Source organism: Pelobates fuscus, chromosome 6 (genome assembly GCF_036172605.1).
Source record: "Pelobates fuscus isolate aPelFus1 chromosome 6, aPelFus1.pri, whole genome shotgun sequence".
Classification (NCBI taxonomy): Eukaryota; Metazoa; Chordata; class Amphibia; order Anura; family Pelobatidae; genus Pelobates; species Pelobates fuscus.
In genome coordinates this window covers 84,351,160-84,495,338 of record NC_086322.1, presented here as the reverse complement: position 1 = coordinate 84,495,338, position 144,179 = coordinate 84,351,160, and the positions used below count along the sequence as shown (strand labels likewise).

The following is a 144,179-nucleotide window of genomic DNA, read 5'->3' as shown; positions in this document are numbered from 1 at the left end:
TGGGGCAACAAAAGAAACCTTTCACAAAATATAAGATATTTGTTTCTTGAGAAATGGGCCACCTGTGCATGGGGTTTGACACAGAGCCAGGGGAAGGTGCCAGCAGCCTGCTAGTCCCATAATGACTACAGCAGACAGAATAGATTATGGTACTTATACTGAAATAAGAGGCATATGGAAGCCAAAAATGCATGCAAAAAAAGCTATTAGACTAAAATAGAAAATCAAAAAGTGAGAGTCAAAGAGCAAAATCAAACCTCTCCCTTCCCCCCACCCCCCTCCAATAAAATTCTAAAAATAAAAAATAAAAAAAATTGAAAGTGTAGGTACACTAAAAAAGAGATGGGTGTGTTAGTTAATGAAGACCAGGAAAAGGCAAACATTTTAAGTAGCTATTTGTCTTCAGTATATATTAAGTAAGTACCTATGGCAAGAGGTATAGCTGCAAAAAAAGCTTGCAGAAAAATTGTGATTGGATGATTAACCCCTTCAGGACGGAGTCAATAGTGCATGTTCTGATCAAAACAAAACGTAAACAAAAACTGGAATTTGCGCTATATGTCTGTTCACCCGTAGTTCCCCTCTTTCAAATTATATGCACCCACACTTATTATATATCATTTTGTTCAGGAGAAACAGGGCTTTAATCTATCATTAACTATTCATATATGGAACATCATTTATTATGAATAAAAGTAAAAAAAATGTGAGAAAATAAGATTTTTTTTTAAATTTGCATTTCCATCTGACATTTTAACTGTGAATGTCATAATACTGTTAGGTTTTACTGCAAAAAAAATGCACATATTTGTAATCAGCGATGTCTCACGAGTACAACAGTACCCCCCATTAACAGGTTTTATGTTGTTTTGGAAAGTTACAGGGTCAAATATAGAACATTACAATTTCAAATTGAAATTTGCCAGATTGGTAATGTTACCTTTGAGACGGTGTGGTAGCCCAGGAATGAGAATTACCCCCATAATGGCATACCATATGAAAAAGTAGACAAGCCAAGGTATTGAAAGTGGGGTATGTTTAGTCTTTTTTAGTAGCCACTTAGTCACAAACACTGGCCAAAGTTAGCGTTCATATTTGTTTTTGTGTGAAAAAAGCAAAAAACGAATATTTGGCCAGTGTTTGTGACTAAGTGGCTACTAAGAAAGACTGGACATACCCCACTTGCAATACCTCGGGTTGTCTACTTTTGCAAATGGTATGCCATCATGGGGGTAATTCTCATTCCTGAGCTACCATACGCTCTCAAAGGCAACATAACCAATCTGGCAAATTTCAATGTGAAAAAAATGAAATGCAAGCCTTATATGTGACTCTCTAACTTTCCAAAACACCATAAAACCTGTACATGGGGGGTACTGTTATTCTCGGGAGACTTCACTAAACACAAATATTAGTGTTTTAAAACAGTAAAACATATTACAACAATAATATAGACCATAAAAGTGCAGTTCGCTTGTAAAAAATGCAAAAAACGTCACTTTTACTTAAAATATCATCGTTGTAATACAATTTACCAGTTTGAAACACGAATATTTGAGTTCAGCGAAGTCTCCCGAGTAAAACAGTACCCCCTATGTACAGGTTTTATGGTGTCTTGGAGAGTTACAGGGTCAAATATAGTGCTTGCGAATTAAATTCTCTGCACTTTCTCCCTGTGTTGTCGTGCATGTCAATCAAATTTTAATTAATCAAATCACATAATTACGTTAAAAGATTATTTAAATATACATGTAGAATTTTAGGTATTTAAATTCTACGTGTATACTAATGTAATCTTTTATGTAATTATATGTATTTATCTATATATATATATTTGCGGTTATTTGTATTTTATATATATATAGATATATATAGAATGTCATTCTAAGTGTATTTTGTTACCGATATATATATATTAATAACAAAATACAGTTAGAATGAAATTACATATGCATATATAATTTATATAAAATTTTGTTTCAATATTTTATTTATTTATTTTATTATTTTATTTATTTATTATTTTAATTATACGTATTTATATATAATATATATATGTACATCTATTATATATATAATATATATACATATTATATATGTAACGTCATTCTAAGTGTATTTTAATATTAATATATATACTTATATTAATATTAAAATACACTTTGTATGACGTTACATATATATAATATGTATATATATTATATATATAATATATATACATATTATATATATATATAAAAATATATTTAATTTATTTTTACACTTGTCTTTTATTTATTTTTTATACTTCCCACCAGCAGGGGGACTGTCTGATATTTCAAACAGTCCCCCTGCTGGCAGATCCACAGCCAGCTATAGGGGGCCATGTGATCGCTCTTTGAGAGCGATCACATGGCCCCCGGGGGCCTGATTTGCCGTGGGAGGGCTGCCTGGGCTGTGAGGCAGTCCTCCCGAAGCGGATCGCGGCGGAGGTAAGTATAACTTACCTCCTGGGGCTGCAAGCCGTTACGGCGTGCTATGCCGTCATAACGGCTTTAAAGCCCACTTAACCCATGACGGCATAGCACGCCGTAACGGCGTTAAAGGGTTAAAGACAAGTTGCTGCAGTAACTAAATGTAAACAAAGCTCTGACGATATTCACACATGTGGGCTTAAGGAGCTAAGTGTGGAAATAAGTGAACTTTAGTTTTTAATCTTTCAGGATTCTTTTCTTTCAGGAAATGTACCTGATAATTGGAGTACTGGATGAAAGCAGATGTGGTTCCTATATTCAAAAAGGGTTTAAAACCTTTGCCTTGAAATTATAGACCTTAACATCTGTGGTTGGGAAAGTATTTGAAGGGCTAATAAGGGTTAATATTTAGGAATCCACTGAAATGAACATTATTATTATCAAAAATCTGCATGGTTTTGTGAAACAAACAAGGCCATGTCAAGCTAACTTAATTTCAAGAAGAAGCAAGTGATACCGGAGAAACTGACGGAAGCGAAGCACAGAGAGATGGACACAGGTTTCTTCAGGAAGGAAGAGATTCTTTATTGGATCACCGATCGGGACTCAGAGGGACTAACGTCACCAAAATACAGCAAGTTCTGAGCCCCGGACAATAGTGCAGGCTCCTTATATAGGCACATAACTCCTCCCATATTAAGCTCCACCCGCACATTCTCTTGACCAATCAATACAAATAAGAATTAACTTCCTGCTTGACCGCATGGCCTGTCCAGCACAATGGAGGAGGGGAATACTACATCCTGTATTCTTGCACATGCTCCGTACACTACTGATCGTATCTTGCCTTGTGCAACCAACTGATCGATACGTCAGCATATGCACGTACACATGCCACGTGGTAATCTCGGCCTACTAAATTTATTTTTACCGAGATTCCACCACATTCCCCCCTTTGATGCCTCTTGATATTTCACAATTACTTGAGGCATCACTTAACCTTAGTTTGCATACACCGCAAGTTACCTTGAACCAGACCAGACTTAACTTATGATGTGAATCTTCAACACTCATCTTCCTGCATTGGTTCTCCCTGATCTAGAGCCTCATATTTATAAATTGCCATTATCTGTGCAGCAGCCTTCCTTTCTGCTATATTTTCTATCAGGCTTTGCACAGACCTAACTAATAAGGGTATAAGACACGGCAGGAGTAGACACAACATTAAAATCAGTAGAACTCCACCTACCACTGCCTTAAGCCCTCCAAACCACTCATACCAGCTACCAAACCAACTACTTGGATTATACCCTTTCCATACCTGAGTAGGCACATGCGCTAGTTTAACCATATGGCTAGTAAGCTCAGCTATTGCTTGCCCTTCGTCATCTATTTGAAGACAGCAATTGCTCAGGTTAAACTTCCCACATACACCTCCCTCTACTGCCAAAAGGTAATCCAAGGCTAATCTATTTTGGTAGACTGCTGTCCTCATCCTGGTATTATGCTTCGCTAGAAGATTGAGCGCTTGTGATGTCTCATTAGTAATAATCTCAACCACCGCCTGTAATCTTATAATACGGTTGAGCATATAAATAGGGGTTCTATAACCAAAGGTACCATCTTCTGCCCACGTGGCTGGCCCATAATAATCTATAATACGCTGGGGAGGCCATTCATTATCTTCCCAGGCGCCTATCTCTATGGGTCCCCTTTTCTTCCTATGATTCACATCATATACTTTAACACCTAAAGTCTCACCTGTTTCAATAGGTAACAAGAAGAAGGATGGTTTGAGCATACCCAACACACATGCCCCTTCCCAGTCCTGTGGCAACTCCGAATAGGCTTTCTTACCACAGATCCAGTACAAATTTGCTGGGGCTCTCCAGGTAGATGTGATGGATAGATCAAACCACACATCCTTTAAATTGGCGTATCTAGCAAACGGGTTAGATGGTTCTGAGACATTTGAAGCCGACCACCAAGTTGTATTCTCTGTATCATCATCATAAGCTTTTTGCCCTAGACAAGTTAATTCTCCTACATAAGTATTATACATCATTCCTCTCCTTGCTATGCAAACATAACCTATGATGGAGGTCTTTAATCTCCACTCAGATTTACCTCTAACACTCATATGATAATCGGCTTGTGTAGATATTAATTGGTCAACTGCCTCAGAACCGGACATTACCTCCTTTGCTTCCCAAGGCCATTGGTCTCCCATGTTAGTACCTCCACACACATAGCAGTTGGTAACATTAAGACTACCGGCAATACTTTCGGCTAAATCAATGAACAGGTTTTTAGCATTATGGGGGATCTTATTATCTATACTCATCTCTTCATAAAAGGAATGGTATACTTGATGAGTTTGGGAGGATACCGTATCAGTCTCTATCCCTATAAACAATACTGTCCCAGGATCTAAACCCGTCCCATATATTTGAAACCCAAATAAATTACCATACTTGTCTAAGAACTTGTCGGGGTTATTTATAAGTATATGGACTGGGTTGCATTCCATAGACTTACAATATGGGCTGGTAGGCAACTTAGTCACTATCATGTCCTTGTCTACTGTCTGTCCCCAAGTTGCCCACCCCACACAAGACCAATATGGGCAAAAGTTATAATCTCTATTTGGGCATCTAGGACTCACATATTTATTTTTACTACTGGGACAAATATATTTATCGTTAGACCCATACGTCCTCTCCCATCTAAGATCCCCACATACATTCCACGGCTTTCTACCACTTGATATCGCCTTACATGCATCAAATAGCAGAACACCCGAAGAATGTACGGATTCTAACACCGTCTTATTAATTAGGGTCCCCTGAGGATCTACATTCCTGAGAGTCAACCAAATTGTACGAGGTTGATACTCCGGACTGAAGCACTTAGGTTCTCCTACTCCTAAATGGCACACACTATATTCTATATTTAGGTATCTACATCTTGATACATCTCCTTTACACTCGTATTGTGAATGCCAAATTAGGGTTTGGGAAATATGGTTACCTGTTCTTGTAGTCTTAATGCATACCTCACAGCTAGGAGTGTCGGTACCTCTACCTTCCTGAATATAAAAATACACATAAATAAACATTCTCAAGAACACATCTTTCGCCGTCATCCTCAGTCTTCGTCCGTGCGAAGGCACCTCAGCTTCCAGGATGTAAGGGCTGCAGGGAATGGAGTTCTGCTCGTCTTCACAGGAGTCCCTTCGAGACTTTCCCTGGCTTATATACTATACGTCGGTGGGCGGACAGGCTTTATTATGGCCCTCTCACTCACGCACCAAATCCCTGAAACAATAAAATTTTGTAATCCACAAAAGTTCCTCGTTACTCCGACTGAGTCGTGCGTTTTAACCGGATCTTGCAGGGATTCTCTGGATCTGCTGTAACTTGCCAAGAATCGACTGCTGCTGGTTTAACCCTGGAGTGATGTATCCACGGAGTCACTTCGGCTACTTTTATCGCTGTAGGGGTAGACAAAAGAACAACATAAGGACCTCTCCACTTGGGCCCTAACGGTACATTATTCCACTCTTTAATCCACACTTGGTCTCCTGGGTGGTAACTATGAACTGGGGGATAAATATTCACAGGTAATCTATCTTGTACCCATTTCTGTACCTCCTCCATAGTCTTACCCAACTCTACAACCTGCTGCCGGGTAATTCCTTCTCCCAACTGACTCAAGTCCCCCCTTAAGTTACCAAGTACGGGAGGTGGTCGCCCATACATGATTTCAAAAGGAGAGAGGCCCATCCTTCTGGTAGGGGTACTGCGGATTCGCAATAGAGCTATGGGTAAGAGAACGTTCCATTTAAGTTGGGTTTCCTGACACATTTTAGCCAACTGATTCTTAATAGTTCTATTCATTCTCTCTACCTTACCAGAACTCTGGGGTCTATATGCCGTATGAAGCCTCCACTTTATACCAAGCATATGAGTCAGTTGTTGTAGGCACTGATGAACAAAAGCTGGACCATTGTCCGATCCTATAGAGCAGGGTAGTCCATATCGGGGTATTATTTCTCGTAACAGGAATCTCACAACTTCTCCTGCTTTCTCTGTACGAGTAGGACATGCTTCTACCCAGCCTGAATAGGTGCACACAATTACCAACAGGTAACGATGTCCACCCGATTTAGGCATCACTGTATAGTCAATTTGTAAATCGGACATGGGGAGTCCCCCCATAAACTGGACTCCTGGTGGCTTTACTGGTCCTTGTCTTGCATTATTTTTAGCACACGTTACACATCTTCGTACAATGTCCTGAGTCATGTTGGACAATCTTGGTATGTAGAAATGTTTTCTGAGAGATTCTTCTGTGCTGTCTCTCCCAGAATGTGTCCCGTTGTGATAATTTTGGACAATTTCTACCGCTAGTGATGCTGGAATGACTATTCTTCCATCTTCTAACTGATACCATTTGTTCTCCAAATACTTTCCAGGTTCAGTCTTTAACCACTCCTCTTCTTGAGCTGTATAAACTGGAGTCCATTGAGACAGTGGAGTTGGTATAAGGGCAGCTATATGCCCCACATATTCCTGTCTTCCCGATTCAGCGGCACGCTTAGCTGCACTATCTGCCATCCGATTTCCTTTGGTTACATCACCATCTCCTCTCAGATGCGCTCGACAATGTATGATACCGACTTCTTTCGGCTCCCACACTGCTTCCAATAGTTGTAGGATTTCAGCTGCGTACTTGATTTCTTTGCCTTCTGAATTCAATAGTCCTCTTTCTTTATACAAAGCTCCGTGGGCATGAGTGGTTAAAAACGCATATTTGGAGTCCGTGTAGATGTTCACTCTTAAACCTTCAGCCAATTGTAACGCTCGTGTCAGTGCTATCAATTCTGCCTTTTGTGCTGATGTTCCTTTCGCCAGTGGCCGAGCTTCTATCACCTTGTCTATTGTTGTTACTGCATATCCTGTATAGCGGATCCCTTCTTTCACATAACTACTGCCGTCGGTCTAATATTGAACATCGGGGTTCTGGATGGGAAAATCACGAAGATCTGGTCTACTTGAAAATACTTCATCCATTACTTCCAAACAATCATGTTGACTTTCAGTAGGTTGTGGCAAAAGGGTAGCTGGATTTAAGGTGTTTACAGTCTCTAAATGCACTCTTGGGTTTTCACACAACATTGCTTGATACTTGGTCATACGGCTATTACTAAACCAATGATTTCCTTTGTAATCCAACAACGTCTGTACTGCATGTGGGACTCGTACATAAAGTTCTTGACCCAGAGTGAGTTTATCGGCTTCAGCTACTAGCAGGGCGGCTGCAGCTACTGCTCTTAGACAAGGTGGAAGTCCGCTGGCCACTGCATCCAGTTGCTTAGACATATAGGCAACAGGTCTTTGCCATGATCCCAAGTACTGTGTCAATACTCCCACAGCCATTCTTCTTTGCTCATGTACATACAGGTAGAATGGTCGTGTGTGATCAGGTAGACCTAATGCTGGGGCACTCATCAAAGCCTTCTTCACATCTTCAAATGCCGTTTGCTGTTCTTGAGTCCATAAGAAGGGGTCGTGCTCTGTACCTTTGATAGCTGCATACAGAGGTTTTGCCAGTATCGCGTAGCTGGGAATCCATATCCTACAGAAGCCTGCTGCCCCCAAGAATTCTCGCACTTGTCTTCTATTCTTGGGTATCGGTATTTGGCACACAGCTTCTTTTCTCTCGGGCCCCATAATTCTTTGACCTTCAGAGATATGGAATCCCAGATATTTGACAGTTGGCAAACACAACTGAGCCTTCTTTCTAGACACCTTGTATCCTGCCTTCCAGAGAATGTGTAGTAGATCGTGCGTTGCTTGCTGACATATTTCTTTTGTAACTGCCGCTATCAACAAGTCATCTACATACTGTAACAATACACACTCTCCTGGGATGGACTCGAAATCCAGTAGATCTTGACTTAGAGCTGAACCAAATAGGGTAGGTGAATTTTTAAACCCTTGGGGCAGTCTTGTCCAGGTCATTTGGCGTTTTGAGCCCGTTACAGCGTTCTCCCATTGGAAAGCGAAAATACATTGACTTTCTGCGGCAATTCGGAGGCAAAATAAGGCATCTTTGAGGTCTAAGACTGTAAAGTAAGCAGCCCCGCCCGGAATTAAAGCAAGCAGGTTATATGGATTCGGTACAACTGGATGTATACTAACAACCGCATCATTGACTGCTCTCAAGTCCTGCACAGGTCGATACTCATCTGTACCGGGCTTTTGAACAGGCAGCAATGGGGTGTTCCAGGGGGAAGTACAGAACTTTAGGATACCATACCGTATGAACTTATCCAGATAAGATTGGATGTTCTTCTTAGCCTTCTGCGGGATGTGATATTGTCTTAGTCTCACTGGATAAACCCCAAGTTTTAGTTCGATTTTAATAGGTGGAATATTGCGGGCCAGTCCTGGTGGGTTGTTCTCTGCCCAAACTCCTGGTATGTTGAATAAGGACTCATCACTCCTAGGGTTTTGGCTAGTCAACGCTGTATAAAGTCCATTAAACTTTAAGGATGTTGTTCCATTTGGTAGGAACGTAATCTGTGCTTGTAATTTAGATAGCATATCACGTCCCAGCAATTGGACTGGACATTCAGGCATATAAAGGAATTGATGTTTTACTACATGGCCTCCCAATGTACAGAGTCGACTTTTAAGAACCGATTTTTCAGCACTTCTTCCGGTTGCTCCTATTACAGTAATAGTCCTTCCAGATGGAGGAGCAACTAGATTAGTCACCACTGAATGTTCAGCACCAGTGTCGATCATGAACGCACTCCTTTTTCCCCCTATTGATACATCGACCATAGGCTCCACTCGACCAAGGGGGATGGAGCCCGGTCGGTATCAATAGTCCTCCATGACCGTGTCAGCCAATCCTACAAAGTCCCTGCCTTCTCTATCGCGGGACCTTTGCGCTGCTGGGAAATACCTATCTTCCCTAACACTTCCTCTGTTCCCATTGCTCCCTCTATTACCATTACTCCCTCCGGGGCCTCCTCTACCTCTCGCTCTGCCTCTAAAGTTTCCATAACCTGCCCTGGGTTGGTCTCTCTCGTACTGCTCTCTTTGTGGACACTCGTTCCTCCAATGCCCTTCTTCCTTGCAATACGCGCACTGATTCCTACTCAAAGGCTCCCTATTCCATCTACTATCGCCTCTATCTGGGCCCCGTCTATCTACGCCTGCGATCGCTACCGCTAGCATATCTGCCTTTCTACGCATCTTGCGCTCTTCCTCTTTCTTACTTTCTGTTTCCCTGTTCATGTATACTTTATTCGCTACCTCCATTAGTTGGGTGATAGACATACCTGCAAACCCTTCTAACTTCTGTAGCTTGCGCTTAATATCTCCGTAAGCTTGGCTGACAAAGGCGGAGTTCACCATTCGGGAATTATCTGCGTCTTCCGGATTAAAGGGGGTATACAAGCGGTATGCCTCCAATAATCGGTCATAAAAGACACTGGGCGCTTCATCACTTTTCTGAATCACCTCAACTGTCTTCGACGTATTAATGGCTTTCTTTCCTCCAGCTTTCATGCCAGCAATTATAGCGTCTCTATAGGCTTTAAGTTGGACCATATCTGCGCCATTAACATTCCAGTCGGGATCGGTGTTAGGATAATGTGTTGCGGCCCATGCTGATGGATTGGCTTGATTCAAAGCACGGGCTTTATCCTCTAGCGCTTTAATGGCCGCTTGGTTAATCCTTGTCCTTTCCTCATTGTTAAACAAAGTCATTAATAACTGCTGGCAATCAGCCCATGTCGGGTTATGTGTCTGAACTATCGAGGTGAACAGATCAGTCATAGCTTGTGGTTTCTCAGTATACGAGGAATTGTGGGTCTTCCAATTCAAGAGATCGGTTGTCGTGAACGGGACATATACGAAGACTGGGTCAGCATGTGCCATTTGACCTGCGGCATCGATATAGGCTGACCCGGGATTCAGACGAAGAGGCATCTGATAATGTTTTAATTGTTGGGTACCGGTCAGTTGTCGGGTTAGTATGGGGCTACGTGGAGGGGCGTCAGTTAGAGGTTCCGGTCGGGGGGTAATAAAACATGAGGATGTGGAAGCTTGGTTTTGGGAAAAATTAGTAAATAAAACACTTCGAGCCGAGCTAGAAGAAGCTTGACCGGAAGTCTGAAGTGGCGCCAAATCAGGATATTCGGATCTAATGGGGGTTGGCTCTGGTTCCGGAAGGGGAGATTAAGTACGAGAGGGGGTGGATTCTGTACTGGAGGAGGAAGCGGAAGTGGATGAGGGCAATGAGGGAAGGGGTGCAGGACCTCCTGCATTTGCGTCACTTCCTCTTAACGGAAAGTAAGGGGGCGGCAAAGGGATCTCGGACTCAGGGGGCGTGTCCAAAATGGGCCTAACACCAGTCCTAGTGGAGAAACAAGTCCTAGCCACCATGAGGCGACATTGCTCCTCGTGGCATGTCTGAATCCATTTTGGCGAGTCATTTACGGCCTGTCTCCAACAATCAATATAAGGAAACTGCCCGTAAAGTTCAGGCCTACCCGATACAGCCACGTGTAAGCGTTGTACCAGAGTTGGATCCAAACTGCCACGTGGCGGCCATGCCGCAACCAAAGTAGGCCACTCCCTAGTACACAAAGTGACCAAACGTACAGGAGACATTTTAACCCCAAAATCACATGTTTTGAATCCCTTTTTAAAATTCTTCACCATACAACCTAAGGGATCCGGAATCGTTGACTGCGACGCGCCCATACTTATCAATGGAACGTCGTTGACAACGAATACTATGCACGCGTACTATTCAACAGTCACACCCGTTTCCTCTGGCAACAGCACCACGTGGTACAGTTACCAAGTGAAACGTACACAATAACACAATAAACACTCAGGGAATTCCCGTACACACACAGCTGTTACACCAGTCACTAGATAATCAATATTATGCCCTTTGGCGAAACTATACAGTCACCCACAGTATAATTCTCTATATATGAATTACCCGTCTATAACACACCCCAGTAACATCGTCTTTTACAAATAGCGGTTACAGTACGGTTAGCATAGGTCAAAGCACAATTTAAGGTCACAATACAATTATTAGTGGTTATGGTGTTAAACATGCAATAGACGACAATAATTAGTACTTGTATACAGTGTCAGTAAATATACAGGGTTATGGTACCGTGCACTATGATACAGCAACACACTATTAACACTCTCGCTAGACGGCTGAGCTCGCGCTATCTAACAAGATATACACTTTACTAACAATCTTTATCACATTTACAATTCCCAACTAAACTATTGGCCAGTACCTTGAATGGACTACCTAAAACTATATACACCCGTTTTGGTTAGCCACACTGCCCAAGCACCACATATAGCGAGCTAGAGGACCGAATTTACACAGGCGCCTCTTAGTCGATTACTATCAAAAATCTAGTGGGTTCCAAATTTACACGCCTTCCCACTTAGCCAAGATAGGTTGAGAGCTAGCAAACCGAATTTACACAGGCGCCGCTTAGTCTCCCGGTCCCTCCGACCTAGCGAACGTAATATACACCCTAGAACGCTAGTCTAGACAAGACACCGGTGTCCGGCTAGGGCTATTTACACAGGACCCCGCCTGACTAACCAAATCAAACGTTCTGACTAAAGAGCGTTCGATTGAGCGGTGCGCCTTCGCTCCTTCCCTCCGACAGAGGGGGCAGATTCCATACACAAATAACCCCTTATGGGCCTACCGCACAATCGGTATACCCCTAGTGGGTCTGCTGTCTAAAACAGCAGTTGTCTTACCTCCTCGTTCCTGAACCTGAGTTCACACTCATCGACGGGGACACCCCAGCACTTCTTACGTAGAGGCCGATGATCTCCTGGACAACAGACCAGTGGCGCCGAGACGAAGGGAGGTCCACGCAGAAGTTCAGGGGTGCAGCCGTAGAGAACGTGGGCAAAGATAGACCGTCTCACGCCTCTGCCTCTCAGCTACCGTTGAACGATGAGCTTCCCGGCCAATGCACCAAATGATACCGGAGAAACTGACGGAAGCGAAGCACAGAGAGATGGACACAGGTTTCTTCAGGAAGGAAGAGATTCTTTATTGGATCACCGATCGGGACTCAGAGGGACTAACGTCACCAAAATACAGCAAGTTCTGAGCCCCGGACAATAGTGCAGGCTCCTTATATAGGCACATAACTCCTCCCATATTAAGCTCCACCCGCACATTCTCTTGACCAATCAATACAAATAAGAATTAACTTCCTGCTTGACCGCATGGCCTGTCCAGCACAATGGAGGAGGGGAATACTACATCCTGTATTCTTGCACATGCTCCGTACACTACTGATCGTATCTTGCCTCGTGCAACCAACTGATCGATACGTCAGCATATGCACGTACACATGCCACGTGGTAATCTCGGCCTACTAAATTTATTTTTACCGAGATTCCACCACAAAAGTAGTATATATCAGGATGTTGCAGTAGATGTGATCTACTTGGATTTTGCCAAAGTGTTTGATCCCTTTTTTTATACAATAGGTTAGTGTTCAAACTAAAAGAAATTGGTCTAGATCAGTGGTTCCCAAACTTTTTAGGTTCCAGGCTCCCTTAATATTTCAGTATTTTTCCAAGGCACCCCAAGTCAAAATTTCTAGGTTTCGTATTTGTACAGCGCTGCAACATTTACTTGCGCTATAGTGTTATGTACAGTGTTGGTGTTTGAAAGGGGTGCTTGTATATAGTTATTGTGTTTTAATACAGGGGTGTGTCTGAATGTAATGTTCACTTTAAAATGTGGATGTACATTTGTGTGAAGTATTTGTGTTTGAGTTAAAGGGTGTGTTTGTATATTTTTTTTTAGTTTGTGTGTGTATGTAATATTTGAGTTAGATTGCAAGAGTGTGCTTGTATGTTGTGCTGGTGTTTGACTGCTTGGATGTATGCACATTCACTACCACATACGTGCATACATACATAATTACACAGATATTCATGCACATTAACACACAGATGCATATAAATATACAGACACATACACACATATAGATACACACAGACACATACACACACATAGATACACACCGACATATACACACATGCACCCTGACACACACAAACATTGATACATGCCCACATCATGACACAGATACACACACTGGTATAAACTCACACAACCTGACACATAGGACCACATACACAGATGTGCAGACACAGAAGCACACTGACATATATATATATATATATATATATATACATACATACATACACACACACACAAATGCACACCCTGACACACACACTCATACACGCACATACTCACACACACACACACACACACTTATACTCTCACACACACACCTACACACACAAACACATACACACATTCATACTCACACTCACACTCACACACATTAAAACTCATACACAAACTCACACACATACAAGTATTTTTTTTTTTTTTTTTTTATAAATCTCCAGCCACCCTCCTTTCAGCTTACCTTATGTGCCAGGACGGTGGCTTGGAGTCCTGCTACTGTGGGAGTGAGAGGTCTGGAGCTCTTCATGCTCCTCTCCCATCAAGCTGTGGCTGCCTCCTCCAGTGCTCCCTCCCTGCAAGTGACAGGCTGTCATTTCCTCACAGCCGGCCGACATTACAGAGGTCCGGTGTCGGTCTTAAAGGACCGTGGCACCTGACCGGGCCCCTGTTTAGCAGTAATGTTTCCCCGGTGCTACAATCATATAAAAAATTAGCGGCACCCCTGTGTGCACATCACGGCAAACAAGGGCACACAGCTTGGGAACCACTGGTCTAGATGAAAATATTTTTTCTTAGGTAAAACATTGGCTTAACGACAGAGTACAGAGATTTGTCATTAATGGTACATTTTTAAACTGGACAAAAATGGTAACTAGTTTCTCTCAGGGTTCTGTTCTGGGACCACTTCTATTTAATATATTGATAAATGATCTTGAAATAGGCATTGAAAGTCATGTTTCAGTGTTTGCAGATGACACAAAACTCTGTAAAGTAATACAATGTGAGCAGGATAATCTTTTGCTAGAGGTATTTTGATAGATTGGAGGACTAGGCACTCAAATGACAGATGAAATTTAAAATAGACAAATGCAAAGTTCTACACTTTGGGATAAAGAATGCACAAGCAACTTACACCCTAAGCGGTAGTGTATTATGGTTAACAACACATGAAGAGGATTTGGGAATTGTTATAGACAACAAACTAGGCAGTGTCAATCAGCAATTGCTAAGGCTAGTAAGGTATTGTCATGTATTGGCATTAATTAACAGGATGAAAATAACATTCCGATTCTTTATAAATCCATTGTAAGACCAAACTTTGAACATGCTGTGCAATTTGTGGCACCTGTTCTAAAGAAGGATATAATGGCACTAGAAAAGGGCAGAGGCGGGCCACAAAATTAATGAATGGAATGGAATAGTGGTTAGTTTAGAAAAACGGCACCTCAGAGGGAATATGATAGCATTATACAAATATATTTGGGGCCAGTACAAACCATTGTCTGGTAATATATTCATGGGCAAGTCTGTAGGACACAAGGTCACGCATTTAGATTGGAAGCAGTGTTAATTTTGTCGACTAACAATTTTAGTCAGATTTTTGTAGACTAAAACTTTTTAGATTTCATAGTCTAAAATTAGACTAAAAATAAAACAATTCAGATGACTAAAATACGGCTAAAACTAAGATGGATTTTTAGTCAAAAGTCTATGACTAAAACTACATTGGAATTTGCCGCCAAAATTAACACTGATTGGAAGAAAAAATATTTAGTCTAAGTCAAGGGAAAATATATTATTCCTGAAGAGGTGGTTTTATCAGAGTCTGTGCGTATGTTTAAACAGCAATTGGATAAATACTTACAAAAACAAAATATTCAGGAATAATATTTTTAATTTGTGGGATAATAGCTTCTTTATCCATGGATAGATCTGACTGCCATTCTGGGGCAGATGTTTGCAAAATTAAAAAGCGCTTCAAACTGTTTTTTTTTTTTTTTGCCTTATTTTGGATCAACTGAAAAAATAAATTTGAGAAAGGCTGAACTTGACGGACTCCTTTGCAATTTATTTAACAAAAACATTTCTTTCTTTTTTTTCTTTTCATTAACTTTTAAAAGCTTTTACATAATCTCTTCCTCAGAATTTTTCAAATGAATTACTCTGCAAACACCTGGGAAGTCAAAGTTAGTCATTCTGAACCAAGTTAATATGTTGGATTGATCTCACAGGTTCATATTAAAACACTTTCAAAAAATATTGAATGCAATCTTTTTTATATACCGTATTTTAAATTATTTCCCTGAAGCCAATATCAAAACATTTTCTATTTCCCTCAAGTGGTATATTATCAATGTAATTTCTCTAATTTTGTTTCCAGTTAATCAATTTTTTGCTACAAAAAAAATGAAACTTGTGAAAAACTTTTGCCTTCTATCCAAAGTCATTTTAACTTTCTTTGTAATTTTTAAGGGGGACTGTAAGAATCATTCATACTATAAATATTACATCATAATGTTTCTGTGAAAACATTGTGGGCTCTCCCAGGCACAGTGCAGCCTCTCTGCAGCTGTATAGATAATGCTAATATTTAACTTCTGCATCATCTCTTTGAAACCATCCAGTCTTAATCTGTTTTGTTTGTTTTCCCATTTAGTTTTTTTAATGTGTTTCATTTTAAAGAGCCACACCACACACATAATAAAGCACTTCAGCTTAGTGAAGTTCTTTAAATGTATATATGTCATACTCCTGACAGTTTATAAAAGTGCAGATTTCAATAGAAATAAACCAGGGGTCAAGTCCTAGGGAATAAAGTGTGGGAACTCACCCAAGATCCACCCCAACCCCCCAAAAAAAATAATAATATACACTTGTATGCAAATATAAACACGTGCACACACACACACTGACAGGTGCACACATACACACTCACAGGCACACACACACTCAGACACACACATACACTCACACACACACTACCTGGAGAGCTGGCGTGGACCTGTCCCTGGGGTCCAGTGGGGCCTCAGTGAGGTGGGCGCGGGCTATCTACTGATACCGCGAGCCGGAATATGATGTCATATTCCGGCTCCCGGCATCAGCAAACGGTGAGCGAGGGAGAAGATCAGAGAGAAGCTCCCTCGTCTGACCGGTAGACAGGCGCCCGCCGGTGGGGGTCCATCAAGTGGCCATCAGGCCACCTCTTGAGCCCCCCGATGACAGGGGGAACACGGGAGCATATGGGGGCATAATTTTTTGCCACCCCATGAGTGCCTGCAGGAGCAACGGGAATGGCGTTCCTGCTGTGAAAAAAAGTGCAGGAATGCCATTCCCACGCGTTCCTGCAGGACTCAAGCCCTGAAATCAACACTCTAATAGTTGGGGGCACAAACAACCCTCTGGCTGTCACCAATTTTCTATCACATCCATTAGCTAGTAGAAGTGGCAGGCGCACAATGCTAGCATATACCTGCTTCTCGCCATCTCATTTAAGAAGCATAGGACAGCTGCAATTGCATATTTTGTAGCTCCAGTATAGGGCTTCACAATGCAAAGCCTCTGATTGGAGTAGTTCTCGGCACAGACTGAAAGTCTTCACTAGGGAAAGAGAGGAGGGCTTTCAAAGACTGCAAACAGCAAGCTGCTTTTAGATATACCACAAAGAGAAATCATTCATGCTTTCACTGGGGTTGTATCTACTAAACAGTGATTTAAAAAAAAATGTGTTAGCAAAAGCTATGTATGACAGAGACTTACATTACATCCTTACAATAGATGTTTCATGTTACAATGATAGACCTATGTACATAAACATTACTCTGTAGCATCTGCTTTATTCTGTAATTATATGGAATTGTATCTTATCCTCCTTTCCCTTCTGTTTTTCTTTCTGTATCCTTCTCCCATTTTATGAAAACTCAATAAAATTCAAATGAGAATTTATTTTTTTCCCAATGGAGTGCTTCTTTAAAAAGTGGACATAATCATTTTGCTCACGTGCCTACGACTCTGGCTTAATGCCATTATGATGTTGGCTGATAATGCAAATAAAATCGTATTTATAATTTTCTCTGTTACCATGGTGTGGTGAATTGTGATAGCTCTTGATTGAAAGTTGCTGATATCTTTCATAAGTATTGTAGTCTTTCTGTCTCTCCGGTTTACATATCTCTACAGGTGACGTACTTTTTATGTCATCTAAAATAGTAATTTTCTGCTTTTCGTACCACAAATCTGTAACGTTTTGTTATTGCGTAAGCGGGACTCTCCTATATTACTTCAGATAGATGGTAGTGCAGCTTGTTTTCTATCCATAGTAATTATAGGAGAATCCAGCTTGTCATTTCTATCTACAGGTATTTGTGTTGTGGTTACATCCTCTAGGGGCTGTTGCAGTAGGTTTGTGATTCCCCATTCTGGTGCAAAAGATTTATGAATCTTCTGTAAGGCTTTTTATTTGTGTGTGATTTTTTGAGAATTTGTTGCTTTAATTTTATCAGTATTTAATCTAGTTTGGGTCTGAATATAATGTTACTATTTTAATCTTGCTACTTCTAAATACAGTATAATTTTATTATATTGTATCTAGTTCCACTTGTATAATGTTAAGTACCTGCCTCATTAGAATGCATTGCTTTTTCATAACAGCGTCATATAATTATTAATGTTTTAAAATAATTATTTATTTTATTCATGCGTTGAGGTTACAAACATGCTTGTAATGCCACAACAGCAGCTAGTACAAGCTAGATTAAACAGTGCAAACATTTTTGATATTAGAGAAAAGAACAGGCTAGGTATGCATGGTAGGTCAATAGATAAAGCATTATGAGTAGTGGTAGCATACTAAAAGATGGCTAACTGTGACTACCAAGGTAATGCATCACTTCAGGAGATTCAACTGACCCCTAACGTGGGATGGGTACTGCATTTTTGTGAGTGGTGGCACAAGGACCACGTATTGGCACCGCACCCGCTCCCTCGACCTCCACACACTTCAGAGCACCTAAATTATAAATCCAATCACCACCTGCTAGCAGAATTCAGGGCATCCCAGCAGGCCATCGTCGCACATGCTGAGCGGTGGGTTTCTGAGGATGAGTGAGACGCTCAAGGGTCTGTCCCAGAGTTGGCCGCAACCTAGTGAGAGGGTGGTCAGCAGCTGAATGGCGTCTCCAGTGCCTCCCCAGGGGAATCGTGTCATGGTCTTCCATAGAGAGATGGAACATTGTGCAGTCCACTGCAAAGTTGTTGAGTGTACAGAAGGATCAGCGCTTAAAAACTTAAATAAAGACAGTACACCTAAAGGATAGGGCTCCCTCACAGGCCCTATAGGTATATAGGTATAAGGAAGGAAAGAAAGGTGGCTACACAGAAATAATATATAAAATTAAATATAAGCAAGTAGTAATAGAGAAATAAACAATAACGTAAAATACAGAGAGAGAGCAATAAAACTAATTATAGGTATATATATATGTAACGGAACCACTGGCACCCCGACCGGGTACCCTCCTAGTGCTTTCCGAGGTCTCCAAGCACTCTGCCTGACACCATAACCACTGCAGACCCCACGAACCGCCGCAGCTTGGTTGGGGTCGCGCCGACTCCACCTACTCTGGACCCAAGACCAGGGTCCAGCATCTAGTAGGTGGACCTCTCCGAATTCCAGAGAACAGGAAAAGGAACAAGCTCTTAGCAGAGCTCAGCGATTATACCCTGGGGAGTATAGTGATTATAGCAATCCCCAGAGTGTAGTTCTCCAATCCCCCAAACATGAGCCGAAACTTCATGAAGGTACAAGATGATCTGAGGTGCTAGCACACCCAGTCTGTTTTTATTTCCATCTTACACATATAAGACCGCCCACAGGGGAGGGGTAAAATAGCCAATAGCATAACGGTTGCAACCCACAGGTTCCCTCCCCTCAGATAACCAGTTAACATAATTATTACAGCCAGGAAAACTACAGTTTTTATACATGTGCTATAACTTTAAAACCGTACATCCAATCTTTATAAAAAAAAAATACATATTTGAACTCAGCACACTTCAAACATAAACACTTCCAAAAATCAGCCAAATCCCTCCAGTGGATCAAAAGTTAGCTGGAGGTCCCTTTATGACCGACCGCAAGCACATTTTCCTGCCCAAAACAGTTCCATAGATTTGGGCTGTGCGGTCGGTCAATTTCATGCCGAAAAACGACTAAGTCCCATTTCGAACGGGAAAAACGAAGTGTAGGAGAAGGTAAGGGTCAGCGGTGTTCGGTAAAATGTGTAGCCGATTTCAGTTCCACAGAATCTTTAGCATACACCGCTGACCGCGTTCGACTGAACAAAGATGGCCGCCGCCACGTGCCACGTGGTCCGCCTGTGTGGTACTTGGTTCAGTAAGCCCTATTTACTGAACCAAGTGGGAGAAAGCCAGGAACAAGTTATTTTACAGGTCTGGGGACATAGTCTTAAAGGGACATTGTTCACCAAAGTTACAAGATGTCCCCAGACGGTTCTTAAAGGGCCATACACACCAAATAAAAGTTAATACTTTTCAGGGGCCATAGTCTTAAAGGGTATTATTACCCAAAGTCTCAATATGTCCCCAGACAGTTCTTAAAGGGCCAGCAGTCGCACAATAAAATACAATATGCCGTGGGTAAAGGGCAGCTTGTCACCAATAAAATCAGTGACGAAAGGCATTTCGTCACAATATATATATATATAAATAATAATAAAAAACAATATATATATTATATATATATATATATATATATATAGTCCAAAAAGAGTAAAACTTTGGATGAGAGAACAATCACAGTTCTATCTGAGGTAGAGACATCTATGGAGTTGTGGGGTCGAGGGGTTCATGGGATCCGTTTGAAAGAGAAAAGACTTACGTCCTATCATTGAGCAGTGCGTCTGCCTAATTAAATGTGAGTAGAGATGTCCCGAATAGTTCGCTGGCGAATAGTTCCTGGCGAACATAGCTTGTTCACGTTCGCCACGGACGGCGAACATATGCGATGTTCGGTCCGCCCCCTATTCGTCATCATTGAGTAAACTTTGACCCTGTACCTCACAGTCAGCAGACACATTGCAGCCAATCAGCAGCAGACCCTCCCTCCCAGACCCTCCCACCTTTGTTTCCTGTGTAATCGAATTGCAGTTGCCTGCCTGCCAGCGTGTGTGTCAGGCTCACAGCGTATACTGTGCCCACTTGCCCAGTGCCTCCACTCATATATGGTGTCACAATAGCTTGCATTTAAAAAAAAAAAAACTTTTTTGACTGTAATATAATAGCAGTCAGTTTCCTTCACACGTGTGCGTTTCAGGGCCTGCCAGGGCACAGTGTCACACCAGTGCAACTCATATCTGGTGTAACAGTAGTGTACATTTAAAAAAAAATACAATTTTGACTGTAATAGATTGAATAGCAGTTAGTTGTCTGCAAGCGTGTGTGCAAACAAGCAAGTACAGCGTCTACTCTGCCAACTTCTGCCAGTGCACAGTGCCACTCATATCTGTTGTCACAGTAGCTTGCACGCATAGTACCACTAATCGAAAAAAAATGACAGGCAGAGGCAGGCCACCCCGCAGGGGCCGTCGTGGTTGTGGTGCTGTGATTCCCTTTGGCCCTAGAATAATGCCCAGTGTTCAGAGGCCATGTACCCTGAACTCGAAAAGTTCTGATGACATAGTTGACTGGCTAACACGGGACACCCAATCTTCTACAGCTTCCGCTCGGAAAATTGACGCACCATCTTCCTCCAGCTTAGCTTCGGGCACCTCTCAAGTTACCACTCACCCGCCTGCCGCCACCACCAACACTAGCACCACAGCCGCTTCACTTGATCTGTCAGAGGAGTTATTTACACATCAGTTGGAAGAAATGAGTGATGCGCAACCATTATTGCCAGAGGATGTAGATAACAGGGATATGTCTCAGTCAGGCAGCATTACACACATGAACGTACGGTGTGATGATGATGATGTTGTACCCGCTGCTGCTTCCTTTGCTGAGTTGTCAGATACAAGTGAAGCGGTTGATGATGACGATGCATCTGTGGATGTCACGTGGGTGCCCGCACAAGAAGAACAGGGGGAAAGTTCAGATGGGGAGACAGAGAGGAGGAGGAGACGAGTTGGAAGCAGGGGGAGGTCGTCGCAAGGAGCTAGTGGCAAAGTCAGACAGCATGCATCGGCACCCGTGGTCAGCCAGACAGCACGCCAATCAACGCATGCTGTTGCCACCACCAGAATGCCGTAATTGCAGAGCTCAGCAGTGTTGCATTTTTTTGGTGTGTCTGCCTCTGACAACAGTTTGCGGTGTTTACGGTGCGTTAAACAGGGAGTTTGGTCTGTCACTGTGAAGCGGGCGTAACCAGGGCCGGACTGGCCCACCGGAATACTGGGAAATTTCCCTGTGGGCCGCGGCACCTGGGGCTGGGCTGACAGCCCCATTCAGTGATTAGGCTCCTGTGATGCCGGCCCGCTATGTGTAAGCTGTGCGGCCGCACAGAGCCCCATGGGAGCAGGGGGAGCCAGGCGGCCGGCACAGCTCACACATGGCTGGCCGGGATCATAAAAAAAAAAAAAAAATTGCGGCGGGGGCAGAGCCTAGTGTGCGGCGGGGCGGAGCTTGCTGTGCGGCGGGGGTGGAGCTTGCTGTGTGGCCGGGGCCTGGTTAATGCAGCATGGGAAGCAGGAAGGAGTCCCTGCTTCCCCAACACCCAACCTCCAGGAGCTCCAAGCAGGAGGTAAGAAGCAGGTCAGTGTGTGGGTGTGTGACTGCCTGTGAGTGAGTGACTGTGTGTGTGTGACTGTCTGCCTCTGTGTGTGTGTGTGTGTGTGTGACTGTGTGTGTGTGTGTGTGTGTGTGTGACTGTCTGCCTCTGTGTGTGTGTGACTGTCTGCCTGTGTGTGACTGTCTGTGTGTGTGACTGTCTGCATGTGTGTGTGACTGTGTGTGTGTGACTGTCTGCCTGCGTGTGTGTGATGGTCTGCGTGTGTATGTGACTGTGTGTGTGTGTGACTGTCTGTGTGTGTGTGTGTGTGACTGTCTGCGTGTTTGTGTGTGTGACTGTCTGTGTGTGTGACTGTCTGCCTGTGTGTGTGACTGTCTGCGTGTGTGTGTGACTGTCTGCCTGTGTGTGTGTGACTGTCTGCGTGTGTGTGTGACTGCCTGCATGTGTGTGTGTGTGAGACTGTCTGCCAGTGTGATGTGACTGCCTGTGTGTGTGTGTGTGACTGTGTGTATGTGACTGTCTGCGTGTGTGTGTGACGGTCTGCCTGTGTGTGTGGCTGTCTACCTGTCTCTGTATGGGTGGATGTTTGCCTCAGTGTCAGTGACTGTCTGCCTTTGTGTGTGTGCATCTGCTAGTAAGTGAGCGAGCGAGCTTGTGTGTGTGTGTGCTTGCGCGCGCATCTGCTAGTGAGGGAGCCTCTGTGGGTGCGCGCCTGCTAGTGAGTGTGTGTGTGTCAGTGAGCTTGTCTGTAGTGAATCTGTGTGTTAGCGAGCTCTTCTGTAGGGAGCATGTGTGTGTCAATGGGCTTGTCTGTAGGGAGAGTGTGTGTGCATCAGTGAGCTTGTCTGTAGTGAGCGTGTGTGTGTGTGAGTTTCTCTGTACTAAATTTGTGTGTGTGCCAGTAACCTTGTCTGTGTGTGTCATTGAGAATGTCTGTCAATGAGCCTATTTGTGTGCATCAGTAAGATTGTCTGTGTCTGTGTGTGAGTATACTTTACTGTAAATTTTAATTACCCTGAAAGAACTAATATTTTGAATTAGAAGAAGAAATGTATCAATGATATATATATATATATATATATATATATATATATATATATATACATGTATATATATATATTTATATTCAGGGCATGACAACCATAACGGTTGTCATGGGCCCAGCGTTCCTGGGGGGCCCGGACTGCTCAGGTCGTCCCGGGCCACACATTAGCTATGTGCACACATATATAGCGATTAACGCTATACATGTGTGCACTGCGGGCCCCCCGCTACCTGTATTCTGCAGGGGGCCCAGCACACTTGAAATATACTGCCCAGCTACTCTGCTCTGTTGAAGTCTCGCGAGCGACGCGATCGTCAGAGCGTTGCCACGGGTTACCATGGCAACGCTCCGCACGGCTCGTGAGACTTCTACAGAGCAGAGTAGCTGGGCAGTATATTTCAAGTGTGCTGGGCCCCCTGCAAAATACAGGTAGCGGGGGGCTGCACCATGCCTCAGGACCTCTGGCTCCAGGGCTCCAGCCAATGTGATCTCCCCCCTCCATGGCCACTTGTGAGATACAGGGAGGGGGGAATAAAACAATACTATTAATGGATGGAAAAAAAAAACTGTAGGCTTTTCCCCCCACATTTTGCAGCCCCATACATTTACACACACTATTCACTTACATTTACACACACTATACACTAACATTTACACACACTATTCACTAACATTTACACACACTATACACTAACATATACACACACTATTCACTAAAATTTACACACACTATTCACTAAAATTTACAAACACTACATCCTTACACAAACATACACTCTGCAGTCACTACACACACACACTACATCCACTACACAAACACACACTCTGCATTCACTATACACATCACATTTAATACACACAAACACTACATCCACTACACAAACACACATACACACTCTGCATTCACTATAAACACACACTACATCGACTACACAAACACACACTCTGCATCTAATATACACCTCATACATTACACAAATGTACAATCTGCATCCACAATACACACTGCATCCATTAAACACACACCGCATCCACTTAACACACAAACTCTGCATCCACTACACACATTCTACATCCACTATACACACACCAGAATCAATACACACTGCATCCCTGTGGGCTGACTTGGGGGGGGGGGAGGGAAGCACTTTGGGCGGACTCTGGTGCAGGCACCGGGGGCCCCAGACCTTGAGCTGTGTCAGGGGCCCCAAAATTTCTGATGGCAGCCCTGTGTTTATATATATATATATATATATATATATATATATACTGTTGTACCTTGCACTCAGGCTTCAAAGTTGTGTGACCGGGTGCATCACCAGGGCTCCAGTATCCCGGCAATTGAAACAGTTGGCTGCACTCTCAGATTTCCTTAAAACTATTTATGAGAAGATCAATGTTTCAGTCCCTCTTGTGGAATTTCATCATGATCCTGATGAAGTGCATCCAACTATTTCAATTGTACATATATACACTACCTGATCGATACAACGTCATACCTGATGTTTTAAAGCACATTATTCCAAACAATTTAGGAATGTTAGGTGATTTATGCCCTTTATGGATTAAAACCAGACTCTGCATCAACTATGTAATTTTCCATGGGAGTTTTGCCATGGATCCCCCTCCGGCATGCCACAGTCCAGGTGTTAGTCCCCTTGAAACAACTTTTCCATCACTATTGTGGCCAGAAAGAGTCCCTGTGGGTTTTAAAATTCGCCTGCCCATTGAAGTCTATGGCGGTTCGCCCGTTCGCGAACATTTCTAAATGTGAGTAACCTTTTGGTATTTTTATACACTCTCCTGGTTTTATCACAGTAAGCACTATTGTTGTTTTTATATTATATATGGTCCCCATCTGACGAGATCTCTACTTACAACACTCTCTCACGTATCCCACAAGTGGAGAATATACCCCTATACGCTGTGTATACTAGAGCTAGTTTTTAGCTCTCGAAAACGTGAGTAGGAGCATATAGACCTCTTTTATCAGCTGCTACCTATTTGGGTTTTATTGCACTATTAGATTTTCTTTTCTCTTTCATACGGATCCCACGAACCCCTCAATCCCACTACTCCATAGACGTCTCTACCTCGGATAGAACTGGGCTTGTTCTCTCATCCAAAGGTTTTACTGGACTATTTTTGACTGTTCTTTATATATATATATATATATATATATATATATATATATATACCTATTATTATTGCTGGGATATCCTTACCCGCGGTGGGGGTAGAGTGTGAAGGGGAGACCTCTAGGTTGGTGAGCTCGTCTGCCTCCCCCACGCTGCCTGAGAGTAGGCCTCTTGTAGGCCCCAGATCTATGCCCGTTAAAAAAACTTGGTCTATGAATTGATGAGTAGAGCCACAGTAGTCACCTCCCATGTCCGGGATCTGTCTGCAGCCAATATTCAGGGCTAAGAGCAATATTTCAGGCAATATAATAGCTGTAAATCTCGGAGCTCTCAAGATGTGCGATCTGTCGATGGGGCTGTTACGCTCTGCCCCCATTTTCATATTATTTTTAACTATAAATATCTTTGAGATTCTTTGTATGACCAAGGTACCTACAATATATCCTAGTTTCCCACAGTTCTAAGAGTTTAGTAGATGTTTTGAGGTGTGGAAGATGAGTGGCTCATTTAGTTACATCACCTGTGGCACCAAAACAACTTGCACCCAGGTGTCACTGACTCTTGGATCACTCCCAAATACAGGGTGCTCAATCCTACTGGGAAATACCAGAATTAGATTGGAATATAATAGCAGTCTCCAAGGGAATCACAATCCTATAGAACCATGGTGAAAACAGGAACATGTTCTATTAGAGGAAAAAAAGGGCAGTAGATAAACTGTTTAGCTTGCTAGAGTTCCACTTGTTATTAATTCTGTTTCACATGCAATGATTGATGTCACCACCTCAATACCCTGGGCTATCTGACCATTTAAGACCAAAGCACAACCTTAATAAATACCTTTACAACATCTTGGGTGTCCACTTAATGGTCTTCACCTCTTCTTCAGATATAAATATGGCCTCATCACAATGTTGTAAAAGCTAACAAAACTATCTGCCACGCTCAAGACAAATTGCACATACCTTCATGGTCAAACATCTGTTCTGTCTCTGGTAGTAAGACACCACATAGACCCCACAGCGTGTTTGAAACCTTCACTGAAAAAACATTGATGAATGTAAATGAAGTCATGAAAATGTTTGTTTAAAGACCGGAAGATTAGGATGAGTGGTCCTATATAGTTTACTCATACTCTTTTCACTTTTTATACTTGTAATTTTAAATGGCAGGCCTTTTAATAGTGCCTTTAGAATATGTGACCATAAAAAACAGTGGTTTGGGAATTGATGGATAAGCAGTTTTATATAAAATTACTAGCCTCGCACAAAGAGATAGATCCATCAAAGAGGACAGTTTATTTTCCTTGTCGTCTATGAGAAGACTTATAAAAGATTTATAAATCGTTCCTTTCAAAAAGTTACTTCTTTCATTTTTTTCTTATATAACAGTGAAATGTTTAAAATGAAGTGCTCTAACAGCTACTCCAGAATCCATAAACCAGGTTGCCGATCACATTTTTTAAAATATTGCATGTATATATGATGAAATCGTAAATAACTAAAGCTGGTCGTGAGTGAATTATTTCTCACACAGGAAAAGAAGAGAATCATAAATCACTGCATCTTTCAGTAAAAGCTAGACCAACATGACTTGAGACTGAATTATTATAGGTTATTATTTAAGGAAAGCAATTTTGATAACTAATAAAGCATCACCTTTCGAAAGGCTTTATAAATATTTAATCACTTAAAAAGAAAAAGTGCTCATTTAATTCCTATCGGATATCAGAGGTTTAATGTTAAAGGAGCAGGGATTTTATTTCATACAAAAATGAAAGGAAAATCTAGTTTTGCTAGTGATAGCTCTGTTTGTTGCACCAACTGTAGTATCCATTCAGGATTCAAGTTTTAAGTCTTCTTTCCCGGGTGGGCCAAATCAGATTTTAACTCTGCCAAGGTCGATCAGGTAAGCGCTATTGAGTTGGGTAACAATCATAATTATGCTCCAGGACATACTTAACTGTTTAACGATGTTAGGGCATTCTATGCCATCCTACATGAAGTGGGCTATAATGCCTTTAGAGTGGCATAAAACATTCTGCATATTTGGTGTGAGCAGGGTTAAATACCTGCTGACACCAGGAAGCTCCAGGTTTCCATTGATACCTGAAGCTCCTCTCTATGTGCTCTGGCCATTTTAGTGGCCCCAAAAACTTTAATGAGCTGCTTGCAGTGCTGGAAGCCACCAGTGCACAGGGCTCTTTAAATATGCATTTAAATGCCCAATTAGATTAGATTGCGGTGTGAACAGGGTTCAATCCCTGTAGGTAGTTGGATCAGGGAGCAGTGCCTGTGAAGGAATTCACACGCTCAGAGCGATATGGAGGAGGGAAGGAAAAAGACATGGATATGGTGTAGTATATTGAGATCTTAAGTGATGGTAGATGAAGAGAAAGGAATTGCACTTACAATTTTCTGGAGCCTATACTCAGCTCCAGATATGTGCGCCTGGATGGTACAATCCCCGCCTATGGATATGTAGATGGTCCTTGGATGTCCTCAAAAAGGGGGTCTCCAGTGGTGTTAGGGTTAAATCCCTGCTCACACCACTAACCCTGAATCCTGGGGCTCCTGTCAGTCAGCTGGGGCCATTTTTAGTGGCTGCAGACGATCGATGAGATCTGAGTGCTGGAAGTTAGCGCTGCACAGAGCTCTTCAATAGTGATGTCCCGAACGGTTCGCTGGCGAATAGTTCCTGGCGAACATCGCATGTTCGCGTTCGCCACGGACGGCGAACATATGCGATGTTCGGTCCGCCCCCTATTCGTTATCATTGAGTAAACTTTGACCCTGTACCTCAGCAGACACATTCCAGCCAATCAGCAGCAGACCCTCCCTCCCAGACCCTCCCACCTCCTGGACAGCATCCATTTTAGATTAATTCGGAAGCTGCATACATTTTTTTTTGTATTTTTTTTGTGTTTATTATACATTATCCTCCATAGCCAGTAACCTGTGTTTATTATACATTATCCCTCCAATAGCCAGTAACCTGTGTTTATTATACATTATCCCCCATAGCCAGTAACCTGTGTTTATTATACATTATCCCCCCATAGCCAGTAACCTGTATTATTATACATTATCCCCCATAGCCAGTAACCTGTGTTTGGGGGGGGCTAATGTCCTCCCCCCTGGCCCCCAACCCCTGTGTGGTGTGTGGGGGCCATAACAAAAGTAAGGGGGGTAGGACCTAATGTCCTCCCCCCTGGCCCCCACCCCTGAGCGGTGGGTGGGGGCCCTAAACACAAATTGGGTGGAGGGACCTAATGTCCTCCCCCTGGCCCCCACCCCTGAGCGGTGGGTGGGGGCCCTAAACAAAAGTAAGGGGGGGGAGGACCTAATGTCCTCCCCCCTGGCCCCCAAACTTGAGCGGTGGGTGGGGGCCCTAAACACAAATTGGGGGGGACCTAAAGTCCTCCCCCCTGGCCCCCACCCCTGAGCGGTGGGTGGGGGCCCTAAACAAAAGTAAGGGGGGGAGGACCTAATGTCCTCCCCCCTGGCCCCCACCCCTGAGCAGTGGGTGAGGGTCCTAGACACAAATTCGGGGGGACCTAATGTCCTCCCCCCTGGCCCCCACCCCTGAGCGGTAACTGGGGGCCCTAAACAAAAATAAGGGGGGGGGACCTAATGTCCTCCCCCTGGCCCCCACCCCTGAGTGGCAGGTGGGGGCCCTAAAAAAAACCCTAGTCACCAAACCCCTAGTCACCCCCTCCCCCCTAAAAAAAAGTATCCCCCTACCTACCCCCTCACCCTAAAAATAATGAGGGGGGGACCTTTAACTAAGAACCTGTAAAGAAAAAGAAAAAAACTTACCATTGGATGTTTTCTTACTTCTAAAATCTTGACTGCTGACCCCGGACCAAAAACTCCCACCACCCGTTGCCCAATAAATACACAACACCTTTTGTATGGGTAAGGGCAACGGCCACAGCTTTATTAACAGAATTAACATAGATTATCACCAGCGTCCACAACCTGTCAGCTGTTGGGGATTACCAACAGACAGCTCTATCAAATGACCCACGGGTCCGATGCAGCCTGCCCCCGCCATCAGCTCTCAGCAGGCTGCGACTCCCCAAGCCGCTTGGGCACTTTCTTCCAAACCTCTTCGCTGGCCAGGACTACCGCAAGCTGTGACAAGACAAAGAAACAACAGCACACAACCAACAACAACACCATCATAAACACTCTTTTGGGTGGGCGGGCGGGAAGCTAGCAACACTACACCTCTGCCCGGGAACTGGTGAGTACCCTCCCCTTTTTCCATATCTTAATGTCCCCCATGTGCCACAATGTATCCCCTTATGACCCAACCCCTTATCCCTGCCAGCAGTCATGCCCTCCCTTCCTTATGATTTCCAGGGAGGTACTTGACTGCTGACCCCGGACCAAAAACTCCCACCACCCGTTGCCCAATAAATACACAACACCTTTTGCATGGGTAAGGGCAACGGCCACAGCTTTATTAACAGAATTAAATTAGATTATCACCAGCGTCCACAACCTGTCAGCTGTTGGGGGATTACCAACAGACAGCTCTATCAAATGACCCACGAGTCCGATGCAGCCTGCCCCCGCCATCAGCTCTCAGCAGGCTGCGACTCCCCAAGCCGCTTGGGCACTTTCTTCCAAACCTCTTCGCTGGCCTGGACTACCGCCACCGCTTACCGCCACCACGGTTCCTCCCTACCTACTCCTACTCTACTTTAACCTTTAACCTTTTATTATTGTTTCCATACAAAAGAATAAATATATATATATAAAAAAAATAACTACTATGAACAGTTCCACTTGTACTCTAAAAACGCTAACAAACAAACAAACAATAAAACAAATTACTTTTACACATCATGTTAACTATTCTTAAAAGAACATTGTGGTCATCCAGACCACTTCATCTGAATGAAGTTGTCTGGGTGCAATGTGCCTTTAGTTTTTCTTTTTGAAACTGCAATGTTTACATTCCTGACAACCACTAGAATCTCTCTAGACTGAGTAAAACATGGTTTGATTGGTTGGAGGAGCGCAGCATTTGGAAGTGGATGTGTATCTCCAATCCATTGCTTCTCCATGGCATGCTGAGATCTCCAAAGGCAAAGCAGAAAGCTACAGGAGAAGAGTCCCAGCACTGGAAACGAGGTAAGTAATCTTCACCTAAATACTTTTTTAACTCAAAGTGTGGTTGATAAAAGTGAACATATAAACCAAAATAATAATTGTTACTATTGGGACTATAGTTTCTCTTTAAAAGGACACTTTTGGCACCAAAACCACTTAATATTAATAAGGTAATTTTGGTGTATAGATAAACAATGTAAAACATTACTATGTCAGGGAAATGGCAATGTTTAGATTTGTCTGATACCATGCCTCTAATGGCTGCCATGCTGGCAACAAATACAGGTTCTTGTGTTGTATGGCGCTTTACCAAGCAATGCAATATTAGTTATTTTTTATCCATATCTGTTTACCCCCTATATAAGGCACGCCTCTCCCCCTTATATTTCCTTTCCTTCTTTATATCATTTTACTCTGATATACAACTTATATCTCAATATGGACACACCAACTCCAGTTTCACTCTTTTGTACCTCCATGTATATCAGTAATCGTTTGTTCCTACCCTCCAATTATTGCAGTTCTTCCCGCAATATCAGCCCCTTTCTCTCCCTCTATAACAGTAATTTTAACCACCAACATATTTTATTTATACAATAAATAAACTTTATGGGACCAGAAAAGTACTGTGCCGTTAGTGTGCTTGCAACATTTGTGTGATGAACTCTGCATAGAACGCAAGAAGACTAGGGAATAAATATCAACACTATCATTTCTTGTAGGGTGAGGAGTAGAGGGTCTCTTCAACAGCCAGAGGGCAAATTGTAAAGTTTTGATGACCTCTCTGATTAAAGAGTGAAACTATTCAAATTATATCTTCTATTGTTTGTAATCTTCCATTACTTTTTTTTCTTCTAAATTATTATTAAGATAAACAATACATTAAAAAGAATAAAAGATCCTGGTAAAATATGTTTCATTTCACAAAATTCAAATCAAGAAACACATAAAGTGGCTAATGCAAACATAAACAAAGTCAGTTCTAGAACAGTCATTAATAGAATAGTAAATAAAGGATTTGATCACCACTCGTGATAAAAGAGATGACAACAAGCTCTCCAACATTTGACATGAAATCTTTTTTGCATGTTTATTTAGACTTTGTGGCTGCGAAATACTGCATATTAATGAAGCAAAATACATGCTGATTAAAGGAATATGTCAAGCACCACTTCAGCCCAATGGTGCCCTCCCAGGGTAAGTATTCAAACGGTTTGCAGTTTGACAACTTACCTTGCGTTTGCCATGCGCAAGTCCCATCCTCCTCCTCGGCAGCTGCTGACAACTGCAGTACTGAATGTGAGGGTTAGCTCAGCTGACAAGAAACATAACATACAGGGATGTCGCGAACAACAAAATTTTCCGTTCGCAAATGGCGAACGCGAATTTCCGCAAATGTTCGCGAACGGGCGAACCGGGCGAACCGCCATAGACTTTAATGGGCAGGCAAATTTTAAAACCCACAGGGACTCTTTCTGACCACAATAGTGATGGGAAAGTTGTTTCAACGGGACTGACACCTGGACTGTGGCATGCCGGAGGGGGATCCATGGCAAAACTCCCATGGAAAATTACATAGTTGATGCAGAGTCTGTTTTTAATCCATAAAGGGCATAAATCACCTAACATTCCTAAATTGTTTGGAATAATGTGCTTTAAAACATCAGGTATGATGTTGTATCGATCAGGTAGTGTAAGGGTTACGCCCGCTTCACAGTGACAGACCAAACTCCCCGTTTAACGCACCGCAAACACAGCAAACTGTTGTCAGAGGCAGACACACCAAAAAAATGCCACACTGCTGAGCTCTGCAATGACGGCATTCTGGTGGTGGCAACAGCATGCATTGATTGGCGTGCTGTCTGGCTGACCCCGGGTGCCGATGCTGTCTGACTGTGCCACTAGCTCCTTGCGACGACCTCCCCCTGCTTCCAACTCGTCTCCCCCTCCTCTCTGTCTCCCCATCTGAACTTTCCCCCTGTTCTTCTTCTCTTCTAGCGGGCACCCACGTGACATCCACGGACGCATCGTCATCATCAACCGCTTCACTTGTATCTGACAACTCAGCAAAGGAAGCAGCAGCGGGTACAACATCATCATCATCACACTGTACGTGTGTAATGCTGCCTGACTGAGACATATCCCTGTTATCTACATCCTCTGGCAATAATGGTTGCGCATCACTCATTTCTTCCAACTGATGTGTAAATAACTCCTCTGACAGATCAAGTGAAGCGGCTGTGGTGCTAGTGTTGGTGGTGGCGGCAGGCGGGCGAGTGGTAACTTGAAAGGTGCCCGAAGCTAAGCTAGAGGAGGATGGTGCGTCAAGGTTCCGAGCGGAAGCTGTAGAAGAATGGGTGTCCTGTGTTAGCCAGTCAACTATGTCCTCAGAACTTTTCAAGTTCAGGGTACGTGGCCTCTGAACACTTGGCATTATTCTAGGGCCAAAGGGAATCACAGCACCACGACCACGACGGCCCCTGCGTGGGTGGCCTGCCTCTGCCTGTCATTTTTTTTTCGATTAGTGGTACTATGCGTGCAAGCTACTGTGACAACAGATATGAGTGGCACTGTGCACTGGCAGAAGTTGGCAGAGTAGACGCTGTAAGCCTGACACACACGCTTGCAGACAACTAACTGCTATTCAATCTATTACAGTCAAAATTGTATTGTGAAGGAAACTGACTGCTATTATTTCACAGTCAAATTTCTAGTTTTTTTTTTTTTTAATGTACACTACTGTTACACCAGATATGAGTTGCACTGGTGTGACACTGTGCCCTGGCAGGCCCTGAAATGCACACGCATGAAGGAAACTGACTGCTATTATTTCACAGTCAAAAAAGTGTTGTTTTTTTTTTAAATGTACAGTACTGTTACACCAGATGTTAGTTGCACTGGTGTGACACTGTGCCCTGGCAGGCCCTGAAACGCACACGTGTAAAGGAAACTGACTGCTATTATTTCACAGTCAAATTTCTAGTTTTACTTTTAATGTACACTACTGTTACACCAGATATGAGTTGCACTGGTGTGACACTGTGCCCTGGCAGTCCCTGAAACGCAAACACGTGTGAAGGAAACTGACTGCTATTATATTACAGTCAAAAAAGTTTGTTTGTTTTTTAAATGCAAGCTATTGTGACACCAGATATGAGTGGTGGCACTGGGCAAGTGGGCACAGTATACGCTGTGAGCCTGACACACACGCTGGCAGGCAGGCAGGCAACTGCAATTAGATTACACAGGAAAAAAAAAAAGCAAGCTTTTTGGGGTGCTGTCCTTACAGCAGAGATCAGATGAGTCCTTCAGGACTGTAGTGGACACTGAATACACTAGCCTAGCTATCGATTTCCCTATTAAATCAGCAGCAGCTACACTGTCCCTCCTCTCACTAAGAATGCAGCTTCCGGGCGGCGGGGCCTAGCTGTCATGGAGGAAAGACGCACTTTGTGTGAGCTCCCTCAATATATCACTTTAAGCAGCTATCAACAAGCGAATTTCACCCCAGAAGGGGATGACCCAGCAATGTTGCTCCTACCTGACCGACCCGGCATGCTTAATAGCGGTCAGCAACTCAACAGAGTCTTACTTACCTCCGCGTGGCAAGTGTGGCCTGGTGCTCACCGGGCGGGAGAGGCGGCCGATCTCCCGATCCTTACTTCCCGGCAGGAGCTCCATTACCCCCCCCCTCGGACCAGTGGGGGTTATCCCGGTCCACCCCTGAGAGGCTGTCTGGAGCTAATGGATGCACAGAGCACAGCTGCCCAGGCTGACATACTCATCTGCGACTCTCCCAATATGGCGGCAGCCGTGTGTCCTCCTGGTACCATCAAAGCATGGCAGGATATTGAGTCTAAGATGGACAGACTCTTTAATCAATTTTGGAAGCAAATAACAAGCAGGAAGCCCCAACAAGCTCCACCACAGCCCCAACAAGCTCCACCACAGCTAAGTGAAGCAGTCCCCATTAAAATCCACCAACGCAAAAGGCGTCGAAGACGGGACCGGAGGCACAAACAGAAATGCAGAGCCTGCCCCACGTCAAGCACTCGCCTCCACTTTAAGCTACCACAATCCCGCACCGGACGTGAAGCACCACAGGGACAGATCCGACCACCCGACAAAACAAGCTTCCACCACCTCAAGCCGCGAACCCAGCACTCAGCCAGAGACTTGCCTTTGTTGTTCCAGGTATCAGGGACTCCCAGGGTCTGCACCTGGCGCCCAGAAGGGATCGGATGAGCACAAGCAGTAAACAGCAGCCTGCCAAGCATGTCCCACTATAGCCGATCTTCCACACCATGCCTTTGTTCACATGATCTGCTCTCTGCACATTAACTAATCGTAAAGTAGCAAGCGTTTAAACATGTCATTATTTTACCTCCTAAAGAGTTTATTGTCGTAGTTCCTTACATGCCTTTACCTTAACTGTTCATGTTTTATGTTATTCACTAGTCTCATCTTATGGGGCGACTCACACTTGATTTATAACTAGTGGTCGAGCTGCTGATATAAATACACAGTTGATAACGTGCAAGCTACACCCTAAACATGACAGTTATCTTTCACAACAATGTACTGCTATATACTCATACCCTCAGTGCAACTAGCCATGATATACGCACGTTCAGCCTAGCATGCTCAAATATAACACACTTCTGTCTAAAAAAAAAAAAAGAATAATAAAAAAAAAAAAAGAATACAGCTTCTGAATGAATCTAAAATGGATGCTGTCCAGGAGGTGGGAGGGTCTGGGAGGGAGGGTCTGCTGACTGTGAGGTACAGAGTCAAAGTTTACTCAATGATGATGAATAGGGGGCGGACCGAACATCGCATATGTTCGCTTTCCGTGGCGAACGCGAACAAGCTATGTTCGCCAGGAACTATTCGCCTGCGAACTATTCGGGACATCTCTAATACAGGGATATAATTTCTAATTAGTGGGGTAATAGCTGCTTGATCCAAGGAGACATCTGACTGCTATTTTGGGGTCAAGAAGGAATTTTTTCCTAGTTTGTGGCAAAATTGGAAGCGCTTCAGACTAGGTGTTTCGCCTTCTTTTGGATCAATGGCAAAAACATATATTAGGAAGGCTGAACTTGATGGACTAAGTCTCTTTTCAGCTATGTAACTTTGTAATGAGACCATTGCATATGTTGCTTTGTGTTAACGTATACCCAATATCAAGGATAAAACTGAAAAATACAGAAATAACATGATATTTTTAACCTGTCTTCCAGAAATATTGTATTGCCATTTGATCATTTCTCACAAAGGGCAATACTGCCTAGCTGTCAAAATCATAAAATAAACCCAACTAGAGTTTTTAAAATCACAGTTATTCTTTTATGTCTGTCTAAATTTTGCATGTCGGTTGTCAACTTCCAATTAGTGGCTTAGTGATTAAACTCTGAATGTTCCCCTGCGATATTGAAATTTTTTAGGGGTAATGCATTTAAACAATCTTCATAAACATTAATATGCAATAGTTAGCACTATAATCCATGATTATACATTTTTGTGCACATTGTGCACATTAATTTTGCTACCATTAATTCAGACCTTTCCTTACAATGCATTGGAAGAGGTGCTGCGGGGACAGAATAGTGCAGGTTCTGTCTCCTCAGCTCATTTAATAACATGAGAGAGCTGAATTAATATGGCAACAACTAAAAACAGCAGCTGCTGTCCAAAAACATACCTCCCACTAACATGGGCCAGAAAATGCAATTCAGAAGTAGCAATATAATGTTTAATAACTACATCTATGTAAATTTGAAGTTGCTTAGTCCTCTGTAGTTTTGAGAACACACTTTATGCAGGCACTTTTGCATTATGAAGGTCAGGCATACAAACCGAGCACTGTAACTAGATGATCTCCTTGGCTGAAACACATGTTCTACAAACAGATTTAGAACGGTATAAATAGAACTGGATTCTATCCATTGTGAGCACTTTATATTTTCAATTCTATGCTTAAACAGTCATTAAGTCATGTTGCTTGTGCACCATAGCAGGCTTTTAAGGTATGTACTAAACCTTAATTTAAATAATTGTCTTTTTATGATCCTTTGATTTGTTGCCTGTCCTTGCTGAATCCCCAGCAGACTAAGATACAAAGATCTGTATCAGTCTGAGCAAACTAATTTTCCTCAAACAATCATGCACTATTTTTAAAATGTGGACAGTCAGGGGTTACCTGAGGACTGGTTTGAGAACAAGAAGCTTATTGAATAATTAATGAATATGTGCTCTGCTTCATTTCCTAATTTTCACTCGAATGGAAATGCAAGTATTCTACAGCATAGTAAACTAAATATGTGACCAATTTTAGGCTGTATTTTACTCTAGACGTTTTGTGCTGGGACATCTCTTTTGAGGGATCATGTAAACAACTCCGCTGACATCATATGGTGCTTCACACACCCAGATCCCACTTCATTTAAAAAATGTATATGGATAAAACAAATTTGTTTCTTCTAAAATATAAAAAACAACATGTAAAGATGTCCAATGTTAATTCCAATAAATATCATTTTAAAGCTGCCACGTGCATGGCTTACACATATGTTTTTCTCCATTATATGTTGCCCTTATTATTATTCCTTTTATAACACTGACTATGACACGTGTCGCTTTTTAGTCATTAATGATCTGCTCGGTTTAAAGCAACAAGAATTTTGATAACTTGGCATCTTCTGTTAGTTAGCTCGTCAAAGATGGCGTATTTCTGAAAATGATTTGGCATTGTGGCCAGGGTTCATTTTTTTCCAGTTTGGATATTTGGACCTTACATTTCAAATTAATATTGAATTCCCAGCAATTATCTATATAACAAATAATCCTGTTTATGTTGGTGTAGCACAGACTAATCCTTAGATACCCACAATGAGCCCTGGTATATTCTAGTTTAACTGAACAAAATGTTACAAAGGCAATTTTGTCTTGAAGATTCTAATTCACAGAAGTACTTCAGAAATGTCATTATCATGGGGCTAAATGGGGTAGCTGCCCAGTTCTACAAGCCACTAGGTCTCACTGCAGCTCTTCCACTCTAAACAACTTCTATGTATGATTAACTAACCTCTGAGCCCCTGGCTCTGACTCTATTGAAAGCTCTTCTAAAAGTTCTGATAGGTAGAGGAAGCTACTGCACTGGAGCACACATTTTGTTTAGTTTTTTGTGCTTGGCATGCACTGTCTGTTGGATGGTCTATAGGAGGAAATATATCTATATTGCTGTGTTAGCTCCTAGTTTGGACCACAGTAATAGCCTATCATTGACACACAGAGTTGAACAACTTTGGACAGATAATGTGGATATTCACTTCTGCATTATGCAAGTTACAAATGAGGGAGGGTGCTTTTTGTCCCAGAGGATCCCCATTGCACTCTAAGGGTTATTAGATTTGTGTATTCGTTTTTGGCCCAATTGCAATTCATCTGAATTTTGTAACTCTAAAGGGCCACATGAACTTATAACGGAACAAATGACTCGCCTAATGGGCGAGAATGTTCATATGATTTGTGATTCAGAGTTTAATCTGTGGTTTAAAACAAAAGAGATGATGAGATGGAAAAAATAAATAACACATATATAATATATAAATATAGATTTTTAAAATGTATTTTCTTTTTTGCCATATTGTTTACATTTTTTTCTGTTGATCTGATGTACAAATGGGCCTATTAGTGAGTGTACGTCAAATATATATCCAGAATATTTATTACATTATAGTTACATATCTATTATTATTTGTTACATATACAGATACACACAAACAGTTACATATACTCACACTTTTACACATTCACAAATACACACACTTATACACACACAGTGTTCCACATGAAAAAAAAAAAAAAAACATTAAAAAGCAGTCTATTCCCCACAGCTTCTGGTTACCTTCCCTAGTGGTCTAGTGTATTGGTTCTTGCGAGCTTGTGTGGTCAGAACATTGCCATAGTAAGTAGAGGCAACACTCTGAACAGCTACAGGTCCCATGGTCCGGGTCTGGGTGCTTCTATTTCGCCATGCTATCTAGTAAAAAAGAGAGAGAGCAGGGCAGAATTTTGCAAGACTCTGTCAGGCACAGAACATGGGAATCGGGGGCTAACAGTTATAAATGGCAATATATAGACCTAGAGATTTTCGGTGGCCAACTTGGTGTTCTAGCCCAGGGCAGATCTCCCATCTGCCGACGCCACTGCCAGAGTATATACCCAATCTACACATTTCTAATTCAGAATGAACTGTCGTTTTTTTCCAACTGCAAAGTGATGCTCATACTTAGCGACACCTACACACACATGCCTACACACATACAGTAAGACTCATACATGTATACACATGTAAACGCACACAATTCCATGACAAACATTTAGAACGTTTGCAAAGTGGATGTGTGATACAATTATCAAATGGTGCAAAACACCTTTACACTTAGTAAATACTTATACCTGTAATGTGCAACTGATAACGTAAGACAAAAGCATACATGGTGTAATAACATAACAACAAAAATGATAACATATTGTGTGAAGCAATGTAGATATTAAATTCTTGAATTGCAAATAATGTAGGTTCTCCCCATGCTGAAATTGTCCCTGAGGAACCAATTGAATCTGTCAAAGCAGACAGCAAATGGCAGGGGGCCTAAACACAATATAATAAAATACAATAATTGTACAAAACACCACTGAGTATAATCATATTCGTTTGTTCTCACTTAAAGGGACACTATAAACACCAGAACAACTATAGCTTAATGTAGTTGTTCTGGTGAGTATAATCGTTCCCTCCAGGTATTTTCATGTAAACACTGTCTTTTCAGAGAAAAGGAAGTGTTTACATTGCTTCCTAAGGAAACCTCCAGTGGCCACTCCTCAAATTACACCTCCAGTGGTCACTCGTGAATTTTTCTCATAGAGACGCATTGATTCAATGCATCTCTATGAGGAGGTGCTGATTGACCAAACCAGCGCCAGTCCCGCCTCCATCCTGATTTCAGCATATCCAAGGCTTTCAGTATTGGAAAGCATTGGATTGGATAAAATCATACATTTTGATGATGTCAGCGAGGATGCGGATTGGGAGCGGGTCAGCGCCGGTGGACCCGTCCGGCGCTGGAAATAAGGTAAGTTTCATTACCTTTTAAGGGGATTAAGGGGGGGGGCAAGCCAACAAAATTGTGTTTTTAACACTATAGGGTTAGGAATACATGTTGTTATTACAGAGCACTCTGATGGCAGCTAAGTAAAACACCATCAGAACCTCCCTGTGAAGGAATACCCCATCACTTTCGGCTCCATTCGTATAATGGATTTGTATTTAATTTTTGCTTTGTTTATTTTGTCCGGTTCCCGTACCAAGACCACCCCAGAGATCCATTAGAACGTGGAACGTTGCGCATCTTGTACAAAAACAGCAAAGGAACGAATTAATAGAATGCTACACTGGGTGGCCGCCATTTCATGCATGTGAATGCACGTGGTCGGGACAATGGATGGTGGCCATTTTGTCTCCCGAACGCTGGCAGCGGGACTTGGTCATCGAGTGCCTGGAACTCATTTCAGCCAGGCTATCCTGCGAACACCAGTCACCATGGACCTGCTGCCCGTTCCAGTTCCAGTACACCTACACGAATAGTGTTCGGGAGTTACAGACTACTGAACACGGGGAGCATTCTACACGAATCAGCTTTCATCTACCTTATGTGGTTTTCGTACAATACCCCATGAACGGAGACCGGCTCTTGCCACAACTTCCATGGAACTATTTAACCTTGTGGCCGACTGGTCAGAACTTCCCCGCAATGGCGATCCAAAACTACCAAACAGATCTGGGTGATTTTTGGATATATTGTTCGCCCAGATCCAGGCTATCCTGGGATGTGACTTCTGTGGGGTTTCCATGTATTTTGGGGGTACTTTTGGGGTGGTTAAGTAATGTTTGATTTTTCTGTCCCTGAGAGATAATATAATTAGCAATATGTATTCCGATAATTATCTCTCAGGCACAGATGATCATTTGAGGGATTTCCCTGTTTGTCTGTGTTAGAAACCCTGTGTTGGGACTTTTGCATAAAAGCTGTGTGTCTCTCCATATAAATCTTCTCCCAGCATTAAGCCATGGCTCATGTGTGGGGAGTTAAGAGACATCAGGGATATTTTGCCTTTGGGATTATTTGTGTTTGTTTATTAGGAAAAGGGCATCCGTGGCGGTGATACTCTGGCAGACCACCACACTCCCGGTGACTCCATTGATAGGATATCCCAGCGGAACAAGTTAAAAAGTCTAGTGGCAAGTCTTAGTGAATAAGCCTCTCAACAATATCCAAAGTGAAAACATCTAGCCATACCCAGGTAGTTAACCTCCTGGTGGTACTCAAGTAGAGAGTACTTCTCCCCAAGTCTGAAGGATAGAACTTTGTGGCAAGGCCAATGAGAATGGTGGCCCCGAGGCCTCTTTTATATTATGATTATATCAGACAATATATGTAACAACTCATTTATTGTTTAATGCTGTAGGAGAATATAGTTATTTTAAATTTTCATTTTAAATATCAAACAAGGTGCCCAAACCAGGAAATGTAAATTTTACCAAAACTTTGTAGATATTTTTACATGGAAAAGTCCTACATTTAATGAGTTTGAAATATTTTACTGTTCTTTCAAATTAATTTATTAATGCTGGATTTTAAATAAGCTTTGGATTACCTTGGCTCGTTTAGAACAACATGGCTGTAATACAGAATGGATTCTAATATTGAATAAATAGTTTCACACTGTCTGCAGATTTGTCAAATCACTTTTAATGTATGTCCTGCGTGATATCTGAAAATGGAGAATATTTTTCTTGCTTGTCTTGAGTTGTTTGCCTGCATTTAGGATTTATTGCCTTATCAAATGGATTTAGTTCTGTATTGTAATAGGCAAGCTGCTCCTACTCTTTCAGACAAGTCATTTTTTAGTGTATTGTAACTAGATTTTTCTGGTATTAGGATTTATTTAAACAGCCATGTCTTATTTTGCAAAAGCACATTCTAAATAGTGGAATAGTACAGTATAATCTTGTTGGACTAACATAATTTTAAATATATATGCTTTTGGGAGCTGCTTGTTTTATCAAGTCTAATGTATTTATGACCAAATAAAAGAAAATAAATGGCACCCACAGTTACCGAGTTTTTGGCATCATATGCCAAAATGCCAGAGTTTTTTTTTATATTTTTAAAATATATTTTATTGGACTAACATATTTTAAAGACAAGCTTTCGAGAGTTTCCTCTCTTCCTCAGGTCTGAAGCAACACTGATCAATCTGAAAGAGTTTAACACTTAAAACAACTGATGTTAGAGAAGGGGAGGGAAGGGGTGAGTGGGGTGTCATAAATAGCAGACTATGGGCCTGAAAGTGAAAGGTGCAGGTTGGCTGAGAATAAACAGAAAAAGTAAATAAACAAAGAGTCAATAAGCTACTTAAAAAGAAAAAAAAGAGAAGAAACAAGAAAAAAGCAGAGCAGGGCATGCATGTGTATAGTTGCATATATGTACACTGTGTGCAGAATTATTAGGCAAATGAGTATTTTGACCACATCATGCTATTTATGCATGTTGTCTTACTCCAAGCTGTATAGGCTCGAAAGCCTACTACCAATTAAGAATATTAGGTGATGTGCATCTCTGTAATGAGAAGGGGTGTGGTCTAATGACATCAACACCCTATATCAGGTGTGCATAATTATTAGGCAACTTCCTTTCCTTTGGCAAAATGGGTCAAAAGAAGGACTTGACAGGCTCAGAAAAGTCAAAAATAGTGATATATCTTGCAGAGGGATGCAGCACTCTTAAAATTGCAAAGCTTCTGAAGCGTGATCATCGAACAATCAAGTGTTTCATTCAAAATAGTCAACAGGGTCGCAAGAAGCGTGTGGAGAAACCAAGGCGCAAAATAACTGCCCATGAACTGAGAAAAGTCAAGCGTGCAGCTGCCAAGATGCCACTTGCCACCAGTTTGGCCATATTTCAGAGCTGCAACATCACTGGAGTGCCCGAAAGCACAAGGTGTGCAATACTCAGAGACATGGCCAAGGTAAGAAAGGCTGAAAGACGACCACCACTGAACAAGACACACAAGCTGAAACGTCAAGACTGGGCCAAGAAATATCTCAAGACTGATTTTTCTAAGGTTTTATGGACTGATGAAATGAGAGTGAGTCTTGATGGGCCAGATGGATGGATTGGTAAAGGGCAGAGAGCTCCAGTCCGACTCAGACGCCAGCAAGGTGGAGGTGGAGTACTGGTTTGGGCTGGTATCATCAAAGATGAGCTTGTAGGGCCTTTTCGGGTTGAGGATGGAGTCAAGCTCAACTCCCAGTTTCTGGAAGACACCTTCTTCAAGCAGTGGTACAGGAAGAAGTCTGCATCCTTCAAGAAAAACATGATTTTCATGCAGGACAATGCTCCATCACACGCGTCCAAGTACTCCACAGCGTGGCTGGCAAGAAAGGGTATAAAAGAAGAAAATCTAATGACATGGCCTCCTTGTTCACCTGATCTGAACCCCATTGAGAACCTGTGGTCCATCATCAAATGTGAGATTTACAAGGAGGGAAAACAGTACACCTCTCTGAACAGTGTCTGGGAGGCTGTGGTTGCTGCTGCACGCAATGTTGATGGTGAACAGATCAAAACACTGACAGAATCCATGGATGGCAGGCTTTTGAGTGTCCTTGCAAAGAAAGGTGGCTATATTGGTCACTGATTTGTTTTTGTTATGTTTTTGAATGTCAGAAATGTATATTTGTGAATGTTGAGATGTTATATTGGTTTCACTGGTAAAAATAAATAATTGAAATGGGTATATATTTGTTTTTTGTTAAGTTGCCTAATAATTATGCACAGTAATAGTCACCTGCACACACAGATATCCCCCTAAAATAGCTATAACTAAAAACAAACTAAAAACTACTTCCAAAAATATTCAGCTTTGATATTAATGAGTTTTTTGGGTTCATTGAGAACATGGTTGTTGTTCAATAATAAAATTAATCCTCAAAAATACAACTTGCCTAATAATTCTGCACTCCCTGTATGTATATAAATTCATCCAATAAAGGTGAAACAAGAATTTTGAAAACAAAAATAGTTTTGGTAGTGTGTGAGAGCCAGAATCTACATTAAGTCTTTCATTTCTGGTGTTGAAATGTGTGATCATTGTCATCTCAAATGTCTATCATTCATGAAAGTCTTTGAAATTCCCTTTAAGAATGGGCACAAAAATGAAGCAAAACCTTATTGTTTAATAACAAAACTTGACATTCCTGTGTAGATATCCCTCGCTGATAATGTCATTCACCATTTAGTCCGCACTATAGATAAGTCCCCACTATAGATTTTTAGTAAGAAAACAATGTCAAGAATGCATCACTGTTCCGTGATAGATATATTGAACAAACACATCCACACATTCACACACTGCATTCACACATTCTAAGCAATGTGTTTGACAAGAATAGTCTTTTGAACTAAAGTGAAAATGTCCTTTCAGCAAAACAATGAAGGCAGTACATTATAATGTTTTGTGCATCAAGCTATGCAATAATTATAGTCAGATGCCAACTTTACGCATATTTCACAATGCGTTTTCACAAATTTCCATAGTGCTGGACCATTTTTCAATACCTAGCAATATGTACACATATATTCCTATATATATATATATAAAATGATTTTTTTGGACTGTTATTTTTGCACATAATCTACACTATTTCTTATTTATAATAGAATTTCCTAAAATTAACTATGCACATTCAAGTGACTTTATATTTAAAATAAGGGTGACATGTATTAAAGATACATTATAAACAATACATGTAAATAATATATATATATATATTATATATATATATTTTATTTTTTTATTTTATTTATATATTATGTAAAATAATAAAAATAATTATTAAAAATAGCCAATTTGCACACTATTCTTGTGGTCCAACACCTATTCAGATCCATTTTTATACCTCATTCGTCATGTCTCTCTCTTTGTCGAGGTTTGCAATGCATTGCAGGCATGTCTGATACACACAGACTGGAAATATTTGATGACATACAGTACAGATTTGACAAATTGAAGCTTTTTGTTTTAGCTCCAATTGTTATATATTCTCATTAGAGGTACTATTCCAGGCTCTGCTGATTCTGATGCTGTCAGCCTCCACATCTAGTGGCAGGTATGACAGATGAATTATGCAGCCATATTCATTTGGTAATGTATTGTCCTTGTCCTGCCTTCTATGGCTTAACTCTGAAAAAAAACTGTCATCACAAAGTTTGTTTCATGTGTTCTTTTTTTGTATTTTTTGTAAAAAATGGAAAACTTCAGAATATGTTTCTAAACTTTAAAATGTTTTTACATCGACTGTACAATGCTAGCAAGTTTATCCTCTTGGATACTACATATTTTTGTAACCTGGACCAGGTTTAAGAATGAATGAAAAAGAAAAAATATTCAGTAAAAAAATGTTTTCATATACCAGCCTTTGCAAAAAAAAAAAAAAAAAATATATATATATATATATATATATATGTTGGAAGGCCATTTGGCCTGAATTTGTAGGAGGAGTTATGATCCTATATAAACCCTACCCCCCTACTTATCTTTGTTGTGCAAGCTGTTTGTCTTCACCATAGCAACCAGAACTTCCAGTCCGTTGTTCCCGCCAAAGTCAGTCTCCAGCAAACAGTCCGTCACCAGCAGCTCCTACCCCCGTCTTCTGTGTCTGTGCACCGGCTTCTTCCCGACTTCCCTATTTGCTACCCGGCTTCCGGTCACGAGACCGGCGCATCACGTAAGCATAACATGGGAAATAGTGTTCAGCTATTTCCCACGTTCGGGCCTAAAAACGCGGGGATAGGCTCCCTTCATTACTTACCTATTCGTGCTATTACGCTGTTCGTGTACTTCCGCGTTCGTGCGGCTAACAGCCGAACGCGTAATACACACGCTTTCATTTACTTTCGTTTAATTCTATGTACCGTACGTGCACACTTACCCTACGTTCGTCTGTTCTTTCCTACGTTCGTTCAGCTGAACACGTTCAAACGGCTTTTTCATGCAACCTTTCGTTAATTTACACGTTGCAGCCTGCAGCTGATTTTTCAATTGGCTTTCGTTTAAATCCTTTTGTGTGTTCCATTTACCGAATGCGGGAATTCTTACTATTTATAGTACTCTTGTTCATTCGGTTAACTGAATGAAAGGGGCTACAGTGTTTAAATGTAATAATCTACTATAAAATATCTAGTTATGTCTCTTACTTATACCAAGCACTCACATTATTTTTTTCCTATATGATGTTAAGTTTATTATATGGCTCTTTAAGTCACCACTGGGTGAAATATATGTGTTTTACAAACTTCCGTCCATGGTCACATAATTGTGGGACACCTATTTTTCACAGGGTAATCTTCTTAAAGGCACAGTTTGGCCACTTTCTTTTATAATTTACGTATATAATACACCTCCACTTTCCTCCAATCAGTCTTCAATTACTGTATTACTGTATCAGGTAAGTAGGTTTACCAGTTCTCTTTTCCCTCGAGGCCTTATTCAGCCTCCACGGCCTCATTCAGCCTCCCCACCTCCCAAAGTGGGTTCTAAACTTCTAACAGGCCAGTTCTGATATTCCTCACGGCGTTTAAAACATCAATCACACAAACCTACATCACCTTGCTAGTACTTATACTTTTCTTCAAACAGAGCTCCAAGAAGAGGTACCCAGTATCCTGCATTTCGGTAACAGGTAAGAAGGTTTACCATTTTACGTTTTCCCTTGAGGCCTCATTCAGCCTCCATGGCCTCATACAGCCCCCCACCTCCCAAAGTGGGCTCTACACTTCAAAACGTACCTGTACGTACCATGTCAACAACAATCTCATTATCATAATCCACCGTATTACTACTATATTTAATGGTACATGTTTTGTCATTTATTTCTACATATCATTACTTAGACCTGTGTCATTGCCGCAGCTCACCAAGTCCTACGCCATCAACAACCTACAGGCTACCTGGTTCCCTGCATTGCAGTATCAGGTATTGGTAATCTTACTCACTACGATTACGTTTTTCCTTAAGGCCCCACTTTGCCTTCGTATCATTCAAAAAAATTCACATTTATGGGAACCCAGGGGCTTGTCTCTAATTTACGGACCAACGTTCAGGTCCCTCAGCTTACCCATGTTCGTACGTTACAGTATCTCTGATAAACACCTTCTCATACGTTCAACATTTTTACACTCATTATATTAGTGGCACGCCTCAGGCCCACTAGCATCTTTTTCCCCCTAAGGTTTCCCGAACCGGGCCCGTTCCCTGTAGAAGCAAGAATATATTGTAATCTTCCGTCTCGTTGCCCAAATAAAGAGGGCAAACACTCAAGGTTAAGTATCCGTTATATAACACCATTCTAAGAGATAAGCCCCATCAGGCTAGAGAACTGGCATTGAGGGTTAGGCGCTGGCCTTAGCTATCCTAAGTAATACTACGGTCCCACGAGGTCTACACCCCACCTCAACACGGAGGTTCAGCCCCATGACCAAATCATAGTTAGCCACCTCGCTCGCCCTTCTTTGGGCTACAGTTAGGGCTTCCCATGTCACGGCCACACGTTTTGAATCTCTTACGGTCACCGCGTTCAAGTGGCCACAAAATCCCCTCGGCCCAAATCCTAGGTAGAGCCTCTCTCCGCCACTTGGCACTAGCAGGGCCTCACCTGTCACTTGGTTCTAGGTAAATTCTTCGCCTCGGCACTAGCTAGCAGGCCAGTTCTCTGAAGATCTCATCCATACCTCTAAGACACATTACTTATCCAAATCATTATTTCTTTTTCAGAATGTCACAAGTATCCATCCCGATAATCGATCTGCTGTTGGACGAAATACTCAACATGCCAGTCTGGCCTGGGTCTCCATAGGAATCCCTCACCCCTTCAACCCTCAGTTACCTGGGATCTGGTACATTCCAAAAAATATCAGCAGAGCTCTGACACAGGGGTATCCCCTCCCCAGCCACTGCCAGTAAGGCAGAACTACACTGGTTCACTACGGCTCAGCCCAATGTTCCCAGGCCCGGCTCTAGTTCACAAGGGCCGTCAGCTTATACCTCAGATTCCAATCAGGAGACCCCGGTCGCTATCCTGGACAGCCTCCAAATGATTAACAGGCTGATAAATGGAATCGGCTATAGCCACACCAGGTGTCTCGTTAAGCCCTGCAGGCCCTCACCTGGCGATCTCGGTCATACAGTCTGGCTTACCCCTCATTTCCCTCCCCGACCCCGACCACCCACTATCACTACTCCATACGTCTCACCGGCCCACCCTGTTCCAATTTCCATGGAGAAAGTAATTCTCAATGGAAAGGACGTTAAACTAACATCACTACTTAACTTCACAAGAGGTTATATTCTTGGTGACATTTCAGTAGTCCAAAGAGTGACACCCACAAATTAACAAAGCTTTCCATTCCTCTGTTTATCATTGCCTCTCGCATAGAGACAGCTACTTCCACTTCTCACCCCCCCTTCACCCCACGCACTAGTCAGGGAGGCTGGGCTGACCATGCACTTTGACTTTAATACTGGGGTATGATATTTCACTACATGCAGGGTTTTGCACATCTGCTCCAGAACCTACACCTAGTCCACATACGCAGCCCATCTGTCACCTAAGATATGCCCAACTAAGGTTAACATTGTTATCCTGATATACTATCTGCATTTACACCCAGCTAGGCATCTGGTAGATTCTGGTACTGGGTTTCTCACAGGGGTTCACACGGGCCTTATCGCCATTCCCACAGGTACACTCATATCCCCTAACCTATTATCTGCACCCATTGACCCTCTTACGGTGGGCCACCTTCTGTCCACAGCAGTCATACGCTGGTTTCACGATCGCCTCCTTCCGGTCTTCACACTTCTCATCTTGGCATACCATTCCCATCGAGGTAGCAATTCACTATACCCTATAATACGTCTGATCATAGACCTCTTCCGCACCGCACTCTACATCCATTCCCAGCATCAAACTCCCTCATTCCCGCTATGGAGTTCTCACTGCACTACGCAAATCGATCATGCAATACAAGCTATCACTTAGCAAGTAGTAAGGCTTGGTTGAGCAAGATGGACTTATCCAACGCCTTTAATCTACTATCTATTCACCCTTCACTATGGCACCTGGCCTATGTTCGGGCGGCCACCCTCGCTAACCATTTTTGTGGCTATTTTCACAGGCTGACTTGGCTGGCAGCAACCTCTCAGCTCTTTTTAGTCTGCTTTTACATTCCTGGTGTCCACAACACAGCCACTGATGCTCTTTCACGCTCAGTTTAAGGTCTTCTTTCAGGCACTCCCTAAGACCTACTACATACCATCCAGGATACCACCTTTTCATGAGATAATCTTGGACAGTTACACCTCATACAGGTACGCACGCTTCACACAGTTTCACGACTACTCTATCACTCACGCCAGGGCTTTGTATATTGTTCCATGTCACAAGTAGAGTTTGCTTGATTCAAGACTTTTTTAAACTATTGTACTTTTTGCCTTTTCCTCTAAACCTACAAATCAAGCATCTTATTTATACCTCCTATGCTGTCACTCCGTTTTACGTATCCAAGGTCAGCCACACACTATCAGTACTTATCCATTACTTCACGTCTAAACATTCCATTAAGGTAAGCTACATCATGGCTTCCTTCGCTGGTCTCTCTTTTTCGCAGAAGCGCTGCATCAGCGGCTTCAAGCTCTTACACCCTAGTCCACATCACTAGGTGATGGGGCCACAGGTAATCCTCAGCTTAGTTACATATATACCTCAATCAGAGTAAAAGCTCCTTACTAGCTTTCAGTACACAAGCTGTATAAACTTGCAATAAAGTGTGTTTTCTTTGAATCCTCTTTTGCCCTCTTCTACAGGCCTACTTGTACATTGGTTTCGCACACCTCAACCAACTTTGCTTCTCCTTCTACATTCCATTCCATTACATATTAGATAAATTCCGAGCATAAGTTGGAAGGCCATTTGGCCTGAATTTGTGGGAGGAGATATGATCCTATATAAATCCTACCCCCCTACTTACCTTTGTTGTGCAAGCTGTTTGTCCCCACCCACGTACACCTATCTATATTAACAATTCACCTTTGTGGGCCCTCTTCTACAGGCCTACTTGTACGTTGGTTTCGGCACACCTCAACATACTTTGCTTCTCCTTCTACATTCCATTCCATTACGTATTAGATAAATTCCGAGCATAAATATATATATATATATATATATATATATATATAAATCAACAAAGAGCCAAAGTTACCTAACTGGTGTTTTGTAAGATTTTTTTTCCAATATAATTTAGGAAACGTTAAAGTTTAAAAAAAAAAAAAAAAAGGTAATTTTACATTTAAAGTGGATCGGTCAATTTTGGACCTGGCATGCACTTTGAGAAAGAACCCTGTTAATTATACTAGTTAGCTAATTAGCTACTAGCAGATTGTGCTAGATGAAATTATGTGATTCGAATTGTATTTTAAACTGTTTCAAATTTTTTTCAGCAGAGCAAACATTTTGTGAGCAAGAAAAAAATTACTATATGGTGCTCTCTCTCAAAATAACTCTTTTAATGGAATATTCAAAGTTGAAAATCAGGGACATAACTCTGGAATAAAAGGTTTCCTGGTGTCCAGGCAGTCATAGAGATGTATGTAGGTTAAATGTACAGAAAAAATTTGATTGACTCTTGGAATGGATCACTTTTCTTTTTAGCTATGTGTCTAGATTTGTTTTGTTGAAATCTGCGTATCTTAGGAATTGATTTCTGATTCTATATTCTGATTAAAAAACACTTTTAATGTTTGCATTGAGCAGAAAATCATGAAACTATAATATTAACAATCACTTGAAACTATACATCAAGAGCCAATGTTTTGACACTTTGCTTAATGTTTTTCTACAGTGTCTTACTATGACTAACAATTCCTCCCAGAATAGTGTTTTAATAAGCAAAATGACAAAAGTTACTCTAGTTAAACATAATTTGTATATTCAGTTTGTCTCTTCAAAATTAAATGTGGACATTGCTAATAGAAATTATTGATGTAGTTTTACCTACAACAATCTGTAAAGAGGGAGGATTATGAGTGCATGATGCCAGTTCTGCCAAAACCAGTGTAATATAGTAGAAACAAATCAAGAACAAACATCTCTAAAAAAAGTGTTCCTCAAATAAGGTTTGATAAAGACCTGGTGTGAGGCAAAAATTTCACCGGTTCTGTTTGGGCACTTATGAAAAGGCACCTCTCTGGAAAGCCTGTTTTGAGAGATTTGAGCTGGACCATTTATTTTTTTCTACTTCGGTTTTACCTATGACCTAGCTTTGACAGAATAACTATTTTAGATTATAAAGAGAAAGCATTTGAATACCAAAACATTATTAATTTTAAGCAACATTTTTTTTCAGGTGAGGCAAATGTGATAATGGATCAGTTTGATTCAGAATTTTACCAGTCAGATTACATCATTGAAGAACATGAACCAGGAGAATATGGAACAGTGACAAACAGACTATATGAGAAAAATAGGTGAGTACCTTAAAGGTGAGCATCATATCAGCAAGATATTTTATCATCTACATAATTGTATCAACTTAGGTCTAGTCCTTGGAAAGCAGTGGACTTTGATTGGGTGGTAGAGGAATGTTCTGTATGAACATCTAGTATGGAGATATTAGTCTACAAAAGAGATGTCCAGGGTCTAAACAATTATTAATATATACATTTTTCTATTTTATTAAGCATAGACAGTGTCCTTCTGCGTATAAGTTAGAGGAGATTACCTAGTAGTGTAAATGTTATTTTACATCTGTAGCTGTTTTTAGATGAATAGGGTGAGGAAATGCTCTATCCAAGGGGCACTTAGACAATTACCAAAGTTCCTGCAAGAATACAATATTGGGCATATGTTGGCTAGGGCTGGTGAGATTTGTTCAACAAACAGGGAATGTAGTCCTTCTGCAGTGCAAGAAACTATATGGGAAATGCTGGAGAGAGAGAGTGGTGTGGCATACATCAATACATGACGTTTAATAATGTAGATACTGTGCATTGACTTCACTCCTTGACTGAGCTCAGTGTGGTCCTACATTGCTTGTGCTTTCTTCTGTAGATATGTCTGTCCTCTCCTACAGAAGAAGACCAGTTGTAGCATGGTTGCCTTTGGGACCTATACTAATACAGTTTGAATACTTACACTGAGAGGACACCAGGGCACTATTAACACATTCACAAAAAAATATTCACAAAAGGAAGCTGTAGAGCATATGGTGCTTATGGCACTTATGGTACTTGTGCATTTGCATATGGATGAACAGCGATTCAGACAAAGTTGGGCAATTCGGTGGTTCATAGTTGTTTTGATAAAAATTGATTCAATTGACTAATTAAATAAAAAATAGTCATCTGGTTTATATTGTGGGGGCCTATTTGCATCTACCTAATACAAGTAGACTACTAGGTTAGGTAAGTTAGAGCTTCTAGCGCTTAGGGCCATTTACTTTTTATTGCAAAGACCTTTAGAAGGTGAAAGAGTTGCTTTAACAGTTTGTACTTTTGTCATGGCTTAACCATGCTACCACTTTACTGCACCAGAATTTCAGTGCTATGGCCGCTCGGGTGCATGTGCCTGCCAGGGGTGGGCCACGACCTCCTACACTTTGCTGCCTGGACTTCTGAACCTTTGGACTTGTCTTGACATTGCTTTTTGTCTTGCCCGCTTCTGGTTTGCTTACCTTGGACTGTATTAACAAATTAATCACCGTTAGTACTGCAATTTGGGTTTCATACTTCAAAGTCTGACAACTTTGCAGCAGTGTTGTTTAAGCACAGTCATATTGTGTGACTATGCATTGTATTCTAAGAATTGATTTACATTGGTATTAAATTTTTTTTTAATAGTATTGATTGAATATATATTTTCTAATCTATTTAATTTTTAATGTAATTGGATAATATGCTATAACAAATTCTAGAGTGTATGTAGAACTTTCGTTGTGCTTAATTTTACTTTCTGCAGTGCACACAAGCAGTCAGAGAAGGTTAATTTAATTTTGGTTTTATACCAGCTGTAGGTTAATTTTAAATAGAGTTCTACAAATTGAATTCTGTATTAGTAATTTCAATTTTAAAACCCTTTTTTTTTTTTTTGGTCTCTGCTTATGTATGTGCAGGGTGCTGCTGGCAGACTGCTGTGAACAATTTTGTACATTCACAGAAGGCGTTGTAGAAAAAAAAATCTTCTGCCTCTGTCTCTCTATTTTTTTGTGAAATTAATTGTGCTATTTTACTTTAGTTTCAAAAGAGTTATAGCTTTGCAGACACAACTCCAAATTACAAATTTTGCAACTGATGCTTCCATTGTATATAGACCAAATTCTGTTTTAGCTGGTTGTTGTTGCTTGCTCTCCTTTCTCTTTCCTCCTTTCTCCTTTCTCCATTCTTCTTTTTTTGGAATTAATTCTACTAGACCTAATAAGAAGGTATTGAAAATAGCAATACAGGTAAACCAAAGCCACCAAAGTTAAAGTCGACACCAAAAATACACTACCACAATTTTAATTTGGATTAATATAGCTCTTTTTTACTTTTAGACTTTGACAACCCCCTTTCATTACAAAAAATAATTTAACGATGATATAGATACTCCATCTATATCAAGTGTAGGAGGATCAGATTCTACTCTCCACCTCCAGTAGTGCTAATAGTACTATTAGTACTCACTCTCTGCTCCAATAAAGTTGGGAGGGAAACGTGCAAGGCCATTTAAGGGTAGCACCAATGCAACTACTAAGACAAAGCGTTGTAGTCACCCAGTGAGTAAGAAGAAGTGAGTTCTGCCCCCAGCTTCCTCTACTAGTATCCTTTATTTATTTATTCATGAAGAAAGGAAAGGTTTTGAACAGGGAAAGTTTGGCACACAGTATAGAAGCAGTGTTTGGTCTGGGAGTCAGGTTTCAAAGCAACTTCTTTCAGGTAGACAGAGGCTATTTTCTGAATCCCTTCCCAATGCTACCACCTCCACTGCCACTTCTACTTGTACCACTATTCCTACTTCTATTGTAGGGCTGTTAGTGCTATTACACCCGAAACAGCAGCAGCAGTAGGCTGAAGGGGAGAGGCCAGTTCATGTTGCATTGCAGCAACATTTGGGATCACTTTGAAAGTAATGCAACCTATGTCTTGGTACATTTACCACCAGCTAGCTCCAGCACTAGTACTACCATTAGGAAGGACAGACAAGGTATTGAAGAGCCTAGAGATAGGGGTAGAAAATGACCTGGACTGGACAGCCAGCAACAGCAGTATCCCAAGTGCTCATCCAGCCCACACTGGAACAATTTGAGGGACCTCACTCTAGGACCAACTTATTGCCAGCTGATTGCTCTAGGGGGCACTGCCTTTGATAGGATAGCCTTTCATTCAAGCAGCTGATGGAGGACCTGGCTACCCAATACCACATACCACATAGTCCCTCTCGTTATCATTCATGTGTTTCAGTTTTGAAGGAGACATTGGCTAATAATGTTGTGACTTATGGAGTGACCTTAGTGGCTAGTATGTTGTTTTTTATTTCCTTGATGGCTCACTGGTGGCAGCATAGGATGTCTGAGTAAGCTGTCACTGGAAGTTCAACAGTAGCAGCAGGGACTCCGTGTGCTTAAAAAACTGTGGTGGAAATGAATATGTAAGGCAGCAGGGCTATTGATCCTTTTTTGTTTATACTGTAGTGATGGATTGGAAACACATATCAGATAGTATTCTGCAGGAAATTTGGGAGATAATGTAATTTGGCTAGGAGAGTAGTTAGGCACCAATGTAGAAGAGGGATTTGTGGTCAGAGACAGAGCTTCAAATATGGTAAAGGGTCTACTAGATGGTGCAGCGGAACATCCTACATCTTGTTGTGAAAGCAACAGAAAAAGTGACAATCCTACTTGATCATTGTAAAAGAATTACTGGGCATTTTTAACATAATGTGAAACTCTTGAGGCAGGAGAAAGAGAAGGCTGGTTTTCACATACTCCATCTATGACAAGATGGAATGTGAAGCAGCAGATGGCAATCCGTACTCTGTCATCAGACCAGTACATTGGTATTGTGTCTCTACTGGAGAGAGAGGATTGGATACTAACGTGTGAGCTAGTGACAGTCCTTAAACCATTTGGGGATGTTGACAAACTGAGCCAGAGGACTGCCTATTTGGGACAGGTCATTCTCTTGCTCATCCATCTTAAGAGAGTCACCCATCCAAACACATGAAGAAAAAGATGAAGACTGATGGGAATAGAAGAGGACTATAACCAGAACAGAGGGAAGACTACCAGTGACCTGACCAACCACTGGACTACAACAGACCAACCCTGCTCCTGTGCAATAATGTTGATATATTTCTGGATTGTTGGTGTATTTTACTGACATTTTTAAGCTCCTAGCAGTGTAACAACTACATAGTGCAAATCATTTGGTAATGGTTTAAAATGTATTGATCACTTTCTCTATGCAAGTAGTATTAGTAGCACACTACAGATTAAAAGCATTAAAAGCTAGCTTTATGCCCCCTGGTAATTACATACACTGAGAAGTCTTGCAGGGAGCTTCCACTTTCTCTCCAAAGCCAATGCTTGCTGAGGGTATCAGATAATGATTCTCCGCTAATGAGAAGTCTTGCACCACTATGCTTCTCTCAATGAAGAAAGCGAGAAGGAGCTTTCAACTCTCATAGAGGGGGTAACTCGTGCCCAGCAACTTCCAGGTAAGTTTCTTATCAAACCATTAGCAAACGGTTTAACTATGACTTCTCTACTACTTACATTGGGGGTGCTACAGGGAGTGCCCTCCTCATAGTACCATAATTACTACAGTGGACTGTTGATTTTGGTACTTGGATTAGTATATTTTCTTCATTCAAAACACTAGTCAAGAATGATAAATAATCAAAGTTATGGTACATATGTAATTTGGTATTTAAGAACACTCCAAGTACCATAACCACTATGACCTGGCTGAGTCCTCTGTAGTGGAATAGTGCTAGGAGAAAGCTCCATGGTGGCACTGACTCCCAGTGTACATAGTCTAACTCCTCACTTGGCTTTCTGCTAGATGCCAGCCATTCATAGAGCATTAACTCTTCTGAACTGTGCAGTGCAGGGCCAGGACATTAGCTGAGAGCATTGCTATCGCTTAATTAATGCTCTCTCTCAGCCAATGAAGAAACTGAGCTTATACCGGTGCTCTTGAACATGCTCATGAGATGAGAGTGATTGATCAAACATTCTCACCTAATGAACTAAGCCTCTGCTGCAGAGAGTAGCTCGATTTAGTATAAAGCTTCTAGGGCACTGAGCCTGAGCATTCACCTACCTGATTGAGATAGTGAGGTGGGGAGTGGCTCCTGTCAATCTGCAAGCAAGAAAGAGGTCAAGCCATAATTATTGGTTGTTTGACTTGTTTGTTACCATGGAGATACAGAAGGGTAATCGTTCCTGTGCGTACTAGAGTGAGCAGTTGTAGGCTAGTTATGGTTCTGCCTATCTGCTTGACCTGTTATAACCTATTGACAAATCAAGCTTCAGAATGAGTGATTTGATTCATACAAATAAAATAAAAGCCAAGACAAACATTACCACTCAATGGCCGAAATTTGATTCGGCTTAATTTATTTAAAAATTCAGGTGAATTAATTAGGATGAACCACATTTTTTCCCTTGCACAATTGTTCCTTTAAGTTAGAACACAAAACAGACAAATATCTTTATACATTATGTACATGTAAACATTATATAACACACCTTATAACATTAAGTATACTGTATCTTTAATAAACAATGAACCAAAAGACCTCTGTTTTTTATTTGTAAGCAGTATATGGAAGAAACAGTTCTTCTCTTATCTCGTTATTGTCTTCATTCTTAAATCATTAATCTCCCTCATTAATTATTGAATCTCTTCTTTCTTGTCCTTTCTTCTAAAACAATTCACCTTAGTTTCATTGTATGCATAGCTCGTTGTTTATCTGCTCTGCCGCTTTTCTTAGAATTATTTAATGGTTTGTGACATATACAGAGGTATTAAAGGGATACAGTAGGCCTTTTACCTTAATTTTATTGAAGTTGCTGTAGCGCCAAATACCAATTAGAGAACTTGGAAGCAGGGCTTCAAACTACGCCTCAAAGTCCTCTAGGTATGAGAGCCAGAAATTGTACTCCCGGTTCTCATACCATAACATTCTATGACCTCATGCGCACAGGGTTGGCCATAGAGAACTGTAAACACGAGGAGGAGATTGCGGCAGCGCCAAGGGAGATTTGGTGTTGGAGAAAAAGTAAGTATTTTTATATTTTACTTTTATTTATTTCATTTTTTTCTTTTTTTACATAGGGAAGGACCTAATTAATTAGAGGCATCAGGGCTATTTGGTTATAAATATGAATGTATTTATTATACTACAATGTTCCTTTAGTGAAAATTTAAATTTCCATGAATTCAAAGTGAATTTCGAAATTTAGTCTGAATTATAAAAACTCTCCAAGTCTATTTTGTTTCCATTTTTTCTATTTTGACCTTAAAATTTAAATTCACTTTGAATGCTCAGCAGGTCTCAGTTTAGAAATATAACACCGATATTCTCTTATAGATACATTTGTGGCCACTTACAATTTAATTATCTTATTAAAAAAAAGGAATTCTGTTTGTGCGAAAGCGCTATATGCTAAATCCAAATTTTCTAAATCAAATACTTGTATTTTAAAAGTGAGCTGCTACTACTATATAGTGCGTAATTCACTAAAACACACCAATATTTAGACAGTTCCAAAATAATTTTTCAATGTGTTAACCTTAAAGCAGTCATGTCCAAAGTCCGACCCGTGGGCCAACTGCAGCCCTCATTCCAGTTTAATATGGCCCCGCAGGTAATTTGGCTAGTCTATCTGTTGTGGCCCCCAGTGAATCCCAGAGTGCCGCTCAGGATCCCTGGTTCTATGAATGCCGCGGTGCTGAGCGGCTCGCAGGCAGTCATTCGGGGCCAAGAGATTGCGATAACGCAGACGTACGTGCAGTCACTGCCAGGGGCGGACTGACAACTTATAGGGCCCTCGGTCAATAGGAGATCAAGGGCCCCCCTCCCGGCAGCTGTCATATAGATATGTGCGCGCTACCCAGCATGGCTGTGTGAGTCATGGCGTCCCCCAAACAGGGCCAGATATACTTTAAAGCAGGGCTGTCCAACCTGCGGCCCCCCAGATGTTGCTGAACTACAACTCCCAGTATTCTTTCAATTAAAAAGATAGCCAGGGAATCACGGGAGTTGTAGTTCAGCAACATCTGGGGGGCCGCAGGTTGGACAGCCCTGCTTTAAAGGGTTAATCCAACCAAAAACAGTGTTTTAATAAAACATTGTTTTTGAGTGGAGTACCCCTTAATAGCTTGCCTTACGCCCCCCCCCCCTACCCCCACATTAAAATAAAGACATAAAGCAAATTTAATTAAACACTTCCTCTGTGTTTGTTGGTGACATCACAAGCAGCATCCCCCACATGTTCAACCATACAAGCAGCCTCCAAACACATGTGTTTGGAGGCTACTTGTGGTTGCATGTGTGGGATGCTGCTTGTGTTCCTGTATGTCAACATGTTGAATTCGAATTAATTGTTTGACTTGTTTTACCTATTGTACTGCGCTGCAGAATATGTTGGTGCTATATAAGTAATTGTATTAATTGTGTTTGTATGTATGAGGAGGCTGTATGCAGTATTGCCATGCTGGGGATGCCTCTTGTGATGTGTGTGTGTGTATGGAGCTGTTTGCAGTGTTGTATGTTAGTGGAGAGGGCTGGTTGTGTTGCAGAGAGTGTGTGGCTAGGGGCTGTTGTGTGTGTGGGGGATAGGGGCTATAGTAGGCAGCTGGGGGATACTGGGACTGTAGTGTATGTTTGTATGATACTAGAGGCTCTACTGTGTGGGGGAGATACAGAGGCTACAGTATGTGTGTGGATAGTGACTGCAGTGCATGAAGGGGGATAGGGGCTCTAGTAGGTGCAGGGGGCATACGGACGGTGGAGGGGATAGCGGCTGCAGTGGGAGCAGTGGGGGCTGTAGTGAGTGCAGGGAGGGATAGGGATGAGAGTAATGAGGACCGTAGTGGGTGCAGGAAGGCATAGAGGTGAGATGGGTACAGGGAGAGAGAGGCTGAGGAGTGTACAAGAAGGCACAGAGGAATGAGGGAAGGATAGGAATGAGTGATAGGGCTGTAGTGGGTGAAGGGGGAGTGGGATCTGGGATGGTAAAGGGGCATAGGGGCTCAGATGGATAAAAGGGGCAGAGGGGCTATGAAAGGGGGCTCAGATGGATAAAGGGGCATAAAGACTGGAATGGGTGAAGGGGGCACAGGTGGTATTATGGGTGAAGGGGGCACAGGGCCTGGGATGGGTAAAGGGGGCACAGGGCCTGGGATAGGAAAAGGGGGGCACAGGGGCTGGGATAGGAAAATGTGGGCACAGGGGCTGGGATAGGAAAAGGTGGGTACAGGGGCTGGGATGGATAAAGGGGTACAGGGGCTGGGATGGATAAAGGGGTACATGGGCTGGGATGGGTGAAGGGGGCCAGGGGCTGGGATGGGTAAAGGGGCACAGGGGCTGGGATGGGTAAAGGGGCACAGGGGCTGGGATGGGTGAAGGGGTACAGGGGCTGGGATGGGTGAAGGGGTACAGGGGCTGGGATAGGAAAAGGGGGGCACAGGGCCTGGGATGGGTGAAGGGGTACAGGGGCTGGGATAGGTAAAGGGAGCACAGGTACAGGGCTGGGTGAAGGGGCACAGGTACTGGGCTGGGTGAAGGGGCACATGTAATGGGGTGGGTGAAGCTGCACAGGTACTGGGATGCATGAAAGGGGGCGCTGGAGCTGAGATGGGTTAAGGGGGCACTGAGATGGGTAAAGGGGGACTGGGGTTGGAATGGGTGAAAGGGGCACAGGAACTGGGATGGGTAAATGGAGCACAAGGGCTGGTATGGATGAAGGGGGGCACAGGTGCTGGGCTGGGTGGGAAGGGCACTGGGGCTGGGATGGGTAAAGGGGCACATGGGCTGGGATGGGTAAAGGGGCACATGGGCTGGGATGGGTGAAAGGGGCACAGGGGCTGGGATGGGTGAAAGGGGCACAGGGGCTGGGATGGGTGAAAGGGGGCACAGGGGCTGGGATGGGTGAAAGGGGGCACAGGGTCTGGGATGGGTAAAGGGGCACATGGGCTGGGATGGGTGAAGGGCACAGGGGCTGGGATGGGTGAAAGGGGCACAGGGGCTGGGATGGGTGAAAGGGGGCACAGGGTCTGGGATGGGTAAAGGGGCACAGGGGCTGGGATGGGTGAAGGGGTACGGTGGCTGGGATGGGTGAAGGGGTACAGGGGCTGGGATAGGAAAAGGGGGGCACAGGGCCTGGGATGGGTGAAGGGGTACAGGGGCTGGGATAGGTAAAGGGAGCACAGGTACAGGGCTGGGTGAAGGGGCACAGGTACTGGGCTGGGTGAAGGGGCACATGTAATGGGGTGGGTGAAGCTGCACAGGTACTGGGATGCATGAAAGGGGGCACTGGAGCTGAGATGGGTTAAGGGGGCACTGAGATGGGTAAAGGGGCACTGGGGTTGGGATGTGTGAAAGGGGCACAGGGACTGGGATGGGTAAAGGAAGCACAAGGGCTGGTATGGATGAAGGGGGGCACAGGTGCTGGGCTGGGTGGGTAGGGCACTGGGGCTGGGATGGGTAAAGGGGCACATGGGCTGGGATGGGTAAAGGGGCACAGGGGCTGAGATGGGTGAAAGGGGCACAGGGGCTGGGATGGGTGAAAGGGGCACAGGGGCTGGGATGGATGAAAGGGGCACTGGGGCTGGGATGGGTGGAAGGGGGCACAGGGTCTGGGATGGGTGAAGGGGCACTGGAGCTGAGATGGGTTAAGGGGGCACTGAGATGGGTAAAGGGGCACTGGGGTTGGGATGGGTGAAAGGGGCACAGGGACTGGGATGGGTAAAGGAAGCACAAGGGCTGGTATGGATGAAGGGGGGCACAGGTGCTGGGCTGGGTGGGTAGGGCACTGGGGCTGGGATGGGTAAAGGGGCACATGGGCTGGGATGGGTAAAGGGGCACAGGGGCTGAGATGGGTGAAAGGGGCACAGGGGCTGGGATGGATGAAAGGGGCACTGGGGCTGGGATGGGTGGAAGGGGGCACAGGGTCTGGGATGGGTGAAGGGGCACTGGAGCTGAGATGGGTGGAAGGGGGCACAGGGTCTGGGATGGGTGAAAGGGGGTACAGGTGCTGGGATGGGTGAAGGGGGTACAGGGGCTGAGATGGGTGAAGGGGGCACTGGAGCTGAGATGGGTGAAGGGGGCACTGGGGCTGGGATGGGTGAAAGGGGGCACTGGGGCTAAAATGGCTGAAAGGGGGCACAAGGTCTGGGATGGGTGAAGGGGGAACTAGGGTGGGTTAAGGGGGTACAGGTGCTGGGATGGGTGAAGGGGGCACAGGGCTGGGATGGGTGAAGGGAGCACAGGGGATGGGATGGGTGAAAGGGGGCACTGGTGCTGAGATGGGTGAAGGGGGCACTGGTGCTGAGATGGTGAAGGGGCACTGGAGTGGGTTAAGGGGGTACAGGTGCTGGGGTGGGTAAGGGGGCACAGGGCTTGGATGGGTGAAGGGGCACATGGCTGGGATGGGTGAAGGGGGCACAGGGCTGGGTGAAGGGGGCACAGGGTCTGGGATGGGTGAAGGGGCACTGGAGCTGAGATGGGTTAAGGGGGCACTGAGATGGGTAAAGGGGCACTGGGGTTGGGATGGGTGAAAGGGGCACAGGGACTGGGATGGGTAAAGGAAGCACAAGGGCTGGTATGGATGAAGGGGGGCACAGGTGCTGGGCTGGGAGGGTAGGGCACTGGGGCTGGGATGGGTAAAGGGGCACATGGGCTGGGATGGGTAAAGGGGCACAGGGGCTGAGATGGGTGAAAGGGGCACAGGGGCTGGGATGGATGAAAGGGGCACTGGGGCTGGGATGGGTGGAAGGGGGCACAGGGTCTGGGATGGGTGAAGGGGCACTGGAGCTGAGATGGGTGGAAGGGGGCACAGGGTCTGGGATGGGTGAAAGGGGGTACAGGTGCTGGGATGGGTGAAGGGGGTACAGGGGCTGAGATGGGTGAAGGGGGCACTGGAGCTGAGATGGGTGAAGGGGGCACTGGGGCTGGGATGGGTGAAAGGGGGCACTGGGGCTAAAATGGCTGAAAGGGGGCACAAGGTCTGGGATGGGTGAAGGGGGAACTAGGGTGGGTTAAGGGGGTACAGGTGCTGGGATGGGTGAAGGGGGCACAGGGCTGGGATGGGTGAAGGGAGCACAGGGGATGGGATGGGTGCAAGGGGGCACTGGTGCTGAGATGGGTGAAGGGGGCACTGGTGCTGAGATGGTGAAGGGGCACTGGAGTGGGTTAAGGGGGTACAGGTGCTGGGGTGGGTAAGGGGGCACAGGGCTTGGATGGGTGAAGGGGGCACATGGCTGGGATGGGTGAAGGGGGCACAGGGCTGGGTGAAGGGGGCACAGGGTCTGGGATGGGTGAAGGGGCACAGGGCTGGGATGGGTGAAGGGGACACGGGTATGGGGTGGGTGAAAGGGGGCACAGGGTCTGGGATGGGTGAAGGGGGCACAGGGCTGGGTGAAGGGGGCACAGGGTCTGGGATGGGTGAAGGGGGCACAGGGCTGGGATGGGTGAAGTGGGCACAGGGGCTGAGATGGGTGAAGGGGCTGGGCTGGGTAAGGGGGGATATTAGCTTAAAAAATATTTACTTACCTGCTGTTTGCCAGGGTTCAGCAGATTCTGCAGTAGAGGGCAGGACAGGAAGTGAGGTAACTTCCCCTCTTTCGGCCCCGCCTCTTCCCCTCACACGGAGCTCCGCAGACATTGCATGGAGGAGACCTGGCAGGAGCAGCAGGATCACTGCCAGGTCTCAGAGGGTGGAGGGGGGCAACAGAAAGAGATATTTTGCTGGAGCAACCTATCCCTAGAATATGTTTGATTCTGGCTGGGGAGATCTGTGATCTGATCTCCCAGCCAGAGCATGGCTGTGCAGCCTGCCGGGCCCCTGACTGCCTCGGGCCCTCGGTCCATGACCGATCTGCCCGAGTGGTCAGTCCGCCCCTGGTCACTGCTCATCCTCAGTCTGTGTTCTCGCGATCTTTTGGACATCGCTGGATTTGGTTCCTTCTCCCTGCAGGGACAGTATAAAGAGGGACAGAATGAAGGGAGACAGAATAAATAGAGACAGAATAAAGAGAGACAGAATGAAGAGAGACAGAATGAAGGGACAGAATGAAGAGAGACATAATTGAATAAAGAGAGAAAGAATAAGGAGAGACAGAATTAAAGTGAGAAGGGACACAATAAAGAGAAACAGAATAAAGAGAGACAATAAGGAGAGACAGAATAAAGAGACAGAATGAAGGGACATAAATAAAGAGAGAAGGGACAGAACAAAGAGAGACAGAATAAAGAGATCTGAGACAGAATAAAGAGATGAAATGAAGAGTATGTCATTAGCAATAAACTTTGCAGAAAATAGTTAATTTGCATTTAATTTTAATGGTTCAAAAAATGTCAGGCAAAATGGTCGGCCCTCACGCATGTTCACTTCATCAAATCTGGCCCTCTTTGAAAAACGTTTGGACACCCCTGCCTTAAAGATACAATAGATATATGCAATAGTGTAAAACATTATTAAAACATACAATAATGAAAAAATAATGGAACACTCACACTTTTCAGAGCCATATAACCTAGCTCTGGTTAAAAAGGCTTGTGAGTCCATAGAGGCGACCCTTCCCTTTCTTCAAGGTGTATAGAAAACTTTTTCAATTATCCTCTAAATCTGGGGTTCCCAACCCAGTTCCCAGGCCAGGATTCTTTCTTTCTAAAAACACTTTAGACACAACTAGGTAATCCCTAAATCCTGGACTGTTATAGGGGTATTTGAGGACTGGGTTGGGAACCACTGCTCGATATCCTAGAAAAGCCTATTAAAATGGCTCAGTAAAACAGCTTTTTTATGGCCTTTTAAACCCTATAAACACAATTAACGTAGCTAGTGAAATAGTTATCTATGCTTCTGTTACCTTTCTGACATCCAAAATTACATGAAAAATTACATTAAAGGGACACTATAGTAACCTGAACAACTTTAGATTAATGAAGCAGTTTCGGTGTATAGAACATGCCCCTGCAGCCTCACTGCTCAATCCTCTGCCATTTAGGAGTTCAACCTCCTAGTCCCACCTCCCTGCATGTGACTTGCGCAGCCTTCCATAAACACTTCCTGTAAAGAGAGCCCTATTTATTCTTTCTTTATTGCAAGTTCTGTTTAATTAAGATTTTCTTATCCCCTGCTATGTTAATAGCTTGCTAGACCCTGCAAGAGCCTCCTGTATGTGATTAAAGTTCAATTTAGAGATTGAGATACAATTATTTAAGGTAAATTACATCTGTTTGAAAGTGAAACCAGTTTTTTTTTCCATGCAGGCTCTGTCAATCATAGCCAGGGGAGGTGTGGCTAGGGCTGCATAAACAGAAACAAAGTGATTTAACTCCTAAATGACAGTGACTTGAGCAGTGAAATTGCAGGGGAATGATCTATACACTAAAACTGCTTTATTTAGCTAATGTAATTTAGGTGACTATAGTGTTCCTTTAATTAATTTGTTAGCATTCTGATAAAACTTTAAATCCGAAAAGCAATAAAACACCTGTGAGTATTATTATAGTGAGGTATAGTTGGTATTATTTTAGGGGATATAGATTATCCCATTGCATTTATTTTGTAAAATTACAAAAGATAAGTTAATGGTTATTATCATAAAAAAACAATCAGATATATTAGTTGAAGTGTCTGTTCAAACCTCAAGGTTTTAAGGACAAATAAGGTTGAATTGCAGTAACATTGGTTTATCATCTGCTAATCCAGTTAAATCCGAGATCATGTGCTAAAACACTCTAAAACGGATTATAAAAAAAGAACTACATAAATTGTTGTTAATGTATTATCATATGTGATGTAAATATTATAGATGCAAATACAGTGACATAATCACATATTAATATTGAATGAAAAAATACTCTGGTGTGTTACCTCACCTCCAAAATATATTTTAATAGCAATACACAAAACTTTACTGTAAACTATATCCTGAACGTCATACTTCAAATATGTTCTAATGAAATGCATCGGGGTCTATTTGTTTAGTTAACTACGCATTTTTTTTTCTGTGTGTTATATTTTGCAAAATTTCATTGTAGATATGTATCAAGCCAGCCTGAATTTACAAATCCAGGATTTGTACCCTTTCCTATGGATCAGTCCGGCATGATGTACGCAACACCTTATAATCCTCCATATCTTTCTGAGCACAGTGAACATTTTGACAATGAACCTCCACTATTGGAAGGTAAGTTAGATAGATAAAAACAGCTAATTACTTGTTAAGTACTCGAATACTTTTACTCATCTTTAGATAAGTACTATAATGACAGAAGCTTCTATACTTATACGTACAACTGTGGTAAATAGTGGTTTATCAATGTAATTGTCAGGGTGGCGGTCCGATGCCCGGGACCCAGACACTGTACGGGCGGCGGTGCAGGACCGGGACCCAGTATGCCTGATGATCAAAGTAGGAGTCACAGTGTGGAGGTGGATTAGCAGGGCCTAGTGCAGGGTAACTGACACAGACTAGAAAACAAAAAAAACAAGAAAAACTAAACAAGAATTGTAATAAGATTACTGGATACTAGAAGCCAAGGCCAGACATCTCCACAGAACAGAGCAGGACGTGACAGTAATCAACTTAAATGGTCTAAGCTAAGACAGTTGGGTTACATGTTCTAGGTATATCATTTAATTTAAAAAAGGAACATTTTTTTCCATAAAAGAATTATATTTAATAAATGAAAATTAAAATGACACTTCTGACCCCTAAATCACTTTAGTTTTCTGAAAAAATTTAGCTTTTTTTTAAAATAAATTTACACTTTTATAAATAAAGCTGGTAAAACCCTTTGGCTTCCAAATAGACAACAGGTCTAGTTACTTTTTGGTTTGTTTAGCTCAGCAGACACATACATTCCTTCATGGCAATGGTGTTCCCTGATGGAGCCGGATAATGGACTTTGCCACACTTTAAAAATTGTTCAGGAGCTGTTTGAGGAACATGGCAAAGAGTTCAAGGTGTTGCCTTGACCTCCAAATTTCACAGATCTCAATCAGATTGGGCATCTGTTTAAATGTGCTGAAACAACAAAACCAATCTATGGAGGCCCCACCTTGAAACTGGCAGGGCTTAAAGGATCTGCTGCCAGTGTGCTAGATATCACAGGACACGTTGAGAGATTTTATGGAATCATTGCATCAGAGCTGTTTTGGTAGCCCTAGTGGGACCTACACATTATTAGGCAGGTGGTTTTAATGTTGTGTCTGATCAGTGTATGTACCATATGATTAGGATAGAGGTATCAATTATAAAATGTCCAGTTTTGTTATCTGGAAAGTGACATCTTTCTCTTGAATGCTTTCATTTCCCCATTGTTTTAAGAAAAAGAAACCCATTAAGCTTAATGTAAAAATGTCACAGGAGTCGTACCCCAACAGGCAGGAAAGTGGAAACCCACAGGATGTGAATCCAACAGAGTTCTACAATTGTTATGGCTTGGGAAATCATGCTGTTGTGACTGTGATCATGATTAATCCTACCTTTACTACTACTGCTATATAATGCAAAAACAGTAATTGTTATCAAACTGCATGATACATGGTCATGATCTTGAAAAAGCCTGCTTGAGCCCGGGCAAAACGCGTTGATTTGAGGAAGGCGTTTACTTACCAATATCAGTGGATTTCTTCAGCGGTGTGGAGTTACAGCGTCCCTTCGTTCTGGATTACAAAGACTGCGGCTTGATGAAAGGGACTTGTACTGAATCAGCTGCTCCGACGGAGTGGTAAACTTTTTACCCACCTTCTGCTTATCTGCTTTTATTGGACCTCATAGTGGTCAATACAATATTTTTTTATATATATATATATATATAAATCTTTATTTACGTTTTTTTTTTTTTAAAGTTCATTCAAGTACAGATACAGCTTTCAGCTATATAATTTTCAGATATATAATTTTAAACACAGTACAAAAAGTTATGTTACAATAAAGTGTAGATAGCGGTAGGACCATGCTTCAAATAACAATATACATATACCAAATTCTGCTGTATCTACAGTCGTACAAACATACCATACATACATTCCATCTTATCCATATCCCATTATCACTACTTCCTACGGATAGCTATCTATAAGGGGGGCAGGGGGGTTTGAGTTTTGTGGTTAGTATATCTTTAAGTACTTGAAAAAGAAATACGGAACAAAACACATATCATTAAATGCCCCATTAACAAGCCTAAAACTTTACATAAAGGATATAAATATCCAAGAATGGGAAAATTGTGGAATAGTAAGAATAGCGGAACTTTTAAATAATAATAAAATGTTGCCATTTCCAATATTACAATCTAAATATAACCTCCCTTCGAAGGAAATATTTAACTATTTAAGAATAAAATCCTTTACTATGGGAAAAGTCCTTTCGGAAACTTCTCCAATTGACCAGTTCGTAGAATTTCATTATAAAAAAAAAATTGCTTCTAGATATAATCAATTCTTAAGAAGCCAAAGGCAAATAGAAAAAGCACCAGCAATGAATAAATGGGAGCAAGAACTTAATTTTTCATTCTCGGTCGAGGACTGGTTGTTGGGCTTACAAGCAGTAAAAAGATATATACACGGGGTGAATATACAGGAAGTGTACTTCAAACTAGTATTTGTACTTGGTGCCTACTCGCCTTCATAGGTTTCAACCCACACTCCTACCAGATTGTTGGAGATGTGGCAGGGAGTTAGGTTCATTCTCCCACATCTGGTGGGACTGTGAGGAGTTGAAACCTATGAAGGTAATCCTAGCGGAATTGGTAGACTTTATGTTTGAGGTTCGGACTGTGATTACACCTCAAATGTTTTTGTTTCATCTAGATTTACCAAAAAGTAATATAAAACTAAAAATTCTTATGATTCACATCTGTATGGCAATAAAAATAGTTATGGCTAGAAATTGGAGAAATATGGGTGCATTAAACTGGAATGATATATGTACACAGATAGATTACCAACGCAGCATGGAAGCTGGGATAGCTCTAAACAAGATATCTAGAGAAAAATATAACGAAGTCTGGGTCGCTTGGGTTAGATATACTGACCACAAAGGTCAATACAATATTTTAACCACTTTTCTTATACATGCAGGAGATTTTAAGAATTTTTGTATAGGGTTTTAATGTCTAAATAAATTGTTGTTTCATTATATCCCGTTTAATGCATCCTTTCAAGGGATACAATACAGTATCGAATTGTGGATAGAAAATATAACCTAACATGGGTTACAACAAAAAGGGACTTACAGACTATACCCTATATATATTACATCCACCACTGTGGAGGTGGAAAGTGAACTCTGCACTAAAGAACAGGAATATTAATCATTCCCTTTATGTACAACATTTAGGGGTATTTTTACAGCGCTGACACTTTCTTTCAACATACTTGACTTTAAAGGTTTAGGAATCACCTTTCGTGTGTCTGACAGCATTTACATTCTGATTTTGCACATATAGATTATTGTACTCATTTTTTATGATCATGAAGAGGGCGCCTTTAGTTTTAGATCCCAAAGAACATAATGTTCTGGATGTAGTGTTGAATTTGTAAAACATTTTTTTTTTTTTTAAATACATCGGGGGAGGTTCCTGCTTATGTTAGGCATGTAGAATAAAAGGAAATAGATGGTAAAGTCCTGTACCGGACGATCAGCCTATCGCTGCTTATAGACAAGTTTGCTGGATTCTCATATGAGAAAGAGACAAGTATAAAGACAGAGACAGGGTAGGAAGGGTAGAGAAGAGAGTTGGGGAGGGAGGACAGAGTGGTGGGAAAGAAAGGGAAAAGATGGTGGTAGGGAGGATGGAGTCATAAGCTAGTCATGAGTGGTAGAGGTTGAAATACGTCAAGGTTTGCCATTGGGATGATTTAAGAACAAACTATTTATGTAAATAAGGTTTTAATGCTTTAAAACAACAGTAAACTAGTAAAAACAACATAGCAATAAACATACGTACATATATATTAAAACATGTTGGCAGCTTACTCATAATAACATTTTACTTCTAATATCCAAAACGTGCTATCTGAAAGAGACCAAGTAACAAATTAACAAATTGCTGGAATAATGATATTCTGGACCCATGCCCAAGTAACAAATTAACAAATGACTTGTATAATGATATTCTGGACCCATGCCCAAGTAACAAATTACTGGCATAATTAAATTCTGGACCCACACAAGAGGTATAATTGTCACATAAACATACATAAGAGACAATACCACCAACTTCCAACATAACCAGATATTTGGACTGTGCTGAACTATTTTATAATTATTAAAGGCATAATGGACTTTCAAAAATGTTTACATATATCAGCTTGAACCTTAAAGTAATTAGCAGGCCTAAATATTTTATATATTTTTTTATTATTGCAACTAGACAGTTCTTTTTGGGAAAAAAATATCTTTATTAAATTTATATAAGTTGTATTTTGATATATTAAAATCTAACCGTGTATATGGTATATATTTTTTTTTTTTTTTTGCAGAATTGGGCATTAATTTTGAACACATTTGGCAGAAGACCTTAACAGTTCTAAATCCATGGAAACCTGCAGATGGCAACATTATGAATGAAACAGACCTGACAGGTCCCATGCTTTTCTGCTTTGCTCTTGGATCAACACTCCTACTGGTAAATGGCACCCTCCTATTTTTAATAACAATAAAATATTAATCTACCACTTTTCTGACAGAAATCTATTACGTTGTTAAATAAAATCATGAATATTCAAAAATGATGGGCAAGGCACAAAAAAGACACCAGTGAAAAAAATCCTAACTGATTTAATAAATTATGCCAAATATCCGCCAAGAATTAGACAGCAACAAGTAGGCCCAATCACTCTTGCTTTTCTTGCTCATCACGCAGTTACTGTGACAGTGCCTTGTTAAAACTTTATTTTTTCTTCTCCTCTGAGTACACAAGGGCTGCATGACTGCCTAGCATTGTAAAGGTTAAACAACATGGGAGATAGCATTCAAGTATTACAAAGATTGTAGAAATCAGCTGTGAGTCCTCATCTGGCAAAGAGTACATCTTGCATGCTTCCCAAACAGGCTGTCACATATATAATAAAGAAAGATCACAAGTAAGTTCCTCTCTCCTCCTTATACTCATATGTGAAGTGACACTTTAATTAGAGTGAAGTTAATAATGCACTGGTCCAATTCCCTGTTATTAACTTTTAAATAAGCTAGTTCACAGACATTCTTAACCTCTTTTTAGCCTTTAACTCTTTCTATCTAATCTCTAAAAGAAACACTTCCACCCTCATAGCAATTTCAGCACAGAGAATGCCTTGCCTTCTTGGGTGTCAGGGTACCTGAAGTCTCTACCTCCGAGAGAGGTAGAGACTTAGACGTCTATCCGTCCGGACGGGCTGTTTCCTCTGTTCCTCGCGGTCCACCCAGGCACGTAAACGCCGGCCGCGAGGGAGTCACTTCCTTTTGTAGCAGGACGTCCGGAAACCGACGTCATGACGCCAGCCCGGAACGACCTGTCACTCAATCCTGTAGAGACTAATCAGATCTCGTCGGAGGCGTGTCTCTCCCTCCGAGCCAGGGTATTTAAACTTGCTTCTCCCATTTGCTCATTGCCCTGTCGTGGTTCTAGCCTGTCTAGTCACACAGTGCTCTGGTATTTTCTGTTATCCCTTTGGTTCCGACCCGGCTTGTTTGACTTACTCTGTTTACCTCTGTTATCCTTGACCCGGCTTGTTCCTCGCTTACCTGTCCTCTCGTTCCCTCGACCTCGGCTTGTCTCTGACCTTTCTCTATACTCTCCGTACGTTAGTCCGGCCATTCTAAGGTCCGGTATACGTATCCTGTACCTGTTTGTACTCTGCGTGTTGGATCCCTGTCCCGATCCTGACATTACGACAGGGCCAATGGATCCTGCAAGTACAAACAGTCAGCTTGGTCCTTCTGATCCTAGGTTCGAAGCCATGGAGCACAGAATGGATCAGATGGCGCTAGCACTACAGGCATTATTGTCTCGTGCTAATAACCCGCCAGAGGAGACACGTACTACTTCTATTTCTCCTGTGAGCTCAGGCCTAGAGGTAGCCACTGTAGGTGCCTCTTCCCATATTACACCACCAGTACGTTATGGTGGCTCACCTGAGAAGTGTCGTGGTTTCCTTAACCAGATCAGTATCCACTTTGAACTACAACCTCGCTTCTATCCTACAGATAGGGCAAAGGTTGGATTTATTATCACCTTACTCATTGAGAAAGCTCTGAGATGGGCCAACCCACTATGGGAGAACGATAACCCGTTAGTATATAACTATAATGCCTTTGTAGCTGCCTTTAGAAGAACTTTTGACCCTCCTGGTAGAAAGGTCAATGCAGCCAGATTACTGTTGCGCCTGAGACAGGAGAACCGAACTCTCGTGGATTATGCACTAGAGTTCAGGTCTCTGGCATCAGAAGTTAAGTGGAATGAGCAGGCTTATATAGATGTATTTTTGAACGGGTTATCAGACGTAATCCTTGATGAGGTTGCTACTAGAGAACTCCCTGAAAATTTGGAGGATTTAATTTCGTTCATTTCTCGTATTGATGAGCGTTTAAGAGAGAGACAAAACACTCGAGAGAGGAACCTTAGACCTTCCTTTAAATTAGCTCCCGCATTTCAAAGTCCTGATCCCACTACCTCACTGTTTCCTGAACCTATGCAGATAGGCAATACTCGCCTCTCAGAAGAGGAGAGACAGTACAGGAGAAGAGAGGGATTATGCATGTATTGTGGAGTCAGAGGTCACTTACGCCTGAATTGTCCTAGTCGTTCGGGAAACGCTTGCACCTAAGTTTCTCTAGAGGACAGGCCTTGGGTGTTTCTATTTTGTCCTCTACTCATAATTATAAAGATCACAGGCTTCTGCTACCAGTTTCTTTAACTTGGGAGAAGGGAGTACTAAAGACTATGGCTTTGATAGATTCCGGAGCTGCTGAGAATTTTATCGACCAAGCCTTTGCTACCAAACACACTGTCCCATCCCAGTTAAGGGATACACCCTTGGCCGTTGAGGCCATAGTTGGTAGACCTTTACTTGAGCCTGTTATCTCCCGTGAGACTATACCCGTTAACTTAACTGTTGGTATCTTGCTCGAGGAGAACTTATCACTTATGCTCATTTCGTCCCCTTCGGTCCCCATAGTCCTGGGGTACCCATGGTTAAAAAGACATAACCCTATTATCGATTGGGAGTTAGGGGAGATACTTTCATGGGGTCAGGGCTGCCAGGAGAAGTGTTTACGCAGGGTTTCCCCATTGGCTGTAATAAACACACCGGGTAGTACCACTCAGTCTACAGAGGGACAGATACCGTTCATCTACCAGGACTTAAAAGCAGTATTCGACAAGAAGAATGCTGATACCTTACCTCCACACAGGTCATTTGATTGTAAAATTAAGCTTTTACCTGGCACTATGCCTCCGAGGGGCAATGTATATCCTCTATCCACTCAAGAGAACTCAGTTCTAGAGGAATATATTCGTGAGAATCTAGAAAAAGGATTCATTAGGAGATCCTCTTCCCCCGCCGGGGCTGGTTTTTTTTTCGTTAAAAAGAAGGATGGTACCTTGAGACCTTGTATTGATTACCGGGGTTTGAATAAGATAACCATCAGAAATGCCTATCCCATTCCTTTGATTACCGAGCTGTTTGATCGTTTAAAGGGCTCTAAAATTTTCACCAAGTTGGATCTCAGAGGGGCGTATAACTTGGTGAGAATCCAGGATGGACACGAGTGGATGACAGCGTTCAATACCCGTTATGGTCACTATGAATACACGGTTATGCCATTTGGTCTTTGTAATGCTCCGGCAGTCTTTCAGGATTTGATTAATGAAGTTCTTAGGGAGTTTCAACATGATTGTGTCATTGTATACCTGGATGACATACTTATACACTCTAGGGAGATTGAGACCCACCACAGACAAGTCAGAAAGGTATTGCTCAAACTTCTGCAACATGGCCTATACTGTAAATTGGAGAAATGCAGTTTTGACCAGTCTCAGATAGACTTTCTTGGGTACGTGATTTCTGGGGAAGGCTTTAAGATGGATCCTGACAAACTCCAATCTATTTTGGATTGGCCATTGCCTATGGGACTCAAGGCTATCCAGAGGTTTATTGGTTTCTCTAATTATTATAGGCGCTTTATTAAGGGATACTCTTCTATTATTGTGCCTATTACCAATATGACCAAACAAGGGGCTAATACTAAGACCTGGTCTACTGAGGCTCTTGTTGCTTTCAAGACGCTCAAGGAACTTTTTGCTTCTGCCCCAATTTTGGTTCATCCTGATACGACTCTGCCGTTCCTACTCGAGGTCGATGCCTCTGAGACGGGAGTAGGGGCGGTTCTGTCACAAAGGTTAGGGGTGGACAAACCGTTACACCCTTGTGGGTTTTTCTCTAAGAAACTATCTGGTCCTGAAAGCAGATATGACATCGGTGACAGGGAACTGTTAGCGGTCATTATGGCTCTTAAGGAGTGGAGGCATTTATTAGAGGGGACCTTACATCCTGTTACTATTTTAACGGACCACAAGAACTTGTCCTATATTGGGGAGGCTAAACGCCTATCCTCCAGGCAAGCTCGTTGGTCCCTATTCCTGACTCACTTCAACTATGTGCTTACTTATAGACCTGGTTCTAAGAACTCCAAAGCCGATGCTTTATCTCGCCAATATGAACCGTCCACTATAGTTGAGCCAGTTCTTTCCTCGATAGTTCCTAAATGTAATATCATCGCTAACACGAATCTCAGGATTCATTATCCGTTGCTTACCGAGATCATGAAGTTACAACATCTAGCTCCTAAACAGACTCCTGGGGATAGACACTTCGTTCCTCCTGCTCTCCAACTGGAAGTGTTACGGTGTTTCCACAACAGCAAGGTAGCTGGGCATCCTGGCATTCGCAAGACATATGCTTTAATCTCCAAAGATTTCTGGTGGCCTGCTTTGCGTAAGGATATTAAAGATTTCATCGATACTTGTGAGGTCTGTACTAAGACTAAGCAACCTCATACGCTTCCATGTGGATTTCTGCATCCCTTAGAGGTTCCAGAGAAACCATGGTCCTGTTTAGCTATGGACTTCATTGTCGATTTGCCTATCTCTAATAAACAGACTGTCATCCTTACCGTGGTTGACAGATTCACCAAGATGGCTCACTTCGTTCCTCTGCCTAAACTCCCGTCTTCACCCGAATTGGCAGAGATATTCGCAAGGGAGATTTTTCGTTTACATGGGATACCCTCCCAAATTGTATCTGACAGAGGTTCCCAATTTGTTTCCCGTTTTTGGAGGTCCTTCTGCTCTCAACTGGGTATCAAATTGAATTTCTCTTCTGCCTATCATCCTCAGTCTAACGGAGCTGCTGAACGCACCAACCAAAAAATTGAACAATATTTACGTTGTTTTGTTTCTGAACACCAGGACGATTGGGTTGGTTTGATTCCTTGGGCGGAGTTTGCACACAACAATCTCGTTTGTGATTCTACTCATTCAAGCCCCTTCTTCATGAATTATGGCTTTCATCCATCTATTCTTCCCTCGGCCTCCCCTTCCCAAGGGATACCGTCGGTTGATGTTCATGTTGCCAATTTGAGGAAGTTGTGGGATCAGACTCGACAAATTCTTCTGCACAATTCTATGCTGGTTAAGAAACACGCCGATAAACGTAGAAGGGCGGCTCCGGTGTTTGTTCCAGGTGATAGAGTTTGGTTGAGTACAAGAAACATCCGTTTAAAAGTACCTTCCATGAAGATCGCTCCTCGTTATATTGGACCTTACAGGGTGCTGACGCGGATTAACCCAGTCGCGTATCGTCTAGCTCTTCCCGCTGCCTTACGCATCCCTAACTCATTTCTTGTTTCATTGCTGAAACCACTAGTCTGCAACAGATTTTCCTCCACAACGTCCTCTCCTCGCTCTGTTCAGGTGGAGGGTCAGGAGGAGTATGAGGTTAACTCTATTATCGATTCTCGAATCTCCCGGGGGAGAGTACAATATCTGGTCGATTGGAAGGGATATGGTCCTGAGGAGAGGAGTTGGGTACCTCAAGAGGATGTTCATGCTCCTCGTCTCCGCAGGGCGTTTCACTCCCGCTTCCCATCTCGTCCCGGTTCCTTCCGCCCGGTGGGCGTATCTGAGAGGGGGGGTACTGTCAGGGTACCTGAAGTCTCTACCTCCGAGAGAGGTAGAGACTTAGACGTCTATCCGTCCGGACGGGCTGTTTCCTCTGTTCCTCGCGGTCCACCCGGTCATGTAAACGCCGGCCGCGAGGGAGTCACTTCCTTTTGTAGCAGGACGTCCGGAAACCGACGTCATGACGCCAGCCCGGAACGACCTGTCACTCAATCCCGTAGAGACTAATCAGATCTCGTCAGAGGCGTGTCTCTCCCTCCGAGCCAGGGTATTTAAACTTGCTTCTCCCATTTGCTCATTGCCCTGTCGTGGTTCTAGCCTGTCTAGTCACACAGTGCTCTGGTATTTTCTGTTATCCCTTTGGTTCCGACCCGGCTTGTTTGACTTACTCTGTTTACCTCTGTTATCCTTGACCCGGCTTGTTCCTCGCTTACCTGTCCTCTCGTTCCCTCGACCTCGGCTTGTCTCTGACCTTTCTCTATACTCTCCGTACGTTAGTCCGGCCATTCTAAGGTCCGGTATACATATCCTGTACCTGTTTGTACTCTGCGTGTTGGATCCCTGTCCCGATCCTGACATTGGGTTAATCCAGCTTGCAATGGTCTTACTCCAAAGTTGGGCTCTAGCATCTCCGTCTCCTGATTTCTTCTCTCTGTATATAAATAATTCATGAATTTATTAGCTTATGAATTATTTAGGAAAACTGAAGAGTGTCTTTTTGGTAATAATCATGAAAAAAACAAACATACCTATTATTTATTAAAAAGACCACAAAAGTCACCCAAACATCATCTCAATTTACATTTACATTGCAGGGTTCTTGCACACTTCTTAAGTGTGGCTGTCTTACAGTGTTCCCTCAATGATAAATTCATTGAAACAATAAATAATTAACAAAACATATAGCATCCAGTATAGAGTATAAAGAATGATAAATTACTAGTCTTTAACTTCTTAAGGACCAAGGCTTTTTTGTGATGCAAGGAGTTTGTGAGGTCCTTTTTGTCACTTTCACCATGCTTTCATTCTACCACAAATTCCCCCTTTCTGTTTAAGTGCACCCATGCATATCATATATTATTTTGTAAAGAAGACACATGGATTTCTTTTGATACCCTACATGAATACATAACAAAATATTAAATAGGAATAAATTATTCAAAAATGGAAATGTTAAAAAAACACTTGGGTCCTCCGACGGAGTGGTAATATACTCTACAAAACACTGTACAAAAAACGCTTTTCAGCATATGACTGACTTTGTTGTGTTTTGGAGTAGCTATTTGAAATAATAGCCACTATTTTACTGAGTTTTTAATTAGGGGTTAGGATTTTATAAATGTTTACTGTGTTACACTATTTTTGCCATTCTGTGTCTATACTAATACAGAAATGAGAATAAATTATCCCTGTTTGAAAACCCCATTTATAACAAATCCACCACTGGGGAGGTGGACGCGAATTTCTGAACTCTGCATAATATCAGTATAACCTAAACAATAGAACCCATTTGCATTGACTTTGGGACTGATCTACCAAGCGTTGACACTCTTATATGTACAACCCATAATCCAACCCCCATTTTGTGACATCAGACTATCCTACCCATATTATCCACCCAAATGATGACATCACATATGCCCCATCCATGAGTGCCTGCCTCTACAGCCGTCTGTCCAGTATTAAGGCTCTTTGCTGGGTCTGCCTGGGTAGTTAATTTGCTACGCATAGACGTACGCAGCCCAGTTACATTAGGAAGTTCATCAGGAAATTATTCTTCTATGCTATTTTTTAAGGTTATGTAATATTTATTAAAATGTTAAGTGGATGTGTGGGTGTGTCTTGTGTAGAGTGGCAGTAAGTATCGTAGCTATGTGTGAGGTGTGTTGTGGCTTCCTGTAGGTGATGTATAAGGCTGATTGTGTGCAATGTGTGTATAGCTGTCAGTGGCTGCGTGTGGGTAGCTGTGAATGGTATGTGTAGCAGTGTGAGTAGCTGTAAGTGCTAAGTTTGGGCCACTGTGAGTGTGATGTGTGGGAAATACACGTGGAAAGTAGTGGAAGATGGGGGGAAGTTTAGGTGCTGTAGTGAGGGTTTAAAGGCAGCAGTCAGGGTTTAGGGCAGTTGTGGAAGGATAGGGTCAGTAGTGCAGGATAGGGGCTGTAGTTGGGTAAAAAGACAGTAGTACAGAGTTAGGGGTTGTTCTGGGGGATTAGAAGCTGAAGTTAGGGGTTACAAGATGTAGTGTGGGCATAAGGGGTTGTAATAGAGATTAGGGACAGTGGGGAGTTAGAGGCTTAAATGTGGGGTACCATTTTTTAGTGCGGGGTTAAAGGTTAAAGTGGGGAGTTACAGGCTGACGTGGGGTAGTGGGGGTTTGTGGGCAGTAATTGTGGCTTAGGGGCACTAGTGGGGGTTAGAGGCTGAAGTGGTAGGTTAGGACCTGCAGCATGGGGTTAGGGGCAGTAGTAAGGGGTTAGGAACTGTAGTGGAGGTGTTAGGGACAATGGTAGGGGGATAGGGGCAGCAGTAGGGGGTGTTAGGACCTGTTCCAGGGGTTAGGACCAGTAGTGGAGGGTTAGGACCTGTAGTGGGTGGTAAGGAGCAGCATTGGAGGGATAGGGGCAGTAGTGCGGGGTTATGACCTGTATTGGGGGTTAAGCACAGTAGTGGGGAGTTAGGACCTGTAGTGCAGAAGGCTGGGGCAATAGTGGAGGGGATTGGGCCATAGTGGGGGAAAAGGGGCAGCAGTGGGGGTTGTTAGGACCTGTACTGGGGGGATTGGAGGAGTAGTGGGGGTTTAGGACACCTGTAGCAAGGGGTTTGGAGCAGTATTGGAGAGATTGGGGCAATAGTGGGGGGTTACGACCTGTAGTGGGGGTTTAAGGGCAGTAGTGGAGAGTTAGGACCTGTAGTGCGGAAGGTTGGGGCAGAAGTGGAGGGTATTGGGCCACAGTGGGTGGAAAAAGAGGCAGTAGTGGCGGGATAAGGGTAGTACTGGGGGGGCTTGCTGCAGTACTGGGAGATGGGGGCAGTAGTGGGGGATTAGAGGCTGAAGTGGTAGGTTAGGACTTGCAGTGCAGGGACAGTAGTGGGGGGAATAGGGGCAGCAGTGTTAGGACCTGTACTGGGGGTATATGAGCAGTAGTGGGGGGTTAGGACCTATAGTGGGGTGTTTGGAGTAGTAGTTGGGTTAGAGGCTGAAGTGGTAGGTTAAGACCTGCAGTATGGGGTTAGGGGCCATAGACAGGGTTTAGGACCTGTAGTGAGGGTGTTAGGACCTGTAGTGGTGGTTAGGACCTGTAGTGGGGGGGTTGGGGCAGTAGCGGGGGGATTGGGCCATAGTGGCGGTAAAAAGGGGCAGTAGTGGGGGGATAGGGGCGGTACTGGGGTTTTTGCAGAAGTACATGGGGGTTATGGGCAGTACTGGGGGAATAGGGGCTGTAGTGAAGGCTTAGGACCATTAGTGGGGGGTAGGGGGCAGTATTGGGGGGGTATGGGCAGTAGTCAAGTGGATAGGGACAGTACTGGAGGTTAGGGGCAGTAGTGGGGGTTAGGAGCAGCACTGGGGGGCTAGGGGCAGTAGTAGAGGTTAACCACGGCAAAGCTCTAATATAGTAGGAGGAGCGAGAACTTGGCCTGGAAGTACAGTCCAAGTTCTCCCTCCTCCCACTCGGCACCAGGAGCAACCTGTGACCGCTGCTTTGGGGGGAGCCATAGGAGCCATACACGGCTCACTGAGAAAAAGCAGAGCTTTTGATCTCCCTGCCAGGCAGCTCATTCTACAGTAGCCGACGCTCTGGCAGCACCACCCATGTGCACACCTCTCCAGCATCGCCCGCAATAAGCCGACACCCTAGGCCACCACCTAAGCGGCCTAGTGGAAGTGCTGGCCCTGATCCAGACTCTAATCATACCCATAATTAAACCCTAATCTTACGCATAATTCAACAGCTATTCCTACACACAATCCTATCTATAGTCGCAGTCCTAATCTCACTCCCTAATCCCACCTCTCAAGGAATTCCCTTTGCTGTACTGACAACATTCTAAGCTCACACAGTGTGATTGCAGCATGAGAGGGAGAGCTGCACTGCTGGGTAGCTGGAAAAGCTCAGCACCGATTCTGCAGAAGAGGTCAAGCATGGATACCTTCCAAGATCTTTCCAGACCTGGTGGTCCCTGACATAGGGGTGACAGTACTAGGCTGGATGGGGACATTATAGAACTAACTGTAACCCCAACTGATAGAGGGGACCCCCGGGTTCTCCTTTTATTTAAAGCAGGAAGCTGAAGGAAGTTTTAGAAATACCTGAGAAATAACTGAGCAGGATCACTCAACTGTAGTATTTAAAGGGCTCAATGTGAACAATACACATAGCTCATCTGGCAGTCCGGGTCCCTTAACTGTGGTTATACCTTAGTTAAGATAGTTTATTAAAATCCCAGCATCTTCTTCTTTTTTTTTTTTTTTTATTAATTCCATTTTCCCTGGTAATAATTTCCACAAAACTTTTATTTCATTTCATGTAGGCACAATTTAATAGACATACTATATTGTTCTGTTATTGATTTATTGAATTGATAATAAAATATATAAATGGTAAAACATTTTTTCATCATTGGAGCTAACAGAGACTCTTCAGCATTCCTGAATCATGCCCATATACAGTCATTATTTTTATATTCTGAAAGCTTTTTTAAGAGAATATAAGAAAAACAACTACAATCAAACTCCTAACAAATACTGATAAGCAGGGTGTATAACAAATTCTGCTTCTTTATTGATTTTTGAAACCCTGATACTATAATAATAAAATGTTGCAAGATAAGATATTACATCTAAAAGAGCCCTCCCCCTATTATTTCAGTAAAGGATATACGTGTATATAGAAATTCACAAAGAGTTTGCTATCATTATATATTTTTTTAAATCTTTTTAATATTTGTTTTCTACAGGCAGGAAAGATTCATTTTGGCTATGTGTACACCATGAGCATACTAGGCTGCCTGGGAATTCATGCTTTGTTAAATTTGATGAGTATACCAGGTGTCTCCTACGGCTGTGTTGCCAGTGTGCTGGGCTACTGCCTTCTCCCTTTGGTGATCCTTTCCTCCTTTGCAATCTTATATTCATTACAGTAAGTACTCCTAAGTGTGGATTATCCTGCACCGTTGTGTCGATGGCAACATACATTTTATTTGGCATTTACAAAGACATCACAGATCCATATGTGTTTATTAGTCCTCTTTCCTTTCAAATGTTAACTATTATTTTTACCTATTAGATGGGAACATTATTATTATTATTTTATTATTTATATAGCGCCAAATTCCGTAGCGCTGTACAATGGGTGGACTAACAGACACATAATTGAGATCAGACCACTGGACGTACAGGAACAGAGGGGGTTGAGGGCCCTGCTCGATGAGCTTACATGCTAGAGGGAGTGGGGTATAGTGACACAAAGGGTTAAAGTAGGGGAATTAAATAGTTTGTTATAGAAGGGTTTATTGAGTGCTTGGTATGTCATTTTTGACAGCTGCAGGAAAGGAGTCATGGGGTGGGGGATGAGAAACCTTTTAAAAAATCTGTCTGTCAACCAGATTCACCATCTGTCCATCCATCCATTTATCTAACATGTTCTGCCCATTACAACATATGAAAAGTGGACGCGCCAAATATAACTAAAATCAAGTACATAGTAGCAAATACGAAGCAACACCAATGAAAATAGAAGACATATCACCTAAACAGTGAACTCCCCAGAGGTAGCATCATACATCAAAAGTCCAAAGATAGCACTCTATAACGCACGACCTGGTAATACAAATCCAGAAAATAAAAATAAAAGTACCTGACTGGGTTGGCCCCACCGCAAGTAATATAAACTGACAAGCAGATTGCAAACGCCTTATGATGAGATACAACTCAACCAGCCAAGTCCTCAGTCGCTGATAAAGGAAGCTAGTAGAATATTGGGATAAGAACTTTCAGATGTTGCAGCCAGCTGCATGTACTCTACACTAATCAGGTCTCCTGGCCAAATCCACACTTGACACTCCAACGAGCTAGCAGCAAACAATGATAGGGGAGCACTAAACAGCCTGGCCCCATTACCTCGATACCACGGTCAGCAACTTCTACTAATACCAGGCTGCATTGGCATGTTTTATAGTAAATAATGTCATATTGAAATTTTGGACACATTTCTCAACCTTTGGTTTCACAATGTAATATGGTGTCTCCAGGAACCCTTAGTACACAGTTTACTGTTATCAATAATATATATTGGCTTATATTCTTTAAGTTACATGGATGATCCAGTTAGGGAAATTTCTCTCAATTTCAATTTGGATGGGAACATCTTAATTGATTCTAACCTATATTCTTTACATAATACTGATGGAAATTATTTTAATGATTTTTCGTTTAACAGCCAGTATATGGATCTCCAAGGAGGCCATATTTGTTCTAGTGAGTAGAATTTCCAAAAGCAGTGTGTCATTCTTGACATTGAAAATTTTACCTTTAGATTTTTACTCTAAAATTAGACAGTAGATCATATGTTTGCTCTGATCTCAAGAATCTTTCCATATTTAATCCCATCCATATTCCAACTAATTTGGAGGTTACCTTTCAACAATTGGTGGATGGAGGAGTAATTTGTTAAGTTAGTGAAGCATTGTCTGAGGGCTCTCAATAGGGAGAATTGTCTTGTAATAAGAGGCAGGCTCTCACTGAACTGATTCAAAATGAAAATCTGATTGTTAGACAATTGGATAAAAGAGATAAGGTGGTAGTTATGACTAAAGAACAATATTTACTGAGGCATTTAGACAACTTTTGGATAAAACCACTTATTTGAATCTTTTGTTTGACCCAACTGATCAATGTCTTACCACCTTGGAGGAGCTTGTTCAGTGGCTGAGTCTTTGGGTATCTTCAGTTAGAAAGAATATATTTTGAGAAAGAATGCCCATTATTACCATCTCCCAAAGATCCAAAAGTCAATCACATCACCTGGTTGTCCCATCGTGTCAGTGATTGGAACATTGTGGGAAAGACTGTCGGAATGGGTAGATATCCACCTGCAGCCTCTAGTCCAGGATTTAACCATTTATTTTTGGGACACGAGACATGCATTACAAGAACTTGGGACTATCTCTTGCGAGGAACATTATTGTTGGGTATCCTTGGATGTTGACTTCCTTTATTCATTGATTCTCCACAATTAAGGTTTAGTTGACCTCAAACATTATCTTTCAGCCATTGTAGTAAAAGAGTTCCTTATTTCAAGTGTTGATTTTTTGTCATCCCATAAATATTTTTAATTTGTGTGGAGTTCTATCTCCAGAGACTTGGGCTTACCTCACCCTTTTCATGGGTTGGTAAGAGGTGTGCCCCATCTTTGGAGATGGAAACCCTTACAGGAATAATATAGTTTTCAGTGGCTGTTATATTCATGATATTCTATATGTTATAGTAAATAATGTCTAATTATGTTCTGGACACATTTCATAACCTTTGGTCTCACAGCTTAAAACGGTGTCTCCAGGAACCCTTAACACACTTCACTGTTATGTGGAAGGCAAAATGCCTGAATTTGTGGGAGGGGTTATTTTACTATTTAAGTCCCCAGTAATCCCAGCCTACCTATCGTCGCCGTTTTGATGTTCCTCTGTTCTGCTTCCGGTTCACAAAACCCTGATGTCATTTCCGCCCGCCGGCTGTCCGTAAGAACACAGCCCTCCAAATGTCTTTTCATACAAATCGTGAGTATTAACAAAAACAAACGCAGCTGTCGCACGAGCAGGCTTACTGACAAATTCTACTAACTGTAAGTAGTTCGTCTTCACGGACACCTTGGATGTCGTATGTGGTTTTCATACAAATCATTTCGTGGGTTTCCCCGTTCAGTTACAGGTCCAGGCACTATCACCGGACAATTCGTATTAATTTCAGTTTTATTCGGTTAAATTAAATACTTGTTCAGGCTCATTCATTCATCGACATTCAAACGGCACTCCGGGTATTAATTCGTGCCGTTTCCTAAAGCTTTTCAATACTGTTCGCGCCAAAAATGCACTTTTGCATTAATTGCATTTTCAGCAGGTATATATTATGCGTATGATGTATTCTCTAATGCTGAAAGGGTTGCTGTAATTTCGTTAATTGTAGGAGGTTAGTAAACATACAATATTGCCAAAAAATGCCCAGTGAACATCTGCAATCTATTAAACACCTCTAGGCTCTGCTCATTCCAATGGCTACTATACAGTATGCTGATGCAGTCCAAATCTCTGGACATAAAATAGAGACCCAGAAATTATAGAAACACATACAAACCATAATCCTTCTCAAAATCTGAAATCACTGTTGACTTCTAAAAAAAGAAAAAAAAAGAAAAAAACAAAAAAGAAAAAAAAAAAAAAAAAAAATAAATAAAAAATAAAAATAAAAAATTGAGCCACGGTCTGGCACCACGAGCCCCGAGGGCCATACGCTCATACCTACATACACGCATTCTATTTCGTACGCACCGACCATCTGGACCCCACGTGCTCACAGGGCACTCCAGTTTCGGTCTGCCTTACGATCCTAACTTATTATCACCTACGTTTCGTTCCATGATATGTCCTCTCTCTCACTAACTAACCTTCCCTCTTAGTTAGCAGTGGCTGGCTGTCAGGTTCCTAGGTGTCCACTAGTTATTATTCCCCCTGGCTTCTTCGCCTTAGGTTAGTGGTCCCGCAAGGCCAACACCCATCCTCATACTCGGAGGTACTACGTCCCTCGGCCCAAATCATAGTTAGTCGCCTTGCATTGTGGCATAGAGAGGGCCTCACCTGTCACTCCCATTCTATCTTTTGAGCCTGACACAATAAAGCTCAGCCTATTGGTTATACGATATACTAAGATAGACTCTATACGGATACTATTGGGGAAGAATTAGTATTTACTCTATCTATCCTTAAAGATATCATTTCTTTGACCTAAGGGGATATCATTATCATTTATTATTATTACTATTATTATTTTTTTGACTACTAAACGATTTCCAGACACCTTGCAGCCCATATACCTGCTTCTTGCAAGATATGTGGCTTGCATAAACTGTTCTTCTTTTTTGTCTACAATCCGGGGTTAAGCCCCTTGAGACCCCTGGAGTCTCCAATAGGTACTATACAAGTACACTAACACCGGTAGAGCCAATTTTGTTAGGCACTACATGGTAGAAGTTTACTTGTTACATATTTGTTTTTTCGCTGAATAGGTTTCAATACCAAAGTACCTCTATATTTGAGTCATGGCAAGCTTCTTATTTGATAAATCGAGCAGAGATGGGTGGTGCACTAATTCTGATCAGGTATTCTCAGATCAGGATCTAAACATCAACCAAAATGGGGATATACAGACATCATTTAAAAGACTTACGAACCTTTTCCAACAAAAAATCAAAACGGAATGGGAGATCGTATCATTAGAGAACTACCTTAAAAAAGAATTAATACCAAGAGGGTTAAGAGTACAAAACATTCCAGCTAGCCATATCGATGAAGATGAGTTCACCAAAGAGTGGGAAGAGGCAGCAGGGATTTGTTCCAAGAGATTCATGGAAATTCTATGTAAATATGAGTCTAAAAGATTAGAAAAAGTAAATAAAGAGGTGGAGGAACAGATTAACCAGATTGAGAAATTTAAACAAGAACCTAACTTTCAACCGCTTGAAAGTAAACTTAAGACCAATTTGGAAAAATACCAACAAAACATCAAAATACGAAAACATTTGAAATATATCAGGGACAGCGGCGACTTTAAATCTGGGAATGTATATAGGAAAAACAAGCGAATCAGGAAAAGTTTCTCTGAGACAATTTCCACATCAGAGTATGAAACTAGCGGATCTGAATCCGATAACTCAAAGGGAGATAACACAGAAAGCAATAATAGAAGTATTCTAAAAAGAGGAGTCACTTTTTTAGGACACCCAAGCATGGAGAACCCAGCTCCCCAGACACGGAGCCGATCCAGACCCCCCTACACGTTCAGAAGGAGAAAATACTAGACCATAACCAGATCATTAACCTTTCAAATCACCAACTCTCTACATCAGAGACCGAGGTACTCCTACGTGGGTTATCGTTTGTCCCAGTACCCGAGTTCGACAAATTTAGCTGGACTAAAGATATACACCTCTTTGCCAGAAAACTAGCGCTACACAAATTTCATCGCATTAAAGATGAAAAAAGAGCGAAAAACCTAGGGTTACAACCATCAGATATTGAATTATTAGATACACTGGTGGAACTATTGTCAAATAACGAAACACGAATAAACCCACAAGCACCATTTACACACCTTAAAAAGAGGAGTACCTTTACACCATACCTGGCAGAATTTAAATACATAGATCTATTCGTAGAGTTAACATGTAAGGAAATTGAAAATCTGGATAGAAGAGAACTAGAGGTCTTTCCATATAGCAACATCACCCCACAAGAACGTAAATCATTAAAACATCTACAGAATATGGAAGAAATAATTCTTAAACCATCTGACAAGGGGGGAAACCTGGTCATTCTTGATAAACAAGAATATGTGTCAATGGCACAAAGGACACTCCAAGATGCAGACACATACCAAATATTGAGTGGTAATCCCACTAAGAAATACCTGGCTGAATTAAAGATTATTTTGGACGAAGCCATGTCCTTGTCACTCATCTCTAAAGATGAGTATATATTTATGTACATAAAAAATCCAGTGGTTGCGACGTTTTACTCACTACCAAAGATACATAAACAACAAACCATAATGAGTGGAAGACCAATCGTCTCCGGCAATTCAAACTTAACACAAAATGTCAGTCTATACATTGAGCAAATTATAAGGAAGACCGTGATGGATTTACCATCCTACCTAAGAGACACAAAACACACTCTCAAGATGTTTGATGGAATCAATCTGCCTGGAAGTGCTATCCTATGTAGCTTAGATGTGGAGGGGCTATATAGCTCCATTCCACACGATATAGGGCTGACACATTTGAAGGCCCATCTCGACAGCAATATAACTACATCAGAGAGACATAACCAATTTATACAAGATCTCATGAGATATGTACTCACGCACAATTATTTCATGTTCCAGGGGAAGTACTACCACCAGGTGAGAGGGACAGCTATGGGGACGGCTTGTGCCCCCTCATACGCCAACCTCCACCTGGGCTGGTGGGAGAAAACCATTGTTTTTGGCACACCTTTATTGGATTATACCCAATATGTCACGACATGGAAGCGCTACATCGATGACATTGTGATAGTGTGGAATGGCACCACCAACCTCTTTAAGGAATTTGTACATATTTTAAATCAGAATGACATAAATTTGAAACTGACCCACGAAATAGGTGGCAGGTCTATAAACTTCCTAGACATCACCATTATGATTACTGACCAAGGAAAAGTCTCAACTACTCTTTTTAGAAAACCAACTTCCACCAACAACCTTCTCAACTGGGAGAGCTACCATCCACTCCCATTAAAAAGAGGGATACCGGTAGGACAATATCTACGCCTACGTCGCAATTGCTCTACTATCGAAGATTTCCAGAACAAAGCAAAGATCCTGAGAGCACAGTTTAAAAGGAAAGGCTATCCAAATAGATGCCTGAAAAATGCGTATAAAAGAGCATTAACGGTAGATAGAGACACTCTCCTGGAAGAAAAACATGAAAATGGAAACAAAAAGTTGATAAGATGTATAGGCAATTTTGATGCGGGTTGGCATCCAACACTCAAGATCCTTAACAGATTCTGGCCACTCCTTATACAGGACCAACATTTACAGAAAGTCATCACACCGCATGCCTCAGTCACAGCGAGACGGGGAAGAAATATTAAGGACATACTAGTCCCGAGTCACCTACGGCCTCCATCTACCAAACCTACATGGCTGTCATCCTCATTATCTGGGACCTACCAATGCGGTAGGTGCAAAGCATGTAGCTTCATACTACGCAATTCTAAAAAAATCTCTGACTCTATGAACACCAATGAATTTGAGATCAAAACCTTCTTTAACTGCCAAACCACTGGACTAATATATTTACTTACATGTTCCTGTAAAAAAATGTACGTGGGCAAGACCATACGGGCATTTAAATTAAGGATAAGAGAACATGTTACATCAGTAAATCCCAGGAGACTAACCGATACCCCCATTTCAAAACACCTAAAAATCCATCATGGAGGCTCTGCACAAAACATACGCTTTTGTGGAATTGAAAAAGTCACCCTCGGACCGAGGGGGGGTGATCTAGATAAAAAACTCTTACAAAGAGAGAGTATATGGATCTACAAACTAAAAACCCTTTCACCAATGGGTTTGAATGAGGGATTCTCATTCACACCATTCATCGCTGACTAGAAAATTCATACACCAAATATATATATGTTCCGATATTAGGAAATCCTTAGACACTGTATATAATTCCTTGCACTACATGACTCAGATATTTTAACTTATAAAAGTAGTCTTTAAATATATGATTTATCATTATTTTTTATTCATTATTTTTTATTTATTATTCTCTACTCTATTTGATATATTTACCGTGGTCTCACTACATCCCCCTAGGGTCTTGTGTTTTTTTCACTGTCTGCTCACCCATAAAGTACATAATTACCCCTACTATATAGGCTGTGGTATGGATACATAGTTACTATTTTCCAGGTATAGTTAAAACATATGTAGTTATGACAAGTTTGTCAAACATAATAACTTTTCTATTGAATACATGAAGCTGGTTCAATACACATATACCTGGATGCAACTTGATACCCAGAACGGATTAAATTTTATTCGCTAATACCATAGATATATATATAAAAATACAGTTGCACCTCCCATATGCATACACAATCTAATCCACATCTCGGCAAATGCCAATAACGTGGTAGAAGACAGCCCATATTGGGCTACGATCACGGAGAAAAATGGGAGGGATGTACTGTATGGTACGTAATTTACATACTCCGCCTCCCCTCTTTGTATTTCCCGCAATGATAGGGCAGCGCAATTCGCGCCGAAAAATGGTCACGCCCCATAATGATAGAGGAAATCCATTGGTTGGCGGCATACACACACAGGATATATAACCGACATTTGGAGCAGCAGCTCATTTGCCTCTGACGAAGGTGCTTGCTACAGCACTGAAACGCGCGTCAGGCGTTTTGTCTGTCTTACCTATAGACAGTATACACTTCTTTTGCACTGATTCACAGTATGATATTATAATTTTGGCACTTATGTTTTTCTCTTTTTATGTTTGGTATCGATAGATATTAGCAACTTTGGCCACTTGAGGATGTCTGATTAAGCAGACTCATAGACTTTAGAGAATGTGTTGCCTTTGTAAATAGTATCTTGCATTATTAATTTTGCTACCTAAGGGACCATATCTGTATATATATCTTTTCCGTTAGTATTGCTATACTTTATATGGATATGCCGTGGGCACTCTAAGCATCACGATATCCACAATATCCTGTTACTTTATACGCTTTCTTTATATATACAGCTAAAATACTCTAGGTCCAAGGTGGAACGTATATAGCATATGTATGCACTCCGTTTATGCACGCCCTAATCGGCTTTATTGCTAACCATAGAGGCATACAGTCTTGCATATACATCTGCTTCCACATATAGAGGTATATAATCTGGCAACTCTAGAACAAGTGGCAAACTTGCATCATTTCTTCCTCCTTGTTTAATTTATGAGTCAGTATATCTAGTAAGGACCTCCTTTGAGCCTGACACAATAAAGCTCAGCCTATTGGTTATACGATATACTAAGATAGACTCTATACGGATACTATTGGGGAAGAATTAGTATTTACTCTATCTATCCTTAAAGATATCATTTCTTTGACCTAAGGGGATATCATTATCATTTATTATTATTACTATTATTATTTTTTTGACTACTAAACGATTTCCAGACACCTTGCAGCCCATATACCTGCTTCTTGCAAGATATGTGGCTTGCATAAACTGTTCTTCTTTTTTGTCTACAATCCGGGGTTAAGCCCCTTGAGACCCCTGGAGTCTCCAATAGGTACTATACAAGTACACTAACACCGGTAGAGCCAATTTTGTTAGGCACTACATGGTAGAAGTTTACTTGTTACATATTTGTTTTTTCGCTGAATAGGTTTCAATACCAAAGTACCTCTATATTTGAGTCATGGCAAGCTTCTTATTTGATAAATCGAGCAGAGATGGGTGGTGCACTAATTCTGATCAGGTATTCTCAGATCAGGATCTAAACATCAACCAAAATGGGGATATACAGACATCATTTAAAAGACTTACGAACCTTTTCCAACAAAAAATCAAAACGGAATGGGAGATCGTATCATTAGAGAACTACCTTAAAAAAGAATTAATACCAAGAGGGTTAAGAGTACAAAACATTCCAGCTAGCCATATCGATGAAGATGAGTTCACCAAAGAGTGGGAAGAGGCAGCAGGGATTTGTTCCAAGAGATTCATGGAAATTCTATGTAAATATGAGTCTAAAAGATTAGAAAAAGTAAATAAAGAGGTGGAGGAACAGATTAACCAGATTGAGAAATTTAAACAAGAACCTAACTTTCAACCGCTTGAAAGTAAACTTAAGACCAATTTGGAAAAATACCAACAAAACATCAAAATACGAAAACATTCGAAATATATCAGGGACAGCGGCGACTTTAAATCTGGGAATGTATATAGGAAAAACAAGCGAATCAGGAAAAGTTTCTCTGAGACAATTTCCACATCAGAGTATGAAACTAGCGGATCTGAATCCGATAACTCAAAGGGAGATAACACAGAAAGCAATAATAGAAGTATTCTAAAAAGAGGAGTCACTTTTTTAGGACACCCAAGCATGGAGAACCCAGCTCCCCAGACACGGAGCCGATCCAGACCCCCCTACACGTTCAGAAGGAGAAAATACTAGACCATAACCAGATCATTAACCTTTCAAATCACCAACTCTCTACATCAGAGACCGAGGTACTCCTACGTGGGTTATCGTTTGTCCCAGTACCCGAGTTCGACAAATTTAGCTGGACTAAAGATATACACCTCTTTGCCAGAAAACTAGCGCTACACAAATTTCATCGCATTAAAGATGAAAAAAGAGCGAAAAACCTAGGGTTACAACCATCAGATATTGAATTATTAGATACACTGGTGGAACTATTGTCAAATAACGAAACACGAATAAACCCACAAGCACCATTTACACACCTTAAAAAGAGGAGTACCTTTACACCATACCTGGCAGAATTTAAATACATAGATCTATTCGTAGAGTTAACATGTAAGGAAATTGAAAATCTGGATAGAAGAGAACTAGAGGTCTTTCCATATAGCAACATCACCCCACAAGAACGTAAATCATTAAAACATCTACAGAATATGGAAGAAATAATTCTTAAACCATCTGACAAGGGGGGAAACCTGGTCATTCTTGATAAACAAGAATATGTGTCAATGGCACAAAGGACACTCCAAGATGCAGACACATACCAAATATTGAGTGGTAATCCCACTAAGAAATACCTGGCTGAATTAAAGATTATTTTGGACGAAGCCATGTCCTTGTCACTCATCTCTAAAGATGAGTATATATTTATGTACATAAAAAATCCAGTGGTTGCGACGTTTTACTCACTACCAAAGATACATAAACAACAAACCATAATGAGTGGAAGACCAATCGTCTCCGGCAATTCAAACTTAACACAAAATGTCAGTCTATACATTGAGCAAATTATAAGGAAGACCGTGATGGATTTACCATCCTACCTAAGAGACACAAAACACACTCTCAAGATGTTTGATGGAATCAATCTGCCTGGAAGTGCTATCCTATGTAGCTTAGATGTGGAGGGGCTATATAGCTCCATTCCACACGATATAGGGCTGACACATTTGAAGGCCCATCTCGACAGCAATATAACTACATCAGAGAGACATAACCAATTTATACAAGATCTCATGAGATATGTACTCACGCACAATTATTTCATGTTCCAGGGGAAGTACTACCACCAGGTGAGAGGGACAGCTATGGGGACGGCTTGTGCCCCCTCATACGCCAACCTCCACCTGGGCTGGTGGGAGAAAACCATTGTTTTTGGCACACCTTTATTGGATTATACCCAATATGTCACGACATGGAAGCGCTACATCGATGACATTGTGATAGTGTGGAATGGCACCACCAACCTCTTTAAGGAATTTGTACATATTTTAAATCAGAATGACATAAATTTGAAACTGACCCACGAAATAGGTGGCAGGTCTATAAACTTCCTAGACATCACCATTATGATTACTGACCAAGGAAAAGTCTCAACTACTCTTTTTAGAAAACCAACTTCCACCAACAACCTTCTCAACTGGGAGAGCTACCATCCACTCCCATTAAAAAGAGGGATACCGGTAGGACAATATCTACGCCTACGTCGCAATTGCTCTACTATCGAAGATTTCCAGAACAAAGCAAAGATCCTGAGAGCACAGTTTAAAAGGAAAGGCTATCCAAATAGATGCCTGAAAAATGCGTATAAAAGAGCATTAACGGTAGATAGAGACACTCTCCTGGAAGAAAAACATGAAAATGGAAACAAAAAGTTGATAAGATGTATAGGCAATTTTGATGCGGGTTGGCATCCAACACTCAAGATCCTTAACAGATTCTGGCCACTCCTTATACAGGACCAACATTTACAGAAAGTCATCACACCGCATGCCTCAGTCACAGCGAGACGGGGAAGAAATATTAAGGACATACTAGTCCCGAGTCACCTACGGCCTCCATCTACCAAACCTACATGGCTGTCATCATCATTATCTGGGACCTACCAATGCGGTAGGTGCAAAGCATGTAGCTTCATACTACGCAATTCTAAAAAAATCTCTGACTCTATGAACACCAATGAATTTGAGATCAAAACCTTCTTTAACTGCCAAACCACTGGACTAATATATTTACTTACATGTTCCTGTAAAAAAATGTACGTGGGCAAGACCATACGGGCATTTAAATTAAGGATAAGAGAACATGTTACATCAGTAAATCCCAGGAGACTAACCGATACCCCCATTTCAAAACACCTAAAAATCCATCATGGAGGCTCTGCACAAAACATACGCTTTTGTGGAATTGAAAAAGTCACCCTCGGACCGAGGGGGGGTGATCTAGATAAAAAACTCTTACAAAGAGAGAGTATATGGATCTACAAACTAAAAACCCTTTCACCAATGGGTTTGAATGAGGGATTCTCATTCACACCATTCATCGCTGACTAGAAAATTCATACACCAAATATATATATGTTCCGATATTAGGAAATCCTTAGACACTGTATATAATTCCTTGCACTACATGACTCAGATATTTTAACTTATAAAAGTAGTCTTTAAATATATGATTTATCATTATTTTTTATTCATTATTTTTTATTTATTATTCTCTACTCTATTTGATATATTTACCGTGGTCTCACTACATCCCCCTAGGGTCTTGTGTTTTTTTCACTGTCTGCTCACCCATAAAGTACATAATTACCCCTACTATATAGGCTGTGGTATGGATACATAGTTACTATTTTCCAGGTATAGTTAAAACATATGTAGTTATGACAAGTTTGTCAAACATAATAACTTTTCTATTGAATACATGAAGCTGGTTCAATACACATATACCTGGATGCAACTTGATACCCAGAACGGATTAAATTTTATTCGCTAATACCATAGATATATATATAAAAATACAGTTGCACCTCCCATATGCATACACAATCTAATCCACATCTCGGCAAATGCCAATAACGTGGTAGAAGACAGCCCATATTGGGCTACGATCACGGAGAAAAATGGGAGGGATGTACTGTATGGTACGTAATTTACATACTCCGCCTCCCCTCTTTGTATTTCCCGCAATGATAGGGCAGCGCAATTCGCGCCGAAAAATGGTCACGCCCCATAATGATAGAGGAAATCCATTGGTTGGCGGCATACACACACAGGATATATAACCGACATTTGGAGCAGCAGCTCATTTGCCTCTGACGAAGGTGCTTGCTACAGCACTGAAACGCGCGTCAGGCGTTTTGTCTGTCTTACCTATAGACAGTATACACTTCTTTTGCACTGATTCACAGTATGATATTATAATTTTGGCACTTATGTTTTTCTCTTTTTATGTTTGGTATCGATAGATATTAGCAACTTTGGCCACTTGAGGATGTCTGATTAAGCAGACTCATAGACTTTAGAGAATGTGTTGCCTTTGTAAATAGTATCTTGCATTATTAATTTTGCTACCTAAGGGACCATATCTGTATATATATCTTTTCCTTTAGTATTGCTATACTTTATATGGATATGCCGTGGGCACTCTAAGCATCACGATATCCACAATATCCTGTTACTTTATACGCTTTCTTTATATATACAGCTAAAATACTCTAGGTCCAAGGTGGAACGTATATAGCATATGTATGCACTCCGTTTATGCACGCCCTAATCGGCTTTATTGCTAACCATAGAGGCATACAGTCTTGCATATACATCTGCTTCCACATATAGAGGTATATAATCTGGCAACTCTAGAACAAGTGGCAAACTTGCATCATTTCTTCCTCCTTGTTTAATTTATGAGTCAGTATATCTAGTAAGGACCTCCTTTGAGCCTGACACAATAAAGCTCAGCCTATTGGTTATACGATATACTAAGATAGACTCTATACGGATACTATTGGGGAAGAATTAGTATTTACTCTATCTATCCTTAAAGATATCATTTCTTTGACCTAAGGGGATATCATTATCATTTATTATTATTACTATTATTATTTTTTTGACTACTAAACGATTTCCAGACACCTTGCAGCCCATATACCTGCTTCTTGCAAGATATGTGGCTTGCATAAACTGTTCTTCTTTTTTGGTTAGTAAACATACAATATTGCCAAAAAATGCCCAGTGAACATCTGCAATCTATTAAACACCTCTAGGCTCTGCTCATTCCAATGGCTACTATACAGTATGCTGATGCAGTCCAAATCTCTGGACATAAAATAGAGACCCAGAAATTATAGAAACACATACAAACCATAATCCTTCTCAAAATCTGAAATCACTGTTGACTTCTAAAAAAAGAAAAAAAAAGAAAAAAACAAAAAAGAAAAAAAAAAAAAAAAAAAAAAATAAATAAATAAAAAATAAAAAAAAAAAATTGAGCCACGGTCTGGCACCACGAGCCCCGAGGGCCATACGCTCATACCTACATACACGCATTCTATTTCGTACGCACCGACCATCTGGACCCCACGTGCTCACAGGGCACTCCAGTTTCGGTCTGCCTTACGATCCTAACTTATTATCACCTACGTTTCGTTCCATGATATGTCCTCTCTCTCACTAACTAACCTTCCCTCTTAGTTAGCAGTGGCTGGCTGTCAGGTTCCTAGGTGTCCACTAGTTATTATTCCCCCTGGCTTCTTCGCCTTAGGTTAGTGGTCCCGCAAGGCCAACACCCATCCTCATACTCGGAGGTACTACGTCCCTCGGCCCAAATCATAGTTAGTCGCCTTGCATTGTGGCATAGAGAGGGCCTCACCTGTCACTCCCATTCTATCTTATGTTTAACGGTCACCGAGAGGCCGACACCCCGCCACAACGTTCAGTGGCCACATCATCCCCTCGCGCCAACGCATAGATAGAGCCTCTCAAGCCGCTTGGCAAATAGCAGGGCCTCACCTGTCACCAATCTAGAGTAATCGTTTCGCCGCATTGCGGCACTAGCTAGTCAGCCAGCGCACACACAGTAAGTTGGGGGACAGCATCCTACAGACCCAGTCACGCATAACCACTATGTTTCAGATCTGGTCTCCTAGTGGATTACTTCCCGCCTCGTTACAGCTGTAGTTTCGATTGTGAGTTCGTACACCCTTACACTAATACAAACAGTAAGTCAGAACTGTCAGGCAAGGCTAATCCACGCTTTCAATACGGCAAACACTTACGGGCTAAGGGTCTACTAGATAATTAGTTATCACAGTACAAGGATACCCAAAGATATAAATATATATATATATTTCCCCAACTTATCACTCACTTGTGATCCCATTATACCACATACATTAGGTCACATATCATTCTAGTAGAAACCAAGTTCAGCGGTTTCCTCTAACAATTTGCTTTCAGGCATTCTTCTTACATATATTTTTCAGTTAAATACGTATATTAGGCCTGCGCTGCCTTTACGTTACACGTTGTACAGGTTTAGGCCTTGCATTGGACCATCGTCAGGTCCTCAAGACTCTTACGTACATATAGCGACTGCTTACGGTTTAAGGCATTACAGATATACTATTTATTACTTGCAACCCATTAGGGGCTTTTCTGTACATTGAGTTCTAAATTACATACGTTGACTCATTCCATCGCCTAATTATCACGTCTACGTCAATTTTACAAGCTATGCAGGTTAATACATTAGCATTCTAATCGATACAGGGTAAACAGAATTCCCACTCGTTTCATATCGAATATCGAGGCATCATTTGACCGTCATTATGAACAAACGAATACCATTCAAATCCTTAACAGATAGAGACTTGTTTCCGCACGCCTGATATTCGCAAGGTTCTCCAGACGCATTCAGTTCATTATTTCACGTTATTTAATGTCGCATACATTTCACTATGTTATTTAAGTTCAAGAGGTCCATCGGGATTAACTTCGGTCATGCTATCGGTTCTGTCTAAGAAGTTACACCATAGGCATTGTATAATACAGACGTTTATGGTCCCAAGCCTGTCAAGTAAAAGATTATAGGATATACGAACACGTATCTTTAAGCTTATACCACAATCAAAGCTCCTTTTCAGGTTCCTATCTTAAGTGCACATTTCCCTACTGTGAATCACGGCATTTCATTCTATTCTTCGGTTCGCGTCACAACAAATAGTTTTGTCAGGCGCCTTTTACAGTCCTTTTCGCAGTGGTGCTATCCAGTGGCGTACTAAGGGGGGGGCGGGGGGGGCGGCCCGCCCCGGGTGCCACTGACTAGGGGGGTGCCATGACGTCCAGTGTCATGTGTCACCCCCCATCATTACGCTGCGGCGGCTGCGCACAGCCGCAGCACCTTTGCGGCCCGGCGGGACTTACTTGAAGGAGAAGGGGGAGGAGTGTTGCGGGCCGCGGCGTCGCGCACCGTGATGACGTCGTGTGCAGCGCCGTCAGCCCGCCTTCACGGATATCCAGCTGAAGGTTCCAATATCCGGGCGGTGAGGCACCCAGTCGGTCAAGGCATCATCAAAATGTGAGTAGATTAATTAAGGGGGCTGTATTAAGGGGGGTGTGAATTAATTAAGGGGGTGGATTAAGGGGGGTGAGGATTAATTAAGGGGGTGGATTAAGGGGGGTGTGGATTAATTAAGGGGGTGTATTAATTAAGGGGGGAGTGAGGATTAATTAAGGGGGTGTATTAAGGGGGGTGAGGATTAATTAAGGGGGGTGAGGATTAATTAAGGGGGTGTATTAATTAAGGGGGGAGTGAGGATTAATTAAAGGGGTGTATTAAGGGGGTGTGGATTAATTAAGGGGGTGTATTAATTAAGGGGGGGTGTGGATTAATTAAGGGGGTGTATTAAGGGGGGTGTGGATTAATTAAGGGTGTGTATTAATTAAGGGGGGAGTGAGGATTAATTAAGGGGGTGTATTAAGGGGTGTGTGGATTAATTAAGGGGGTGTATTAAGGGGGGTGAGGATTAATTAAGGGGATGTATTAATTAAGGGGGTGGATTAATTAAGGGGGGTGTGGATTAATTAAGGGGCTGTATTAATTAAGGGGGGAGTGAGGATTAATTAAAGGGGTGTATTAAGGGGGGTGTGGATTAATTAAGGGGGTGTATTAATTAAGGGGGGAGTGTGGATTAATTAAGGGGGTGTATTAAGGGGGGTGTGGATTAATTAAGGGGGTGTATTAATTAAGGGGGGAGTGTGGATTAATTAAGGGGGTGTATTAAGGGGGGTGTGGATTAATTAAGGGGGTGTATTAATTAAGGGGGGAGTGAGGATTAATTAAGGGGGTGTATTAAGGGGTGTGTGGATTAATTAAGGGGGTGTATTAAGGGGGGTGAGGATTAATTAAGGGGGTGTATTAATTAAGGGGGTGGATTAATTAAGGGGGGTGTGGATTAATTAAGGGGCTGTATTAATTAAGGGGGGAGTGAGGATTAATTAAGGGGGGTGAGGATTGATCAAGGGGGGTGTATTAATTAAGGGGGTGTATTAATTAATGGGGTGAGTATTAATTAAGGGGGTGTATTAAGGGGGTGTGGATTAATTAAGGGGGCTGTATTAATTAAGGGGGAGTGATGATTAATTAAGGGTGTGTGAGGATTAATTAAGGGGGCTGTATTAATTAAGGGGGGAGTGAGGATTAATTAAGGGGGTGTATTAATTAAGGGGGAGTGAGGATTAATTAAGGGGGTGTATTAATTAAGGGGGTGTATTAATTAAGGGGGAGTGAGGATTAATTAAGGGGGGAGGGAGGATTAATTTAGGGGGGTGTATTAATTTGGGGGGGTGTATTAATTAATGGGGAGTGAGGATTAATTAAGGGGGGTGAGGATTAATTAAGGGGGGTGTATTAATTAAGGGGGGTGTATTAATTATGGAGGAGTGAGGATTAATTAAGGTGCGTGTATTAATTAAGGGGGTAGTGAGGATTAATTAAGGGGGTAGTGAGGATTAATTAAGGGGGGTGTATTAATAAGGGGGGTGTATTAATTAAGGGGGTGTATTAATTAAGGGGTGTGTGGATTAATTAAGGGGGGTGTATTAATTAAGGGGGGAGTGAGGATTAATTAAAGGGGGCTGTGGATTAAAGAATTAAAGGGGGAGGTTTAAATAATGGGGGTACAGGGGTTTTTTGATTAAGGGGGTTGCAGTATTCTATTTATTAAGGGAGGATGTGCACTGCAGATTTTTGTTTTTTGTTAAGGGGTTGTGCAGGGTTTTTATAAGGGGTGTGTGCAGGTTTTTTGTTATTAAGAGGGGTTGTGCACGTTTTTGTTTTTTATTAAGGGTGTGTGCAGGATTTTTATGTGTAGGGAGTGAATGAAATTTATGTGATCGGGGTGCAGGGTTTTTATGTGTAGGGAGTGTATGAAATTTATGTGATCGGGGTGGGGGGGGGGGTGCCACACTCAGGGTCCGCCCCGGGTGCCAAATGCTCTAGGTACGCCCCTGGTGCTATCCAGTTACCCACACGTGGAAGGTTAATGCTCGTCCACCAGAAACAAGCCAGCCAAGGGTTAGAAGTCCGAGGCCGTCTACTCACCTCAACACAGAGGTTCCACCCGGAGATCCATTTCTGAGTTAGTTCCTCAAGGTCTTGGGTAGGCCTCACATATCACGGCCACAAGTATAGTCTCTTTTACCGCCACCAACAGTTTAACAACCCGCTGCGTGTAGTAGATACAAGTCCACATGGGCCTAATCAAAGGTAGGGCCTCTCCCAGACACGGGGCAATGGTAGGGCCTTTCCCAGACACGGGGCAATGGTAGGGCCTCACCTCTCACGGAATACTCCTTGTCTTCACCTATCCGTATTCATTCGCAAAATACGGGATATTCAATCGGTATCAAAGTTGCATAGAAAAGAAAAATATATATATATTTTCTTCCCTCCTAACAGCATGCTACGAGAAATGGCTCCACGTACTATCTTTCCTCAAGTCCCCCCGCCCTAGCCGCTCCTATAGTCCTGAAGTCGGACCTTGCTTCAACGTAAAGGTTGAGCTAAGAAAACATACAGTCCAAGAGATCCTCTGCAGGTCTAAAAGGTCTAAACATGCCTTAAATTAGAGTTTGTACGCAGGTAAGTTTTTGTCTACGAGTACTATTCAAACATACTCTACAGCTTTCGATATGTGTAAGTATGATATATGATATGTGATTCAAGATAATAAATGCGTTTCAGTTACAAATGGTTGGTTGCACAATTTTGCCACTTTTACTCAGCAGCTTACTTGGCGTTCTACGATTTCTTGAGTCCAAAAGTAGAGTTTTGCTGTCGGGAACATTTGACCTTTATCCATGCATCAAGAATTCAGAAATCAGCAATCGTTACATATCTACTCCTCATACCAAAACTCATCAGTCGGGCAATTTAAATTGTGCCCGGTTCAAAATTTATACTAGTAATCAAAGTCCAGGTTAGCCAGGTACCTAACTATCCCTTACTATCTTTAATAACTATGATATTTATTACTTTAAATACTCCACCCAGGCCTTAATCCTCCTACTCGGGCCACTCATTCCAGGGCAATACAACAGCAGCCCTAATGAGCGGGTTACGACACACATATGTAAATGTGGGAAGTTAGTATACAATAGGAACATTCCTAACCCAGGATAATGTCAAAAGGTCTTTTCGATAATGTGACTACATGGTTACTAATCGTGGAATTAATCTTGTCTTATATTTTTGCCCTCTTTTGCAGGCCTGACCTCTCGTCGGTTTCGGCACACCTCAACCGACTTTGGTCCATATCGAACTATGTAATTTTAATTGTACGTCCTTGATTACCCCGTACACAAGTATAATATATACATCACCACAAAATTATTTTACATAATGAATATGGAATAATTAATTAGTCTCCTACCTATAGTTCAGAGCCCCAAAATCTCAGATAGCCTGCCTGAGATTGAGAGGTGCCTAGCTACATAGTGGTGAATGCCACAATTTAATTTGAAATAGTCACTGCTTGTACTCCCATGTATTTCAGCCGAAACTAAGATAGGCATGTATCAATGCTAAAAAAAAATAAAAAAAATAAAATAAATAGAAGTGCTTGAGAATTAGGAAATATATGCAGTACAGCTGCACTACCCCAAAGTGCCACAGCGTGAAACACAATAGCAAATAATGCCAAACAACGTAGCAGACTGCAATAAGTACAGTATCTCCAAGTATACGATCTGGAATAAATGATAAGAAATATATAGTGCAGACTATCTGATAACACTGGAATAGAGATACAGTAGTGTGAATAGGAGAAAACTCACATGTACCAGAGCCCTATCACCTCTGGCTCTGAGTTTGAATAGCTCCACTTGAGAGGAATATGTCCCACAGCATTATATCAGGAAATATGTCCCCATTCAATCAGATGTATATTTGCTGCTTCTGTGCAGTATAAAGGGAATAGAGAGGCAATGAACCCAAATTGAATAATATCTTAAAAAAAATATTAACATAAAAGGTTTAAAACTCTTACTTAGATGGAGTGATTTTTCATCACAGCCTGCACTTAGTCCTACCCTCCCTCCGGGGTTTCGTTCTATTGTCCAAATTAATATTCATTCTCTCATACTAAGCACAATATCTACTTATAGCTAGCAATACTGCAAATTAGTCTTTACTAAGCCCCAAAGAAAATGACCATAGAATGAAACCCCAGAGGGGGGAAGGACTAAGTGCAGGCTGTGATTAAAAGTCATGCCCCCCCAACAAATGGGAACAAATAGGGGAGACTTTACGGAAGAACACCACGACCCCCGACCAATAGGTGGAAGAAAGGGGAGGCGCCAGGCACTTAAAAGGATGTGCTGGACATCAGGACGTTGTCGGAAGAAGCCCGGGGAGGCGGGCAAAACGCGTCACGTAGGACGTCATCGAGAGGCCGTCCCAGATTGTTATGTGATCAAAGAAGTGCCAAAACCCAGACGTGACTGCAGGCTGATGCCATTTTTGTATTTTGACTTTGCTTGCCAAGTTGTGGGTTTATTGCTGGCAAACCCACCACCTAAGTAAGAGTTTTTAACCTTTTATGTTAATAAATTGTTATAAGATACTATTCAATTTGGGGTTCTTGCCTCTCTATTCCCCTTATACTGCACAGAAGCACCAGGTAAACATCTGATTGAATTGAGACATCTTTCCTGATAAAGCTGTGGGAAATATCCCTTTCAAGTGGAGCAATTCAAACCCAGAGCCAGGGCTGATAGGGCTCTGGTACATGTAAGTTTTCTCCCAGACACACTACTGTATCTCTATTCCAGTGTTATCAGATAGTCTGCACTATATATTTCTTATAATTTATTCCAGATTTTATACTTGGAGATACTGTACTTATTGCAGTCTGTAGCACACTATGTTATGTGTCAATGCTCCCTTTGAAGGAAAGTCCTCCCCTTGACCCCTTTAGAACACAACACTATTATAACACTAACCAACCCTTAACCCATATACTACACTTCACTACACTAACATTATGTTGACTTCCATATCCTATCAATTTGACAGAATGGTCACGCATAACCTTCCAATTTCAATGTTCAAAAAATGTCCCTGATTTATATAATCATAGCCTACAATCAAATATGAGTATCAAAGAATGTTTTGGACGATTAACTTGTACTTTCATAATATTGACCTTGAATAATTAAACCATGTGAACGAATAATATCACAATAATTTGAGTCACCTATAAAACAGGAATAATAACACAATGCAAAAAAATAATAATAATTTTATTTATTTATAATTTTGTATTTTTTTTTTGTTTCTGAAAATTATAATATGCCTTGAGTTGGATTAACTCTTAATATTATAATGATGGAATGGCATAAAGATCTTGTCATACCGCACTGATGGCTCTGTGTTAATAGCCTATCATACAGAGATGATTTCACAGAGTGATTAATCCCTTAATACAGGATTGATGACATGTGACAAGTAACTCATAAAATCCTAATGGTGCTAAAGAGGGATTAACCCTTAATATTACAGTGAGAAGACTGGTGAAATAACACTTCTAATATGGTTTTGGCTCTGTACCAATAACCATTACTATGCTGGCACTGTAATAATAACCTGTAGGAAATATTAAACTTTATTACAGGAATGATGACATTCTGAGTAATCTGCTTATTCAGTAACCAGTGTGCAATAGTACCGAGACCGTCAGTAATTAATGCATAGTACAATTAACATATAAAATGGGAATTATAGCACGTAAAAATAAACTCAGTGAAAATATGCAGTTATGATTAGCTGGAGGGATATTTTGATGAAGCAACATTGGCACAGAATGATTACCATTTAATACAAGCATTGAACACAATCAGTGCCCTTTAATAGATAATTAATAGCAGGGTATGATTAACCAATCATGTTGCAATGAACCACTTACGCCAGAATGATGACACCGGATGATCGGTTCTTTTGTATTGGAATGTTGACACAAGGAAGTTATGATGTAATGCAGGTGTGATGGCTAACGATTTATGGTTAGGGATTACTACAGAAATCATGGAATGCAATGATTACACGTTAATGCGGGACTGCTGACACAAGCTGATTAACCATTAATGTAGGACCAATGGCACAGGAGATTTAAACCTTTGTACGGTAATAATAGCATTGGGTGATTAGGTTTTGATTGATGGACGGCTGAGCAGAATAATTGCAAGTTGCAAACAAAATGACTGTTCTGCCACTGAAAGGGCAAATTGATGGCACAGGGGAATTGAAAAATATGTATTTCTGTTTATTAAGTTGTGAAAAGTGGATCACAGCTGCATCTGGTAAACACTACAGCAATACATATTCATACCGGAGATTTGCAGGAATTACTTTAGTATTGATTATTGTACAGAATGTTAAGCAGCAATTATTCCATCACGTATTGCATTGCATTTTCCATGTATTGATTCAACCTTTTTTTTTTTTTTTTTTTTTAATAACACTCTGCAAAACAAAAAAATTGAAAAATTAAATATATTTTAAACCAACTTAATGTGAGGTGGCAACATCTCCAAGTCAGCTATTTACTAGAGACTAGCCATCAATTAACTAAGCACTGATTTGTATTCAGCTCCTTATACAAGACCAATTCTGATCTGAAATTCAGACTGGAGATTTCAGGTTCTCATTTTAAACGAATGTGTATAATGTATTTAAACATTCTGTTTAGTTGCAAGCAAAATAAAAAAAATATATAAAAAAAACACTGTTCACACAAATGCAGTAGAGGGGGCAGGAAAAAAGGACAATGAACTCCCTAATTGGGTGAAGGAAAAAAATAATGATCTGCAATATTTACACACCCTATGTGTGGCAGACTGCTTACTGATAATATGGATCAGAGGGGGACAACATGGAGGCCAATCACCTATCCAACCTATGAACTGTGTGATGGGTGACATCAGATGCCCTGGATTCACTATTAGTAAGGATGAAGGAAAACAGACGTCCTGTTGTTATGTCATGCCATGAGCCTCAGAGTAGAAGTTAAGATATAGTGATCTTTTTTTCTAATGTTATGTTTACTGTTGGCTGGACCACGGGGCACACTGGTCCAAAACATGACACGCTATTAATTAAATGTACAGCATTCTGCATACTCATAAAACCTCACCAATGTTCCACATGAAGTGATTCTATAATATATTACTTTAAAAACTAGTGATGTCTGTGACGGACCGCATGGCACCCCAACCGGGTGCCTCCGCCAATCGATGCTCCTAGTGCTCACCGAGGACTCCATCAGACACCATCAGCACCGTAGAGTTTAAATGTAGAAAATAATCCAGGCACTCCACTTGACAAAGGCCCTAAGGAGTCGAAACGTTGCTTTTTGGTTCCTTGTTCCAATAAAATTGCCTCTTCTTTGGAATTCATTGGGGTGCCTGGATTATTTTCTACATTTAAACTCTATGTTTGTTCTTTTGGTACTGGGACTTATCCATTTATCCCGAATTCCATGACGAAGTATTAAGTGCACTTCCATCATCTACATATACCATCAGCACCGTAGTCCCCACGTCCATTGTTACAGCTTGGCTGGGAACTTGCCATCCTCCACCCACCATGGACCCAAGACCAGGATCCATGCTCCAGTGGGTGAACCTCTCCTACTCCAGAGAGTATAGCAGGAACAGCTCTTATAAGAGCTAGTGATTATAATCCCAGGGGAGTATAGTGATATAGCATTCTACACGATAGATACAGCTGTTCCCCCACACATGAGATGAGACTCTATGTTGAGGGTAGGCAGGAACTGATTTTAATGGTAGCCACACTGGCCCTTTATGCAAGTCCCCATGCAAGGGGCACTCCCATATGGAGCTTGTGGGGAACTACAGCACAAAGTCACAGACCAATGACAACGGTGTTCAAATGCATGACACTCCAATATACAATCATACAATTCCTCCCCTCTGCCTGGGAAATAATTGAATCAAGAACTGTACTAATATAATCCAATTATCTCCAAGTACAGAAAAACATGCTTTTTCCCAAAGTACCCCAAAAACACATAAAACCCCACAACAGTTACATCCTCTGATAGCCCTGATCTGGGTGACCAACATATCCAAAAATCACCCAGATCAGTTCAGGGGTTCAAGAATTTCCTGGAAGTCGTTTATTTGACTGACCGCAGGCATGGTCCCATGCCCAAAACAGTTCCAGAGAATCAGGGCTTGCGGTCAGTCTAGTTCGGTAGTTTAAAATGAGCAAACTACCGAACAGAGTCAATAGTCTTACCCTGAAATTGGTTCCCCTCATCCAGACGAATGATTTCACAGAACAGTGTCCTTCTAAGTTGTATAGAACTGAATGCATGCGATGGAAGTTCAGCGGTGTTCGGAGTTTCTGTGTCCAATTTTAGTCCTATGAGACTCATGCCCAAACACCGCTGCCTGCGTTCATGTGAACAAGATGGCCACCACCTCGTGGTTGTCCATAGGAATTGCAGCCACCCAGATGAACAATTAGAACACTGCGGTGAGAAACATTACAAGTTGTTAATAGGTGTAAACAAGCTCCAGGGTGGTCTCTGGTTCGTGCGGTTGTTCGCTTCGGGAGTTCGAAGTGTAGCCATACAAGTCCAAAAAGGCACAAATAGTGTATTTTACCAAAGTCTATTACAGGGGCCATAGGCACAGGGCAGGAGGCTGGCAAACACGCTTCTCCAAAAGCCAGTGGCGAGGTTACTTTCGCCACAATGTCGTGTGTTGAATATTTTGAAATCTGCTCAGTATTTTTTTGTTAATTGAATAGAATTCTTGGTAGTTTTGTCTGCTAAAAAAAAGCTTAACAGGATTGTAATAAATACGTGACATTTAACTTTATTGGTAAAGCCAAACATTCAGTCAAAAAATAACCACCATGTCAAAGTCATAGAGACAACAGAAAACAACTTTATTCTTTCAATATTTGCTACAGCTCCACCTACTGTCCAGTTTGCTAAACACACTAATTATACAAAGTGAAAGATGTTAATACTTCAGCAATCTCTTCTTAACTACTCAAGGGTTTCCGTTCTACTTCCATAAAAGATTTTATAATATAAAATACAAACTGCAGGACATGACATCCCATTATTAAATTTAGCGGCTATTGATTTATGGTTAGGTTAAATGCATTCACATGTAAGACTGTGGGTCCATTACATGACATTAAATAAACTGCAGTAATATAGAATTTTACCATGCATTCATTCCTCTAGATGCACATAGTGCAGTCACATTTCTCTTAACAAATCTAATGTATGAAAGGTCACAGCAGTACAGGAAAATGATAAGCGACCACTGAAGAACAATCAAAGGCAACAGCTGGAATCAGAAATAGATTATCCATTAAATTTCAGTGAAGATCAGAACCAGCAGCCTTAGTAGGCAACACCATCTGTCCTGCTAAAAACAGTAGAGGGAACTGATGGTAACAAGCATTTTAAAAATAAGTAAAGTTGGGCTACTAGGCAATTAATGAATGACTAGTGCAATGACCATCTAAGAATGATTTATCAGACCACGATATAAGCTCAACTGAAATGTGTTTACAAATCTAACATTTTATTTCAATTTATTATTCCAGGAAATAAAAATAGACTTTATTTAAAATTTGGGACTATAACTAGTGTTATTTACATCCAAAATAATTTTCTTAGAATAACGAAAGCTTTGGGACTTTTTGGTTTACCCCAGAGACCAGTTAACTCTAGGCATGTGATTTGTGTTTCACTCTACTCAATTTATAGTATTATTATAAAAGCTTTGCAAACAAGACAATGGTGTCGAGTTATAAAAGTCATGCAGCCGCCATGTGAACAGATGGAATCCAATGGAGCATTCCATTGTTTCCATGGTGATAACTCCATTTCTAGAACTTTGCACGATGTTTCTCTTTGTAAAAAATCGTGATAGAGACACAGTGATTTCAGTGTAATGTTACTTCTCTACTCTCCAACTACTGTTTCCATTTTTTACACTAACATTTCCCATAGACTTAGAGATTAATTTAGTTCCAAAATGCTGTTCATCTTAATTTGGCCCAATCTTGTTATTTCCCGAATTCCAAAACTCCAAGCCAAAGTGAGGCCGAATCACAAAAAAACACTCAGTTGCTTGGCACGTTCATTTTGATTTGTGAATCTGAATTATGCCCAAATTAAAAAAAAAAAAAATTGGAAAAATAAAAGATTGTTGGCTAAAGATCAGTCACTAAATATTGATTTCATCACAGATCAAGTATTTAATAAATATATATTATATAATTATAGTTTTGTTTACTGCTCCTCCTATTTTCCCCTCTATCAACTCCTTTTTCTCATTTGATCTGTGAATGAAATACAGATTTAGTGACTCACTTGATAAATGTAGTGTACTGCAAAATATATACATATTTATATTTTCACATTTTTGCACATTTTGGATTTATCTGATTCATTTCTTGAAGTAGTATTTTGTTACCAAAATGTTATTTTAGTAAAAAAAGGTTCAGCTGATACAAACGTTCTCAATATTTAAGAAAGGTTAGACAACAATCTGCAAATGTATTTTGATAAGATTCTGCAATTTGTAGACAATCAGGGAAAATAATTTCTTGTTTAATAAATTGCAAACCGGGGTAAAATGCTTAGGAAACTCTGAAATGTATTATCATCCAAAAATAAGAAATCTGTTTCCAAACTGACCAAGTTGGAGCTCTTCAAAATGACCCAATTTGAACATAAATATCAGCTAGTGGACGTGGAAGGGATATCCGGTGTAGCGCTCTAATAGTAGTGGATATACAGAAATAATAGAAAGAAATCCTAACTGTACCTTAATAGATCATATACTTTTATGAGTAGTATCACTCTATTCAGGGTAACCTTAAACAAAAAACACAAATATACAGAACATAGTGCAACCTGTATACAAAGTGTAAATACAAAAAAGGGAGTGCGTAGATAACTAACTCACACTTTCAAGAGCTATCACACTAGCTCAGGTATATGCGCCTTAGGGTCCGTAGAGGCGACCCTCACCCTCCTTTCAGTCCAAGTTTTCTCCAGGTGCAATGTCCTAGGTAATGGGTATAGGAGGAAACATATAGCGTAGTACAGTCTATATATATAGGAGGTATAGTACGAGGTAATGTAGATATACTCACAAACCCGGAGCCAATATATCGGCTCGTTTCATAAGGTGTATGTGGTTAAGGACCACATTCCTTCTTTGTTAAAGCAGGTAGAAATAAAAGCCATAAGTATGAAAAATATATATATGTAATTTATTATAAAAAAATATATAACATGTAACTTTAAAATAGTATGTAGATAAAATAACACTAATGGCTTATAGTCCAAAAAGCAATTCTGTCTGCTCACTGTTCATCCAGGACGCGTTTCACCAAATTGGCTTCCTCAGCTGGAAAAAATGTTCAGACTGAAACGAGCCGATATATTGGCTCCGGGTTTGTGAGTATATCTACATTACCTCGTACTATACCTCCTATATATATAGACTGTACTACGCTATATGTTTCCTCCTATACCCATTACCTAGGACATTGCACCTGGAGAAAACTTGGACTGAAAGGAGGGTGAGGGTCGCCTCTACGGACCCTAAGGCGCATATACCTGAGCTAGTGTGATAGCTCTTGAAAGTGTGAGTTAGTTATCTACGCACTCCTTTTTTTGTATTTACACTTTGTATACAGGTTGCACTATGTTCTGTATATTTGTGTTTTTTGTTTAAGGTTACCCTGAATAGAGTGATACTACTCATAAAAGTATATGATCTATTAAGGTACAGTTAGGATTTCTTTCTATTATTTCTGTATATCCACTACTATTAGAGCGCTACACCGGATATCCCTTCCACGTCCACTATCTTTGATAGAAAGATAAGCACGGTGGCATAGCAGCTCACAACAATATATAACTTTGGAACTATCCAGATTACTGACCTATATACATAAGCGCTTGTACTTCCTATTCTATAAATATCAGCTAAACCGTCTGAAATAGTTAAGGAATTATTGAGGAATTTACCGTATTTATCGGCGTATAACACGCCCCGGCGTATAACACGCACCTCATTTCCAGAAGGAAATTCCAGGAAATTTCCACCTCTCCCATAGTATTCCCCCCCCTCATCCCATAGTGTTCCCCCCCTTTCCATAGTAATCTCCCCCCCTCCCATAGTATTCTCTCCCCCCTCCCATAGTATTCTCTTCCCCCTCCCATAGTATTCCCCCCCATAATATTCTCTCCCCCCTCCCATAGTATTCTCCACCCCCCATAGTGTGTCCCCCCCCCTCCCATAGTGTCCCCTAGTGCACTTTCCCTCTGTCCCATATTTACTTACCTGTCTTGAAGCGTGGGCCGGCTTCACAGCGCGCACCGCGGAACTGGAACTTAAATTTCAGGTTCCGGTTTCCGGCGGGACTGAAAGGAAGTGTGCACACAATAGTGTGCACACTTCCTTTCAGTCCCGCCGGAAACCGGAACCTGAAATTTAAGTTCCAGTACCGGCGGGACTGAAAGGAAGTGTGCACACAATAGTGTGCACACTTCCTTTCAGTCCCCCTGGAAACCGGAACCTGAAATTTAAGTTCCAGTTCCGCGGTGCGCGCTGTGAAGCCGGCCCACGCTTCAAGACAGGTAAGTAAATGTAGGATATCGGCGTATAACACGCACCCATGATTTTCTCCCTATTTTCAGGGAGAAAAAGTGCGTGTTATACGCCGATAAATACGGTAATTTAAAGCAATTCCCTTGCTATTGTCTACATCACACCTGCTTCAGTTCCTGTATTTTAACGGGTCTCACAATGAGAATTACCCCCATGATTGCATACCATTTGCAAAAGTAGACAACCCAAGTTATTGCAAATGATGTATGTCCAGTAATTTTTAGTAGTCACTTAGTCACAAACACTGGCCAAATATTATTTTTTTGCTTTTTTCACACAAAAACAAATATGAACGCTAACTTTGGCCAGTGTTTGTGACTAAGTGACTACTATAAAAGACTGGACATACCCCACTTGCAATACATTGGGTTGTCTTCTTTTGCAAAAGGTATGCCATCATGGGGGTAAATGTCATTCCTGGGCTACACGGTCTCAATGGCAACAAAACCTACCTGGTGAATTTCAATTTGAAAAAACTGAAAAATGGAATGTGCTATATTTGACCCTTTAACTTTCCAAAACACCATAAAAACTGTTAATGGGGGGTACTGTTGTACTTGTGAGACTTTGCTGAATCCAAATATGTGTTTATTTTGCAGTTAAAGCTAACGGTATTATGACATTTACAGCTAAAATGTGATGTGTGTATTTATTTTTATTTTTTTAAATCTTAATTTCTCAGTTTTTAAAATTTTATTCATAATAAATTATGTTTCAAATATGAATAGTTCATGAGAAATTAAAGCCCAGTTTCTCCTGAACAAAATGATATATAATAAGTGTGGGTGCACTTAATATGAAAGAGGTGAATTACGGTTGAACAGACATATAGCACAAATACCAGTTTTTGTTTACATTTTGTTTTGATCAGAACGTGTACTATTGACTCCTTCCTGAAGGGGTTAAATATATTAAATACAGTATTTTTTCTTCTTCTGAACTGTTTATATAAAACTGAGATGGAAAATTAAGAAACTGCCTGTGAGTATACCTTTCATTTTTTTTTGGAAAACACTTCAGAGATGAATTACATATTTTCTCTGGGGAAGAAATGTAGCAATGTTTACCCTTTATAAAACTCTCCATTTAGATTATGGATTCTTAGTCATTAAGATGAGTTAAGCTGTATTTTATGTGATTATCTGTCTTGTGCTAGTTTTTATTTTATGTAATTTACGGTGTGTTTTATTTGCAATTTATCTTTAGCCTACAAGTTACATTAACATTTGGATCAAAGGCTGTATATATTTTTTTAAATATAATATCTAAAGGTTGGAGTAATCATGTATTATTAATTATTTTATTTAATGCTTTCCATATCAAAATGTTTTGTGTGTAGAATTATTTCATAATTACTCCTAGCAGTGGCAGAACTAATATAGAGAGGGGCCTGGTGCAAGAATGTTTTGGCCTCCCCCATCTAACTCAAGGGAGGCCAAATGGAAAATCCTTGACTGTCTTACAAGCATGTTTTGTGTATAGTGTTGGCATTCGACTAATGCTGTTGTGTGTTTGTATGTACTGTTACCATTTGAATGCAGTGGTGTATTTAGGTGTAGTTTGAGCATTTGAATGCAAGGGGGTGGGGGGGTTGTGTGTTATATTGGTATTTGGGTATGTGTTTGTGTGTAGTGAGTGTGTTTGAATGTATGGGTATGTTTATTTCTAGTACTAGTCTGAATACAGGTTTATGTTTAGATTGAGTGCTTGCTTTTGAATTCAGTGGTGTATTTGTATGTAGTGTGGATGCTTGAATGCAGGGGTGTGTTTGTGCGCAGTGTTGTCATTTGAATGCTGGGATGTATGCACTGCCACATACCCACATACACACACATACACACATTGACACACACAGATACATACACTAAAACAGATATGCACATGTGACAAACGCCCCTCCCCTCATATGTTGGCCACAGACTCCTGGAGGAGACTATGGCCCAGGTCTGGGATACTGTTTGGGAGTTATTCGGCCCAGCCGCCATTAGTAGCTTTACAAATAGATATATAGTATAGTTAAAAAACATATACCAATGGGGCGCACAATCACAAACGTGTGAATATAGTTACCATACTTGTAGACAGGTGTAACCATGTAAAGAAATAAAAAAGTAAAACATATAGTGAATTATTTAATAACACATTTAAAAAATGATAAATACAAATAGGTACACTCACAAATGTAGTGGCACAAAAAAGACATATATCTCAGTTGTGCTAAAAAGCTTGTCAGCCCCTCTTGGGCTAAATTCCCTTTACAAGTGGATCAGACTTCAAAATCTCCAGATGATAAATAGTCTTTTCTCAGATGGACTTTGAAGACAACAAATTTCGCAGAATGGAGTTGTTTGCAATCCCAAATATCTCTGTGGGGATGCTGGCAGCGTTGTGTCCGCTTAACGTGTTTCGTCCTATGGACTTTATCAAGAGCTGTGTGTCCATTGTTCTTCCGGCTGTTTAAAAGCCTCAAATTTGCGCTGTTTTCATTAGTGTGCGCATGCGCACTACGTTCCCATATACGTTACCGTGCATGCACGCACATCCACGCACATCCAGCCTGGAACGCAAATAACTTTATTGATAATTTGCGCCGGAGGACACACTTCCGTATCAGACTACCTAGTCTTACGGAATAATGTACAGGCACCTAAAAACATATATTTGAATGTACAAATTAACAATTGAATACAATTTCAGTGGTTTCATTTAATACCAGTGGCAATACTTCCACCAGACTAGTTATTTAAAAGGTACATTACAAAAAATGTTTTAACGAATGACATTTAAAACATATATTTAAAAATTACATTCTAAATTTTAGAAAACAGGGATATAAGAGGATATTTTTACATAATATCATATGCATATAATTTTCCATATCAACATAGAACAGACTATAGAGAAATCAATTATAAAGATTATTCACAATAATACATGTTATAATCATTAGGCTGAAGGACATAGCAAGGGCACCAGTGGGCTCACCCACAGATACAAAAATACATTAAAAAAAAGGAATAAAAATAAAATAAAAAATAAAAATAGACTATAAAAAAATAGATATTAAAGAAATCCATTGAAATATAAAAGCTATGAAAAAAGTTAAACATATAATTCAGTCCATATAAACTAATAGATCCGGATCCACATTTAAACCTCCTGGGGAGGTAGTTTTAAGTTTGTGAATTCACTCAGTTTCTTTCATAGCTAGCACTTTTTCCGTATCTCCCCCTCTCCAATGTGGGGTTATTGCATCTATCCCTATACATTTAAAATCCTGGAAGCTAAAATTAGTACAATTTATACAATGTTTGGGGACACTATGTTTTATGTTCCCTCTTTTGATACCATTAAAGTGTTCCAAGATTCTGATATGTCATTTTCTTATTGTGCGACCCACATATTGTATGCCACATTTACATTCAAGTAAATGAATAAAAAAATTGTCTGGCAATTTATAAAGTTTTTTATTTTAAAGACTTCTTTAGTAGCAGTATATTTAAAGTCCGTTGTTTTCTGTTTTTGAAATTTGCACGTACTACAGTGTCCGCATTTAAAGAAACCTCTAGGTTTTTCTTTAAGGAAGTTACTAATGTTACTACCTGAAATTACCATTTCCTTGGAGGGTTTAATACGAGGTAGAGCGCTAGGAGCTAAAATTGATTTTAAGTTTTGTGTTTTTTTATAAATAATCTGAGGTTTATTCGGTAAAACATTTTTTTAAAAATTGATCTTGTTTTAAAATCGGCCAAAATGTCTTAATCGTTTTCTCAATAAAATATGCCTTATTGTTATATCTCGTTAAAAAGGAGATACTATAATCTTTATTATTTTTCTTATGTACTTCTTTATTTTTTAAAAGTTTAGTCCTATCTTTACTTTCTACCTGTTTTTCCGAATTAATTAATAATTGTGGAGGATAATGTCTTTTTTCAAATTTCTTATTCAGCATTTTAACCTGTTCCTAAAAATCAATCTTAGTGCAATTAGTGCAATTTCTAAGGAGTCTCGTTTGTTGTCCTTTCGGTATATTATTAAGCCAATTCGGATGTATTAGAGTATTCTATGAAGCTGTTACCATCCGTGAGCTTAAAACATGTTTTATTACAGACAACTCTTGATGACACAAAAAACGAAAGGTCTAAAAAAATTAATGGTCTCAGTCTGAATTTCAGCTGTGAAAGGCAGTCCATAAGTGTTAGTATTAATATACAATAAAAAATCATCTAAAAGTGGCCTATCACCCTCCCAAATAATAAGAACGTCATCATTATATCTTTTCCAGAGCACCAGGTTCGCACTATATGGGTTGTTATTCCAAATATTTTTGGATTCCCAATCAGCTACAAAGATATTCGCGTGGCTGGGTGCGAACCTGGTGCCCAATGCTGTTCCACAAGTCTGAAGGTAACATATACCTTCAAACCAAAAAAATTATGAAAAAGAATAAAACGGATACTGTCTAAAATCAAAGTGGCTTGTGCTTTGTGCATGGTGGCATCACTTTCTAAAATTTCTCTAATACCTTTTTCATGGTCAATCGACGTATACAGAGATGCAACGTCTACCGTGGCCCAAATGTAATTATCTTTCCAAGCTACACTTTATTCCCACATAGTGCACCATTAGTAGCTTTCCCTGGGTGCCCCTGGTCTGGTACTTTCCCTTCATGCAAATAGAACCAAACCCTGGCTCTCTGGTGGCCATTCGCATGAACCAAACCCACGAATAGTCCCAGCGGTACTTAGCCGCGACCGCTATGGAACTAATTTCACCATGAGGACTTTGTGGGTTCCCGATCACCTCAGCGGGACTTAGCCGCGAATGTTATGGAACTTTTTTCGGCATGCGGTGACTGTCCGGTTCCCGGACAACTTGGTTTGCCGTTTTAAACCACTTTGGAATCCTCCAGGAGAGAACTTTTTGGAGGTAAGGTACCTGAGACTAAGGGGAACAAACGCTATCTAATAGCCAGGCGGAGCAACCCATATTGCGGCCGCAGGAACTCCCAAAAGTTGACCAGCAAAAGCACCAAACGCCCTGGAACTATTTTGGGCATTGGACCACGTGTGAGGTGCCGATCAGAACTTTAACACGGTGGTGTTTTCCCTACACTGCATGGATCTGAGCGCTATTTGGAGAACTTTGGACTCAGATCAGGGCTATTTGGGGATGGATTATGTGTGGGGTACTTTTATGTTTTCATATTTTTGTGTTTGGCTCTCTTCCTGGGAGATAAGTAGCTTACCGGTCTTTAATGCAATTATCTCCCAGGCCCAGAGATTCCTGGGAGGGGTTTGTGCTGAATACAATGGAGAACCCCCGCTGGGGTCTTTGCATAAAAGGCCTTGTTTGGCTCATTACAATCAGTTGTACTCCCAGAACTATTTGTTGTCTAGTTACTGGGAAAGGAAGGGCTATAATCACTGCTTAGCACCTTGTTCCAGCTTGTGGAGGATTTTGGCGGGGAAAGTCCTTGTAGAGCTCCCAGGACTGTGTGTCATCCAGTCCCTGGGAGGGAATAGAGCTAGTCCCCTATCCTGCTCCAGGGGAACCCCAGTCAAGCCACGGCCACATGTTTTCCCTTGTTCCAGCTAGGAAATGGCCCTTGGCAGAGGTACCCAGCCGGGGTACCGGGAGCTTCGCTACAGCACACACACTGATACACACATCTTTAAGTCACAATTTTCATATTTTTAGTTGCTATCCAGGATGGAGAGACTCCAGGGGGACCCCAGTCAAGCCCCAGTCAAGCCACGGCCACAGGTTTTCTCCTTTTCCAACTAGGAAATGGCCCTTGACAGAGGTACCCAGCCGCGGTACCGGGAGCTCCGCTACAGCACACACACTGATACACACATTTATAAGTCACAATTTACATATTTTTAGTTGCTATCCTGTTTCCATATCTTTTTGGTGCAGGAGCAGTGCTTATTTGTGGTCCAGTGTGAGCTGGATCTAGTTTATAAATGCAGGCCAGCAAAGGCTGATGTGTCAAGGCCTCAAGCTTTTCTTAGTCCCTCTTCTGTGTGACTTCTCCGCTCCTTCCACACGGGGTTCTCTACTGGGATTACATGACCTAAACTCACTTGCTCTCTTGTGCACTATTAAAGGTCCGCAGGTACCTTTATCAGAGATACTCATCTGCACCTCTGGTGTTCCGCCACATCCTCCAAAACTTTTCTATAGAGAATGCTTTTGACAAACTGGTCGGAAAAGATGACTTTACAGCTGGTGTGTAGCTTCCCATGTCAACTATATCGTCCAAAATTTTGCAAGCCAAATGCAACATTGGTGCAACATTTAGCACATAGATGCCTGGGTCATTCTAAAAAAATGTTTTAATGATTGTACTGCACCTTTTCACATTTATTTTACCTAATCAATATTTCATATACTTTTTATGTGTCCTTTTAAATCAATTAAAAAGGATTTTAAATTGCCAAAACTATTTTATTTTCAGGTAATGTCCTATATGCAGTGCACACAACAATCTATAGAGAAACAACACTTTCTGTTCATTTTGAACTTATTACGAATTTTCATTTTCAACCAGAGTTACAGCTGTAGTTTGTGTAAGTGCCAATTAAAAGAAGTCATATAAAAATGAATTGAAAGAATAATTCTTTCTATGTCTATTGACAGCTGGATCTCAGCATTCACACTGCATCATATTAAGTATATCTGGGTAAAATTGTTTTTCACAGTATGCATCTGTCAGGCATAATTTTCACTGACTACTGTAAACATATTGTAATAGGCCGATATTTTAAAATATATTACTAACAGCATAATAAAGGACAATGTTATTACATTTATTTTCGAAATCAAAAGTAAAAGTTGCAGAGTTTTTTGTGAATAACTAAAATGTGAAAAGAGTGTCTGGTATCTAGAAAAATACATTTAGTGACAGCATGTATGGCTTAGCTGGATGAAATCTGTACCTCATAGCAGATTGGACAGGAAAAAAGGACAAAACTCCATATGAGCTGCATGTAATGTGACCCTTGCATGCTGTCATTAATGCTAAGGGGGCAATACGCATTATTAAGAACTAAGGATATGCAGACTTTTGAACAGGGGTCATTTCATTTTTTTCTTTGTTGCCATGTTATGTTTTATGATTGTGCCACTCTGTTGTAACCTACAGTTGAATATGAATCCCATAAGCAATAAAATAAATTAGTTTTCTGTGTTCTTTAAAATGGTACATATATTACCAATTCTCCAAGGGTATGCAAACTTTTGAGCACAACAGTAGATAGACAGATAGGCAATGTTGCCCCTTCCCTCTCCTGTACCATACTCACACAGTGAGTAATGAGTTAACACTCTTTGCCTATCAACAGCACCCAATCTGAGGCTTCCTCAATGTTCAAAGGTAAGACAGTACCCAGGACATCCAGATACCATAATAACTTTATTGAGATGAAGTTGTTTTGTGCTAGGAGTGGTCCAATTTGCATGAAAAGTATAAATAGGCCCACAACAGTGTGTCACAGGTGGCGGTCCTAAGACCGGGACCCCTGTATGCCTGTTGATGGTGATAGGAGTCACAGCGTGGAAATGGACTATCAGGGCCTGGTGCAGGGTAACCACATTCCCCCTGGCGTTAAGCACCAGCGTTTGTGCGGCCACATACCAGGGCCCTGATGCAGCTTCTGCAGATCCCAGGTTCTAGATGATAATATGCAGATTTCCCAGGACCTGGATAGGGAGGCTCTGCAGCAGATATGTATCCAGTTCTAGAAACAAGGCAAGACTAGAATAGGCACCAAACAAGATAGCAAGACAAAACTAACAGAACCCAGAACCGGAGAAGGAGAGAAAGCAGAACCCAGAATATGTACACAATACATGAGGGAAACATGAACAAGACATGGACAGGGCAGGGCAGGACAGGACAGGACTGTACATGAACTGGGAATACAAGACAAAATAAAAAAAGACAAGAGGTACAAGGCAAAACAAGAGGAGAAATTACTAAGTACTATATATATAATAAACATTGGAGATTTAGACATACATAAAAGGCCAAGATGTATGCAGCCCACCACTGCGCCAAATTACTCCAATGAGTCCTAACTGCCTAGATATGCATGACTAAAAGTACAATAATAAAACACACACAGCACTTACCTGCAAGGAAAGGAGCAGAGGAAATGAAACCACTGCCTGCAGGAACAGACTGAAACAAAAAGGATTAATGGCAGAGGAATGGGTGTGGCAACAAAAAACAACATTTAAAGAAATCCAAGAGACTGGGAATTCCAGGAACGGAATAAAGGAACAAACCTAGAAAGCCCAGCATAAAGAAACCCAGACATAGAATAGAAAACCAGAAAAACCAAACAAGAATTGTAAAAAGAGTACTGGATACCAGCAGCCATTGCCAGAAATGATCCGCAGCCAGGAACAGGATGTGACACACTGTAATATATTACAGTGCATTAAAAACTGTTCCAAATTAATTATGTATGGTGCACTCACATGTAACATGGCTGTAAAGCTCTACAAAATAGTGCTCCAATGGCACCTCAAGGTTATTTATCATTTTTAAGTTATTCCTAGTATTTTACAAAGACAAGAATTGATGCATCATCTATTGATTAACATTTTCTTCTCTGTTTCTTAGACTTTGTTATGTATATTTCTGCATTCTATATTATTATTATTATTATTATTATTATTATTTTTATTATTTTTTTTTAAATCTGCTCATTAATTACAAACATAATTATAGACATGTAAGGAATCTACCGGTATGTACATTTTCCAGCAATTTCCCTTACAGGATAAAGATCAACCGTATATTATAGGCTGCTTTTTTTAACTCAATGATTGATAGATTTTAAAATAGAGGAAATAGAGCAAAAGAGATTATATAATGTTATTTCATGTCAGGGAACTGCAGTTATAGATCTTGGTCTTTTGATAGTAGAAGGCTGAAACTGCATCTTAAAAGGAATAAATGCTCTTTATGTCTGAGGAACACAGATTACAAAACTACCATGGCATTTACCGCTGTTTTCACCACAACTTATTAACTTAGCACGTAAGCTTGGTCTTCTGGAACCAATAATGCTTAATGTACACGTCTTTATACTTTTTAAAATTTTCCACTGAATGGAGATAAACTATCATTTAAACCATATCTATTAAAAGATCCTAAACACATTCTTTGAAAAAGATAATAAAATAAAGATATGGAAGCGTATTGACATGAAAATAGGTGTACTGGGGAAAATAGATAGGAATCCTGAGCCCATGAGATTGATAGCAGCAACTTTAAAGGCAGATACAGAGGAATGAGAAGAGCATTAGCATGGTGTAAAAGGAGTAGGATGAGGAAAGGAACATTATTTACTTATAACATGTGTGATGATCTTTTCGGCTACTAAGGTTGTATCCTTAACCCTTTGTGGGTTTAGTTTGTTTTTTCTCTTAGTTTTATAGAACTTTTTTTTGCATTGCTGCAGAGGGACTAAAAGAAAGAGATAAGCAGACCATGAGCTTCCGTGTCTTATATAAAAAAAAGAAATTCAACTTTTTAATTAGTTTTTAAGTTGTAGTAGTGAAACATTAGAGTAAGGGCTGGTGAGGAAAGGAATAGAAAGAAGAATGAATGTACAGTAAATAGCTGATAAGACGACTCAGCTTGCTTAAGTACCAACTGTGGTATGAAATTTTAGAAAAACCACAAGAAGTGTTGTGCTAGTTGAGTATGTTAATATCAATCCCAATAGACTTGTGCAAATGATAGAAACAATAAATATGGGGCGGGGTTTGGTGGCCAAAAGTGCAAGACGTATGGCTAGATGGCTGCTCTCCATACATGCTGTGGGTGATTGCTGCCAGCAACGGCTATGGTCCCCACCAGCTCAGCAATCAGCATCATTCTTTGGGCACACACTGAAAGCGAGCTGCATACATGGCCCTAGTCATAAGTGCAATTAACATGGTGGATGTGGCAAGCGCTCCAGCTTGTCATTAAGGGACACCAACACTCCTATGCCACATAGACGATATCTTCGCTGCCGTCTGGCAGAAACTGTGCGCAAAGATGAATGCACTAGTGTCAAAAACTACTCACACACCTCCCAGTCCATCCCGCCATCATGGCTGCGGGCAGGCAGCTCCAGGAACTCTACCAGTGTGTCTGAGACAGTGAGGGCCGCACCGCAGCAAGCATGGACTGTGGAGCCACTAAAGCTGGATGAGCGGTGGTTGGGGAACAGACTGCAGTCACTGATCTGCTTACCGGTGTTTCTGTCAGGCCTGAGAACCATCACGCATCTGGGGGACTGTGTTCTGTCTATGAAGTGCACTGTCTGATCGGCACGCTGGGTGCTTGACGGTATTTCCCCTCATCACCTGCTTAACTACCTACAGCAGCTCTTACAGCTCATGCATATTGTTGTTATTTTATGTTTACTTTGCCTTCTAATTTCATGTGCCTAACAGGGTGAGCATCTTCAACCCAGCGTATAAGTTATTTCGTGGTACTCCCATCATGTTTTATGCATTGTGATGTCAGTTCGCTCAATTTGTAATTTCCAGTTTAACTCTACTTTATAATACAAAAAGTTCTGTATTATTGACAATGTATACCATTACGCAACTTTTACTGCTGTTTATACTCTTGATAAAATGTCTATACACGTCTGTATGTTAAACTCGGCACAACAAAAAGAAAGAAAAAAAAACAGCCAAAAACGTATATTCAAGGGTTCATCAAATCTATGTATTGTATAAAATAGAAACATAGAAAAATAGAAACATAGAAACATAGAAACATAGAATGTGACGGCAGATAAGAACCATTCGGCCCATCTAGTCTGCCCAGTTTGCTAAATACTTTCATGAGTCCCTGACCTTATCTTATAGTTAGGATAGCCTTATGCCTATCCCACGCAAATAAACAACATGCAGAACATAATATATATTGTTTATAACAAAAAAAAAACCTCTAATAATCCCTCCAAAAAGATAAAACACAAATACAGCCTGTTCCCTGGCTCTGGGTAAATGTTGCTTGTAGGGAGAGGACTAAACACCCCACATGTTGACTTATTAAGATGTGCTGCAGCAATAAAATATAGGAGAGAACAAGGTGGTCTGCATAGTGTGATACCTCCAATTTATTATCATCCAAAATAGATTAAAAACAGTTATATTAAAATATAGTGAGTTCTCAACTAATGAAGCTCATGATATTAACTTAATAAGAATGTGCAAAAACTCCAATATTTATTAGTCTGAATTCTTTCTGATCTCCAAGCGTCATCACATAGCACACCTTCGGACCCGTTTCCTGTAACGCGTTTCGCCCAAATTATGTGGGCTTCATAGCCATTGGCTATGCATCTTGGATCCCGCTAGATCACTCAAGCTTTCAATCAACTCCACCTCCTTTTGTTTCGGATTGACAAATCCTGATGTATACAACTGTTCCTAACACACATTTTTTATAATTTACATTCAAAGCTGATTACTATTATAACACTTTAAATCGCTATTTTGTATCCCTTTGGAAATATATATGCAATTTACAACAAATTCATACACATTTGATGATTAAACCCCTATTTTAGTTATTTGGTAAAACACAATTATAGCAAAAAGAGAATTTATTTTTTCTAAAATGTTTTTAAAAAACATAGTAAGAAGATGACTCAAATAAATACATACTTTAAACTGTAGTTGTAATTATAATAACAGCCCTATATTTTCAAACAGGGTTCGTAGATTGTTACCTTTTTGGAGCAAAGTCCTCACCAACCTGTTGTTCTTGTAACATTTTGCAACTGTCTTATTTATTGTTAAATTGCCCATTTTACAATTTTTAGCAGGTGGTTTTATGCAGTGCTGTAATCTCATATTTCCCTTTTCCTCTTATTAGTATAGTAAATTGGATAATTTTCTCTATTTTTTGAAATATAACAATTAGACTAAGCATGATCTGTGGTGAGGCAAAAGTAATTTATTTAGATTTGAACGTATATGTTACATGTGATGCATTTCATACTAGTTTTTTTTTTTTTTAAAAGGTTGATGTCAACAGTTTTATTGTTTTACAATAGCTTGAAAAATATCCTAATAGGGCAGTTTTTTGAGAATGAAGAGAAACTGTATCGAAGAGTATATCTTTTAGGAAAAAGATAAGTAAATAATTAGGGGAGTTTAAAGAAAAAAAGTATAGTATTAATATCTTTGGTAGATTAATGAAATAAATAGAGTGAAGTTATTGGAGAAAAGAGATTGAAATTTAATATCTGTAAGAAATGATACCGTAGTTCCGCTAATTTAAAATTTTTAAGAAATTCAGAAAACCCTCAAATCTATTACACATAAATAATGGTTAATTTTACTAGAAGACCCTCTATTGAAAGGGATTATATAGAATAGACCAAAAATAATATATAAGTAAGCGTCAAGTATGAAGCAACATTTAGTGAGATACGCTTTTAAAGGAAAAAAAATACTTTTTTTAAATCAAATAGAAGGGTTCTATTGATGTGACTAGTGAAGGGCATGTAGGAAAACAGGATAAAAAAAAAAGAAATACAATATAATTTTAATAGCTTATGTACTAATAAAGACCAGGCAATACAAACAATTCATTATATGTGAAACAAATAATGTTATTTATGTGTTATCTTGTCCCTGCAACCTATAGTATGTAGGTAGAACTAAAAGGAAATACAAATTTTGCAGCAATATGTGATGGAATTTAAATTATGCACTCTCCATCCTAAAGGGTTAAATGTGGAATTTGAAATAGGGCATTTTTTAAAAATAATTTTTTAACAGTACTTTAATCTCATATCTCTTAATTGCCTTCCCTTCTTATTTAGTATATATATATATATATATATATATATATATATATATATATATATATATATATATATATATATATATATATATATATATATATATATATATATATGTTAGAAGTAATCATTTCAATATATTATTAGTATTAATTTGTGTATCTTGAAATCTATGTATACATTATGTGAACCCTGTTGAACCCTGCGAATATATGGCTGTTATTAATATTACAACTACAGTCTAAAGTATATGCTTATTTATTTGCTAATATTGTTTTTTTTTTTTTTTTAAACATTTTTTTCCCTTAAATAATATAACTCCCTTTCCAGTAAGGATTCTTTTTTCTATATACTGATATGGCACTTTTCCCCTATAATAACCTGATAACTCAAATAGGGGTTTGATGATGAAATGTGCATGAATTTGATTTAAATTGTCTATAAATTGCTGAACAGATACAAAATAGCAATTCAGAGTGTTATAATCTTCTGCCTATCTTCTGTCCGTACTCCCACCTCTGATGCTCGCCTTCAAGACTTCTCGAGGGCTGCACCGTTCCTGTGGAACTCACTTCCTCAGTTAGATGCTCACCAAGTCTCCACTCTTTCAAAAAATCATTAAAAACCCACTTCTTCATTAAAGCGTATCAATTAAACTGTTAATAGCTCCTGACTGATTCCTCTCTTGCAACTGTCATTAGTCTAATACTATCCTTACCTTTTGTGTCACTTTACCTCACTCCCTCTAGCATGTAAGCTCATTGAGCAGGGCCCTCAACCCCTCTGTTCCTGTGTCCTCAACTTGTCTGGTTACAACTACATGTTTGTTTGTCCATCCACTGTAAAGCGCTGCAGAATTTGTTGGCGCTATATAAATAATAAATAATAATAATAATAATAATAGTGATCGTAAATCATTAAAAATTTCTGCAAGGAACATTTGTATAGATCGAAATTTGTCCAATCAGAAATGACAGGAAGTGGAGTTAATTGAAAGCTTAGGTGATATAACGGGAACTAAGATGCATAGCCAACGTCAGATGAAGCCCACATGGTTTGGGTGAAACCAATCAAAGGAGGTGGGTCAAATTAGTGGGATGATGCTCGGAGATTGAAAATAGTGCAGACTGTTAAATACTGGTGTTTCTGCACATTTCTGTTACGCAAATATTGTGAGCTTCATTTGTTGTACTAACTATATTTTATTGTAAGATTTTTTTATTCTATTTTGGATTATAATAAATTGGAGGTATCAAATATTTGCAGGCCCCTTAGTTCTCGCCTATGATTTATTTCTGCTGAACACATATCTTAAAGAGACCACGTGCGTGGTGTTTACTCCTCTTCCTACGAGCAACATTTACCCAGAGCCAGAAAACAGGTTCTGGTAAACTGTTTTTGTGTTTTACCCTCTGGGGGGATTATTAGAGTTTTTTTTCTAAACAGTATACAGTATGTTGTGCACTTTGTGTATTTTCCCAACATCTTTTGTCCCTCTCCAGCAGCTTTTCCCCCTCCACAACCATCTGAGTTTGAGACTTGAATCAGGAAGACTTGGACTAGTTGTTGCCAATGGGCCAAGAGTATCATAAAATGGATAGAGAAAATTACATATGTTTCTCAAGCTGTTTTATGAGTGGGCAGCTATTTGTTTCTCAAGCTGTTGTAGGAATGGGGAACTACTGACAGGCTAGAGCTTCACATGACACTCTCGGTTTTTCAATGGTGCAGAGTCCCAGGCTTCCTGTTTCACACCTCAGACTCAAACAGATGTGGAAGGGCCAAAGCTGACCGGTGCAGGACAGAAAACTTTGAGGTTAACAGTTAATAATTACTTCTAAGTCTAAGGACCTTGTGGCCCAAAACACGTAAGAAAGTTTTCTTTTTGACCTTTTTACCCTGTTTATCTTTGTACCTTGTGGAAAAAAAACATTTACTTTTGGATTCAGAGCGCTCTTTTTTTTCTGGCATTTTTTGTTTGTTTTGTTTTTCTTTGTATGTTAACAGTTTAACCCCTGAAGGTAAGCTTGTGCCAAGCAACTCCCAACTCTATAGCTCAATTCTGATGAAGTTGCTATGGTGCCTGGAGTGTTCCTTTAAATAAATTATACTTAATCATTATTCACAAGATTTAAAACTCTGAAATGATGAAATGATTTAATACTCTCACTCTGATTGCTGTATATTGACTTGGGTGGCAGTGAACTATTATTACCAAAAGCAATCTTCAAACTTCTTGTCACCAGATTCAGCAAATACAACAAAACCACTTTTCTTGTTCCTTTTGAATTAAGGTAGACATTTCATTAGGTTCAAAGCGGCAACTGCAGCAAAAACAACCTGGTAAGGACCGAAATGCAATCTCCAGATAGCAAATAATCTAATAAGCATTACATGTTCAAATCCTGACATTTTGCAGAAAGCACATTTTAGCTCATTTTACAGTATATTTAGCTAAGTCATGTGTTTAATTTTTATTTTCTAAAATATAACTTGATTTTCAGCTGGCAATAGAGGGGCATTTTTACTGAGTATTATTTTTTTTTATATACAATGTAATTTATAAAATGTTAAAATCTTTAACCTAATCTCTAACACAGTTTAAGTTTAATTTTTTTTTTTTATACTTTTTTTTTCGGTGCAATTTCAAGATGCAGCATCTTGACTGCAATTATTCTACTATATAAAGGGTACCTGTCATGGATGTTTTCAGCTTGTGCACTTTTGCACTAGGAATTTTAGAGGGAAAACTGTTTTAAAAAGGTCTTTCTCCCACTTCTCAGTCAAATCTCCAGCATGGACTCTATGCCGACGATTTCATGGACAAGGCAGAGCAGAAAAGACCACCTACAGGAAGTCCTCCTTCTCTCTCAAGCATATCAACCACACTTCTATTGAAACTCCTTTGCCAACAATGTTAGCACTGGCTAGGGAATAGAGAAATAAAGTAAATGTCTCTCTGTACAGAGCCAGCACGCTGGCAATGGGGCCAGCATGTTGTCGTCATGAAGGGGGTTTGTTCTGCTTGGGGGACAATGCCTAAGCAAGGTAAATCACACAAGAAAGCAGGAGGTGTGAGAGGTGGACAGGAGGAAACGGCGGTGTTAGATCGGAAGTAATTTTGGTATTTCTTGAAAATGTAAATGAAAAAATTTAGGCAGTATAAACACTATCTTGACAGTTTTACTTTAACAACTAAGCTATCCATATATTAGATAACACGAAAAATTTAAATATGTGGTCATTAGCAAGTGTTATTGCGATTTTTAAAGAAAATGCACCTTTATTTGGTAGTAGTGAGATTTAACAATAAAATATCAAAAATGCAATATGCAGTCATTCCATGATTTAATAATTTAGCATTAAAATGTGTTACTTTTTGCATTTTGACAATGTTTGCAACCAGAAAAAGGTTGTATTGTGGACAGTAAGGTGATTTAGTGTTGGCCAAGTCCGTATCTCCAAAGCAATGGACAGATGTATAACCAAGCAAATGAGCGATGGCCTAACATTCGGTATTCGATGTGTCACTCATGGTGCCAAAAGAAATGATTAATGAGGAAAAAAAGATGATTTATGGCGAGTGGGCAGCAACTAAATGCTGATTTTATTCACAGATCATGTGACAACTCAGCAATAGCAGGAAAATAAAATCTATTTATATAATTATATAATGTCACAGAGTGACTGGAAGGCTAGTAGAGGTATTTAGAACAAAGAATCCTTCATAGTTTTTCACCGCAGGTAAATTCTCAGGCTTCCGACTATTAGAAAAAAGAGTGATTTTATTTTATTAGCTGATGTGAGGGTAGCAGTGAAACATATCAGAAAAAACAGGTATTTTTGTTTATTAGATTATTCTATCTGGGGTAGTTAGGATCGTTGCATGTTTAGTTTAGTGTGGCATTTGTTTATAGTTTAATAAAACTGCAATGTCAAGTCTGCATCTGTTTATATCCTACAAGACTGTGATGTTTTGGCTGGAAACAGGTATCCCCGCACGTTTGCTGTACCATAATATTTAATATATATATATGGGTATATTCAAACTTTTGCACTCCAACCTCCAGTCAAATACCTGGTGCCAAGTAACACAGTAAATCGCTTGCATAAAAAATACCGCCACTCCTGGATTTACAATAAATGGATTATTTTATTTTATTCAAGGATTTGGAATTCTTTGAACAATAAAAGAACAAATTTATTGTTAATCCAGGAGTGCCGGTATTTTTTGTGCAAGGGATAGATAGATAGATAGATAGATAGAAAAATATGTAAAAATAATATTTATGTGTTTTTATAGTTTTTCCCCTCTATATGTTACTTCCCATTTTATCTGTGGACAAAATGGAGGGAAAATTCCAAACCAAATGTTCATTTTGGGAAAACCGAGCAATCCCACTGTTCGCAAGTCTACTACCTTAAAGCTGATGTTACGCGCACTGAACAAAACGTTACATTACATTGTTACATTGTGCAGATTACCAGTTGCATTGAGAATAAATGCCCACTTCCGGTTCTTATGTATAAAGTGCATTTAGACATCTTACTATACAACGCAGGAGCAGAGGTAAAAAATATCACCAAATGGATCATGCTCATGTCGGAAATAGCACCAATAATAATTTATCCTCCATTATGACTATTTTAGAGTGAGAAATCAAAACATTTTGACAGCAATTTCATCTAATGTAGTGTTGCTATGGGAGCTACAGGGGACACCTGCTGTGGCTTTGTCCCGTGATAAGAAATGTTATATACACTAGTTTTTCAAACAAAAAAACATGCACCCTAATGCAGTTAATATCACATTGCTGCATAATTTAACCGGCAATACTAAGCAGCATAACAATCTCCCGCATTTAAAAACGTACTTTCCTTTTGAGTTTGTCTTTAAATATGGCTTCTTGTTAATCACATATTTTTAGAATGCCGCTTCTCAACTAGAGAAAACACATTAGAATGTAAACGTAATGTTAATGCATAGAAAATCTACAAAAGCATACAAATATCGATATTTTTCAGAGATTGCAATTAACTGCTATTATACTTCTACTAAACCCCACGTAATATTTGTGTGTGATGCAACAACTGCACTCGAGAGCTCGTTTAGATACCATACAGAAAAACTGCATTGGTTATCTCATGAATGAAGCGCATCCCATTTTAGAATCATTTGTATTTTATCTATATATGCCTCGATTAATACCATTTCACTTGTTGACTTTTTTTTTATATTTATATATTTATTTATGTAAAATGTTTAAAGTAGCAATGTTTTACCAGTTGTAAACATCCTTTTAAGATTGTATTTTTTTTTTTTTTTTGTGTACATGATTATTAGTTTTGGCACCTTAATGTATTTGGGGAATCAATTCACTGACTTTTCACATGATGTTATTTATAAAGTTGCTTCAGTTTAGTTCAAGCTTGCTGCTTCAACTAGGGCAAGAATTGTGCTAGTTGCTAAAGCAATTATTGACACGATAAAACATTTTGGTTTGAAGGCCATTAACAATAAAACACAGTCATTAGATGTATTTATATTGTACACTCCAAAAACTATTAAATAGCAATTAATGCCACTTTGCTTACATACATGTGTGCATTTCCCTTTACACCTCATGTGGATTTTGTTGCAAAGTGCTCAAGTTTTGGATTCAGTCCAAATGGACAATAACATTATGTGACATCATCAGAGGAACGATCACGAGACTTAACTCAGGTCCATTGGAGGCCTTGAGCGTGTGCATCACTATACGTGTACACCCAAAGAGGGGCACAATGTGGAACTGCTGGCGGGGCCATCTTTGGAACACAAAGATGGTGGCACTGTGAGACAAGATCTGGCGGGACTAGCACAACATTAGGAAAGATAAATTGCATCGGTCTTAGGGTCAGAGCATTGCAAGTTAGTAGTGCACTTTAAATCCTAACTAGCACAAACTGTTATTGTTATTAATACACAATATTGACTCTTATGTAAATGACACATATATATATATATCAGAAGATATATATATATATATATATATATATATATATCTTCTGATTTATTATGAAACACATGCAAACAAAATACAAAAATCACATTGTTTTAGAGTTTTGTCATTAATAATGTATACATAAATAGTGGCGATGAAAAATAGTGATATGCGATCATTATCCATCTCATTCTCTCCACCCCCTCTGAATTTTCTGGAGATAATTTGACCCCTTCCTCTTACTTCCTACACCCATGGTCACACTACAGACACTGAACTTACAATACATCTTTTGTTCAGAAAAAGTTTTTTGTTTTGTTTAATTTTGCATTGTATTCTTTATTTTTTGTTTATTTTGTTGACTCACCACATGTTTTCAATCAATACGGTATTGCAGTATAATCATATTCTGTTCATTGATTTGTGGATATCAGGCTAGTTTAGGTCTACACTAATAATATATATTTAAACTATTTACTTTCTTGCTATAAAGAGAAAAAAAACATTGCACCAATTCCATAATGAAATGCAAATATTCTAATCCCCCCAAGCACCACATTGTAATAATAATAGATAACACTGATACAAAATCCGTTAAAACAAAAGCCATATGGAAATAAAAAAATTTGATGAGGCAATTTAAAGCATACGTTTGCCATTTCAGAAAATGTAATGCATCGCCATTAAACTGTTATTGTGTATAATCAGCTGTTATCATTATCTTCTTAATTCTTTTACCAAATACAATAAATTATTATAGCATGTGGACCATGCATTCTGTACTTGGAATCAAATATTGTGAGTCCTAAGTGATAACAATGGAAAGTACATTTACATATGTATGCTTTGTATTTACTTTCATTTATCATTACAATGCTGTAGCATAAATTAATAACTTGTCCAGTTTTTGAGCATGGAAAGGACTAGGACACAGAGGACAAATGTGTCTTAGAAATAAAATATTTTGTGTTTCAGGAATAAATATATAGTTATTCTCTTCCCCTATTGATGACTGAAGATGCTGCTAAGAGGTCAGGAAACTAATCATGTTAAGATGTTTGAAAAGAAATACACAATTCTATTCATATATGACCATCAGACGTGTAGTTTGCTCTTACAGGTCATGATGTCCCCCAATTGTGGGATGAAAGATTAAATCATTTAAAAATCTTTGTGCTAGAACAGCGCTTCCCAAACTGTGTTCTGGGGTGCCCCAGATGGGTACACAGGGGCGCCGCAAGATATTTTCCCATATGATCATAGCACCAGGAGCGTGCCTCACTTTCGCCTTCCGGCTCTGCAGGACAGGAGGGGAGATCAGAGATCTCCCTCACCAGCCCGCTAGCAGTGTAATGCAGCAGCTGGTAGGGGAAGGAGGGAGAGAGGACCCGGGGGAGCTCTAACCTGCAGCTCCAGTGGGTTTTCCTCTTGCAACCTCTGAGTGTTGCCGTGAGCTGCAGGCTAGAGTTCACTCTCACCACTAAGACCGCCAGGGCTTCCCCACCAGACCACCAGGGATTAGTACTGTCCCCCCTCCCAGGCAAAGGTAAGCAGAAAGGAGGGATATGAAAATAATTATTTTTAGTTACATTTTTTAAAATATATTTATGAATTTGACCTCATACACCCACAGAGACAATATAACTCCCCCATACACACACACTGCTCTTCCATACACACACACTGACCCTACCATACACACAGTTACCCCCATGCACACAATTACCCCCCATACACACATACAGCCCCCCCCATACACACACTGCCCCTCCATACACACAAATTGTACCCCTCACTCACACTGAACCCCTCACACACACACACACACACACACCAACACACTCCACCACTCACACATATTACTGCCCGTATACTCTACTACAGCCCCTATCTCGGCAGATCCCAGGTAAGTTGTCAAACTGTTCTTAAACAGTTTGACTACTTACTCTGGGACACACTACGGCACTACTGGCACCATAACCACTACAAAGTGCCCTAGTGGTTATTGTGCCTGGATTGTTTCTTTAAATAATCTACCAGTGCCCCTTCCAAGATTAGGTTCTGGATCTGCGCTTGAACGGCAAGCATTTCTGCCGAACAGGAGCCCAGTATATGCTGATGCGCTGTACACATATACAACCTAGGAAATTGTTTTGACTTGGGACGCCTTGAAAAAAATATTGAAATATTAAGGGCGCCTTGAACCTAAAATGTTTGGGAACCAATGTGCTAGAATATTTTAATCTAGCCATGTCACGCCTAAAACAAATACTGTCATGAATCATGAAACTCACACCTTATAGGTAAGGTAAGTGTTATTCTGTAAAATCAAAGGGAAAAGGCTACAAATATAAATGCCAATGTTCCCAAAAGATTTGGAGATTTGTTTAGTTATGAACTGCAGTTCATTTGAATTTGAACCGGTTGAGTGAGCAGTCAAATTCCTGAAGGCAGAGCCCAGATGTACTCGAATCATGAACCAAATAAAATGGGTAGTGGGGGAAAATGTACCAATCAGTGTACTGTAAAATGTATACATAATATTTATATAACCTATATATTTTGCAGTTCAATGATTGACCCTTTTTGTTATCACAAATTGAAATATGACAGAAATATTATTTCTAGAAGGGATTCATCCAAAGCAAACATTTCTTTACACAAGTCTAGTCGCCAAGCAAATCACACAACAACCAACAATGAAAATGCAATATAAAAAAGTATATAAATCCATTACATTCCACAGGAATGTAGAGGCATTTCCATTTCTTCTGTTGGAGCTCTGTTGCATTTGAGATGTAAGATTTGTTGCCTGTGTAATAACGTGGACGCTTTTCCTCTATCAAAACAGCACAGAAAACTGCAGAGCTGTTATTTCTATGTACTGGTAAGGGGAGGTTTCTATGCATTTAAATAGACCCAAATATAACGCACATGTCATAGATAGATAGATAGAGACAGATGGACAGTTATTGATTTATGTACATTTAAGACCCCTTTTTGCATTAGACCATGTCCTACACAGTAAATATCACTCATGTTACATTTATCTTCAGTATAAATGTAAGTTACTTTTTATTGGATTCATTATCTTTTATTTTCTTTGTAATAGAGGAATTGTTGGGACAGTATTGGCAGCTGCTGTTATTGGATGGTGCAGTTTCTCAGCTTCAAAAATATTCATCACAACGTTGGCTATGGAAGGACAGCAGTTCCTCGTGGCATACCCTTGTGCGCTGCTCTACGGACTATTCGTCCTGCTCACAATTTTTTGATGTCTGTTCCCAAATGTATATGATGTGCCTCAATAAAGTGCAATCTCAACACCATTGCCTGTTAGATAAATATAAGAGATGTGTTTGTAAATACCGTTTTTGGCCAAGAACGACAGGGTTTGGTTCTCTAACAGCTTTATAAAACACCAATTTGAAGTAACTGTTAATATCTCATCATAGATAACATCTCATGATTTCAGTTTTTACAGAACAAAATAATGTTGTTTTCTTTTTTTTAATAAAAAATATTGAAATACAGTGTTCAAAATATCTAAACCAGTGTTAAAAAATAAAAACAAAATCAATTCTGTATTTTGTTTAATAAAATCATTATAAATTATTTAATTGATATTGAGCATATTTTTGAGATGTTAGCCACTTGGGGGGAGTCATACAATGCTTACAGCCCAATATATTTTCCTGTCTAAGAGTAAACTGGTCTTCCCTGCAGTCATACAATGTGATTATCTAATTTATCTATTGATTTTTTGTGTGGAAAGAAATGCTATTTTACATTGCATGGCGCTTACATGCCATCATGTGAATATGACCAATCAGAAAAAAGAATTACTTAAATAATAAACTTATATTTGTGAAAAAAATAATATATATATATATATATATATATATTTGTAAGGTTAGAGTGTTACTTTTAACATTTAGAATTTAAAATGTATTTAAACTCACCCTTGATTTTATGGTTTTCTATTCTGTTTTCACTAAACAGATTGATGCTGGCAGTCTTCTGTGCTATTTTGACAAACCCCAAATTGGACCCATTGTAATTATCCACTTGATAACTAATTTGCAGTTATATTTAGTAGCGTCTGCTTTAGTTAACGTGTATGATTAACATATAACTCATTTTGCAGGTACAATAATGCCAACTTTATCATGGGATTCTTACATGGTGTCCCACTTCTCTTAGAAAACACAAATGGTACAATGTTGATTAAAAGTAAGGCTGTGGGGCAACCTATGTATACTGTCAGAGTTATTCACTAAAGTGAGAATTATCAGTAATTTAAAGTGAATTCAAAGTAAATTTTAAATATAAGGCTAAAATAGCTATGCTGTCAGTTTGGCTACTTTGCCCTGACATTCAATTTTAAGTCCTAACTATTTTCACTTTAGTAAATAACGTATGTAACATAGTAAACAATGTGTAAAATAATGTCCCATATATCCTTCTTTAATGTACGTGTCTCTTTGTATAGCAGATATTGAAACATGAATAAATGCAGATATTTATTTTGACCTCACAAATAAATATACATCACCATGTTTTGGTTAAAAACACATATCTATATTTTTCAGGCTACATGTGCTTTTTAGACTAAAACAAATACTGTAACAATCAATAATGCCTGCTTACATTGAGCTTTCCTGCAAAATATTTTCTCTAAAAAAAACTTATACAAATTTACTTGGTTTGAAGCAGATTATATGAAACATCAGAAGACAAATCTATCAAACAACTGTAACTAAAAATAAGGTAAGGCTGAGTGCATATGAATATAACCTCCTTTTTAAAAGGTTCAAAGTTCCAATTATTGTTGAAAGAAATAGCATAGAATTAGAGTCCGAAAAAGGGAATAGTTTAAGTCACCAACAAGGCCCCCTTAAGCAGAGCAGCTGGTGAAATTTAATGTGGTGAAGTCTTAGACTCACCCCTTGGTTCTTTACAATTTCTGTTCCATAACATGAGGTGTCATAGTGTCTTCACTTGTGAATTGGAATACAATGTGGTCCTATTGCCTTCAAAGTGTTTGGACAATAAAAATATTCTAAGGCAAGAGTCATATAGAGCTGAGTAAAGACCATAGTTTAGAAGTTTAGAAGTCAAACCTAGTATTGCACCTCAAGATCCAAATTGGGCCTAGAGGCGTATTAAAGTGTTTAGCCTCAAGATGTCACCAAACGATCAGCTTCCACTTTTTCATTAATAGTTAGACCCAATATTAGCGTAGTTAATGTTCATAAAATTAGACCACAAGCTACAATTAGTACCAAGCACACACACTTACACACTCACACTGAGTACAGGTCCAGATGCTCCCATCCTTATTGTGTTCATAGATACCCAACTCTCCTTTACACATTATGCTTGCTTATCAGCTTAACAACAATTTAAATTTGCTATTTAATTGAAAATTGATTATTATAATACCTCATTACAAGTTTACAATAAGAAAAACAAATCAAATACTTAATTGTCATTTTGGTGAATATGTTGTTTCTCTATCAAATGCAAAGTATAAGTGTGTAATAATTGATGTAATGTAGGTGTAGGTAGGGCCGGTGCAAGGATTTTTGGGTACATAGGCGAAGATGTATTTCCCCCCCCCCCCCAAAATAACATCTTCACCTATGTGCCTCTTAACCAGCCCCTCTCCCCATCCATTATTGGTCCCCTCCCTTCCCTGTCCCTTAGTGTTCTTCAAACCTCTCCCCTCTTTTCCCTGTCCCTTGGTGTTTCTCTCCCCTCCCCTCCCTGTCCCTTCGTGCACCCCACACCCCCTTAGTGGTCTCACTCCCCTTCCTGGTGTGCCTCCTACCTCTCTTGTAGCGTTGCTGAGTGGAGGATATCCCCTACAGGAGCTTCCATTTTTTGTACCCGGCCGGACTGACAGGGAGTGCTCTCTCAGTGAGCACCTCCGGTCAGTCTGGCTGGGTACAGGAAACAGAAGCTCCTGTACTGCACTCTGCCACGCTACACTCAGTGGTGTATACACACTGACAGTCACACACACTCAATGACAAACACACAGACTCACTGATCTGACACACACTCATTCATTGACACACACACACTGACACTCATTGACCGACACACTGATAGTCACACACAGACTCAATGACAAAGATACTCTCACTTATTTGACAGACACTCACAAACACACACTCATACAATCACATGCAACACTCATACAATCACTCACAGACACACAGACAGTCACTCAGACATACAGACAGTCACTCAGACACACATACAGTCACTCACAGACTCACAGTCACTCACAGACACACATACAGTCACTCACAGACACACATACAGTCACTCACAGACTCACAGACACACATACAGTCACTCACAAACACACATACAGTCACTCACAGGCACACATACACTCACACACAGTCACTCACAGACACACAGACAGTCACTCACACACTCACACACAGACAGTCACTCACAGACACACAGTCACTCACAGACACACATACACTCACACACAGACACTCACAGACACACAGACACTCACACACAGTCACTCACAGACACAGTCACTCACAGACACACATACACAGTCACTCACAGACACACAGACAGTCACTCACACACTCACACATACACTCAAACACAGACACATACACTCACACACAGTCACTCACAGACACACAGACAGTCACTCACAGACACACAGACACAGACACAGTCACTCACAGACACACAGACACTCACACACAGTCACTCACAGACACAGTCACTCACAGACACACATACACTCACACACAGACACTCACACACACACACTCACACACAGTCACACACACACAGTCACACACAGACACACAGACACACATACACTCACTAATTATTTTAATAAATAAACATTTTCCACCCAGCCTCCCTACCTGGAGAGCTGGTGTGGATGATGGATCATTCCCTGGGGTCCAGTGGGGCTGCTGGGAAGCGTGCGGCATGCGGCAGTGCTGTAATCAGATGCGGCGAGGGAGCTCTAATCTCACCGCTCTGCTCCCTCCCGCACTGTCTGCTGTTGCCGCGGGAGCCGGAATATGACGTCATATTCCGGCTCCCGCGGCATCAGCAGACAGCGCGCGAGGGAGCAGAGCGGTGAGATTAGAGCTCCCTCGCCGCGTCTGATTAGAGCACTGCCGCACGCCACGCCGGGGGTCGAGAAGGTGGCCTGGCAGGAGGGAGAGCTTCCCTCCTGCTGGTCACTGAAATCTTGCGCCCCTGGAGCCGGTGCGCCCTAAGGCGTCCACCTGTGCCGCCTTATGGATGCGCCAGCCCTGCCTCCTGCCGGTCACTGAAATCTTGCGCCCCCGGAGCCGGTGTGCCCTAAGGCGGCCGCCTGTGCCCTGGGTGTAGGTAGTGATTGTAACTGTTCTCTGACCCAGTGACTGTTTACTATGAAGCTCAGCCTTTGGTTGGTTGATCAATCTAACTCAATGCTAATGTTTAGTCAGTGATCTGACATGTTTATAATCAAAGACAAGATGATATATATAATATCATATCCTAATACACACTATAGCGTTTTTCATTAACCAATAAACAGAAACTCAGCTAGATTGATACAAAGTACATAGAACATTTAAAACACTGTTAAATATAACTCAGGACGTAGTCAAGTTCCAATAGGGACACTGACAAAACCATTGGTGTTGAAAACCAATAGAACACACGACAAACAATCAGCCATAAAGCAAGAACCAGTGCATTCTTTATTTGATTCAAATGCTAGAAAAATATGTACAAAATGGATTAAAAAAAAAGAGAAAACCCAGAACAGTGGGAAAGGAAGGGAATAAAATCAAATTGAGATGGAAATGTCTTACATGTTTTACATGCATAATCATAGGCGTAAGTGGAATATCTATAAGCATTCATATTCATAATAAGATGTATAATTAAGACATCTTTAAAAACTGATGTACAAAATTAGCAAAACAAAAACTAAAAAGTATTGGGAATTGAAGACAATTTAACCCCTAATCACCATGTGAGTGTTTAATCTATTAGAAAAGGTTAAAAAGTGGGGTTATATTAACTACCCCCTGTGTTTTTAATTACATTAATTTCCCAAGCCAAATCTTAAGCAAATGGAATGCGATGAGGAAAATGTGGAAGCTTTATGGGTAAATATCTGCTTAGGGGGAAAAGAAGGGAAACCAACTATTGGTTGGGATATGTTATAAACCACCTAATGTTAATATTGACGAGGAACAACAGCTGTTTGAGCAAATTGAGAAAGCTGCAAATCTGGGTAACACTTTAATTATTGGAGATTTTAATTACCCGGACATAAATTGGGACAGAGGGACTAGTAGCTCAGCAAAGGGAATTAGGTTTTTAAACTTGTTAAATGACACAGTCATGTCACAACTAGTACAAGCACCAACTAGAATGGACGTTTGTCTGGACCTGGTTTTAACAAACAACGTTGATCTTTTGACCAACATTCAAGTAGCTGAGCACTTGGGAAATAGTGATCACAATATAGTGTCCTTTGAAATAAACTCAAAAAAACAAAAGCACATGCGGTATACTAAAACATATAATTTTAAAAAGGCCAATTTCAATAAGTTAAGGGAAGCTTTACAATTTATTGACTGGCATAAACTCTTTAGTGAAAAGAACACTGAGGATAAATGGATCATCTTCCAACAAATATTCGAAAGGTACATTCTCAGTATGTACCATTGGGAAATAAATATAAAATAAACAAATTAAAACCAATGTGGCTTAGTAGAAAAGTAAAACAAGAGATTAAAAAAAAGAAAAGGGCATTTAAAGCATTTAAATCAGACAAATCAGATGCATCTTATAAAAGATATAAGGAAGCAAATAATGTGTGCAAAAAGGCAATTAGACTTGCTAAACTTCAAAATGAAAAAAAATGATAGCTAAAGAGAGCAAAAGCAACCCCAAAGCATTTTTAAGTACATAAATTCTAAAAAATTAAAGTGTAGGTACACTAAAAACTGAAACGGGGGTGTTAGTCAATGAAGACCAGGAAAAGGCAGACATTTTAAATAACTATTTCTCCTCTGTATATATTAAGGAAGAACCCATGACAATAGATGTGCAAATGATTGCTACTAAAAACTTGCAGAATAATTGTAATTGGTTAACTCAAGACAAGGTGCTGCAGCAACTAAAGAAAGTTAATATAAACAAAGCTCCAGGGCCTGATGGTATCCATCCACGTGTACTTAAGGAACTAAGTGTAGAAATAATGCCTCGTTTCCACTGAGCGGATCGGTTCGGGTTGGTACAGTTTGGAAGGTTTAGAATGGACCAGCCCATTCTGGTGAGCGTTTCCACTGCAAGTCAGACCTTCAGGGCCATGCAGGGTTTAGAAAAAATGCTCTTCCTGTCAACCAATCAATGGATTGTATAGTAGCTCCACCCTAACCGAACCGTTCCATTTTCTATGGCCCTACATCTGAAGCAGGACCCTGAATGGATTGGTACGGTTCGCTTGTATGGACCACTTTCATAATGGAAACACCCAAAATAGCGAACCGTACCGAACTGAACTGAACCGATCCGCTCAGTGGAAACGAGGCATAAGTGAACCTCTGTTTTTAATCTTTCAAGATTCTTTTCTTTCAGGAAGTGTTCCGGAGGATTGGAGGAAGGCAGATGTGGTTCCTATATTCAAAAAGGGTTCAAAATCCTTGCCTGGAAATTATAGACCTGTGAGCTTAACTTCTGTGGCTGATAAAATATTTAAAAGGTTATTAAGGGATAATATTCAAGAATTCCTTGAGAAGAACAAGGCTATCAGCAAAAATCAGCACGGTTTTATGAAGCACAGGTCGTGTCAAACTAACTTGATTGCATTCTACAAAGAAGTAAGTAGAAGTATAAATCAGGGTGTTGCAGTGGATGTGATCTATTTGGATTTTGCCAAGGCATTTGATACAGTTCCACACAGAAGATTAGTGTTCAAACTCAAGGAAATCGGTCTAGATGAAAATGCTTGTTCTTGGGTAGAACATTGGCTTAAAAACAGAGTACAAAGAGTTGTCGTTAATGGTACATTTTCAAGCTGGACAGAGGTGGCAAGTGGTGTCCCTCAGGGGTCTGTTCTGGGACCCCTTCTATTTAACATGTTTATAAATGATCTTGAAGACAGCATTGAAAGTCATGTATCAGTGTTTGCAGATGACACAAAACTTTGTAAAATAATACAATGTGAGCAAGATATTACTTTGCTGCAGAGGGATTTAGATAGACTGGAGGACTGCGCACTCAAATGGCAGATTAAATTTAATGTTGAAAAATGCAAAGTTATGCACTTCGGCATAAAGAATACACAAGCAACGTATACCCTTAATGGAAGCGAATTAGGGATAACAACACACGAAAAGGACTTGGGAATTGTTATAGACAACAAACTATGCAACAATGTGCAATGTCAATCAGCAGTGGCCAAGGCCAGTAGGGTATTGTCATGCATGAAAAAGGGCATTCATTCTCGGGACGAGAATATCATTTTGCCTCTTTATAAATCACTGGTAAGACCACACATTGAATATGCTGTGCAATTTTGGGCACCTGTTCTAAAGAAGGATATTAGGGCACTAGAAAAAGGAAGGGCTACAAAATTAATAAAAGGAATGGAACATATCAGCTATGAAGAAAGGTTAACAAATTTAAACCTATTTAGTTTAGAAAAACGTCGCCTGAGAGGGGATATGATAACATTATACAAATATATTCGGGGCCAATACAAACCATTGTGTGGAAATCTATTCACAAACCGGACTTTACATAGGACACGAGGTCATGCGTTTAGACTAGAAGAAAGAAGATTTCGTCTAAGGCAAAGGAAAGGTTTTTTTTACTGTAAGAACAATCAGGATGTGGAATTCTCTGCCTGAAGAAGTGGTTTTATCAGAGTCCATACAGATGTTCAAACAGCTACTAGATGCATACTTGCAAAACAGAATATTCAAGGATATAATCTTTCAATGTAGGGTAATAACTGCTTGATCCAAGGATAAATCTGACTGCCATTCTGGGGTCAAGAAGGATTTTTTTTCCTAGCTTGTTGCAAAATTGGAAGTGCTTCAAACTGGGCTTTTTTGCCTTCTTTTGGATCAACAGTAAAAAACACATGTGAGGAAGGCTGAACTTGATGGACGCAAGTCTCTTTTCAGCTATGTAACTATGTAACTATGTAAGAGTATATTTTAACAGAATGAAACTGGATGCTGATCATATGTTATATAGCTAGTTATAATAATTTTATCATTTAAATAAAAAAAACAATATATCTGGTGATAATAACACAATCAAGTTCGGTTAACATTTTAACTCATGTATTTATTGTGATAAGTATTTTGCCTGCAATAGGCTAGTTGCCTTTTTATTTTTTGCATCCAAAAATGGTAACACCTTTACACACACACAAAGATATTTGGGAAATATTGAATGTTTTATCTAAAGGAGGACTGTCACTTCTCTGGAATTTATACCATTGAATCAAACATTGAAGCTCACCTGTAATTTGTTAATTTTTTTTCATTAGAATTTTTTTTTTTTAATATATGCTAAAGAATGAGCAAATGTTAACAGTTCAGACAATGTAAAGCCAGGACAAACAACAATATGAAAGAGTGAAACAGAAAAAGTGTTTCTCCCCTTCACTGTAAGTTTTATCTATATTTTCTGCCAGTTGCAAGGAACAGATTATATTTTACAGCGATTAAAACAATGATTGACAGAGAGGGAGCTATGACAGGAGCATTTACTTTTTTAAGCCTGTATATAAATATTTGGAAATGAATAGCTTTAGACCGTATACAGTGTCCTTTATCTTCCAATATCTTACAGGGTCCAAAATATTAGTACAATAGCAAAAATGCAATATTCCCACATACAGTAGATGTCACAAAATAGGTAAAAAAAAATGGTCAAAATATTATGCTTTTATTTTTTTGTAAGGACCCTGAAGGCAGTACAACTTACTAAAATTGTCAACAGAATGTAAAAATAATGTCTGCATTTGAGCATAATGCCAGCATACAGTTAAATCATATATTTCTAAAATAAAGTTATTTAGAACTGCAATAGCAAACTGAAAAGATCTACAGAACAGAAATAATAAAAAAACTCAGAGTAGTATAGCCAGTATACATTGAATCACCAATTATTAAGTTGCACTCACCTTACCAGGTGATTTAAAACCACGCCGAAAGAAGAAGGACGACGCTGCACGGGAGATCCTGGAAACAATTACCCCTGAGGAAGTCCGATCTGTTACGGACGAAACGCGTAGGGTTGGACTATTGTAGAGAGGCTTTTATTGTATTAATTTGTTTTTTATTTTGATTTTTTTTATGCTAATAAATAGTTTTTACAACTCGGAGACGGTATCCCTCTTATTTTACACCGATTGGAGGAGGATGGCCGTGGATAATATGCTTTTATATCACTACAAACTCGTAAGTGTAATCTATTGCAGTGCAGGGTATATGCATTTACCATCTACACTTATTTGTGGTTTATTTCTCTCTTACATGTCCATACATCCATGTTGAGGATCTCATATCATCTCCCCATTATTGAGATACGCCTGCTATCAATTTATGTCTGTGAGTGCCACTTAATAATTGGTGATTCAATGTATACTGGCTATACTACTCTTTGAGTTTTTTTATTTTTTCTGTTCTGTAGATCTTTTCTATTTACATTGTATTGCAAGGACTGGGAGGAGTCCTGTTTTCTACAGTCTATTGGATCTGTTGGACATTAAATACCTTCTTTGTCTTTTTTAATAATTTTCTTATATTAAAGGGCTACTCCAAGCGTCATAACCACTACAACCCACTACCGTACCTAGTTTACTCTAAGCATCATAACCACAGTTAGTGCTAGCATCACAACCATTACCACCACTACAGCCCACTACAGTACCTGGTCCGTTTCCCTGTTAATGGGGTGAACCATTTAGCAACAGTTTTCCCCCTTACCTTGCTTCCTGGTGATGGCTTACGGCTACTCCAGAACAGTTGGCAACCTTCCTAATTTTTGTACAGTATCAATAAAAGACCAGATACCTTCCTCCAGTTTAAACTAACTCATTTTCCAATTATTAAATAATAAAAGTCAACATGAGACATAAATATTAAATAATGTTACATTTATTTAGCGTATTTAACATTATTTATATAATTTTACAGCCTATTAAAGGGAAATTGAGGACTTAGGGGCCAAGATATATATTGGAATCTTGGATATAAAATTTGATCAGAAAACAGTCAATATGTGGGGCACCTCCACGGCCGTCTTTAAATCGGGGCAAGCAGGGCAAACGGGGCAGCTGCCCCGGGCCCACTCACTCCTGGGGGGCCCAAAGCAGCTACCCCGTGGGCCCCGCTGTCCGTCCAAATTGTTTTTATTTGCCCCCTGGGCCAGCCGGTGCTGCGGCTGCACCGGGAGCCCACACACTAAGAGGGCCCGGTCGTGCGCTGAAGCCCTTTAACAGCGCGACCGGGCCCCCTTGTTTTACCGCAGCAGGCTGGGAGGAAGTGACTGCCGTGAGTCACTTCCTCCCAGATAGAGTGAAGCCGCGCGGGATGGAGGAGGAGGAGGCCATCAGGAGGGAGCTGGAGTGCAGGAGCCTCACACTCCCAACGACCTCACCCTGCCACTGGACCCCAGGGAACCCACAGGGTAGGCTGGAGGCTGGCTTTATAAATGTAAACTTTGCATGTGTGTGTGTGTGTCTTTGTCAGGATCGGGACAGGGATCCAACACGCAGAGTACAAACAGTAGCCAGATACGTATACCGGACCTTAGAATGGCCGGACTAACGTAAGTAGTACAGTAGAGAATGGTCAAAGGCAAGCCGAGGTCGAGGGTAACAGAAGACAGGTAAGCGAGAGACAAGCCGAATCAAGGGTAACAGAGATAAGCAGAGTAGAGCAAACAAGCCGGGTCAAAACCAAAAGGGATAACTAGAAAACACGAGCACTGAGTGACTAGAACTAGCTAGAACCACGACAGGGCAATGAGCTAACGAAAGAAGCACTGTTAAATGCCCTGTTCAGATAAGTAGACACACCTCCGACGAGTCCTGATTGGTCCTGAACCAATTGAGTGACAGGTCGTTCCGGTTTGACGTCCTGACGTCGACTTCCAGACGTCATGCTATAAAAGGGAGTCACTCCCTCGCGGCCGGCTTTGCATGACCGGATGGACCGCGAGGAAGAGGGAAATCAGGCCGTCCGGATGGATGAACGACTAAGTCTCTACCTCTCTCGGAGGTAGAGACCTCAGGTACCCTGACAGTACCCCCCCTCTCAGATACGCCCACCGGGCGGAAGGAACCAGGACAAGAAGGGAAGCGAGAGTGAAATGCCCTGCGGAGACGGGGGCATGAACATCCTCCTGAGGTACCCAACTTCTCTCCTCAGGACCATATCCTCTCCAATCGACCAGATATTGTACTCTCCCCCGGGAGATTCGAGAATCGACGATGGAATTGACCTCATACTCCTTCTGACCCTCCACCTGAACAGAGCGAGGAGGGGCGATCGTGGAGGAGAATCTGTTACATACTAGTGGTTTCAGCAACGAAACATGAAACGAGTTAGGAATGCGTAAGGTAGTAGGCAAAGCTAGACGATACGCAACTGGGTTAATTTGAGTCAACACCCTGTAAGGTCCAACATACCGAGGAGCGAACTTCATGGAAGGTACTTTTAACCGAATGTTTCTAGTACTTAACCATACTCTATCGCCTGGAACAAACACCGGTGCTGCCCTTCTACGTTTGTCAGCGTGTTTTTTAACCAGCATAGAATTGTGTAGAAGAATTTGTCGAGTCTGGTCCCACAACTTCCTTAAATTGGCAACATGGACATCAACCGACGGTACCCCTTGGGAAGAAGCCTCCGAAGGAAGAATGGAAGGATGAAAGCCATAATTCATGAAGAAGGGGCTAGAATGCGTAGAATCACAAACGATTGTTGTGTGCAAACTCCGCCCAAGGAATCAAACCGACCCAATCGTCCTGGTGTTCAGAAACGAAACAACGTAAATATTGTTCGACCTTTTGGTTGGTGCGTTCAGCAGCTCCATTGGACTGAGGATGGTAGGCAGAAGAGAAATTCAATTTGATGCCTAGTTGAGAGCAGAAGGATTTCCAGAAACGGGAAACAAATTGGGAACCTCTGTCAGATACAATTTGGGAAGGTATCCCATGTAAACGGAAGATCTCCCTAGCGAATATCTCTGCTAATTCGGGCGAAGATGGGAGTTTAGGTAAGGGAATGAAGTGAGCCATCTTAGTAAATCTGTCCACCACAGTGAGGATAACAGTCTGCTTTTTAGAGATAGGCAAATCAACAATGAAGTCCATAGCCAAACAGGACCATGGCTTCTCAGGAACCTCTAAAGGGTGCAGAAATCCGCATGGGAGCGAATGAGGTTGCTTAGTCTTGGTACAAACCTCACACGCCCCGATGAATTCTTTAATATCTTTACGTAAATCAGGCCACCAGAAATCTTTAGAGATCAAAGCATACGTCTTGCGAATGCCAGGATGCCCAGCCACCTTGCTGTTGTGGAAACAGCGTAACACTTCTAGTTGGAGAGTACCGGGAACCAAGTGTCGATCCCCAGGAGTCTGTTTGGGCGCAAGATGCTGTAATTTCATGATCTCAGCAAGCAGCGGAGAGTGAATCCTGAGATTCGTGTTAGCGATGATGTTACCCTTAGGAACTATCGAGGAAAGGACTGGCTCAGTTATAGTGAACGGTTCATATTGACGAGACAAAGCATCAGCTTTAGAGTTCTTAGAACCAGGTCTATAAGTAAGTACATAATTAAAGTGAGTGAGGAACAAGGACCAACGAGCTTGCCTGGCGGACAGGCGCTTAGCCTCCCCAATGTAAGACAAGTTCTTATGATCCGTTAAAATAGTAACAGGGTGTAATGTCCCTTCTAGTAAATGTCTCCACTCCTTTAAAGCCTTAATGACGGCTAACAGTTCCCTATCACCGATGTCATATCTGCTTTCAGGCCCAGATAATTTCTTAGAGAAGAACCCACAAGGGTGTAACGGTTTGTCCACCCCTAACCTTTGAGACAGAACAGCGCCAA

General features: G+C 40.8%; 1 protein-coding gene across 1 annotated transcript; it reads left to right on the top strand.

Annotated features, from left to right (window-relative positions):
* The first annotated feature begins 36,516 nt into the window (after positions 1–36,516).
* YIPF7 (Yip1 domain family member 7) lies at positions 36,517–131,566 on the top strand. Its single transcript, XM_063459925.1, has 6 exons — positions 36,517–36,610; positions 51,113–51,233; positions 65,020–65,168; positions 69,473–69,618; positions 80,110–80,291; positions 131,146–131,566. The coding sequence occupies exons 2-6, from the start codon at positions 51,130–51,132 to the stop codon at positions 131,306–131,308; spliced, it is 744 nt and encodes a 247-aa protein (XP_063315995.1). The 5' UTR covers positions 36,517–36,610; positions 51,113–51,129; the 3' UTR covers positions 131,309–131,566.
* Positions 131,567–144,179: the final 12,613 nt, after the last annotated feature.

Coding starts and splice junctions, on each gene's coding strand:
- YIPF7 (XM_063459925.1), top strand. CDS start 51,130: ATGGATCAGTTTGATTCAGAATTTTACCAGTCAGATTACATCATTGAA. Junction 69,619..80,109: donor TTGGATCAACACTCCTACTG/GTAAATGGCACC, acceptor TGTTTTCTACAG/GCAGGAAAGATTCATTTTGG. Junction 80,292..131,145: donor GCAATCTTATATTCATTACA/GTAAGTACTCCT, acceptor TCTTTGTAATAG/AGGAATTGTTGGGACAGTAT.